Here is a 144179-nt window from a genome sequence, read left to right on the forward strand (position 1 = left end):
ACCCAAAGCAGTGATAGTGAAGGCAAAGATAAACAGCTGGGACTACATCAAATTAAAGAGCTTTTGCACAGCAAAAGAGACAATAACAAAAACAAAGAGAAAACCCACCAACTGGGAGAACATTTTTGCACCCAACACTAATGATAAAGGACTGATCACAAAAATCTGCAAAGAGCTGATGAGTCTCAACAACATCAAAGAAAATAATCCAGTCAAAAAATGGGCAGAAGAGCTTAAAAGAAACTTCTCTGAAGAGGAAATGCAAATGGCCAACAGGCATATGAAAAAATGTTCAACATCACTTGTCATCAGGGAAATGCAAATCAAAACTACCATGAGATACCATCTTACACCAGTGAGAATGGCACATATTAAAATAACTAGCAACAACAAATGTTGGCGAGGGTGTGGAGAAAAAGGAACTCTTCTGCACTGTTGGTGGGAGTGCAAACTGGTCCAACCACTGTGGAAAGCTGTGTGGAGATTTCTGGACCTACTAAACATAGAGCTTCCATATGATCCAGCAATTCCACTCCTAGGTATTTACCCAAAGGACACAGAAACATCAATTCCAAAGAACACCTGCACCCCTATGTTTATAGCAGCACTGTTTACAATAGCTAAGCTTTGGAAACAACCCAAATGCCCAAAAATAGATGACTGGATCAAGAAGATGTGGTACATATACACCATGGAATATTACTCAGCATTCAAAAAAGATAAACACATGCAATTTGCAGCAACATGGATGGCGCTGGAAGGGATCATGCTCAGCGAAATAAGCCAAAAAGAAAAAGAAAAATACCGGATGGTCTCACTCATAGCAGGAATCTAGAAAACTTAAATAAGGGACCAGGAAAATGAATAACTATAAGAAAGTGAAAATCAAAATCAACAAAAAACTATGAACCAGAGACACTTTTAGGGGGGCGGGGGCGGGAGGGGAGGGATTGGGGTCAGAATCGGGGGCTGCAATTGTATGGGGAATATAACAATAAAATTTATAAAAAAAAAAAAAAAAAAAAAAAAGCACTGGGTACAGTCAGAAGTGCGGGAGGGTGAGAGAATTCACCAGAGCCAGAGCGGGAAGCAAAGCAGGCAGAAGGACCTAAGTACACTGCGGCAGGAGAGGTCTGTGTGGGACCCTCCTCCAGTGGCCAGGGAGCAGCTGGGGATCGCACCGGTGCTGCAGAGGCTGCAGGCAGCTTCGCAACCCAGTGCTCAACAGCTGCACCACCAGGGAGGCCCTAAAAAACAATTTTTTCACAATATTACTGCAATTGAAAATGTGGGTATGCTCAAATTATCCAAATATCTGAGTGTACATTATTCATAAAAAATCTCAAGGTAAAATTTGTCTTTTTCATGTTAGTTAAAACACTGACATTGCAGAGTGAGCATTATGATTCCTTTTCAATTACTCATTATGTAATAATCACTTAGATTTTTCTATCAAAAATCTTAATATCAATACATATAATAGTTTACAATGAATCTTTTAAAGAAAAATATTTAAAATAATGGGATGACACTTAAACTTCATGCATAGGTTTTTGCAAATATTAACTATAAAATAAATACATTTGCTACTTTTAGAAGGGATATATACGCATTAACAAAATGTTCATGAACTTTCTGTAATGTTTCTTTTGAGACTGCTTGACAATCTTCAATGAAGCTAGTTCTAACTTTCCTTTAAAGGCATTTAAAAAGTAATAATAACAATAATATCCAAAATTTCCTTTTAAATACTATCCAAATTTAATGTCAGATTTCAGGACACTTTTTATTGAATACTTGATTATTATTCCCAGGCTTCCCCTCATGATAAAGAAGTAATTAATGATTGTTCATATGTTGATATTCAGATCAATATGCTACATGTATTGACATTATAGAGAACCGGAATTAGGGAAAGGTGGAAACAAATGACATAGTGTGAAGTAAGCTGCCAGTTAAAAAGCAATCACTTAACAATGTAAATTCCTCCAATCCATTTCTTCTGTCTTTGTTTCAATAGTAAATGGGATATTTTTTTCCTGTACTGTTCTATGTATAGGCCTCAATGAGTAAAGAAACTGGAAAGAAATGTGTGCCTATAAACTTAATTGATTAGGGAAATTATGACAAAAGCACAAAACTATGTCCATCCAGGGAAATTACTGTTAAAAAGGTAGGATTTCAGGATCCAGAAAGAAAGCAATAGGCATGTGTGCTATATGAAGGGGATTGGATAAGAGGAGATCATTTATACAAGAATAGGAGAGGTATGTAGGAAGGTATTAGGCTGCAGGAAGAGTCAGCTTTTCCTACATACAGAGATTATATAAATACAAGTAAAGAGAGAGCACTCTGGGGAGCTAGAAAGATGACACTTAGTATACTAGTACATAGTCACTGCCACCTCACCCACTTAAATGAACTATTTAGTCCCTATATAGGATACTCTCCCTTAAGGGCCTACAAAAGTTTGTACTTTATTGGTAAGCTTAATTTAAATCTAATAAGGACATTATATTAATATAAGTGGTCCCTTTGTCTTGAGGTATTTCTTTCATCAACTTGAAACCTATAAAACTAAACAAATAGAAATAAAGATGAAGAAAATGAAATCTCTGCATATTAGAAATGCTAAATATTACCTATTTTACAACCATAATTTTATTTAAATAGCAGTATTTATTTTTTTAAAGATTTATTTATTTATGCATATAAGAACTGGGGTACAGGCCAGAGGTGTAGGCAGGGGGTGGGGGTGAGAGGATTCACCAGAGACAGAACTGGCAGATTGACTGAAATACACTGCTGAGGGAACCAGTGGGCAAGTCAGGATAGGTTTGCTGTGCCATGTGGGTAGCTCCCTGGCCGGAGATTGAACTCATGCTGCAGTGGCTGCGGATTGCTTCATAGGTTGCTTCTTAACCCCTTGCACCACCAAGGAGGCCCTAAATACCAGTCTTGTGAAGAAATTATAATCTGAGTAATTACAATCTGAGTCTTGTGAAGAAATTATAATAATATTTAAATAGCATTTAAAAGCACCAAAAGTATTACTCTACATAAAATGGGTTGAATTATTATTTAATAATGTTACATGATAGAGAAACCATACTTATTTAGATATACAAATATTCCCACCCATTGTAGAAACTTATGAGACATATGCATTCAGTTTAGATTGTATCAGATTAAAGACAGAAAATAGACACAAATATCATTGCATTATTTATATTGTCCCAATCACTAATTGGTTAATTGAATGTGTTTTCTTTTTTAAAAGACCATGAGTGAGTTTACATCTTATTTTCCGAGATAGATGAAATAATTGGATGCTCTTGTCTACTCATCTCTTTTAATAAAATGGGAAGTTGTCGTATTTAAATAACAATGGATCAATGCATCCTGTGTTTTAGCTAAGATAGCTAAAAAAAAAATTGGTTTCAAAATTGCTATTGTATCTAATGCTTAAAAAAATAAGAGATCACTATGTTAAAAGTATACAGCCTTGTCCATATTAGGCTTTCCCACAAGCTGTGAATATAGATCTGTCACTCTCTTTGACATAGCACTGACAACAGGCCTATACCATAGAATGATGAAAACCTAATGCAGTCAGAATTCTAATCTTCCAGCAATCATATATTCTTTCCTTGAAGCTCAGCCAGGAAGTGTTTCCTCTGAGAACAATGCACAAACTTTTCATTACAGAACTCAAAATCACTTAAACTCATAACATTTTAGATACTCACACTTGCACTAAACTTGAAAGATTAGAGTTGAAGTCATGTGGGAAATCTGAGTCTCGTGAAGAAATTATAAACCTTTTTTTTGAAAATTAAATATTCCATGGATGGAGATCATTGGTTTTGTATCAGGTCTGATTTAGTGTTCTCATTTCTTTTAGCATGCTATGTTTTTGTGGAATGTCATGAATAGCTAAGTTAAAAGCAAAAATACAGGATTCACTTGTTTAGAGGTTATTGTTGAGAGGGGAACAATATATGTGAATGTGTCTGTACGTGCAAGCATAAGTGTATGAGTGCCTATGTGTGTCGGCATGAGTGTGTGTGTACAGATGTACCTGTCTTTATAATTTCATTTTACAGAAATTATTTATTTACTAGACATTCGATGAAGATACTTGATATTTGTTGTCTTCTTCAATATCACTTGAGTGCAGTCAGGGACAGAGTTAAACTAGACTTAAAACTCTGCTAAAACAAATTTCTGCCTTCCCTGAAAATCCTAACTGTGACTTTTTGGAAAGTATCTAAAAGTTTTCTTTTTAATAACTATTCAACATTGCAAATGAAAAACTAAAAAAAAAAAAAAATCTCGGTTTCTTCAAAGAATCAGGATTTTGTCTTAGGTTTCAGAGCAAGATTTTAAAGCAAAGGTCATCATATTTTTTTCTATAAAAGACCAGCTAAGGGCCTCCCTGGGTGGCGCAGCAGTTGAGCGCTGGGTTGCGAAGCTGCCCGCAGCCTCTGCAGCGCCAGTTCAATCCCCAGCTGCTGGGCGAGGGTCCCACATGGTGCGACAGACCTCTCCTGCCATGCCTGCTCCCCTCAGCAGTGTATTTCGTCAGTCTGCCTATTCTGTTCCCTGTTCTGTCTCTGGTGAATTCTCTCACCCTCCTGAGCTTCCGACTGAACCCAGTGCTTGCATAAATAAATAAATAAATCTTAAAAAAAAAAAAAAAGCCAACTAGGAAATACTTTTTAGGCTTTGTGGCTCTGTACTCAACTTTGTCATTGGGACCCAAAAGCAAAATGTACTCAACTTTGTCATTGGGACCCAAAAGCAAAATGGTTGTTGCCCAATATTATCTACAAAAGAAGAGATGAGATAGATTTGGCCTATTGACCTGTCTTAATGTATGAGCAAATTATAGTGTTTATTAAAGTATCAATCTAAATGTTGTCTATTAATAGACTCAAGCATTTACAATATATTTACTCTTAATAATTGTGTGTATATTCATTGAAGCTTATTAATATGAAAATTACTCAGTTATGAAACATCAATAATTTTTATTTTTCTTATAAATCGCTATATGAATATTTCTATTTCTTTTATTAGAAAAGAAAAAAGGACAGAAGAATTTGTGAGGTTGGTATAAAGGCAAATTTTAGTTCTTACTCTTCTAAAATTTGGTGGATTTTCTATTTAAATCTTACAAATATGCCCCAAGTACTAAAATAAAATTCTTCAGCGAGCTATATATATATATATATATATATATATATATATATATATAAAGAGAGAGAGAGAGAGAAATATATATATAAAGAAAATATCTAATATATATATACATATAAAATATCTAATACAAACACACACACACAAATAGGAGACCTAACCCAATACAATAAAAACTGACCTCACAATACACCTTTTAAAAATTGGCTGTTTCTTTTTTTTTTAAAGGTGAGAAATTCAACAATATAAGAGGACACCGATACAAATACACAAAGTTGCTCTCTTCAATTTGCAATAGTATATTCTTCACAATAAGGTAAATTTCCAGGTTCCTTGCCCCCCTGAAGTAGCCAGGGGAAGCTGAAAAGGACTTGGAACAGGGGATCGAAGGAGGCGCATATACCGAGGAAATGGAAAGTAGTTTAATTCGTCAATAAACTGAGAAGGAAAGCAGACTCATGTCTGAAAGACCACTGTCCTGCTCTTTGGCAGATTGCAGGGGTATTTATACAAGGAGTAAAAAAGCTGGGGGTGGGGAATAGGAAAGGATCTGCAAAGGGGAGATAGGGTGGGTCAGCAGGTCCTTTTGAGGCAGGCATATGGAGATTTTGGGTGGGTGCCAGCTTGCTTTGTTACCACCCTGTTTAACTCCCTTGTTATCTTCTTAGGAAATGACCTTTCTTTTCCTTAGACTGCAAGAAGATAAATTTGTTAAACAAATAAACTTGTTAAGGATGCTTATCTGGTGCAGCAAGAAGAGAGACCTGTCACTGCATCAATCCCCACTAAAGAAGTATCACTTGCTTCTTGGCTTTGGACTTTCATCAGGGACTAGGGAGACATGGTGAGGTGGAGTCAAGACGTGTAGAGACATTTGGAAGGGATGTGGGTGAGAGACCCATGGGGAAGCTGACAATGGCTGCTATTACCTTGATTTGCACTCTTGATGTCCTTGGTCATGTTAATCCCCTCTACCCCACCTCCTTGTGTGAGTCAGATTTTAGTCTTGTGATGCCTCCTTTAGGTTTTCTATTCTCTCCTCCATCACTCTGATGTTGCTCTTTTCCTCCCAGACTTGCTTGGGCCCTTTTGCTACTTTTCCTATAGTTCCCTGACAGAAGTTACCTTAGACTTGTGACAAACTTTTGAGCCTCAGTGGCCCCACTTTGGAACAACTCTGTTTGGCTGGGAATTTACCCATGAGGGTATGGGTAACTTTGGATATTTCGCTGGGGAACAATTACTCTTTCTTCTCTTCTCTCTATTACACACTAATCACATTAAAGTTCTTTTCTATTGAAGTTCTTACACATAAGAGCATGCTTTGTCTTTATGTAGCAGATGGCAGAACCCACGTAGAGTGTGGAAGTTCAGGGGTCCCAGGTACCCCTCAATTTGTGCTCTAACATATTGACCCTCTTTATTGAGAGACTTTCAGAACTTTCAGCAATTTTATAAACACCTAATCTTTAAGTCATTTCTTGCCATTAATATCAAAAGTGTTTTCTGTCTTTAGCAACTGAACCCTCCCCTTTGCTGACCTCTGATATGTCATCATAACACATTTTCAGAACTACAAACTGATAAATTAAAAGCATATTCCACGTTCTCAGGCACTGTAGCTATGGTAAAACTAGTTGGGAAGTGTGAAAAATGATTGGTTTGGATGTTGAATACAGGTTTTAGCAAAGCCCTACAAGGAAAGATAAAAGGTAGAACAATTTCAAGTGATTCTGAAGAACAGCTTTTGTAGGAGATAAGACCTCAAGCCTTTCTCAAACATCTTCTATTAAGATCTTTTGGCCAGACAAAGCAGGGAAGATCAGATTTAAACTGTTTCTATTGTATCCAGGCTTATTGTACTGGAAGGCTTAAAGGCAGCTACAATTAAAAGGCAGGGGAGGAGGAAAAGATAGGGTGAGGTGCTAAATTTGGGATTAGTAAATAAATCACACATTTTTTTCTCCTGTTTAAGAACTCCAACAGGTGCCTTAGCTTGTGTTTACTTTCAAGTGAAAATAATTTAATGCTAACAGATCAAAAAAAGACACAATATTTCCAAAGGAATTTGAATCAACAGTTATTTATAATGCCTGTGATTTTAATCCTCAAAAAAAAAAAAACAAGGAGTCCAAGACTCTAGCAAAAGCAATATATTTCAAACCAGTGGAGGAAATGCTCTTAAAAGTACACCTATGATACCGGAATTGTCAGGTCTAGTCTCCCAGCCAGGAACAGATCTCAGGCTGCAGGGCAGCGCTGAGTCCCAGCCACTAGACCCCCCAGGGTTGGTGTCTCACCAAGCCACAGCAGGAACTTCGCAGACGCTCAGGCAAGCAAGCGAGAAGAGGCAATGTTCGTTTATAGAAAGAAAAAGTTTATTGAGGAGAAAAAGAGCAGAAATAAAGTGGGACTCCCAGGCCAGGGAACCAGGCCTGGGAGGGGCAAGGAAGCCAAAGTGGAGTCGTGTCTCAGGGAATATATACCTTTTTTCCCTCATTATTCTAAAGCTTCACCAGTCTCTCTGTGATTGGTTAGTTCTCGGCTGTCTCACTTAATTTGCTACTGAGTGGGGATCTTCACATTTCTTATCTAACAGCTTTCTCTTTCCCCATTTGTTGCATCTTTAAATTTATGGCCCAGTCTTCTGGATGGGCATCCCTGCATTGAAGTTAAACAGCTGCCCTTCTAATGTGTCCATAAATTAAACCACTCTCCATTTCGCCAATCTCCGCCTCCCTTTACCACCAGGACTAGCATTAACAATGTTGTCCTTGGTTCTGGGATATTTGTTTTTCCTAGTGGAATGGGTTACTTTCCTTTGGTTGTCCTTATCTCTGAAGCCTCCCTAAATTCTTCAGAGGTCCCCTCCTGCACTGTCCCTAAAACTGCCTAATTTCTAGCTTGCCCTGTGTCTCACCTAGAAACATTTTTTTTCTGATTATTTTGGAGAAAAAAATCTTATTGCTACTAACAGATTAGGAAAAAAATTAACAAACACTAAATACTGACTTTACATTAAACATTGTTAGATACTAAGGTATATTAAGCTCTGTGTATGTGTGTGTGTGTTTTCCCTAAAACCTATAAATCAATATACAAAGAAATGAAATATTCTGAACCCTTCTCTCACTAAAAGAAAAAAAAAAAGTCCATGCACAGTCTGACATATATTTATGTCAGAATCTTGGAGAATTAAAACTTTTTAAAGACTTTATCTTCTGAACCCTCATATTTGCTGATTTTATTTCATTCTGCACTTCTTTATCTGCATAATTAAAGCTATCTCTGCACTGATCATAATATTTCAGTCTTCTAATATGTATTAAAGCTTTTTTTTAAATTTGAATTATAATCTTAATACCAAAAGTTGAGTTACAATCTTTATACCAAAAATGTGCCCAAGTGAAAATCTGATGTTTATATTAAGGAATGAGAATATGAATAACACAGGACTAATTAAAGATACTTTTTAAAGATCAGATGACAAGCTCTTATTATTTACAAAACTTTTGAAGAGGAACCCAAAAAATTGCAAGTTGACACATTATAGAAATAACATTGAGAGCTCATAAGAGTGTTTTTCTCACCACAAATAAAATAACTTACATATGCAACAAATATCATTCCTTTACAAAGTTAAGATCACAAGAAGAAATTTGTACTGAAATTTGAAATAAAGACATACCCTTTTAATGACAGATGCAATGCGAGCACTTATTCATTATTGGCATAGAGAAAACAGGTAGAATTAAGGCAGTTAATGTTAACAAATTGCTAAAGGCTAAATGCAGACTAGGATAGGAGGAAGAAACCCTGAAGGTCAGAAGACAAAGGGAAATTCACAAACACTCACAGGCTCCTCATAAACTCTATCACTTGCAAAAAAGAAATCCACTCTTGGTTGCATATCCAACACCCAACAGAGGAGAGAATTAGGCACTAAAAGGAAAAGAACAAACTCTACCCCTTATCTTTTATTCCATTTGTGAAATGGGGGCAATGTGAAATGTAGCAGACCACACAAGGCCTAAGCTTGAGCCATCTCAGGAGGACAGTTTAGGACTGTGGGAAAATTCCAGTTCAAAACAATAGAGGCCGGGTTCCCATCAGAAAAATAAGATGTATGTACCCTTTGTATCAGGAACCCAGGATATGGTGAAATGCTTCACTGTTTGTAACAGCCTGTTTTTTGCTTCTGTATTCCTGCTTTCTCTGGCACCTGCAAACTCCTGGGCAGCTTTAAAAACCCTTATCACCCCCTCTCTGGGCTGCTCCCTATGAGAGAGGGACAGTCGCCAGCCGGCTTGTAAAGGCTTTTTCTAAATCTGATTCAGACTCTGGTCTGTGTCTAGGGCGAGTCTCTACAACACATTCTCCTACACAGAAATCTTAATCTCCTACACAGAAATCTTAAAACAGGATGGGTTATACTCATTCTGACTGAGAGAAAGGGGACTAAAACAAACACATCTACTACTTGAGAGGTGCAAGAAACCCACTTTAGACCTGATAATTGGATCAAGTTATTATGCAGATGCAGGATAGATTACAAATCCCTATTGTCAAGAATCCCAGACAGAGAATCTGAATACAATCAATTTTGGAGGAAGAAAACACTGCTTTCCCCCTCCCTATCCCAAATGACTCTACAGCACCAGGAAACTGACAACAGCAGTCTACCACTCCTGGCAACACAAGAAAATAAAGAAATGTCTCCAAAGAGTGGGCTAAAATAGGGAAAGCCTAAAGCAAAAAGAAAAATGAGGACATTAAATAAAATTCTCAAGCAACCAGCCCCAACCAAAGCACAAGTTAAAAACCACAGGATTTGAAGGTGGTGGTATACTGAGAATAATCAAGGAACCAATCAAATCCACACATATTCAGAGTTCTCCTCTTGTATTTTCCATCTAAAAGTTTACTCAATGGTTGAATTTAGATACCCAGAAAACCAAATTATCCATTACAAGAAACTGGAAAATAGAAAAGTTGCCTGTCTCTGAAAGAAAACGTATAAATTCCAACAGTCAGCTTGCCTTAGTACATAGTGAGGAGTAATAATGTTAGTGTGTAGACTGTGGGGGTACCCTGAAACCCCAAAACTAGTACATTCTAGAAGGGTTCTGCCATCTGTCACATAAAGACAAAGCATGTTCTTAGTGTGGAAGATCTTTAATAGAACTATAATGTGTGATATCCATAGAAAGAGGAGGTTGCAGGTGCAACTGGGCAGCAAGGAGAAGACAGAAAATGACTGGAGGAACGAAAAGGAGGAGGAAGGCAAAAGACCTGGAGGAAGCACATCATGTGAAGAAGCAGTGCTTGCTTCTTGGCCTTGGATTTGCAGAAGGGATTTGGGGGATATAGTTGGAGACACTTGAAAGAGATGGAGACACAGGTGAGAAACCTGAGGGGAAGCTGACAGTGGCAGCCTTTATCTTGACTTGTATTTTGGTTTTTTGTTTTTTTGTTTTTAAGATTTATTTATTTATGCATACAAGAGCTGGGCACAGGCCAGAGATGCCAGGGGTGAGAGTGAGATAGGGCAAGCTAGAGCTATTAGGCAGTTTTAGGGATAGTGCAGGAGGGGACCTCTGAAGAAATCAGGAAGGCTTCAGAGATAAGGATAACCAAGGAAATACAACCAATTCCACTGGGAAAAACAAACACCATTGTTAAACACTAGGGGAAAACAAACATCCTAGCACCACAGGTAATCTTGTTAAGGATGGTCCTGGTTTTCTCCTAGTGTTTAACAATGATTTCTACCCAGACTATTTGAGAAAAGGGGAGACCATGTCAAATACCTATGTGTCCCCCAGTTCTCTAGGTATACAAACCTCATTCAAAAAAGCATGGCCAGAAGGACCCACTACTGCTGTCTCATTAGAAAACACAGGATATTTCTTCCTCTGTGGAAACCACCTTTATATTTTCCTCCCTCAATACTGGACAGGTCGCTGCACCATTGTAGCTGCTGTACCTGATGTAACTTTTTTTAACTCCTCCCAAATGTCCTCTTCGGGAAAAATCTACAACCTAGGCTCCTTCCTTGAACAAGCCTTGTTTTCCCGCTCCAAGAGGGATATTAATATGCCCTCCTTTGGAGACCTTTCTAATTATGATTGGGGAGGACACGGGCATAATAATCCTATTTTAGAATATCCTGGCGTTGGTTATGCCCTTGGCCGTGGTTTCTTTTGGTTTGCAGGAATCCCACTCTTGGAAAAGTCGGTGCTAAATCTGACCATTATGGTACAACAAGGGTGGACGGCTACTGTACATGCCATAGAAGCTCAAGAACGCTCTCTGAACTCTCTAGCTACAGTAGTTCTACAAAATCGTAGAGCCTTAGACCTGCTTACAGCTGAAATAGGGGGAGTTTGTGCCCTCTTAAATGAAACATGTTGCTTTTGGATAAATACTTCTCATGAGGTAGAAGAAAATTTAGAAATACTGAAGAAAAATATATGAATTGTGGATGATCTCAAGAGACAGGCAGGGCAAGGGCTTAGCTGGACACAGACAATCTTTGATTCTTTAAAAGGACAACTTCTGTCTTGGCTACTCCCTTTTCTAGTTCCATTATTAATTCTCTTTATTATTCTTTTGTTTGGGCCCTGCATCCTTAACGCTCTCGTCAGAATCATCTCTGCTCGCCTGGAGGCCATCAAGCTCCAAATGGTCATTCAAATGGAACCCAAAATGATGCCTCCACAGTCCATCTTCCGGGGTCCCCTAGATCGTCACCCTGCGATGGAGCCCTAACTGCTTCCCCTCTTCACCCACTTTCAGCAGGAAGTACTTACTGATCAGAATGTCGTCCCTTTTCCCTAACTGCAGTTAGGGGGCTCCATTCGTAAAAGGGGGGAATGAGACAGGGCAAGCTAGGGTTATTAGGCAGTTTTAGGGATAGTGCAGGAGGGGACCTCTGAAGAAATCAGGAAGGCTTCAGAGATAAGGATAACCAAGGAAATACAACCAATTCCACTGGGAAAAAAAACCACCATTGTTAAACACTAGGGGAAAACAAACATCCTAGCACCACAGGTAATCTTGTTAAGGATGGTCCTGGTTTTCTTCAGATGATAAGATGAAGTTCACCGGGAGGGCTAGACCATAAAGGTAAAGTGATAAGCATAACAGATGGGGAAAGGAAATACTGTTAAGGAATGTGAAATTCCTTGCTTAGTACCCTCTGGGAGTTAACCAATCAGGGAGAGAAAGAGTAAAATTTAATGAGGGAGAGAAAGTATATATTGCCAACATAATATCCCATACCGGCTCATCTTGGCCCCTCCCAGGTACTTTATACCTGGGAGTCTTTCTTCTTTGTCTCTTTTCTTCCTAAATAAACTTTTCTTTCAAAGACAAGATTTGTCTCTCTCTGCTTACTTACTCCAAAAGTCTGTGAATTCCTTTCTACGGTTTCGCGAGACAAGAACTCGTGGTAAAGCGGCAGCAGTTGTTACACACGCCGGCATCAAGAGGATTCACCAGAGACAGATTGGGGAGCAGAACAGGCACACGGACCGAAATACACTAATGAGGGGAGCAGCGGGCGAGACAGGAGAGATCTGCTGCACCATGTGGGTTTCTCTCTGGTCAGCCGGGGATCGTCTCCTGTTGCAGAAGCTGCGGATTGCTTCATAGTGTGGTGCTTAACCCCTTGTATCACCAGTGAGGCCTACTGACTTGTATTTTGGCTTTGCTCTTTTCCTTCCAAACCTGCCTGGCCCCTTTTCTTTGGGTCCCCAACAGACTTGAGGCAAGCATTCAGGCCTCTGTAGCCCCACTTCAGTTCAACCCTGTTTGGCTGGGCATTTACCCACAAGAAATGGGTAACCTGGTTGCTTAATTGGAATAATTTTAATTATATTCTTTCTCTTCTCTCTATTGCACTCTAAAGAATTGTATCGAATTCTTTTCCATTGAATGTTCTACATACTAAAAGTATGCTTTGTCTTTATGCAGCGTTGGCAGAACCCATTTAAGAGCAGGCAGGTTTGTGGGTCCTGGGGTGCCCTTCATTCTGCTCACTAACAGATTTGGCACCCAACTTGAAAGGTACTTAAACCATCCATGGTTGGTCAGCCCTGCGGGGAAAGTTGGTTTCCCCATAGCACTGGTGACCATAAGTGCAAATGTGGTTTTGTTTCTCTAGGGTGTTTATGTGTCATACATGTGTAGATTTGCTTCTGACCCTTAGAAAAACTAGCTTTGACATTGTGGAAACTGTGTTTATTTGTGCAACTTGTTTTTACTCATGAGTTCAGAGGTTTAATTTTGTGGGAATTGGTCTGTATGGTAGCAAACAGCTTCACTCAGAGATGCCTAGTGTTGAATCTGATGTCAGTTTGGAGGAGTGTTGTTTCAGAGAGCATGGTCCTTGGGTTACTTCTGGGGAAAATTTTATCAGATCTCCCCTTTCAGCAGCATGTGGTGAGTTTCTCCAGCAGCATGCGGTTAGTTTCTCCATAAACATATAATGTTCAGTTATATGCAAAAGGACAGGTTTTATTATAAAAAGGAAAAGAAGAATAAAGGATGCTTTCACAGAAAAAGCAGGCAGAAAGAACTGACTCCGAAAGGAAAAGGTTTGTTAAAACAGACGTTTGCACAGAGTCACCGGTTTGCAGTCTTGGGAGGAGAGCTGCCTCTGCACCTTTGCAAGAGGAGGAAGTTGGTAAAAAAACAAACAAACAAACAAACAAAAAAACACCTGCACAGTCAGGGACAGGCAGGAGAGCTGCATCTTTCTAGTGCAGAAATTGCACAGATAAAGTCTAATCTGAGAGGGATTCATTCCTTTGTGGGATTGTTAACTGCTGTTAAATAATTTCTAGGTGGCACAGCGGTTGAGCACTGGGCTGCGAGGCTACCCACAGCCTCTGCACTGCCAGTTCTATCCCCAGCCGCCGGTGAGGATTCCACATGGTGCGCAGACCTCTCCTGCCGCACCTACTGCTCCCCTTAGCAGTGTATTTCATCAGTCTGCCTGTTCTGTTCCCTGCTCTGGCTCTGGTGAACTGTCTCACCAGAGAATTCTGACTGTACCTGTTAGGGGGAAAGGATGTCCTAAGCTTATCCCAAACAGGCTTTGTGGACTCCACCCCCACTCTAGACTAAAGCCATCAGGACATTGGAAAAGACAAATCCTGTCACCACCAAAGGGAAGGTGGCAGGGACCTGAGGGTGGAGTTAAGCAGCCAGGGTTGGTATAAAAAACCAAACACATGGGCCTTGGGGTCACTCGCTGTTTCTCGCCTCCTGACTTCACGGCTCCTGGCTCGCGGCCAGCTCTCAGAGTGCCATTTGGGATTCCAGATCAGCAAATCAGGTAGGACACATTTAAAACTTTGTCTCCCATTTTTCTCCCGGAGCTGTACATTTCCTCATTTGCACTTCCTTGTAAATAAACCTTTTATTAACCTTTCGCGTGTGCCTACAGTAGAGTATTGATAAGTCCTTTTAAGCACGCGGGTGAGGACCCACAGTCAGGCACCCTGTTTTGTATCGGGGCTGCCCTATAACATACCCAGTGCTTCTGACTGTACCCAGTGCTTGTATAAATAAATAAATAAATCATAAAAATAAATAAATAAATAAACAAACAAATAAATAAATAAATAAATTCTAGGGTTGTTGCCTAAGGATTTTTTCTATATTTGGTTTGACTAGGTTGATTTGAAAGGACCATAGTGATTTTTTTTACAATGGTCCTCAATCTCCACATCTCCACCTCCATTCTGGGACTCAGTATAAGACTCTGGACACTTTACTTTTCTATATAGTTTGTTTAATGACTGTTTTAATCATTTCTGCACCCACCTCCAGTTTCTGATCTGGTGGCACCAATTTCAGGTCTTGTGATGCCTCCTTCACAAACTTTCTACTCATCTTAGCATCCATCAAAACCACATGGCTGGGTCAAAATGGAACCTGCTCCAAAATGGATTTTTTTTAATTTTTTTTTAAGATGTATTTATTTATTTATACAAGCACTGGGTACAGTCAGAAGCGCGGGAGGGTGAGCGAATTCACCAGAGCCAGAGCGGGGAGCAGAGCAGGCAGAAGGACCGAAGTACACTGCTGAGGGGAGCAGCGGGCGGCAGGAGAGGTCTGCGCGCCATGTGGGACCCTCCTCCGGTGGCCGGGGAGCAGCCGGGGATGGAACCGGTGTTGCAGAGGCTGCGGGCAGCTTCACAACCCAGTGCTCAACCGCTGCGCCACCGGGGAGGCCCCAAAATGGATTTTGAGGCATCATGGCGGGCTTCTCTGGAACTCAGTAAGTAGTTCTTCTCAAAAGATGGTAAAAAGTTGAAACCACTTGGCCTGACTGAGTATGGTACCTGCTCCTTCTGTTGTAGAGCAACCCCGATACAAAACGGGGTGCGGTGCCTGACTGTGGGTCCTCACCCGCGCGCTTAAAAGGACTTATCAATGCTCTACTGCAGGCACACGTGAAAGGTTAATAAAAGGTTTATTTACAAGGGAAGGGGAAATGAGGAAATGTACAGCTCTGGGAGAAAAGCGGGAGACAAAGTTTTAAATGAGTCCTACCCGATCCGCCGATCAGGAATCCCAAAATGGCGCTCTCAGAGTTGGCCGCCAGCCAGGAGTGGTGAAGCCGGGAGGCGAGCGATCGCGAGCCAGAGAGCGCAAGGCCCACGTGTTTGGTTTTTTATATCCAACCTGGCTGCCCAACTCCACCCTCAGGTCCCAGCCACCCTCCCTTGGTGGTGATGGGATTTGTCTTTCCCAGAGTCTTGATGGCTTTAGTCTAGAGTGGGGGTGGAGTCCACAAAGCCTGTATGGGATTAACTCAGGACATCACTTCCCCCTAACACTTCTTTTATGGCCTATGTTTCCAAGATGGCATTTCAGTGGCCTGGTCTGAAACTCAGAAGTTTGTTTGTTGTTTTGATGATTTTTCCCCTTTAGTTTTGGTCTCTTGCTAATATTGTGCTTTTCTGTTTGTGCCACTCTTCGTTACCAAATGTTCAGTTCTGTGACTATAAGCTTTTGTTTGATGTCTTCTGGCTTATAGTTCCAACTAGCAATCCTAAAGGTATTGATAGGTCTGTGAAATTGAGTCATAGGGCAAGTTAGGATAATCAGGGAGCTTTAGGGACAGTGTAGATGGGGAGATAAGGGCGATGAGAGGAATAAGGGAAGATCCAGAGATAAAGGAAACAAATTCCAATGGGAGATAGTCAAACACCCCAGGCTTAAAGGCAAAAAGGGCAACAGGACATTCTGGATCAAAGAGGATAAAAGATAAGGGATGAGTATAGGAAGATCCCAAGTACAGTAGCAGATTGATACCACTGAAAACTAAGGAATCACAGACTAATGGAACTTTAGAATAATGAGAGAAAGAATATATTCCCGAAGCAAGACTCCGTAACGCCTTCCTTTGCCCCTCCCAGGTACTTTATACCTGGGAATCTTTGCTGTTTGTCCATTTCTTTTCCTAAATAAATCTTTCTTTATTCTCTAAGACAAGTTTGCTTCTCTCTGCTTACTTATCTGAGAAGTCTGTGAATACCTTTTTACGGCTTCAGGAGACAAGGGCTTCAGGAGAAAAGAACTCGTGGTGATTACCAGGTTGAAAAGCAGGAGCAGCAGCAGCTGTGATCACCATAACCAGTAACCTGTGATCAAGGTAACTGTGCACACCAGCATCAAAATGACTTTGGTCTTTTGATTGCCATTACTCCCTGATCTCTGCCCCAGGGTATTTTGCAAGTCAACAAAGGAGCTGTGGTAGTTTGAATTGGCAAATTCACTCCTGGGTGCTAAAGTGGAAGCCTTGAACAATAACTGATAGTTGCTGGTAACCTTAATGGATTCTTGGAGATGCTTGCAAGGACTGGATCAGAAAAATTAAAGCACTTTTATTTGAACTTCTTGTATAGACAGTCATTGGAATCTCACCTGACAGATGATTACTGATCATGCTGATTACCTAAACCAGCAAACAGGGGCTGTAAATCCCAAGGAAGGGGAGATAAATGGGAAATGAACAACATAAAAGTTGTCCTTTATGGGCCTCCCCGGTGGCGCAGCGGTTGAGCGCTGGGTTGCGAAGCTGCCCGCGGCCTCTGCGGCGCCGGTTCGATCCCCGGCTGCTCCCAGGCCACTGGAGGAGGGTCCCACATGGCGCGCAGACCTCTCCTGCCGCCCGCTGCTCCCCTCAGCAGTGTACTTCGGTCCTTCTGTCTGCTCTGCTCCCCGCTCTGGCTCTGGTGAATTCTCTCACCCTCCCGCGCTTCTGACTGTACCCAGTGCATGTATAAACAAAACAAAAACAAACAAACCAGCAAACAAATAAAGCATGCCTCTATAAAAAAAAAAAAAAAAAAAAGTTGTCCTTTACATAATATATATTTTGATTTCCTGGAAAACCAGACTGCTGTGTTTTCAAGGACTCTGGGAACTGCAAAACAACTTTTGTATTTCACAAAAACAAGAAGACACTGATGAGTGAAATAAAGAGAATAAAATAATATGTACATATTCCATGCTCATGAATTAGAAGCCTCTATATAGTGTGAAAATGTCAATATCTTTAATCCACATTATGGATATTTTGCAACTCCTATGAAAATCAGGCTGGATTTCTTTTTATGGAAATCAAAACACCTTCAAAAGAAACCGGAATAGCTGAAATACATTGAAAAAGAAGAAAGTTGTAGGTTTTAAACCATATGATTTCAAGATACAAACTATTGCAATAGTAGATAATACAGTTTGCATTGGCAAAAGAGTAGAAACATAAATCAAAAGAACAGAAAAGTCTAGAAAGAAATCCAATTGATTTTCAACAGTTTTGCTAAATTCTGGGAAAGCATGGGTAGCAACTGAAACTGATACAATGCAGGTAATAATGCCAAATAATGTAGCCACTGCGGGGGGAAGGAGGGAGAAATTGAATGTTAATTATAAAGTTAAACACCTATCTAATATATTATTGTAGGGTAAAGAAAATGTCAGGCTTTTCTGCCCTTCCGCCATCAGGATAGATGATGGATCCTTGTCCTGAATGCATGCCTGATGGCGGGCACCTGGAATAGGGTGCGGGTATAGGTAGATGGGATTCAGCTGAGCTAAGACTGTGCTTTTAAGGGCGGCGTCACGGGGACGCCAGCAGCAGAAGCCGAAGCCGAAGCCGAAAGAGAAGCCGAGAAGCAGCAGAACGAACGCCAGAGAGCCCAGATAGAGTGAAGACTTGCTGGGGGCTGGGAGGCCTGCCAGCCTCCCACCCCCCAGCCAGCACCCCTGCCTGCCATATGCCTGGTGAACCTAAAAAATCTGCAAAACTACTGAGGACTCTGACTCCTCCTTTACCCGGTCTGCCTGGGATCAGAAAACCTGCACTGTGTCCTGTTCCTGACCTTACAATTGGTGTAAGTCGGCAAGATGATCCATGCAGATAGGTATGGAGCCCTCCGAAGACCTGGAGGGAATAGGGAGTAACAGACTTTGCCTGTGACAACGCTGGAGGCATCGTGGCGGCACAGAAGATGGATACGGTCTGGGAGCTGCAGGACGAGACCTCAGCTGGAGTAGGAGATGCCCAAGAGGACCAGCCAACGACTCCTGAGAGGACCAGCCAATGACCCCTGAGGCAGCAAGAATCGTCTAGAAGAGAGGACCAAGATTTGGAGCCCGCCGGTGCTGATGCAGGGAGAGGCCTAATGGACTTGAACTGATGGACTGATGAACTGATGAACTTGGACTGACAATCTCGCCAGAAGGCGGAGGACCTTGGCAGGTTATGGGTTTTTTTTTTTGAGAATCTGGGGGTGGCCAGTGGACCAAAAGCAGCCTGTGCATGCCCAGCAGCCAGGTGGAGGAGAAAAGCCAACTAAGAAGGCAAAAGCTGGTACTGATGCTAAGTTGAAAAGCCCTAAGCCGCTGTTAAGCAGCCTGGGTATGCTAAAGCCCTGTGAGTCTCGTAAAATCACCTGTGGGTGATGCCCTGCTCATTCTTGAGTGAGGGTGAGGAGCTGAGGAACCCGTCCTTGGGGGACGGCTGGGGAACGTGGCTTGGGGTGGAGCCCAAGCTGAATGCGGAGTTTGGATCCCCGACCCATGTGCTTGTGCCGTGGGTTGGCTTGAGTGCAGGGGTCTGCGAGTCGCATTGGTGGCTATGAAGGCCGAGTGTTGGAGCCACTGCAGACAGAAACCCTGAGGGTTGGCGATTACCCCCAACAGAATAGAATCGCCAATCCCAGAGCTAGTGCATCCTGGGGGTGGATGCTGTGTGTGGCTTGTAGCCGAGACTACAGCCAGAGAAGACCAGGAAGCCTGATGGCTCCTGGTGTGTTACAGTAGATGCTGTGAGTGATTCCCCTCTCTTGTATGAGCAGTGCCTTTGGCAGCAGATTTGGTGGCTCATCTGCTGGTACCAATAATTGTCTTTTGCACTAGGTTGGTGCCCTGCCTGGACTTATTTGTGTTCTGTTGTATTTTGTTATATTGTATTTTGTTATATTTGATGTATTTGCTTTTGTGGGCCATGGCTGCATTGTTTGTTTGCTTAGAAAATTGTATATATATGTATAGACTGTATGGCAGAAAACCCTGAGGGGGTGGACTGTAGGGTAAAGAAAATGTCAGGCTTTTCTGCCCTTCCGCCATCAGGATAGATGATGGATCCTTGTCCTGAATGCATGCCTGATGGCAGGCACCTGGAATAGGGTGTGGGCATAGGTAGATGGGATTCAGCTGAGCTAAGATTGTGCTTTCAAGGGAGGCGTCACGGGGACGCCAGTAGCAGCAGCAGAAGCCGAAGCCGAAAGAGAAGCCGAGAAGCAGCAGAACGAACGCCAGAGAGCCCAGATAGAGTGAAGACTTGGTGGGGGCTGGGAAGCTGGCAGGCCTGCTAGCCTCCCAGCCCCCCAGCCAGCACCCCTGCCTGCCATATGCCTGGTGAACCCCAATAAAATATCTACAAAACTACTGAGGACTCTGACTCCTCCTTTACCGGGTCTGCATAGGATCAGAAAACCTGCACTGTGTCCTGTCCTGCCTTTACAATTATCCAACAATTTCTCTTTTAAATATTAAGCAAGGGGGCCTCCCTGGTGGCGTAAGGGGTTAAGACACAACCTATGAAGCTATCAGCAGCCACTGCAGCACCAGTTCGATCCCCAGTTGGCCAGGGAGCAACCCACATGGTGCAGCAAAACTGCTGACTCACCCACTGCTCCCCTCAGCAGTACATTTCAGTCTATCTGCCTGTTCTGTTCCCCACTCTGTCTTTGGTGAATCCTCTCACCCCCCACACCTCTGGCCTGTACCCCAGTTCTTGTATGCATAAATAAATCTTTAAAAAAATAAATATAAGCAAGGAAATGAAATGTAATGATCACAAAAAAAATAAACAGTATGAGACTACATATAGGTCAAATTTATAATTTCAAAAATTGAAAACACCCAATACCCTTCAATTGGTTAATTAATACACTAGATTAATATTTAAAGTAAACTGCAGTTACAAAAGAAAAAAGTGAAACTACTGATATATATAGCATAATTGAATCTCAGATATATCATGCAGAATGGTAATTCCTCAGAAAAATCTGGGGAGAAATTCAAAGAATTGTGTGACATTATTATATTGAAATCCTTTCATTTCCATCTACTTATTTTTTTGAACATTTGCTAGAGCTTATAAAAATGAAATACAGCAATAGAATTTTACAAACTATCTCATCCTGTGTCATAGGGCAAGGGGAGAGCTCTTAGGGTCTGAACAGACTAGGAAAAGCCTCAGAGGAATAAGGAAGGCTCCAGAGATAAGGGTAACAAAATTCACAGGGGACTAATCAAACACTCCAGGTCTGGGAAGCAGGACATTCTGGAACAAGGACAACAAAGAAAAAGTGTAAAAGGCTAGGACACAGAGACTTAATTCTGGCTAAAGAGACATCAAGGCAGTGTGAGATGACTGAAAACTAACCAATCACAAAGAGACTGATGGGGTTTTAGAGTAATTAGGGAAAGAAGATATACATTCCCTGAGGCAAGACTCTCCTTAGGCTTCCTTGCCCCACCCTAGCCTGGTTTCACTGCCTTTAAGTCCCACTTTATTTCTGCTCCTTTTCTACTTAATAAGCTTTCTCTAAACAAATCTGCCTCTCTTCACTTGCTTGCCTGAGAGTCAGCAAAGTTCCTGCTGAGGCTTCATGAGACACCATCCCATGGTGTTCTATTGGCAGGGACTCAGTGCTGCCACTGCAGCCTAGGACCCATTCCTGGCTGGGAGACTAGCCCTAAAAACCTGAAATTATAGTATCAATCCCAGCATTAAGTGATAATTAATCATGGATGCATGAATTATGAAATAACATTTTACTTAATCCATTTAATGAATGTGTTTAAAAAGAAAGTATACATGTGTAATGTTTCTCTCTCATAAAAGTAATACATTAACATTTTGTGAATTCATATATTACAAGTCCTGGAGAAGATAACTGAATGTTCACTGTTTGACCCAAGAGGTGGACCTGGGCATTCAAAGGCTTCTCCTTTCCCTTACCTGAGGCATGTTCCCCAAAGATGCTCCAAGGTTATGGCCTTGAGAAATGTGTAATGTGTTGCTGAGTCTATCTGGAGAAAATACAGTTATAGTCTATATAAAACTTGTGAAATATTGCAGTTCTGGTATGAAAAACTCTCTCATCTTGCAGTTGCCCCAAGGGAAGGCTCAGCAAATTCCCTTGTTCTCAGTCTACTGATGGAGGACAAGAATAGGAAAAAAAAAAAAAAAAACAACTGAAAAGGAGGTGTGCACCACAAGACCAGAAACCTGGCTCACACAAGGAGGTGGGGGTAGAAGAGATTAGCATAGCCACTGACACAGTTATGGAAACTAAGATCCTTAGGAGCACATGACACAGTTGCAGAAACTAGTATCCTTAGGTGCAGACTAGTATCTTTAGGCATAGATGAAAAAGCATAAAATCCAAGCAGGTATCAGACTGCTGTCTAGAGCACAGGCCCAAGGGTAAAGATACGGAGATTGAGCCCAACAGACCCCAAAGGTAAATATATGGAGATTGAGACCACTGTGGAATCTCTGGTCCCTTTCAAATTCTACATAGTTATCCAAAATTAGCAACCAACTGAGAACTCACAAGGAGTGACCCCTCCCAAACAGAAGTCTCTGCACAGGCTCGGGCAGCAATCCCACTGCCCACCTCTGACTATCCAGGTGCCTCTTTTTACCAACTCTCTCCTCTGCAGGGCAGCAGCCTCCTGCCTGCATATGACCTGTCAAGGCTGCCCGCCTGCTACCATGCAGGCCTGTCTTAGCAAACCAGTCCCTTCTGGGGCAGCTCTTCCTGCCCTGCCCACCTGTGTCTATGCAAGTGTCTTTAACTGTTTTATCCCATCCCTAATAAACCTGCCCTTTAAATATAACTCACGTCTCTGTCTCATGGAGAAACTCACCTGGGAAACTTGCCAGGTGTTGCTGAAATAGGAGCTCTGGTGAAACCTATCCCAGAGTGAACCCAAGGAACCCATACTCCAAACCCACAGACTCCAAAAACCACATCATCTACCTATCTGGAGTGGTCTCTCTTCCTTCAGTCTTGTCTTTTCCTGTGTATATGGGAGTCAGTTTCAAATCATACCTGCGAGACTCCCAGGTTACACCCAACAAACATCATGATACAAAAGAAATTATTTTGTATTAGAGGTTAAACTAAAAATAGGCTAATATATAAATCGGATTAGTTAATATATGATTAATATGAATAACATATGCAATATTTTGTGATAATATGTGAACAGACAATACATATATAATAAAGATATATATGTTGATCATATTATTTATCACCATAGCATACACTTTTCAGATTTAATGGTACAGTAGTATAAAATGTATAATTGTATAAATGTTAATATTATTTGTCACTGTATCATTGAAAAGGTATGCTATTATGATAAATATAAATATTAATCATCAGGTGACATTAGTACAAAATTTTACTGAAAGTAAACTGAAGGAACAACTGCGATTTTCAGTATTTGTAGTTAAAGCAAAAGAAATCAAAAATAGGATTAGAGAATTAATTAACTTGATAATTGCCAATTAATTGGAAGTGGGCAATGGCAAGACTAATCTGGATCTATGTAACACTAGCACACATGTTTACATGTTCTTTTTTTTTTAAAGATTTATTTATTTTTATACAAGAACTGGGGTACAGTCAGAAGCGCGGGAGAGTGAGAGGATTCACCACAGACAGAGTGGGGAACAGAACAGGCAGACTGATGAAATACACTGCTGAGGGGAGCAGCGGGTGAGACAGGAGAGGTCTGCTTCACCATGTGGGAGTCTCACTCACTGGCTGGGATCGAACATGCACTGCAGAGGCTGCGGACAGCTTCACAGCGCTGCGTTCAACTGCCTGCGCTACCAGGGAGGCCCCAGTTTACATGTTCTTTAAAGAAGTGTCAGAGTTTTCACAAAGAACCTATAAAGGTAACAGGCATAAAAGGAGGGGCTTGGAGTTTTGTCACTAAAAATTTGTCTTGACATTAACTTTCAATGTATCTTTTATAGATTTCTCCATTACGAATTCTTTTCAGAGTTGGCTTGCATCAAAATAAATTGCCTCTCTTAATATGTTCATCCTATTTGGTTTCCTATTGCTTTTTAGGATATAATTGAAGTTATAAAACCTTTCATTTTTATTTTTGCCTATAATAGTATGAGAATCCAAATAACATGTAGTTGCAAAAGACTACTTCAACTTAAGTTAGAGTGTTTCTTCACTGTATCAATTACTAATAATTTTATGTGTCCTTGTGATTGAAATATACGTAATGCCATATTTATATTTCTTACTTAATGGATCTTAATCATTTCTCACAGTTATCCTAGAGAGGTATTATTTTATATTTCAAACATTGTAAATCTCAAGCCTATTTTTTAAACTTTTTTTTTTAAATGACCTTATTATTTATATATACTAGGTCAAATTTATGACTATATACCAACTGTATACCAACTCAAATTACTTGAGGATTATGTGGAATACAACAAGGGATCTTTCAATCAAAATGTATTTGAAATTTGAAAGAGTGGAAGTTTGTAGAAGGAAAGGAAATACTTAATTTTCCTACTTTTTTTTTGATTTGCTGCAAATGCAATGTACAGATTAGAATATTCCGTTATAAAAGGCTGAAATAAAATCTGTTTGTTTATGCCAAATTTGAATTTCGGAAACAGATTACTTGCTGAATGCTGGAAGCTGATATGAAACAAATGTAAAGGTCTCTCTAAATGTCACACAAAATCTTTTCAAACTAAAATTAGATTAATTTAGCTCAGTAATAAATACATGATATTTTGCATAGCTACAGTTTGTATAGGATCCAGAGAGTTTCCAGTGTGCAAGAAGTAGAAACAAAATGTCCACTCTTTTATAAGTGAGTTATTAGCATTATATATTATTTGCTTCTTAAATGCTGACTTGAATAATAAAAGTCCCCAAAAGGTCATAAATTGATTTCTTTAGATTTACATATCCTTAGACTTAAACTATGACAGAAAATGAGTATTAGAAATGCAAAGTTGATTTTAGGGAAATTTTACATTCTTCTTTTGGTTCCATTTTTAGAGAAATTCTAATGGTAGGACAAGTATTTTCAATTTTTAGGAAGAAACAATTGTTATGTCTCGATTGGTCAATCTAAGACCTTATTTTTTTCTGAAACAGATGATATTTCTAAACAAAGATTTTATAGAATATAGTCAATTTCTAGGGTAAAATAATGCCAGTAGAATATGAGGTCAAGAGAGTGACTTAAAGTTCATCAAGAACATCTCAAAGTAGTTAATAACTTTACAGTCTTTCCCCTCCAAGTGAAATCAGTCTCTAGTTGATACACACATCCATGTGCAGTTGATAGAATCCCATGTCTATTTTATAATCATCCCATGTCTATTTTGCTTTCCTCATTCTAAACATCTATATAAATCAACCATATGTTTTAGATCATAATTTTCAATACAGTTTACGTTCTTATGTTCACATTAATTGTTACATTCTATGATTTGAATTTTCTTGTTTTTATTTCCAGCAGAATTGTTTAATTTCATTTTGTTTTATTTTTCTGTGTCCTATATTCAACCTGAATACCTACCAAATGTCACCTCCACTTAATATATCCATAAAGGGATGAAGTCCCAAAAGGCACCATCTACTAAACAGATATTTTCCAAAATTCTGTCCTCCCCTTCAAGAAGTCATAGGTGCTTCTTCTGTTTATTATGGCATAGACAAAGGGACTAAATGTATATCAGGCTCAATGTCACTACTTACACAAGAGCCTCCTAATGTTGGAGAAGAAAATAATTAGAGCAGCCTATACCTCCTTTAGCAATTGCATTTCTTTCTTCCATGAGCACATAAATTTATCCAGCTATTCAGACTTCACAACATTAATTAATAGTATGTGTAAAATGTGAGATGCCAAGGAGTAAAAGATGAGGTGTCTAGTTCACCTACATAAAGAAGGTAAATACCCTCCAAGTGTAAAAGCCTTAAAAATTGCTTTATCAGATCACTCTGTGGAGTCTAACTTCATACTCTGGCCCTAAAGTCTGCAACTATCAGCAGAATCACTTTTTTCTTTAACTTCAGTGTAACTTTCAATACACTTAAGGGTTCATCTTAATTTTGAATGAGTTACCTATAAATATAGAGTAATTATTCCTTAAAAAAAAAACAAAAACAAAAACAAAACAAAACTTCCAGAGAAAATATAGTCCAGGTCTTTGGAATAAAAATTATTTGGAGAAGGCAAAATTAAGGTAACTTTGGCATTATATGTTTTGCAGAAAAGTTTCAACCTGGGCCTGTGGTCCAGAGTGGGCATAGATAAGGGAAATTGCAAGACTTAACTTCTGGGCTTTTTCCAGTAGGTTGACTTATTTATTTATTCTTTGCTTTTTCAGCAAGGTAACTTCATATCCATAGACACATATACACACAAACATACCTGTATAGATAGATACTCATGGATACTTCAGAAATATAACAGTCTAAGTCATACTGAAGATAATATATGCTATTATTAACAGATTTTAATTATTACAGTGGGGTTACTATAGCACTGTGTTATGTAAAAACAATTCAATTTTTATGAAGTAGTTTTGCAAGTCTTCCACAATTAGCTTTAAGTTCATTATTTTCTTCTGTCCTTTCAAGTCTTGTTTCATAAAATATAGTAATTATTAAAAACATAGATCCTTGTTTAATGTTAAGATTGTATATTGATGTTTTAAATGCCTCTTTCTACTAGGAATACTGATTTATAATAGTAAAAAAGTAAAGTATAAAGCCTTTCTTAATTGTTTGGTATATGGTTACATAATTTACCAAGAGAACACTGGTTGATTCCAGTGCAATAGTTAAGGATATAAGCCTGGACATGAGATAGCACAGATTTGAATCTTTTTTCTCTGACTCACCATTCCTGTTCAGATCTTCCATGACACAGTGGATTGAAGGGTAGGGGAAGGCTCATAATTCCTCCAGAAATGCACAGATGACTCGATAACCTCTTATTTAAGATTTACAATTGTCATTGAGAATTTGATCACAGAAATAGAACCCTGAGAAAGGACATAAAATAAAAAGTTCACAGTGGATATTTGACTTTAAGAAACTGAGGTACTTGATTGCACAAATTAAATATAGTTATTGCTTTATCATCACATGCTGGGCCTGAGGTCTTGCAGAAAATAGCTATGAAGAAAAAATAATGTAGATTGGAGGAGAGCAAGAAAAAAGGGAACATGCAAAAAGGGATCTGGAACCTATATTAGATTCTCATATATCCAAGTCTCAATTCTCATCTTGCAGATGACCTGCAAGAGAAGCTTCCCTCATGGAAATAAGCACCTGAACCAGGATCCATAGAAAATGAAGAAGTGATCTCAAGATATGGAGAAGCAGAGAGCATGCCTACTGCTGCCTCAGAGTTGCATGCCTTCATCCAGAATGTGGAAAAGCTAATGAAACAAGTCCAGTTGGAACAGGAAATGCTCAAAGATGAGGCACAGCATGATGCCTCACATTAACCATGCAAGCCAGCAGACCAGTGACTATGTGTCTGAACTATAACTGCACATAGAAACCTAACCAACCTTCTGAGCTGAAAAATAATATGGTGGTCCTTTAGTCTAATCATCACAAAACTGCAGACAAATCTCAAAGGAGAAATTCCACAAAATAATTGATATTTACCCTTCATGAATATTTGATAATATTTACCCTTCATGAAATAGGAATTCTGAGAAACTGTCATAGACCTGTGTTGGAAACTAGAAAGGGAATTAAAAAAAAAAAAAGATGGAATCCAAAGAATATTTGAATTAAGTTAATGGCAATGTACCAATATTGGTTTGTTAATTTTATTAATTATGACAACTCTTCCATAGTAATATAGCATGATAGCATGAACCAAATGTTATGTGAACTGAAAATGAAATCACAAGAGGGTATACAGGAACATTGTATTCTCCCTGTAACATTTTTGCAAATAGAAATGTTCCAAATGGGCCTCCCCAGTGGCGCAGTGGTTGAACACTGGGCTGTGAAGCTGCCTGCAGCCTCTGAAGTGCCGGTTCAATCCCCGGCTGGCCGGCGAGGGTCCCACATGGCGCACAGACCTCGCCTGCCATGCCCGCTGCTCCCCTCAGCAGTGTACTTCGTCAGTCTCCCTGTTCTGCTCCCCACTCTGGCTCTGGTGAATTCTCTCACCCTTCCCCGCTTCTGACTGTACCCGGTGCTTGAATAAATAAATAAATAAATCTTAAAAAAGAAAAGAAATGTTCCAAATAAAAAGCTTTTTTTAAAAATGTAATCATTCCAGAAGTTATTAGAGAACATGGTTAGTAAGACTAGTGAAACATAAACAGGAATCCGTTGACACCATTGGTTGCTATAAAATGAGTTCTGCAGTTAGAAACAGTACAATGTGAAGTACCATAAGTACCATTAATGTAAGATGTTCTAGAGACCCACAGAAACCACACCTTTATCACATAAGGGTTTATTCAATGAGGATGGATGCATCTCTATATAATTACCTTTAGATAGCACCAGAATAGTGTCATATTGTAAAGTCATTGTTGGTATCTGCTTTAGATGCACTGGACAGTCAGCAATGACTCTAATCAGAAACTGACTGTTTGGAAGTGCATGTTGTTGAATTCATGTGCATACTCTATTCCTGTTGCCATGATAAGTTTATCAATAAACTTATTGAGCATAGCTATGGTTAGCTGGGTTGTGGGAAAATGTACCGATAGTTACAGGATGGATTATCTGATACACTTGATTATTAAATTTATTAGCTATTGAGATTTGTCTTTTATGAACAAACATGTCAGATTCAAATGTCTGCATACTCTGTATCCAATTAGAAAGTTCTGCACACGTGCCTCCAATTTTCAAATTATGATCCTTCCACATACATGACCATTCAGACAAACCATTAGCCACTATACATGATTTAGCATAAATCTGGACATTTACTATCACTATCTTTCCTGCGAAATAAACAACTTGTATGTTTGATTTTCTTCCCAGTAGGCAGATTTTGTTTCATCAGGACTACTTCAATGTGGTTTGTAGTACTTTAGCTGTCCATTTTCATATATTAATAATAAGTAATACAAACTATTACTCCTGAAACAATAGAACATTTGAGAGGAAATAGACAATGTAGCAGATACATGAGTGTGAACTTCTGGCAAAATGCTTAGGTATCTTATGTCTTCGACTCTCATTTGAACTCAGACTCATATATACAATATCCACTTCATGATGTAGTGCTATTGGTATACTCTTTACTATGGATTGACAAAATACAGTTTTATGGGGATCCCAGATTTCATGTTAATGTGGGGCTCCATTATCAAGTGTTCACTATGACAGTCAAGATACAGAACAGTTAAATCACCACAAGGATTCCTCAGTGCTAACTGAGCATATTTTTTTTTTAAATAAAATTACTTCCTTCCAAAATAAAGGATATATAAAGGATATTGTGCTGAATATGGAATGTATTTTATGGAAAACAACAGTTTGTTGACCTGAAACAAGGAAAAAATACCTTAAATGTGGAAGTAAAGAATTGCAATCTTAAAGATGACAATTATGGGGCCTCCCTGGTGGTGCAAGGGGTCAAGACACAACCTATGAAGCTGTCAGCAGTCTCTGCAGCACAAGTTCCATCCCTGCCCGGCCAGGGAGCAAGCCTTATGGCGCAGCAGACTTCTGTCTCGCCCACTGCTCCCCTCAGCAGTATACTTCTGTCAATCTGCCTGTTCTGTTCCCCACTCTGTCTCTGGTGAATCCTCTCACTCCCCGCCCCCACAACTCTGGCCTGTATCCCAGCTCTTGTATGCATGAATAAATAAATCTTTTTTTAAAAAAGATGACAATTATGGGGCCTCCCTGGGGGTACAGGGGGTAAAGCACTGTGAATCTTTCCACAGCCTCTGCAGCAAGAGTTCAATCCCCTGGCTGGCCAGGGAGCTATCCACATGGTGCAGCAGACCTCTCCTGTCTCACCCACTGCCCCCCTCAGCAGTGTGTTTCACTCAGTCTGCCTGTTCTGCTCCCCATTCTGTCTCTGGTGAATCCTCTCACCCCCTACACATCTGGCCTATACCCTGGTTCTTGTATGCATAAATAAATAAATCTTTTTAAAAAAAGATGACAATTATGTCACATCAATCTAAAAATTCAGTGCAAATTCAGCATGTAGTCCAACAGAGTTGTTTATTTTGTATGCAGATTGTGGCAAAAGTGATTCTGTAATTTATATGGGAAAATAGAAAACCAAGAAGCAATAATATAATTTTGAAGAAACAAAACAAGTTTGCAGACTTGCAACTACAAAATATCAAGATTAATGTAAACCTATAGTAATTAAAGTAATAAGAAATTGTGAAAGTCTGTAAAGATCAACAGAACTGAGGTAAGATTCCAGGGCATATTTAATTCAATGATGTACGTGATGTCCTTGCAAGTGTAGATGGTTCTGCATGAATTGATAATTTGGATATGAAAAATTGATTAATTTGAATCCTGCACTAAAATCATTACCAAATATATTAAAAACTAAATATGAAAAAAAACTGTAAAATATTTAATAGAAAACATTGTATAACTGTGAAGGAATGCATTTTAAATAATGTAAAATCATAAATGCTCAAGGAAAAGATTAATAGATACAATTTCATGAAGTTAAAACATCTGATTTTGAAGATACTGAAGTGAAACAAAGACATTGGAGGAGAGAATAAATTAGTCATGCATAAATCCCAATTTATGATACATAATATTTGAACTAGTGTTATTTATTGAATTGAGTACTGATTTCATAGATGTTCATTACATTATATTTGAACATTTGTGTATCACAAATATTTCAGAAATATATTTAATATATTAAGGCATTATACTGACTCATAGTTTATCATAGTGTTTTCAATCAAATTTTTCCAAATGTTTTATCATAAACAGTAATAGATATATCAAGATCATTTTTGGCATCCATTAAAGTTATCATATTTCTTATTGACTTAAGGATGTAAAATATGATTCAATATATTTCTTAATTTTGTATTATATTATTGTCATCTTTATAATCACAATTTTATATCTGCTCTAAATTCCTGAAATATTATTTATATTGGAGAATTATTCTTTTAACACAATTTTTAAGTTTAGCTAAAATTTTTATGTAATAAGCAGTACTGAATTAAATATTTTCTATTTGATGTTTTCTAGCATCAAAGAAATGCTACATTTATAAAATATAATCAGCAAATTTCCTATTTGCAAAATAATACAGCATGCAATATTTATGAACCGTGAAATCTCAAATACTACACTACTTTTCTTTCATTTTTCTTTTCTCTTTCTAAAATTCAACGTAGAAATGAAATTCCATTTCATTCTCTACAACTTAGAATTGGTATGTATGACCAACTTTGCAAACTTTTTCTGAGGCTAGAGTAGTATGTATTTTTATTTTTGCATTAATTCAAATGCAAATAACTACAAATTTAATTATACAATAAAACTCAAGATTTTTCTATACAAAGGAATATCCTCTCTTTTACCCTTCAAAGGCAATGACATTTTAAAATTTCCAGCACTCTTTATTTAGTTTCAAAATTTCTGGTACTCTGTCTTTAGTTTGGTTTCAATTTTATATTTTACTATGATAGAGGGTGCCTAAAGAAAATAAATAATGTTTATGTAATTGACCTTTTTCTCAAAATTTAATGATTATTGCCATGTATCTAGTGTCACTGTAAACATTACTTCTTTACGTTAGGGCACTTATGTGATAAATCTTTGTCCATATTATTATATATTATTATTATTATATATTATTATATTTGACCTTTATTTTTATTGATGTTTTCTTGTAAAATACACATTGATGATTTTTTTAGCTCTAGCTGACAGTCATTGATTTAATAAGGTTATTAATTCCAGTAATTATTTATATACACTTGTCTTATATGTTTGATATTCTACCATAGTAGTACATGCATTTTATTTTGTTTGAAATGACTAACAGGAATTATTTTGCCATGTATACTGTGATGATTTCATGAAATAATTTGTGATTTCAGTGGGACGGTTCTGATAACTCACCAAAGATGACAAACATGATAAAGAAATCAACTTGTTTTCTTTGCGACTTAGACAAACTTAGTAATATACACCTTCTATTTGTTATCCCTCCTAGCTTATCATATTTCTTTTTCAGTCACTCTTCAATGGATTGTAGTCAATAAAAATAATGCACATAGATTTACCTCAAACCTGTTCTTAGAGAACTTACGGGAAGAGGTCAATTTTCATTGTCTTATATATTATAAGAAGAAGCATATATTTGAATATCAAGTCTGAGACATTGTATAACTTTTATAACAGTGGTGAGAAAACTGCCATGCTACTTCTGATTCTTCATTTTCTAGTTTTTGCCTCATTTGTACTATTTTTTTATCCAGTAGCACTAATTCTTATTATTTTTATAATAGTACTGCAATCTTTGAAAAATTATTATGTACAATATGAATCATTTTATAATCAAGATATGTATTTCCTATACTTGGTATTTTCATGGAGTGATAGATTGTTTTATATAAAATTTTTAACAGAATATGAAACAAATATATTTCAATGACATATTTTTATTTTACAACATAAATTATGTAAAATATTTTCAGTAGATGTAAGCATTTTATCTAAGTTCTAAATTTGTTACCATGAATTTGCTTATTTTCTCAACTATCATTTTAATGTCTGTAGGATTTTTGCTGACATTCCTTTTATTTTATTGCTGATTTACATTCTCTGCTTTTCATAGGGTGGAAGATAGAGAAGGTCAATTTTGTTGATTTTTTTTTTTAAGAATCAGGTTTGGCTTTGAGAATTTTCTCCAGTCTTAATTGTTTACCCATTTCATTGGTTACTATTCTTAACTTCATTAGTTATTCCTTCTACTTGTTTTCTCTTATTTCTTTAAGTGGAAATTTAGGCCACTGATTTTGGAACATTCTTATCTTTAATATAAATAATTATAACTATAATTTTTCCTCTAATCCCTGATTTAGCCACACCCTAACACATTTTTAGATGTTAAAATTCTCTACGAGCTCCTTCTTTTGTGGATTACAATGAAATTATTTAGATATGGCTTTGCAAATTATGAAATCTGTCACTTTTGCTCCCCTTGCTGTCTTATATAGGAAACTTAACTTACTTTCGCCTTATCTGATTAATTTGTATTTTTTCAAGTGTATCTCATTTATTTTTTAATTGTGATAACATTGTTTATATAACACCTTATATGATTTAAGGGAATAGGCTCACATCTCTCAAATGCATGTCACCACAACATATGCACCACCAAAGCACTGCTAATTCTGTACCACAGACCATTTAATATAATCCCTATTGTCTAGCTTTGACTTTGCAGAGTATTGAGTTTTGTTAGGTTTCGGTGTTTATAGGGTTCAGATAGCTTCAACACTGTAAGTGCTGCGATATTTGTGAAATCAATCTTGAATAACTCTTTCCTAGTTTCCATTGCACTTTGTGATTGGTCCAACGTATTTTCCAGTAACTATGAGATGTCAGATATCTACTGTGAGTTTTGTTTTGTAGAGATAGTTTGACAGATTTTGTGAGAATTGTGTAAGTAAACCATAGCATTGATTTGGTAACAAATACACAGCACAGAATAATTTCTGAAACTAATAACTACTTATTCCAACTCAGCAGAAAATCAGTTTGGTCAGTGATGATGCAAAATAAATATACTGTGAAACCAAAATGCTTTCCCTATTTTGGGTCTTAACTGCCTTTAGGGTTTTACGTGTTTTGCTAAATTGAAATTTCATACACTAAGAATAACTCTGATAACTTCCTAATCTCATGCTCCCTGATAACGTCCTTTCTAGAATAGAAAAAAAATGAGAAGTTAATTGCCTAAACTCTCAAAAATACTTTTCTTTGAACTCAATGAAGCACAAAGATAAATAGTGTATTACTAAAGGGAATTTAGCTCTATTTACGATTGCTTGTAGTGTGAAATTGGTTGTTTGTGATCTTTAAAGACTTGCTTTCTTTTGAAACACTGTATGCTAGCTCTGACTACAGAGAAAGATGGGAATGTAAAAAAACTGAGTAAGGGACACTCTACAGTTAAATAATTTTAAAAGGTTCTATTTCATTTTTTCAATATTGTGTATGTTATGAAAGCCTAAACTGATGGCCACTCAAATGATGATGTACTATAGCATATTTACACATCTTTTTTAAAAAAAGATTTATTTTATTTATTTATGCATACAAGAACTGGGGTGTAGGCCAGAGGTGCTGGGGGTGAGAGGATTCACCAGAGACAGAGTGGAGAACAGAACAAGTGGGTCTACTAAAATACACTGCTGAGGGGAGCAGCAGGCAGACAAGAGAGATCTGTTGCACCATGTGGGTTAGCATCCTGGCTGGAGATCAAACTCATGCTGCAGTGGCGTGATAGCTTGATAGTGCTAAGACTTCATCTCCTGTGCCACTGGGAAGGCCCTCTCTCTCTTTTTTTTTTTAATAAATAGTATGAACCATTTGAAAATTAGTTTCAGGGCCTCCCTGGTGGCACAGTGGGTTGAGCACAGTGATGTGCAGCTGTCCACAGCCTCTGCAGTGCAGGTTCGATTCCTACCTGGCCAGGGAGCAACCCACATGGTGCGACAGAACCCTCCTGTCTCACCTCAGCAGTGCCTTCAGTCCTTCTGCCTGTTCCGCTTCCCACTCTGTCTCTGGTGAATCCTCTTACTCTCCTGCACTTCTGGCCTGTATCCCAGTTCTTCTATAAAATAAATGAATCTTTAAAAAAAACTAGTTTCATATATATATATATATATAAGATATATATGACATTTATATAAGAAAGATATATATATGATATATATAAGATATATATAAGAAAGATATATGATATATATATATATGTATATATATCAGACCTTCTATCAAATTATCTCCTTACAGCCATTAGGTAACGTTTTAACCACCTTGGAGGCCTTTCCCAAACTGTGAACCAACTGGTAATACTGCTTTCTGCAGCAATTTGTGGTTGTATGGATTTGAGGTATGGGAAATGAGGTGGGATGTATTTTCAAAAATCTTCCAGCCAAACTGGGCAGGCAGGTAGGGGGTTAGACATCTGCAGCTCCTACTTCTATTTTCTTCTAAAGTACAATCTCACCTTGGTCTTGTTGCTAAGTAGGTTAACTACCCCTCTTAGATAAATTCTAGGGTGGTAGCTGGTGATCTAAAACAGTAAACAGTTTTGAGTGGTGTCCACTTCAGCAGAGCAGTGAATCTGAGCTCAGTGGAGATTCTGGTGTTTATTTGATGATTAGTATTAACTTTCTTAACTAAAGCTGAGCCCTTTTTTTTATGATGCACATATCAGATTTGGTTAACCCAGAATTTTCTTTGTTCTCAGATTCTAATATCTTTCTGATCTTCAGAAGGTTAATGGGTACTGCCCATTCCACACCGGCCTTACAGAGTGAAGGTCCAACATTTCTTTATTTCTTTCAATTTCATTGATTTGTCAATAATTTAAGCAACCCTATATTTTTTGAGTTGCAACCAAGCAGCTTCCTATATGCACATTTATCACTCACCCGCCACCAAACCTCCAGTGACAATGCACCATCATATTCCCTCCTATATTAAATTCTCCCCCTCTCTTCTATCCTCTCTAGTAACCACTATATTTTCTGCAGAGTTTAAGAATTATTTTCGTTGTTGTTCAGTTTACTTTCCTTGGTTGTTTGTATTCTGCATATGAATTAAATCATACAGTAACTGTGTTTCAATTTGACATTTCATTTAATAGTTACTTCAAGATCCATCCATATTGTCCTAAAGGCAGTATTTCATCTTTTTAATAATTGAGTAGTATTCCATTTAGTATATATTCCACAATTTCTTTATTCAGTTGTCTGATAATGGGCCTTTAGGTTGGTTACATGATTTGGCTATTATGGATAATGGTCTTACAACCATAGGAGTACATAAATATTTGTGTATTTGTGTTTTCATATTCTTTGAGAAATACCTAGCAGTGGTCTTGCTGAATCATATATTTCCTCTTTTTATTTTTTTGAAGTATTTCCATATCATTTTCCACTGAAGCTACATAAAATATTATTCCCCAAAAGGGTGGATGACTATTTTCTTTTCTCCACACACATACTTACCAACATTTGTTGTTTCTGGTCTTTTGGAGAGGATCCATTCTCATAAGGGTGGAGTGATTATTTCATTATGGTTTAAATTTGAATTTCCCTTATAATAGGAAATGTTGAGTATTTTCATATGCCTGTAGGCCATCTGAATGTTGTCCATAGAGAACTGTCTATTTAGGTATTTTGCCTTTTTTTTTAGGTATGATCTTCTTTGAACCTCTTTAAACTGCTTTTATCTGGACAGAACTGGTTTTATCTGACTAGAACTGATTTGAACAGCTTTCAACTGATTAGAACCAATCTGAAGAGGTTTTAACTGTTCAGCACCTTTTTAAACAGGTTTTTCTCTCCAAAAACAGAAGCAGTTTGAACAGGTCTATGCAAATTTCATCCAGTCAAAATGTGCTTCAATCAGATTTAAGAGGTTCTGTCTGTTAGGAATGGTTTAAACTAGCTTGAATTGGTTTGAAGTTTAACTGGTCAGAAATAGCCAGAAAACTTTTTAACCACTTTTAGCCAGTCAGAACTGGATTGAACCAGCTTTAACCAGCCAACATCGGCCAGACATTGATTTAACCTATCAGAACTGGCTGGTCCTAATTTGAAATGATTTAATTGGTCAGAAACAGTTTTTACGTGAGAACTGGCTTGAACCACTTTGAACTGGGTTTATCTGGTAGAACCTGTCTGCACTGGTCTGAACCCATCAGAACTGGTATGAACTGCTTTATCCTGTCAGAATCAGGTTGAACCAGTTTTAACTGATCAAAACCTCCAAGAATTGTATTGAACCAGTTTGATCAGTCAGAAATGTGTAAAACCGGTTTACTATTTTTAACTGATCAGAACTGGTTTGAACTAATCAGAACCAGCCAGAAAACCTTTTAGCCACTTAACTCATCAGACCCAGACTGAGTATGTTTGAACCTGTTAAAAACAGCCAGAACTAGTTTTATCCAGCCAGAAACAGAACTGCACAGAACAATCCAAAAACTATTTTATCCACTTTTATCTAGTCAAAACCAGTTTTAGCCAGCCAGTACCGGTTTGAACAGGTCAGAACCAGTGGTAACTGGTTTGAACCTGTTTTATCTGATCAGAACAAGTTTGAACTGGTCAGAATTGGTTTGAAATGGTTAGAACTTTCCCAAACTGACCACAACCAGTCTGAACCTGTCTGACCCCACCACAATTGGTTTGTGCCAGTCAGAAGCTTTGAAAGCTCCTTGTTTCAAATAAGGAGATGTGGTGGCAAGTTTCATTTCCTTGGATTATACAAAGCATCAATTTAAGAAAATATTTGGGATGAGTCTATTCAGTTCTATTTTCTTCTACCAAAATAGAACATAAAAATTTTAGCAACCACACATTCCAACACGTGACAATTTTAATAGTATGCCACTAGTCATCAGATAACTAGCCTCCACTAATTCAATAGTTAATTATGCACGGATTCAACACATATCTATCAAAATGGAAAGAAGAAATCCTTTCAGCTGCACTATTTTTGAAAAATGAAAAATTACTCAAAGGCCAGCTTTAAGAGCCAGAGCATATCATTCCCAGACTTTGCGTCTTAATCAAGGAACTGGCATTTTCAAAATGCTGCATTTGAAAAACTGCTTTATATTATCCTTGTCATTGTTGCAGCATACCTAAAATGAACTGTACTGTCCCACTTAAGAAACCTGAGTTTATCATATTTTATAACACATGGTTTTCTGATGATACCAAGAAGAAAATGCCACTTGTATTATTTTCAGTTTTATTCATGGAGTATGTCTAGGAGGAGTTGGAGCAATAAAAGTGTTGTTGGAATGATATAGGATTCATGAGATTTCATTGCATATCAAATTTCAAGAAATTCTATATTATTTGCTTTAAGATACAGCATTTTTTACATTTATATCATGCTTATATTATTTGCATTATAGGTAAATGCCACGAATTAGAATGAATATAATGAATTTCAGCTTACCAAAGCAGGATTTTAAAGGTAGTGGTAGAATTTATATGAAAATGAATTTCTATTGTCTGCACATTGTGTAAATGTCTATAAAATATGCTAATTAAGAAGCTTTTCAAAACAACACATTATGAATACTATTTTCCTATCTTTTTGGAACTCAATTATGTCACATAAAACATGAACAATAAGTAGAATTTTCTGCTGTAGTTACTACAAAAATTAAGGAAAACAATGCTGATAATCTATTGTCCAAAGCAGAATTTTAAGGAAAGGTAAAATCAGTTAGTTGGGTCCGCAGAGGTCTTTTGTCCATAAGAAAATATTTCATTTCAAAATTTTGCCCTCAATCTTTTAAACACAGACTTTATTTACAAACTGAGAATATTTTTGATGAGGAATGGACTCATTTTATAAAAAAATGAGTCATGTGCTAATAAATTAACAATAATCAAGAGCAGCAAAGTTATAACTTCAAGGGAAATATGAATACCAGTTTTCCAACTAGGAAATTTTTTCTTTGTAGGTATATTAAACTGGCAGCCATTTAGGAATAAAAATTTTTGCAGGGTGAATGGAATCTAAGCAAATTGAGATAGTGAAATAATCTGAATTTGTAATATCATCAGGTTAACAAAACCTGAAGCATTTATCTGGAAAATATGGATGGATTTGTTGCAGCAACAAAAAGGTCAGGTTCTTGGTCCAGTATACAATCTCAGTGACACATATTTTGTTGACAAATTTGGTCTTTCCTCTGTGATTAGAGAGGAAATGTGGAATCACCATAATTGAGTGACAAATGACTAAACTAAATGTTTTAAAATCCCTAAATATTGATCAGCATCTTCCTTACAGTCTATCAGAGATGAGGTCCTAATGTAATCTATCTTATTTTGTTTTCAAATGGTAACTTTTGCATGGATGTGTGTTGTTTATTTTCCCCTGTCATCATAATTCAGAATTTAATGCATGCTTCTCTTTTCACTAATTTTATCTAAATTTAGAAAGTCTGCATTACTGTCCTTATATTTACTGTTCTACGGGAATTTTTCAAAATGTCCTGAGAATCACTGTTAAAATTTCCCCACATGGTTCTTTCCGGTCTCCTAAATGATTTTATAATAGTTTGCTATACATTTTCAGTTACTTTTAGTTCCTTCACTTTCATGTTAGTGCTTGTAACTTAAAAGGGTGTTGTGAATCCTTCCTTTGTCTGTTATCCTTCCAGATATTGCCACGTGAACTTGCACTTTCATTTCATAGAGGTGATATTTCTGGTATCTTTTAAAAAAACGTGAATCTAATTTCTCTAAATATTTTTCCTTTACTTGATTAGCCTTAATCTTCTGTACAAGTGTGCGATAAAATATTTTCCTTTAATGTTTCAGAATATATTCTACATTTTTGATTTTTAATAATTTTTCAGTTGCTTATATATGATAAAATGTATATCCAGACACAATACTTACCAAGGAAGAAAATATGGGACTATCCCTTTGCTATTTCCACTATTCATCTCTCTTTTTAGCATTCTGCTCTACAATCTACAGCCTGAGATGGATGAACACATCTCTTAACATAAAGCCTGACATATTTAGTATCTTTACACATTGCAACTCTCCTAGACTTGGGTCTATTGCTTTACAATGAATTGACTCTTAGGTATTTTAATTTAAAATATATTGCCCCCCGACTCCATCTGATTTTTCTTCTACCTACAAATCTTAAGTGGTAAAACTACAATTCCCAGATGAAAACTACAGCAAAAGGACTATGCAACACTCTGACAGATAGGATGTGTGAGAAAAATCTCAGGAAATTTTTGAAAAGGTATAAACTAATAAGGATGAAAAGTATTTAATTTTATTTCTAGTAGCCCAGGTTGGTAAAATAAAGCATCCCTAAACCTTCAAACAATCATTTACTGGGAACTCTTGTGACTTCTTAGCTATTACCAAGCAAATCATGCTTGCCTGAAAAACATAATATAACCAGCTACCTTTCTTTACATGACTATGATTGTTTTTACCTAACAAAAAATAAATCTTTATTTATATAAATACGATTGCCAAAAGTAGTTTTCAATGATTTAGTTTTGTGATTTTTTTCAGTTGAGCTCATTTTCCCTGCCATTGAGAGAAATGCCATAAGAATACTTTGCAATGTACTGATTAAACATCATTTTCTGAAAATTCCAATAGTCTAGATTCTTGAAGGTATATGATCAAATCATTGTCTTTCATATTTGGTAAAATACTTTCATTGATATTAGTATTTTTGTATTAAAACAAAGGTAGTGCCATAATATATATTGATCATTTTATGTTTTTGAAAATTAATTCAGGTGAAATTGAAATTTGCAGGCTCTATTTAGATAAAATTTATACCATAGATAGATATTCATCTAGAAAAAATGTCTCAGCAGTAAGACAACTACTAAGTTTCTTTTAAAAGTAATACTTCAAATTGAAGTGGCCATGGAAATGATTTTATTGGTAATAATACCTATAATATTCTATTACAGTCCTGATCCATTTCTATTTATGTTTTAATATTTTTAAATTAATGAATGAATATTCATGCACTTTAAAAGACAATGAACTTGACATATTGCTTTGCTCATGATATAGTCCCACAAACTAGAAATGTGTTCAATAAATATTTGGTGATTCTACAGACTATATGGGTTACATGTCTAAATCATTCTCGCTAGGTCATTGGTACACTAAGTGCAGTTTTCTGCCTGCTAGATGACTCTGAGATTCTTTGAGCAGACCCAGTGTGCAAACTATTTTGAAATAACATTAAGGCATTTTTTTACCTTTTTTCATTAGACTAGCATTTGCAAAGATGATCCAAATTCAATGATGGTTAAAAGTACAGGCAGTAGCAATAAACTCTATTCATAGTCATTGTATTTTTAAAGTCATATTCTCAAAGGAAAACAAAATGCTATTTAGTTTCACCTTTAAATGTTTTTCTTGAAAAAATTTAAGTTTATTAGATTTAATAAATTAATTTTACTCAATTTAGACATTAAAATTTACATTTTTAAAAATTCTAAGTTAAAATGAGAAGAAAACATAAAAATACATGAGCTCTTTTCTTATTTTTTGAAAGACTGGCAGACAAATTATTCAAGTTTGGGTATTTTGGGAAATGATACATTAAAATATGACAATAATATCAAAACGTGACAAAAATAAAAGAAAATCTAGGAAATTATCCAAGTACAAAAAATAACATGATGCATACTAAAGATAAAAATTTCATGTAAATCATTTTCACTATCTGCTTAACCATATGTAAGAAAACAATTTGAAATTATTTTGTAGTAGCATAAATTTGAAAACAATTTAAGATCCACCATAGTGTCAGCTTATCAAAATGTGGGGATATTAACATATATGCAGCACTATAAAATAAAAATATAGTTATATGCTTCTGGATAGAGAAAGAGTTACAGTGAATATTTGGTAACAATGCAGATTATTGAACAGCGTGTACTGTGATCCCTCAGTTTATCAACATAAAATCATGGGGGAAATCTGGCAGTTTGCCAAATGATAAGGATGCTTAAATTTGCAAGTTTTCATTATGGTTGATATTTCTTTCTTTTGTTTTCTTATTTGTATTTCATGGTTTGGTTTTTGAGTCAACGAATGTCTGTGTCTTGTATGGAAGATGAAAAAAATAATACTCAAATGTTTCGGTGTCTTGTCTCTCGGTCCTGTGAATCCTACTGTTAAAGAAAGGATGTGGTAGCAAAAATTATGGTTTTTTTTTTTTTTTTTTGGTAGATCTTCATATTCTCACTGAAAACCTTAATTGGATTCTGCATTTGGGGCTTCATTTTAATCATATGATTGGCTAAGGCCCTAATTGACAAAAACAATTTTTCTTCTTTTCCTAGCAGATTAGTCATCAAATACAATATGGATGAAAAATCATACTCACAAAGACAGATTAGCTAATCAACCAGTAAGAGTTTTCTGAGCCTTTATTGGGTGTTCATTATAGTGCATGAAAGCACTGTTTTTCAGAATCCAAGAGGGCAGGTGCCCCAGCAGTGTTGTTTAGTTTTTGGCAGAATGCTGTATGAAAAGATGTCAAAGTACTTTTCCCTGATAACCATTCTGTGTTGAAGGTAATGTGACTTGCAATGATTATTTTCCCCAAGTTGCATTTTGGTGTATATTAAACATAATTTCTCCTATTGGTTAAACTTATCTCTGTGACTTTTGGTGCTGCTCAGGAAAATACATTATTTTACAGTAGAATCATGTTGTTTAAGGGACCTTTATTTAACTGCCTTGTTTCCTTCTTTTAGATGGGTATAGCTATGCTCTGAAAAGAGAGATAAAATATCCATATATGAGTAGTAATAAAGAAAAATAACAAGCATTTGCAAAATTAGATTATTAACTATTTAAATGCAATTTGCTTTTTCAGTGCCTTTACCCACATTAAGATAACATATACTTTGTAAGCATGGACCTGAAAATTCAGTTGATCTACTTCTAGCATGATCTTGCATAGTCTAACAAAGAATGGATAGCATATTGCTGCTGAGAGATACCATACCTAAAGTGATCACACTTTTCATGAGATCATAGAGAAAATAAAACTCTTTACATCATTGGTAAGAAAGTAGACTCACACAACCCCTATGGAAAACAGTTTCTCAAGATATTAAAAATAGATCTATCACATGATCCAGCAATCACACTGCTGAGTATTTATCTGAAGAATGTAAGAACATTAATTTGAAAGGATAGATGCACTCCTATGCACTAGTTACAAAACCAAGTTATGGACACATCCTATTTGTCAATGACACTGAAATGGACTAAGAAAATATGGCATCATTACAAAGGACCACTATTCAGGAATAAAAAGAGAAACATATCTTCCCAACGGACTATGGTGGAAGACTATGGATGCCTTGATGATGGGTGGGGTAAGGTAACATATATATCAAGAGGTGTAAACCTAGATTTCTGAATCTAATGTTACCTCAAAAAATACATATATATATATATATATATAAACTTACATATATGTTAAAGATGAAATCTTGACATTTAAAACAACATGGATGGAATTGGAAGGTATTATGCTGTGTGAAATAAATGCAAACAAGAACCACAGGATGACTTCACTCATGGAAAACATAGAGGAAAAAAAAACCACCAAGGACAGACAAGACTAAAGCAAAACAAACTAGTTATATGATGCAAATCTGAGGCTACCAGAGGGGGAAAGTGGGGATTAAGGAGTAATGGGGGGAGAGGGCTGAATGTACTGTGGTGCTTTGGTAGTGAGTGTAGTATGGTAACATGCATCAGAAGAGTTGTGAACCTATACCTCTAGATCATATATATTGTTTTAAACCAACATAAATAGAACATAATACAATATTTCAAAATGCAAGTAGAAGAGGGAAATCTCCCAAACTTCTCTTTTGCTCTTTATTTCTTAAAAAATATAGTATGTTATGATTGAAATTACAGTATTTGTTTTTGCAATTAACACAGAAACCATGTACTTGTGCTTGTGATCTAGTTTGGTACATGATGAGCTAGCTTGGGCTAGACAACAAGTAAATTTATTTTTAGCAGTACTTTCCTAGTAAGAGGCAAGAGAAGACTGAATGGCAAATAAAATGTTCAGTGATTTTGTGAACTATAACCTTCATAGTCAGAACTATGATGACAAGCTCTCATTTACCCAGGACTTGTGTTATTCAAAAGTACCGAACAAACAGATCAAAATTAGAGTACAGTTAATTAGATTACAATATTTTGACTAATTAGGGAGCATACCTAAAAGGCAGTGGATATAGAAATGGGAATAGAGTAAAAGTAAGTTTTCATATTTAAAGGTAAACATATCATTTGAGAAAAACATATTCTGAAGAAAACAGTATAAAAATTACAGGTAGATACAAGACCAATATTTAGGAAATTACTCTTTTTAAGTAATGATGATGACTATTAAAATATCTCTACTTAGAAATATGTGGTACTACAAATAGATCGTATATAGATCGAGAGGACTTTTAAAAATCATTTGCTAATATGATGAAGTCCGGACAGGCAACATAATTTAGTGGAAAGTGCAAAATCTGAAAGTCAAGAAACCAGTATGCCATTTTTCTAGGCTGTGCTTCTAACTCATTCTGGAAATTTAGCCCAGAATTTCATGTTCTTGAGACTCAAATTTCTCCTTTACTATATAAGATGATGAGGGTAAATAACTCCATGATCTCTGAAATTATTTCCTTTATGGGTATTTTTGTAGCTAAAATAAGAATTTTTTTTCTGATTAAGTTAGCATTAAGCTCACTTTTGAACTCTCTAGATAAAACTGCTTTCAAATTTGAGTAATTTTAAGATATAGCTTGACATTTATTGTAATATTATCTTTAAGGTATGTAGCCCAGAATTATAGTAGGAAGAGGTAATTTAGAATCCAGACAGGCTAAAAACAAACAAATTTTGCACACGATTACTGTAATGTCTACTTAAACTTCCAAATTTAGTTTAGATCTTTTCTCATTCAAGCAATTTTGTGTTTAAACTTTCAATAATCTTAAAAATTGAAAAGTATGTCTAAAATATAGGTCATTATATATACTTGATATATCACATCTCTATATAACATATTAAAAACAGTTGAAAACTTGTATTAGGAGATAAAAAATTAGCAATTAATTTCTTCTGAATTTCATAGTTTGTGGAAAACCTTTGAAAAAGATTGAGAGGAAAGTACCAAATTGTCAAGTTATTAAAAGTATCTAATATTTAATTGTTGACAGCATACCTGGAAATATTTTCTAATCAAAACTTACATGCTTTTTACTAAAATTAAGTGTAAAGATTATTACAAATTCCAACTAATGAAATTTTACTATATATTTAAAGCTAAAGTTATTAATTCACATAGAATTTTCTTATAAATATTTCCATTGTTATAACAAGAGTCTTAGTTTCTACACATCAGATTAAAAATTAACAGAGAGAAGATAATTCATCACACTTGACAGATGTGTTAATGTAACACATGAAGCTGTCTTGCATCATTATTAACAGTTCAGTCTCTGGAGTCAGGTTGTTGGGTGAAACATTAGCTCTACTATTTATTACTCAGCTCTTAAATTAAATAAATAACCTCTGGCTTAATTTCCTCAAGAGGATAGAAATATCAAATAACTCTTTGTGAGCTACTGAGCAAAGTACCATGAAGTGTGTGTGACTTAGAACAAAAGAAACTTTCTGTATCCCAGTTATGGAGGCCTTAAGGTAGGGGGTTGGCCATATTCTTGAAGGCAGGAGGGAAGAATCAGGTCCAAGTCTATCTGGTAACTTCTTGTGGCCACTTCTCTAGCTTGTATCAGCATTAACTCTACTCTTCAAACACCATTCTCCCTGGATGTATGTCTGTAGAGACATACATTTATTTTTATTCTTTTATTTATTTTTTAAAGATTTATTTATTTATGTATACAAGAATAGGGGTACAGGCCAGAGGTGTGGGAGGGTGAGAGGATTCACCAGAGACAGAATGGGGAACAGAACACACTGATTAACTGAAATACACTGCTGAGGGGAGCAGCGGGCGAGTCAGGAGATGTCTGCTACAACATGTGGGTAGCTCCCTGGCCGGCCAGGGATCAAACTCATGCTGCAGAGGCTGTGGATAGCTTCATAGGTTGTGTCTTAACCTCCTGCGCCAACAGGGAGGCCCCATACAATTTTTTTTTTAAGGACACTAGTGATATTGGTTTAGAGGCCCATCCTACTCCAGTAGGATCCTTCTTGACTTGATTAATTGCATCTTCAGCAAGCTATTTCCAAACAAGGTCAATTCTGAAGATTAGAACTTTAGTCTATAAACTTGGTGGGGAAGGGCAATATCAACCTGTAACAAACTCAGAGGAATGTTGTAATGTAATGTGGGAATATAAACAAATTTGTTAATATGGGAGAATATTGGCAGGTAGAAAACACCTAGTCATGGAAATATGAATTGACCTATGTTTTTTATTGGGAATCATAAACTGAATTTTATGGAATCCACATAATTTAACATCTGAGAGAAACATCTGTTTCTTTTGACTGTATGAAAATCATCCTAATCTGCTTCACCTTTATTTTTTACTACACTACACCTCTTTTGTCTCCCGGTATTTATTTTTATATAGTTTCCAATGAAAAAATAATGTATAATACTTTTTAATACATAATCCAAATCATGACAATTTCACTGCTTATACAAAAACAATGGTTTTCTACCACACTAAGGAAATTATCAGATGTTCTATCATGTTCCACAGGCCCTTCTGAGTGATTCCTAGAGTGTATCTCCAACTTTATCTCAGATTTTTACTAAACATATAATCATTTCATCTCTGTGCATCAAAAGTACTCTTAATAACTCAAGAACTGCTTAGTTCCAATTTTGCTGGATTAATTTTATTCCATTCTCTGCATGGTTGACTTTTCAATTCTCAGATTTTAGCTCAAATGTTCAATCTAATAAGCACTGTCTTAGAATCACAGTATTAGTAACAGTTAGCATTTATTGACTGCTTAACATTACTCTAGTTGCTCCACATGTTTTTTTTAAATTAAATCTTAGTACAACATGACAGGTTAATCTAATATTGTCACCATTTTCCTGGTGATGAATTAGGTTCTAGTAATTTCTTAACTAAACTAAGTTCCATGGTATAGCTGCACACAAACCTAGATTTGTATGAAATAAAATTTGTATTGTATCAATAGATGCTGGATAATAACTCTGTTATAATAAAGTTAATTTGGCATTCTTTCATTGAAGAAGATTACATAAATTCCAAATACTGACAGAGAATCTGCAAAATCATAGACCCTGGGTCTTTAAATGTAACAGCAGATAATTTCATATATATCAATAATTTTAAAGGTACTTGATTTTAGGATGAGGCGAGGAGACCTCGAGAAGGAGACTGTGGAAAGGATACTGTGTAGAGACTTTGAGAGAGGATACTGAGAAATGTACTGAGAGAGGAGCATAGAGAAGGCCAGGGAAGGTAGTAGGACAGGGAAAGGAAAAAACATGTAAAAGTAGGAAAAGGAAAAAGGAAAAATAAAGAAGCAAACGCTAAAAAAAAAAAAAAAAAGAATATCATAGCATTCAATATTATAATCCTTGAATGTCAAGAAAAAATTCACATTGGGAAATTGCTTCCATGAAGGCATAAAATCAATGCAATTAGTTTTAGGGGGTAAAAAGTGCCTATATAATAAATGCTAAGTTGGTGGCTTAAAGGCAAATGCTTCCATACTTGGTGGTTACTTCATTTCCTGTTTTGAAAAAGGAGTAAGTACAATGTATGCCAATTCACCATCTCAGTAACGTCTTTAAAGACTCATCCCCCAAGCAAAGAAAGTGAAGGAAAAGATAAACAGCTGGGATTACATCGAACTAAAACGCTTCTGTACAGCCAAAGAGACATTAACCAAAACAGAGAGATAACCTGCTGATTGGGGGAAAAAAAATTTGCACACCATACAACCAATAAGGGACTGATCACAAAGATATACAAAGAACTCACAGTAAACAAAGTAAACAATCCAGTCAAGAAATGGGCAGAAGAACTTAAAAGACACTTCTCCAAAGAGGAAATGCAAATGGCCAAAAGGCATATGAAAAAATGTTCCCTCATAATCAGGGAAATGCAAGTCAAGACCACCATGAGATACCACCTTACACCAGTACGAATGGCACATATAAAAAAGTTAGCAACAACAATGTTGGCGAGGATGTGGTGAAAAAGGAACTCTCCTACATTGCTGGTGGGAGTGCATACTGGTTAACCACTATGGAAAGCTGTGTGGAGGTTCCTCAGACAACTAAAAGTGGAGCTACCATATGACCCAGCAATTCCACTCCTAGGGATCTACCCAAAAGACAAAAAAACATTGCTTCAAAAGAATACCTGTGCCCCTATATTTATTCCAGCACTATTTATAATAGGTAAAAACTGGAAACAACCCAAAATAGATGACTGTATCAAGAAGATGGGGTATATATACACAATAGAACACTATTCAGTAACCAAAAATGATAAACTAATGCTATTTGCAGCAACATGGATGGACCTAGAAAGAATTATGCTCAGTGAAATAAGTCAGAAGGAAAAATAAAAATATTGGATGGTTTCACTTATAGCAGGAATATAGGGGAACCAAATAAGGCATCAGATAAAAAAATAACAATAAAAACAAAACAAAACAAAACAAAAATAAACAGACAACTATAAACTAGTGACCTTCTGATAGGGAGGCAAGAGGGATCAGAAGGAGGGAGAGAAGAATAAAGGGCACTGTAGTGATGGTACATGGGTAAATTGGTGGTAGAAATTCTATGGGACTACACCTGAGAAAAGAAAGCAAACATTGTGTAAAAATGAACACTGATGTAAAATATATATAAATAAAAAAATGTAGAGCAATGTCAAATATAGGTATTGCTAAGCAACATAGTCACTAGAAGGGATGTTTGATCCTATTGCAAATTTCCTGATAACATTCCTACTAGACATAATCATAGATTTGTTTTTCCAGAAATATGTAGTATTATATTATTGTTCTAGCTGTTTTGGCAGTTATTGGAAACACTGCAAAACTATGTCTTGCAAAATAGGTGCCAAAAATGTATAGCTATAAGTAAGTCAGTTCAGGTCTCTATTGTTATTGGCACAGCTCTAATAAGTAATATCCCGGGTTTTCAGTTGAAAGAATGAGTTTTATTGGTAAGTTTATGACCGAAAGTTCTCTGCCAATTTTGTTTTCTCTTGGTTATTTTCAGCTTTCTTATAATAGCATAGCAGTGAACTTTGTGTAGATTAAAGTTGTCAAGGAGTTGAAGCTTGTGACAATTTTACAATCTTTTAAATGGAAACCTTCCTTTTTATTGAAAAAGCTCAAAGGGAAATCATGGAAAACAATGCAATTTTAAAAACTATTTCATTGATGGATTTTTTGTTTGATTGTTTTTTAAAGATTTTATTTATTTATTTATTTTTACAAGCACTGGGTACAGTCAGAAGCACTGGAGGGTGAGAGAATTCACTAGATCCAGAGCGCGGAGAACAGCCAGTGAGTCGGAGGACACTGCTGAGGAGAGCAGTGGGCGCGGCAGGAGAGGTCTGCACACCATGTGGGACCCTCGCAGAAGCCGGGATTTGAACGGGCGCTGCAAAGGCAGCTTCACAGCCCAGCGCTCAACTGCTGTGCCACTGGGGAAGCCCTCATTGATGGATTTTTAATGACAGTGTTAGATGTACATTTGAAAGGAGTTAATCAGCATATCTACTCAGTTTGTGAAAGTCAGAGGGTAAGAGCTGCACAAGAGAAACCCTTGTAGAAGGTACTTCCAGTATAGAGAAGTTCATATGGGGCTAAAAAGAATAAGATTATGGAGGACCTCTCCAGTGGCACAGTGGGTTGAGCACAGCGCTGTGAAGTGGTCTGCAACCTCTGCAGCCGGTTTGATTCCCGGCCGGCCAGGGAGATACCCACATGGTGCGGCAGACCTCTCCTGTCTCACCCACTGCTGCTTCCCTCAGCAGTGTTTTTGGTCCGTCTACCTGTTCTGCTCCCCACTCTCTCTGGTGAGTCCTCTCACCCTCCCATTCCTTTGGTCTGTACCCCAACTCTTGTATAAGTATATTAAATCTTAAAAAAAAAAAAGGAATGAGATTGTAGAAATGGCAATGTCAAAATGGGAAATAAAATGTCTTTTCCTTAACGGCATACAATACCATGTTTACTGATCTAAGTAGGCCAGAGATGGGCTGTGAACTAAATTCTGAGATGGCCTAGTTTTCTTTAATTTCTTCATCAGTGCTAGAATCCTTGTAAGAATTGATACAGAAGAAGTTAGTGGACAGAATTACCTACATTTTACAAAATAAAATGTATCCATAACTGTGTTCCTTACTTGGTGGAGACTATGGAAGCATAATTGAATAAAACTAACACATAACATGGAAGTTTTTATAGATACGTGGCATAAGGAGTACTTTTTGACTCCTATTCCTGTAAGCGGCCTTAGTGATCTCTGAAAATGGTTCACTACTCACTTGGTGCAGAAAACCCTACAAAGTCATGCAAACCAACAGGTTCAAATCTCCGTGTTCATTTTAAGAACACTCGTGAAACTGCCCAGGCCATCAAAGGGTATGCATATCTGAAAAGCCACCAAGTATCTGAAGGATGCCACTCTACAGAAGCAGTGTGTGCCATTCCGTTGTTACAATGGTGGTGTTGGTAGGTGTGCCCAGGCTAAACAGTGGGGTTGGACGCAGGGTCGGTGGCCCAAAAAAGAGTGCTGAATTTTTACTGCACATGCTTAAAAATGCAGAGAGTAATGCCGAACTTAAGGGTTTAGATGTAGATTCTCTGGTCATTGAGCACATCCAGGTGAACAAAGCCCCTAAGATGCGTTGCAGAACTTACAGAGCTCATGGTCGTATTAACCCTTACATGAGCTCCCCCTGCCACACTGTGATGATCCTTACTGAAAAAGAGAAGATCGTTCCTAAACCAGAAGAGGAGGTGACACAGAAGAAAAAGATGTCCCAGAAGAAACTGAAGAAACAAAAACTTATGGTGAGGGAATAAGCTCAACTTAAAATAAAAGGAAACAAAAGTAAAAGCAAAAAAAAAAAAAAAAGAGTACTTTTTGAATTGGATGCTGCCAGTTGGGAAAAAAAAGAAATATTCAATAACTGTAGAACTGTCTAAATGGAAACTTTGACATGAAATAAACATGGATTAATCATATGTAAGCACCTCAGATAGGCAGCAGAATAATATTCCTTCTCTGAAATTTCAAAGGACACTATTAAATCATAACCCCCTATCTAGAACTTGACTGAAACTTCCTTGAAGATTCATCTTATGCTTGGGAAACTAAGGACGGAAATTTCAGTTTCATCATTATATTTAGTACATTCTGTATTAAAATTAATCAGTTTCTCTTCTAAATAGCAAAATGAGTTCAATTAGAATATAGGTGGTCAGAGAGTAATTTATTATAGATAAGTTATAATATGAATATTATAATGATAGATAAAATTCTATTAAACACTGTTGTGAGATGTTTGCTACCTTTAGCCAACATATCAACTTTAGTTAGGAAAAATCAGTCATAGTTTTCTGTCCTTGTGATCAATGTCTAATTTAGAAAAAAAAAAAAAAAAGCTTGTAACTTGTTCAAGAAGCTGCTTTATTTTCTGCCTAAACACTTAACATTTTTAAACTCAAGTATCCTTATTTATAAAATTCAGTGGTTGTCTAGCTGATCTCTACTGCTGTGCCAGTTACAAAGGCCTCAGAGATAAATAAGATTTTCCTTTGTGTTGGCCACAGACTGAGGACTGTCTTAAATGAAAATTAATAATTTCAGTCCAGTTGGTTTCTAAATCAAAAATTATAAGTAAAGAGCTATGAAAGCAAAGAGAAAGAGGATTTTTTTAAAGATTTATTTTTATTCATTTATTCATATAAGAACTAGACTGTAGGACACAGGTGCAAAGGGTAAGAGGATTCACCAGAAACAAGAGTGGGGAGCAGAACTGGCAGATCTACTGAAATACACTACTGAGGGGAGCAGCTGTGAGACAGGATAGGTCTGCTGTGCCATGTGAGTCAGCTCCTTGGCGAAGGATCATATACTCCTGCCACTGTGGCTCCTGATGTCTTGATAGTGCTGAGCCTGTAACCCTGCACCAACAGGGAGGCCCAAGGAAGAGGATTTCTAAGAATGACAGTGTGTGTAATAATGTATAGCCTGACACCTAAGGACTCCCAAACTACAAAAAGGAATGGTGATTTTTTTTTTACCTTTAATGGCAAATTTGATCAGAATTTGGCTACACATTTCAAAACCCATGCAGTGAAAATCTGTTAATATTTCTTTTCAGCAATGATCATTTCAAATAAAGAGCCTCATAATTTATATAATGACTTGTGTTTTATCTGCACATAAACAGCATATGTAATAATACTCTCTGATGAAGACTTTTTAGTCCTGTCTTTGGGGATGTTTAATGATTACCTTCAGTGGAGTTAAACAATTATATGACCAGTTCATTATAGTGACTTCATTATGTAATAAAGTATCAGGAATTTGGGTTTTGTAATATATTTCCAATTTTGAAAATTAAAAAAAAATTGTCAACACTTACAATTGAAATACTGTCCAAAAAATGACAGTAACTCAGTTCTTACAGGGTGGGGAGGATTTGGACTTACAGAAGGAAATAAAATGTGACCCAAAAGGGAATTGTGAGGTAGACCTGGCAACAGTGCGGATGAATCTATGAAACATAAACATGATGCCCCCACAGAAATAACTTAATAAATTGTAACTGAATCATAGTATATATTGTTGTAATTTAAACTTATACCCCAAGTCACAAACACTCATATGTCAAATACTGTATTTTAAGGCTTCATTGACTTAGTAGCTTTTAATTTTGTATACTAGTTTTTCGCAAAAAAAAAAAAAAAGTAATTTCTCCCAGCATCACCAGTTCCAAAACCATATTTAATGTTAAAAGGAATTAACAATGTGGTAGACTTTGGTTTGCTGTAGTGAAAGTGGCAGACCATATAAGCTTTGGATGTTAATGTTAGCAGTACTGAGTTAAAAATAACCAGTTTTTATCTCTATCGAGTTGTGCTAGACCATCATACCAACTACCATATGGATAATGTGATGTGTTTTTTTCTCTATGGAGAAATGTAAATTGAACCTAAAAAATAAGGGTCCTTATCAGAATTACCTTCTACAGACAGAGAACACAAGCATTTTGGGTCCAATGTATTGCTTTATCTCTTCATCCTATTTACTGCCCTTCACATCTTATACTTTGAAATAATCTTTCATGAAAGCATGAAAATATTTTAATGAAGAAAATCCTTGAAAGATTCAGTTTTGTGGAATATGAGTATCTTTTGCCTATTCAAATTGAGCAAGACTTCTATGTGCATCAAGGCATGGGATGAAAGGAAAAACTCCACATGAGGCCCTAAGAATCTAATATCAGGCACAAAACAGGAAGCTTTTTGCTCTTGGTAGAAAAAGGTAAAACACCAGAAAAGGAGACTGTTTTAGGAAATAGTTTCCAAAAAAGGGAACCCTGGTACTCTGTTGGTGGGAATGTAGACTGGTCCCGCCCCATGGAAAGCAGTATGGAGGTTCCTCAAAATATTAGAAACAGATATGTCATATGACCTACCAATTCCTGGGTGTCTACACAAAGAATGCAAAAGTACTAATTCAAAGGGATATATGTACTCCTGTTTCCAGTGTATCACTATTTATAATGTCCAAGAGGGGTGGATGAAGAAGGTGTGGTATATGTACACAATGGAACACTACTCAACTCTTTAAAAAAATGAACTCTTGTCATTTATGACAATATAGTTAGAACTTCAGGGCATTAGGCTAAGAGAATAAGTCACAAGGAGAAAGACAAATACCAGATGATTTCACTTGTATGTGGAATATAAACAGAACAATGGAACTGCAAAACTAAACCAAAGCAAACCCTAGAAACAGGACTACCAAATTGAGGCTACTAGAGGGGAAGAAGGGTGGGGGTATTAACAAAGTGGGGGACAATGATCTATGGTAAAGGACTAGGGGGGCTTTGAAAGATAAACTTTGAAAAAAATTTCTTTTATAATTCAATTAATGTAGCCTTTGGGGATCTACTCTTAGGAAGAGGGACATTTAATATCGTACTATGTCAATTTAAGGCATAAGAAATCAAGTTGAATTTATTCTGAAAGCGAACAGAAACTGATAAAACTATAATGTAGCTATGTGACAAATATTATATGTTTATGTATGTATCTACATTCTGTCTACATTGTATTTATGTGCTCTCATAGATTGCATTCCAAATGTAAGGGTATTCTGGAGGGAAAAAAAAGGAAATAATCCCCAAAGCAGGAGTTAAACCTGTATATGATAACCTCCTTGCCTTAGAGGCTATAAAAATTGAGAAAGCACTCTCCAATGCCAACCAAGGCAAGAGAAACTGCCAACTGCAGAATGTTATAATTGACAAGAGTAATGCCCTGCACAGATTTTTTTTCAGCAGAAAAGTGAATATTTGAAACCTAGAAATGATGCCCCCCATGGATATAATATTTGTTATCATCATATAGCTATTAGTTGTTTTATAGTAATCGATTTGAATTTATGTTCTCACTTCATTCCGTAATGAGTTTTTATTAAGAAGACCTGAAAGCATCAGAAAAATGGGACTCATTGCTTAATGGTAATTTCAGCCCCTTTGTAATTGTTTTAACATAGTGAATTCAAATCTTCCTTTTAACTAGGTAATGCATTCCTCTTTAAGTTAAACATATTACAAGGTAAATTATTTTGATGCAAGGGGCATAGTTTTATCATACTGCCAGGAAATTAATTCACCACACAAATGCCATGATTTGTCTCTGATAGTAACAAGCAAATGGATACTGAATAAATGCCATGGGAGCACCCCCATGCCATTCTAAGTAGTATTTTTATTAATAATATGAGCGATCAGAAAAGGCAATTGCATTAATTTGAGGATAGGGGACAATGTCATTCTACCTTTAAAATTGTGTCAGTCTTTTGAGCTGAAAAACTGCCTTTGATTAAGATTGCATATTTCTCTCCCATAGCATCTGATTTTGCTCTAATCAAACTGATGCCAATCTTTTTATTTTTAATTCAAGACTAGGTATTTCTCTACTTACTGTCAAGAGATTTAGATGAAGTATCTGTTCCTTTTGACAGAACAAACCTGTAAGAGTACATTCCTTAGTTTGTCGTGCAGTATTTAATAATGCTCTCCTTGAATTCAGAGTTTCTTGAAATGGGCTGAAATCTAAAAATATTTCTGGCAGAAGCAGTTATACCAGACATCTTAATTATTATGTTTCCAAGGAAATGACAGGCTGTGTAAAGGAAGCTGACATGTCTCCCTGCAGCTATGTGCTTTTTATATTGGAACTTTAGGCTATTATAAATTACCTAGGCCTGAGACTGGCATGAGCACAAAGCTTCGGATATAAACCAGCTGCCACATAATGAAGCAGGTGTTAACCCCTACAGATTTCCCTTTGCCTTGTGATACACTGCCCAAATATAACACTCCTAAGAGTGTACAGATTTCTCCATGGACAATAAAAATATCTGACTGTCTCATTCTCTTTATTTTCTTGAGCCCTTGCTGTTTATTCGCCACTGTGGGAATCATTCCTAAAGATCAAATTGAACAGGAAGATGGAGTGAGCTAGAGGTGAAGAGGTTGGCATCTGAGGAGTGCAGGAGGTTGGCAGCTCTTCTGCAGGGCTGATGCTCTCGACAACTATTGTTTGATTTGAGTCCCTGCCTACTCTGCTGAATGCCATGTTTCCACCTTGGGAAAGGAACTTGATCTTTGCACCTGCTGCCTCCTCGTTAGAAGGGAGGGGAGAAGCATTTGGGCGATCTTTGAGTTAAGCAGTTGACATAACAGCACTGCGCAGTAAATTGAACAGAGTAAATGTGTTAAACTGTTTCCTATTGGGAAGGTATTTTGAATTGTACTACCACACTCTTTTAGCTTGCTTCCTGAATTTGGGGCACTTTACTGAATGTTCTTCCAATGCTAACCTCCCCAACCAACTCTAAGTCCCACTGCTAACAACTGAAGAGGCAGCAATTAGTATAATTGTCTTTCTCCATATACAGGGAAGCATCAAATGGGGCCTACTTATCTTTGTGTTATTAAACCTCTAGGTTATGTGACTGATATATTTCATTCATAAGTGAAAATAAGGCTATGTGCTTTTTACAAATCACATTTATAAAATGGTTTGTTATCTGTTGAGAGAAAGCAGTATTACATTATAAATGCTAAAAAGCTTTGAAGATATACGAAAATAAGCGAGTGTCTAGTTTGGGAGCTAACAGTTCCTTTCTATATTACCTTGGATATGTTTGACTGTCTGTTTTTTCATCACTAACAATAAAACAAACAAACCAAAAAACCCGACATAGTATCTCCTGCCAACTTCATAGTGTAGTTGCAAAAATCAAATGAAAGAAAAAATATGACAGTGGTTGAAAGACTGTAACATGCTGTAAAAAATGTACATTTTTTTTATAACCATTTTATAGGCTTTCTCTTATTGTTAGAAATTCCTCATCCTCACTGTAGGAATAAAATGATGAGTGGTATGATTTGGGTGATGAGTGCCTATTTGATAAATCTAGTGGAGAAGGAAAGACCTTCATTCATGGTAGAGCATCTTGTCACTCACCTCATTACAAATAAAATCCAGTGAAATACATCAGGATACTGACAGAAGCTGTTAGTAAGAACTCCTGTCTATAGACAGCTAAGTCTGATTGATGAGTTTATAAAGGCCCAGGCTCTCCACTGTTTCTTTATTAATTATTCCAGAAGACTTTCCAAAGAACTTTTATTTAACCTCACTTGTATGTGTTTTATAGATGGTTTATCTAAGGCATAAAGGAATATCATTTTCAAATAAGATCATTAGCAAAAAAACTGAATGATTAATGTTTTTTAAAATTCAGTTATAATAGCATCATTATACTGAAGTACAAAATACTAGTAAGGGAAATTAAATTATACAAATATATAGCATTATGATCAAGAATATTCTTTCCTTTGTATACACATTAATATTTTTTCATTATGTAGAGTATTTGGTTTTGTAACCAAGATAGATGATTTCAAGTATTGATATTATCAATGGTTTAGCCATTTACTAGATTAACTAAATTTTATATTATAACTAATTACAAGTAATAAATAACCTTTCATCATTAAAAATATTATTATGTGATACCAATTTAAACTATCTTTATTTCACTAATAGCTTTTTATATGAAAGATAATAAAACTTTTAGTATAAATATTTTTAATACTTTTTGATAAAATGTAAGTTACCAGGTTGGCTGCAAGTTATGGGGATTATATGTCATTTTCAAAACTTGTTTATTTTTGCAGTAAATCACTTGTAGCAAAGTTACCAGTCCCATCCCTGAGACAGTACACACAATAACTGATTACTCCATTTTGTGTATATACAAATGTGTATGTATTTATTGCAGCTGAAATATTTTATTTTTACTAGTTAAAGAATTACTTCTCAAAACTCTAGCTTAGTGACACTGTATTTTAATCCATCCCCTCGATGTTTAGAAACCTTTATATATAGGCAACTGAGGCAGTTAACTGTCTGTTCTACTCAATGAATAGGCTGTGGATTTAAAGACTTAGAAAAGATGTAAAAGTAAATGTAAAATCTACAGGCAATATTTCTTTATTTACAATTGTTCATGTTTCTGGTCCAATTCTTTTTTTATAAATGCTCCCCACTGTTGAGTTTTTCATTGGAAAAAAGACTTATGTTTTACTTCTAGCATGTAAATTACCTAGAGTATACCAGTGATCCAGTAAACACAACTTTTATTTACATATGCAAAATAAGTAAAGAAAAGTTGTTTAAGGAGTTTTAAGATGAACATCCCCTCCTGATTTTTACAGTATTGTTAAATCTTTTGGGTCACAACATTATATTACAGTCATTCTTTTTTCACTATGGCTTTACACTTTATCAATAAATTCCTGAATATAGTTAACTCAAAATGATACTGAATTCTAATACTTTGATTTACAAAATCAGTACAAGAAATAGTAGGAGAAAATTTTTAAGTAATGTTTTGTATAGAAATATAACATAAAAATACACCAATACCAAGTGTATAAATATATTTGTATTATTACATACAAATATTATTATACAATTACATATAAAACTAATATGCCCAGTAAACCCAAATATGATAGGAAATAGACCATCATTTCTATTTCACAAAACTTTCATCTACCTGTTCCATCTACCTTCCTCTTCAAAGTTGAATCATATTGTGATTTCAAACATGATAAATTTGTTTTATCTGTTATTGAATTTTATACAAATAAAATTATACAGTAATAATGCTTCTGTGTCTGGGTAGTTGCACACAACAATTTTCTTAGGAGGTTTTTCCATGTTTTTATATGAGGATGTTTATTCATTTTTTTAAAAGATTTTATTTATTTATTTATACAAGCAATGGGCACAGTCAGAAGCACAGGAGGGTGAGAGAATTCACCAGAGCCAGAGTGGGGAGCAGAACAGGCAGACAATGAAATACACTGCTAAGGGGAGCAGCGGGCGTGGCAGGAGAGGTCTGTTGTACCATGTGGGACCCACGCTGGCGACCAGGGATCGAACCGGTGCTGCAGAGGCTGCTGGCAGCTTCGCAGCCCAGCGCTCAACCGCTGCACCACCAGGGGAGGCCCTGTTTATTCATATTTATTGCTTTGATTGTATCGCAATGTGATTTTCTATTCTTTGGTAGGTGAACATTTGGAGAGCTTCATTTTTGATTGTTAAAAGGTGAATATATTGTATACATGATAGTAGAGCACATTTATATTCATTACTCTCCTATGTATACATAGGAATACTGAAAGAATTTAGAAAAAATACAGTATATAAAGTTAAAATATATAAATCTAACACATTTCTCTGTAATAGCAACAAAAACCTGAACAATTAATGTTTTTAAAAATTCAGTTATAATAGCATCATTATACTGAAGTACAAAATACTACTAAGGTAAATTAAAGAATACTTAAAAATAGAGAAATTTACATGTTCATAAATTCAAAAATTTAATATTGTCCAGCTGCCAATTCTCTGTAAATGTATTTATATACTAAAAGAAATCATAATTATAAACCCAGCAGGACTTACTGCTTCCTAGAAATTTTAATCTAATATAAATATTGTATCAATGAAATTAGAATGTATATAGCACTTTTGAAAAAGAACAGATTTGGAGGCCTTATATTACCTTAACTGAAGACAAAATACCATATAATAATTGAAGACAAAAGCCATATAATCAAGACAGAGTGTTATGAGAAAAGGATAAATAAAGAAGCAAGAATTGGGCTCAGATTTACAAAACTGTATAATTATACATATTTTTGATAAAGAGAAAATTTTCCACAGGGAAGGGAAAGTTGATTTTTTTTTTCCAAAAAGGTGCCAGAGTAACTGAATATTCATTTGGAAAAAAATTAACTTTAATATTTTCCTCACACCCTATGTCAGATTTAATTTGACATGGACCATAAATTTTCATAAAAGCTAAGAAATGAACTTATAAAATAAAAAAATGGGAGCATATATTTGACTTCAGAGTAATGAAATTTGCATGTTACAAAGAGAAATTTACCTGATTCTAAATTGAAAGTGTATTGGATCATATATATGTACAGTTGTTGATTTTTTGGAGTTTGCCATTTGCTTGTATTACTGTCTTTCAACTTTTGATTCTAAGTCTATGCTTATTTTTGTTGCTAAGGTGAGTTCCTTGTAAACAGCAGAAGGTAGGGGCTTTGTTTGAAAATCCATTGAGCCACTCTGCATTTTTTGACTGGTGAGTAATCAGTCACTACTGAATGACTACTGAGTTAATGAAGAAATCAAAGGAGATAACAATAACTGGAAACAAATGAAAATGAGCAAACAAGTTACCAGAACCTATCAACACAGACAAATCAGTATAAGAGAAGGAAATGAATAGCAATACAGGCCTGTGTGAAGAAACAAGAAAGATCTCAAATAATTAATATTATCTTCAAACTTAAAGCAATAGAAAAACAAGAACAAACAAAATCAAAAAGAAATAAAAGGAAAAGATAATTACTAGAAAGGAAATAAATGAAATGGAAATAAAAATTACAATACAAAATATCAATGAAACAAAAAGCCAATTCTTTGAAAAATTAAAGTAGACAAACCTGTAGCTAGACTCACTAAAACAAAAGGGAGAAGACTGTAATAAATAGGATCAGATACAATAGAGGACAAGTTACAGCAGAAATGTCAGAAATACAGAGGACCATAAGAGTGTTGTTATGCCAATAAATCAACTAACCTAAAACAAATGGACAAATTCTTGGAAACATACACCTTCCAAGATTGAATCAGGAAGAAACAGAAAACCCAAATGGATCAATTATAAATTGGGAAATGGAAACATTTATTAAAATTTTCCAAAAAACAAAAGCCCAGGACCAGGTTGGTTCAATCATGAGTTCTATTAAAAGTGAACAATAATGTAATATATATATATATATAATATATATATATAAAATTAAAAAAAATAAATATTTCTGAAAACAAAACAAAACAAAATCTTAAAAAAAAAAATGAACTCATGCCTACCCTCCTCAAACTCTTCCCAAAAATTGAGGGAAAGGGAATGAATGGCTCATTGTATGAGGTCAACATTAATTGATACCAAAAGCAGACAAGGACATCACAAAAGAAGAAAACTACAGACAAATATCCCTAAGGGACTAAGATGCAAAAATGCTCAATAAAGCCTTAACAAATCAAATTCAATACTGCATTAAAAACACCACACATTCTGATCAAGTGAGACTTATTCCATGGATGCAAGGATAGGTCAACATCTGCAAATCAATCAAAATAACTCACCACACCAACAAAAGGAGATATAAAAATCATATGACCTATCAATAGATGCAGATAAAGCATGGTTTGACAAGGAACCAATATCCAAAATCTACATAGAACTCACACGATTCAACAATAACCCAATCAAAAATGGGCAGCCTCCATATGGAAAACCATACTGAGATTTCACAAGATATTAAAAATAGATCTGCCTGGGCCTCCCTGGTGGGACAGCGGGTTGAGCACAGCATTGTGAACCTGTCCTCAGCCTCTGCAGCACAGGTTCGATTCCTGGCTGGCCAGGGAGATACCCATATGATGCAGCAGATCTCTCTTGTCGCTCCCACTGGTCCCCTCAAGCAGTGCTATCAGTCCATCTGCCTGTTCTGTGCCCTGCTCTGTCTCTGGTGAATCCTCTTACCCCCCACATGCCTCTGGCCTGTACCCCAGCTCTTGTTTAAATAAATAAATCTTTAAAAACAAAGATCTGCCTGATTATGCAATAATACAACTACTCCTAAGTACCTAACTGAAGAATGCAAAAACACAAACTCAAAAGGATATGTATACTCCTATGTTTATTGCAGCACAATTTACAACCACCAGATTAAAAATACAAGTACCCAACGGCAAATGAGTTAATTGAAAAGATGTGGTATATACACACAATTGAAAACGAATTAAACATAAAAAAAAATGTAAAATCTTGCCATTAGCAACAATATGGATGGAAAAAGAAAGGATTAGGCTTAGCCAAATAAGTCAGGAGATAGACTAGTGGTGGATAATTTCATTCATATGTAGAACATAAAGAAAAAAAAAAAGGCACAAATAAAACTAAACCAAACAAACCCTAGAAATCTGACTGTAGAATTAGGTTACTTGAGATGAAGAATGGGATGGAAGCAATAGAGGATGGGAACCCAGTTGAATATGCTGGAGGATTGTGGGAATGTTGGTGGTGAGTGTGGTGTAACATATCTGAAGAGGGATGAAACTGTGCCTGTGAATCATATACAGTGTTCTAACATTACCTCAATAAAAAATAATGCCATTAAAAATTTTCCAATAAAAGAGCAATGGGAGAAATGGTTGAATTGTGTGCAGACAAAAGAGGAAGAAAATTCAACATGTTGCTCAGCTGGAAAGGTCTCAGTAGCTAAATTCAGGAAGACAATAGCTTTGATGTAAGAAACCCCATGGTGAAAAACAAAGGAAAAATTTGAAAAAAACACAGTTGGAGTCCACGTCTGTCATGTTTGTGTGCTGTTAGAAGGATCATGACTTCAACCTCAGGTTTATTCAGGTAACTTTTAGGATAAGAAATTCAAATAACCTTTGGTCTTTACATTTTCCCCTGGATGAATAGCTCCAACTGAGTTGATTTTATACAATTAAGGGATCACTTTGATGTTATAAATAACACTTCTTTTATCCTTAAATAAGAATATTAGAAAACAACTGCTTTTAGTCAACTTTTCAGTCGACTGAACTTTTCATGATAAAAATTAAATAGAAGTCTTATTTTCTAAAGAGCAATAATATAGTCTTTCTGTGCATACACTTTACTTATATACATTGAAACTATACCTGTGAATACAGGTCAGTCACTCAGAGAAATCTGCTGACTATTCAGCAGATGTGACTTTCAAGTAGACTCCTCATTTTAGCTATAAATAATCTCTTTAGTAACATTCTCTTTTAAAATCTGAATTTACTTCACAGTGGTATTTATTTCAGTCAACAAGGGTAAAATGAACCAAGTAAATAAAAGGCTCAAGATTATTTAAATGGAAGACTGAAGAAACTCAATTTTTTTAATTTAATTTTTGAATGAAGCACTGTTTTCTTACATTGTTGTCAATTTTTGGACACCGTATCATTGCTCCTCTCAGGTGAGGTCACCATAGTCCATGGTCCATGACCGTACTCTCCTGTGTTCTTCCCCTGCCCACAGTTTTCACCTCTGCCCCATGCCTCACATCTGTGGTCAGCTTTCAAGTCTTGTTTTGTCTGACCCGTTGTTTCACTTCTTCATATTCCACATATAAGTGAAACAATCCAATATTAATCTTTTTCCTTCTGACTTATTTCACTGAGCATAATCCCTTCCAGCTACATCCATGTCACTGCAAATGGCACACATTTATCTTTCCTTATTGCTGATGAGTATTCCGTGTATATATACCATATCTTCTTGATCCACTCATCTGTTCTGTGGTGCTAGGTTGTTTCCATATCCTGGCTATTGAAAATAGTGCTATAATAAACATAGGAGTGCAGGTTTTCTGTCAAATTAGTGTTTTTATGTTCATTAAGTAGATTGCCAGGAGTGGAATAGCTGGGTCATATGATCCATTATCAGTGTTTTAAGGAACATCCACACAGCTTTCCGTAGTGGCTAGACCAGTTTAGCAGTGTAAGAGGGCTCCCTTCTCTCCACATCCTCTCTAGCAGTTGTTAAGAAACTCAATTTACAGGCTAGGAAAAATAAATTGCAAGTTGGTAGGATGAGTTGCCCCAAGTCTTGTTCAAATAGGTAGACTGAATCATGGATTGGTAAGCCCTGTCCAAACAGTTTGGCCCATCACACTGATCATGAAGCACCCTATGAGACATAAAGCATTAGATCCTGACTAATTATTATCTCACATTTTTCTGGAGGGAAAAGTATGAAATCCCATATGCATAGATTGAGTGTAACCCATTTGCATATGCCTGGGTTATAGCCCAACCCAGAATAAGCTATGATATTTCTGTCATTAGCTTCAGCTGGTGGAACTGCCCTTAAATATCTCCTCCTAACCCCCTATGGAGAGCCAGGCTGCTTCTCCTTTTCAGCACTGGTTCCTTCATGCATGAGTCTCTAATAAAGCCTTGCCTGGTTCAACTACAAAAAAAAAAAAAAAAAAGAAACTCAATTTAAAATAATGATTTGCAAATTTAAGACCTGGAGACAAATTAGAGTGTGGATGTGTGAAGAATTCCACTATATTTGGATGACCTGTTTTTAGCAAAATCAAGGAAAAAATATTTAGTTGGTTTGATTCAGGTATTTAAAGACAAGAAATTAACAGATCTTTTAATGAGGACTTCACATGCTATGTAATTAACACATAATTAATTGTGAGAACCAAAAATCACTTAGTTATTTTGAGAATTTAAAGGATATATTTAGCTGTCAGTGCTATTATAATAGAAATAAATGACTATGTCATCAAAATAGTTTAGGTTAGGATAGATTTGAGAGGGAAAATAGTTTTATAAAAGTAGGGGTCACCATCATCTTCTTTCTGCTTTGTTTTTACAAATATTAAAATCTAATACTTCATTTGTTTTTATTCCTTGGAGTTCAATAGATTTAGAGATGTTCCCCTAATTTCTCTGGAATTATAGTTTATATATTTTGGGGGTATTCTATTAATAATGCTGACTGATATGATGTAAATTCAATATTCCATAATTTATGCCTCTCATTTGTAGGAAACAAAAATACAAAAAGGAAAGCAAGACTCACATTACAGTATTTAAAGGGTGGTTGCTATTTTCTTAAACAGGACTACATTTCTTTTGCTAGGAAACATAGTCCAATCTATCTTTGACTAAAAGTTTAAATATCAAAGATATGAAAAATCATAGGTAAATTTTAGGAGAAAGTAGTAAATTAGAGATTAGAAAGTCTAATATTAAATGGTTAGTTTAGGGCCTCCCTGTTGGTGCAGCGGTTGAGCGCTGGGTTGCGAAGCTGCCCGCAGCCTCTGCAGCGCCGGTTCGATCCCCGGCTGCTCCCTGGCCACCTGAAGAGGGTCCCACATGGTGCGCAGACCTCTCCTGCCGCCCGCTGCTCCCCTCAGCAGTGTACTTTGGTCCTTCTGCCTGCTTTGCTCCCCGCTCTGGCTCTGGTGAATTCTCTCACCCTCCTGCGCTTCTGACTGTACCCAGTGTTTGTATAAATAAATAAATAAATAAAAATAAATCTTTAAAAAAAAAATGGTTAGTTTAACTCCAGAAAGATTTATGGAGTTAAATATATTTTAAGTAAAATTAGTAGATGGTCTTAAGAGTAGGTTACATATTACAGACTAAAGATCAATAACCTGGATACAAAGCATTGGAAGAACAATGAGAAAAAAGATTGATAAAAAAATAAACAGCCTCAGTGACCTGTGAGTTCATTATCAAGTCACCTAACCTACATAATATTGGAGTAACAAAAGATAGAACAGAGTTTTTTAGTTCTCAAGAATTTTCTGTGTATGAAGAAAATGTTAAATGTATGCATACAAGAAAATTTTTTAAAAAGGGCAGGAAGTGGGGGGACCTTCCCAGTAGCCTAGGGGTGAAGTCTCAGCACTATCACCACTATGGCCTGAGTTCGATCCCCAGCCACGGAGGTAAACCACACATGGCGCATCAGACCTGGCCTGTCACACCTGCTGCTCACCTCAGCAGTGCATTTCAGTAGATCCACCTGTTCTTCTCCCCACAGTATCTCTGGTGAATCCTCTCACCTCCAGCACCTCTGGCCTATACCTCAGTTCTTCTACACACTCAAAAATTAATTAATTAAAAAATAAAATAATTTATTTTTAAAAAGCAGGACAAACAAAAAGAATATCAGGCTAGAGCCCCATTCCTGAGCACTGGTGGTTAAAAAAAAAAAATTCTAAAGAGCTGTCACAGTAAAGTGATGTATAAGACACAGAGAACAAAATAGTTCAAAAACCCTCCAGAATCTTCATAATAAATCAGAGTCCTAAAGATGGAACAATAGCATTAAAGTGCCAAAGGACAAATATTAAGGTGAAAATAAAATACTATATCCAGCAAAAAGAACTTTCAAAATTGAAAGGGATATAAAGAAGATTTTAGTAATGCAATGCTTAGAGAATCCAGCAAAAGTAACTGGTGGACTGTAAGAATTTTAAGGAGGTTTTCCATACAGGAAATGATAGGATTTTGGTTTCACCATTGACAAGTAAATAGGATATTGGTTTTTCCTTTTGGAATTCCTACCTAAATTTCCTTTTTTTTTTTGAGGTAACATTGAGTTCACATTATTGTTGGTATTTTGGAAATGTAGGATCCCCCTCAGGTATGGCCACCAAAGTGCACCTTCCACCCACTCATGTTAACAACACCCATCTTTACCATAAAGGACAAACTGAAAATCAACATTACTTAGACTCATTAATAAACTGGGCTTCCAGGAGCAAATCACCTCTGAAATATGAACAGACAGGCAAATACAGATCACAACTAAGAGTAGTTTACTGGAAGCAGATGTTTCTAGGACCATAAAGTGAAAAAAACAAAACAGTTAAATGATAATTTTGATGAACTGCTAAAAACTAAGTGTGGACTAGCATGAAAGTGAAAAAACCCTGAGGTATTGTGGTTTTAAGGAATTTCTCAACTTTAATGGGTTTTAGCCACAAGTTTCCCACCAGACTCATTAGATCTGGGAAAGAACTCACTCCAGTGCTGGGGAAGATGAATACTGATCAATGAAAAGGAAAACAACTTCCAGGGCCTCCCGGGTGGCACAGCCATTGAGCGCTGGGTTGCAAAGCTGCCTGTAGCCTCTGCAGCGCCGGTTCGAATCCCAGCTGCCGGGCGAGGGTCCCACATGGTGTGCAGACCTCTCCTGCTGCTCCCGCTGCTCCCTTCAGCAGTGTACTTTGTCAGTCTGCCTGCTCTGCTCCCTTCAGCAGTGGACTTTGTCAGTTTGCCTGCTATGCTCCCAGCTCTGGCTCTGGTGAATTCTCTCACCCTCCTGAGCTTCTAACTGTACCCAGTGCTTGTATAAATTAAAACAACAACAACAACAACTTCCAAAGAATGCATCATAACAAAAATCTAATGGGAATAAATTTTAATGGAGTCTTCCCTATATGAGAGAGGAAAACACTATAACCCCTAATCTTTCTAACCTTATTGTCAGTCTTAAAGGAGAAAAGCAAAAATAGCTGTAGCTCTGGAGAATCTCCTGTGAAAATCACAACTTAGTAACAAAGGCCCATCAAAAACTGAGATAACAATCATAATTCTATAGAATATTTCTCATCCCTCACATTTTACCACCACACTAACAGGGCATCAGTTAAAAATAGTAAATTAATGGGCCTCCCTGGTGGTGCAGCAGTGGAGTGCTGGGCTGCGAAGCTGCCCACAGCCTCTTCAGCGCTGGTTCGATCTCCAGCCGCCAGGTGAGGGTCCCACATGGCACGACAGACCTCCCCTCCTGCTTCCGCTGCTCCCCTCAGCAGTGTATTTCATCAGTCTGCCTTTCTCTTCCCTGCTCTGGCTCTGGTAAATTCTCTCACCCTTCTGTACTTCTGACTGCACCCAGTGCTTGTATAAATAAATAAATAAATCTTAAAAATAAAAAAAAAATAGTAAATTAAAACTGAAGCATGTGTTTTATATGATCCCAAAGTGGGATTTATCTGTTATTCTAATGATTGAAAGGGGTTATGTGTTTATGTGCTTTTAGAAAGAGGACCTCAGAAATAAAGTGCTCATTGTATCATATCTGAGGTATCAACATGATTTAACACTGTTGAAGTAACCTTGATCACCTGACTGGGTTATGTGTGTGACGTGTCTCCAATGTAAAGCTACTCTTTTATGCTTCAGTCCATACTGGACTATTTGGGAGAAGTTGGACTGGACTTAAGACATAGTAAATTATGTTTCTCCTCCTTGAGGGCAGAATACTATATAAATTATATGGTTTTCTTCCACATTAAATAATTCTCCCCCTTTCTCCATAAATTTATTTATTCAAATATTCATGTATACTTGTATACAATATGGATATTAATTTTGTAATTTGGGTTATAATCCAATATCATGTTATTTATTTTGCTTTCCAAATTATTTCAGCTTTACCCACTGGGTTTGTGTGAAATTCTGACATATACCCACTATTGAATTGTATGAGATGAAGTCATTTCTATAAGGCTCCTCAGCTCCTCTCATTGGAAAACAGTATGTGCCAGGTGTGCCCACTCCTACTGGGATGTCATTATTATGAGGTCTGTCAGTTAAAACAAGGAAATATAGGTGGGTGTATTAAATTGTTAATATACATATCTATAAATCATATGTATGTAACCATTCATATCTATAATTAAGTTCCACATCACTTCATGCTGAGGTCTCCATGTATAATAATCTATTACTGAATTAACTTGTCAGTTATGTACTACTAATGTCATGCCATGTGAAATGAAGAATCCAAGGACTCTGTATTCTACAACTGAAGGAGCTTATGTGGTGTTATAAATTGTGTTTCTACAAAGCTTGCCTCCAAATGCAAAACCAAGATTAAGCCAGAGATCAACATCTAGATACTAAAGTAAAAATATGCATGCATATAAATTATATAACATGACTATATGTGTTATATGTTATGTAAACTATATATTATATTACATTATGTTATATATATTATAAATTATTTTACCATATAATGAATTAAAACAAATTAATACATTATAACCACAAGGAATAATTAGTGCTCTCAGAGAATTATTTCCATATATTTATTAATGTTCAAAAGAATCTTAAAACTTCATTTACAATTATATAGAGGTTACAAATTTTGCATTTACTATACTCAGAGGTAGAAATTTTTCATAATGTGAGACACGTGGTTTGGAAATATAGATAAATGTCTGTCAATAAGAACTGTGGTAAAGGGCCGCCCTGGTGGCGCAGCCGTTGAGCGCTGGGCTGTGAAGCTGCCCACAGCCTCTGCAGTGCCGGTTTGATCCCCGGCCACCGGAGGGTCCCACATGGCCCGCAGACCTCTCCTGCCGCTCCCACTGCTCCCTTCAGCAGTGTACTTCGGTCCTTCTGCCTGCTCTGCTCCCCGCTCTGGCTCTGGTGAATTCTCTCACCCTCCCGCGCTTCTGACTGTACCCAGTGCTTGTATAAATAAATAAATAAATAAATCTTTAAAAAAAAGAGAAAGAACTGTGGTAAATATTATAGATTTTTTAATACATAATGTTGTTTTACATTATGTAAAAATATTTGTAATGGAAAACTACCAATTCATTCTTAAAATATTTTTGTTTTCTATATGCCACATTTTGATCCAGTCATCTGTTTTGGGGCATTTAAGTTGTATATACACAATGGAATACTACTTAGTGATCAGAAAAGATACATGCCATTTGCAACAACATGGAAGGAGCTGGAATAGGATTATGCTAAGCAAAACAAGTCAGAAGTAGGGAGATAACTATGAGATGGTTTCACTTATATGTGGAATAAAGAGAAACCAAACAAAGTTTTAGGAAAAAGACAAAACTTGCAAGCTGACCATAGATCTGAGGCATACAGGAGGAGAGAGGGAGGGGGGAGGTTCAAAACAGGGGCGAGAAGAGCACAAGGGAATATAATGATGGATCATGGGTGCTGTGGTGGTGGGAGAACTATTTGAGGACAACACCTGAGGGGAGAAATCAAATACTGCCGAAAAAATTAATGATGTAAGAAAATAATAGTAATTACAAACAAAATAACATGATGAAATGACCTTGAATAAAAAAAAAATTGTTTTAGTTTCACTGTTTTTGGGGGAAAATATATAACATGTAGATATTTCCCCAAAAATATTAGGGTTAAAATTCTTTAAAATATAAGCATCATGATATTTTGTGCTATTATAGGTATATTTACCTGTACTTGGGTTATACTTTTAGGGAGGACGGTTGTTTTGCTTATGAATTTCCTTCCATATTTGAAGGTTCTGCAATAAACCAATTTTATCTTACCTATCCAATCACATTTCCTAATTATACAACAGAAACTATGAGTCAAGTAAATCTCCATATATATAGCCACAATTATCAAGGTCATTTCAGTTACATCCATGCACTTTTTTGCATCTAAATCTCCTCATTTATTTTCTGCAAATTAAAATATATCACTTCTTAAAGATTCATTCAAAACCCAGTTCCTAAATTTAGCACTTTTCCATCTGCAGGCAAACTAATTTTCTTTCTTTAGATTCCTAGGGAGTCTACACTTTACAACTTTGGAAGTTGCATGGGCATACCTTTTAATTTTTCTTAGATAATTCCTTTATGGAAGCTTATTTGTGAAATAGATCAATTTCTCCCCTAGGATTTCCAAATGTTTTTTGCATATCTCACAGAAAACAGAGCTGATAATGAGGACATAAAAAGGGAGAAAACAATGTTTATGAAAACATGTTTGCGAAGCTCTGAACAGTATGTTGTATTTTCATCTTCAATTATTCACGCTTCTTTCTCTACAGACAGATTATACAATGCTGCCTCCATTTATTCCCTCAGCTTTTGTACTATTATCTTGCTTTAGCCAATGGAAGGTTAGTAAATGGGATGTACACCACATCCAAACAGAAATTTCAGAGGCATTATAGGTGCCCACCTGCTCCTTTGCTCTTGTGCCCTGTGCTATGAGAAGAACTTGTCCCAGAAAACTCCACTTGGGGTAGCAAAATGTGAACACAATGTGCAGACCTGAACCTGGAGTACATCTCAAAACTAACTCATAGCACACAAAGGTAGCAGAGAAAATAACTATTTGATATTGTAAGTCACTAAGAATGTAAGGTTTTTTATTTTGTAGCATGACTTGGCAATATCTAATATACCACACTCTAGCATTTAGTGTGGGAAAGACCTTAATGAAAATATATAGCTATTATTTTTTTTATTAAAGTAGCATTAGTTTACAACACTGTATATGATTCACAAATAGAGGATTCCATATAACTTTTAAACCACATTTTCTTAATCTATATGTGGAATAAACAATCTCCATCTTAACAGACATGAAAGTTTCTTTTAAAAAGCATTAAATGAGGGCCTCCCTGGTGGTGCAGCAGTTGAGTGCTGGGTTGCAAAGCTGCCCGCAGCCTCTGCAGCGCCCGCTCAATCCCCGACTGCCCGGTGAGGGTCCCACATGGCTGGCGCGCAGACCTCTCCTGCGGCCAGCTGCTCCCCTCAGCAGTGCAGTTCCGTCCTTCTGCCTGTTCTGCTCCCTGCTCTGGCTCTGGTGAATTCTCTCACTCTCCCGCACTTCTGACTGTATCCAGTGCTTGTATAAACAAACAAACAAACAAACAAACAAACAAATCTTTAAAAAATACAAATGCAAATACAAATAAAAAGCATTAAATGAGATCTTTTTAAAGTCCAATGAAACTTTTGGTTGTTTTTCAAATAATGGCTTAATTTTTGAATATAATTTTTAAACATGATAAATTTTATAATATATGCAATAGAGGAAATATTTAACATATTTAAAAACTATAAGTCACAAATTACAGATGAATTTACAACTCCTATTATTTAGATGGTATTGAGAACCCAATACTACATTAATTCGACTGAAATTTCTGTTTGAGAATTCAAGGAAAATTAGGGTGATGAATATAAACTCAACTTTCAGTTATATACCTCATTCATTTGTTTCATTGACCCACTTTCTTTTATAGAAAAATTTTAAAATAATCACATTAAGTGATTAATAAGAGGCAATCTTGGCCATTATTAATGACATTTTTGTGATCACCTTTCACCCTCATAGTTTGCTTGTAGTTTCTATTGAGGAATGACTCAAATTATATAAATAAATTAAAATTAGAAATTTAAACATGTTTTTCAGTTACATAGATTTTTCATATATGTTATCAGGTCTTGGTTAATAAAACACCATGGCAAATAAAAGTGTAAGATTTGCTAAATTATGACCCCTGTAAAAAGTAATATAATAAAAATTAAGAACTTTATGAAGTTGAGATCAAACTCTTTTTGTAATGGCAGACATTTTTAAAGGTATAGTGCTGAGTACACTAATATATAATTTATTATTAATTTCATTAGGAGCTTCTGCCAAAATTAAGATTTTTTTAAAATTACATATTAAATATGATTTTCAGTTTGTTATCTGAGATTTCACAACTTCTTTGGTGCTATTTATAGAGCTGACCTATTACACATTTTTGCTCTTTGTAAATAAGCAATTGACCCCTATGATTTTTTTTATCTTAAGCAGCTTACAACTCTAATACCAAGACAGAATTATTAAAATAATTTCACCTAGCATAAAAGGGCATCTAATTCCTTTCAAAAACAGGGACTGTGCTTCAATTTTAACCATGATGTAAGAGTCTAACAACTTGTAAACAGTATAATTAAATCAATTTACAAATTTATGTGACATCTTAAAATTCTGTGTAAAGTGATTATATCTAACCTTATGCATTATTGTATCCCACTGAGTATACATTAAGTGGTGATGCTGCACTACATTGTAGAGGGGAAGAAAATTATCCCATCTTTCACTGAAGATACAATTTAATTGCCCCCCATAAATGAACTCTTATTCTTAATTTCTTAAAATTCCTTAAGTTTTAGTAATTATTGTACATTTTTAAATGGACAGATTTATTAGGAAAAGGAGGAAGGAAAAGAGACACCTGCATAGTCACAGGTGGTCAGGGTGGAAAGCTGCAAGTTTAGCAATCTTTTTTTTTTTGTAAAGATTTATTCATTTATACAAGAACCAGGGTACAGGCCAGATGCACGGGAGCATAAGAGGATTCACCAGAGACAGAGCGGGGAACAGAACAGACAGACTGACGAAATACACTGCTGAGGGGAGCAGCGGGCGAGACAGGAGAGGTCTGCTTCGCCATGTGGGATTTTCACCAGCCGGCCGGGATCAAACCTGCGCTGCAGAGGCTGTGGACAGCTTCACAGTGCGGTGCTCAACAGCCTGCTCCACCAGGGAGGCCCAGTTTTAGCAATCTTAATCATTCAATAAAACTGACATATCATCTTTTGGTCACTTTACTGACTCATTTAGCTGACTCTATAGGAAAACCAGATGAAACAAAATTTAAGATTCCATATATTTCATATGCATATATGAAGTAAGGCATTGATTCTTTTCTTAACCAAACTTTGGTCCTGCACAGCCTAAGGCCCACCAGGGAACTTTCTTGTAAAATCTAGTTTTAGCAAGAACCCTGTTAGACAAGTTTAACCAGCAACTCATCAACAACATCCTGTCATCCTACATCTAATCAGCTCCACCATGAAACTGGCCTGTCTTAAACAAGAATTCTGTTAGGTCAGTTTAATAAGAAAATCATCACCCTTCCCCCTTGTTTTCGCTAAGTAATTTTTTATCTACTGACACCCACACTTCTCCTGGGCTATAAGTTCCAATTTACCAATGTTATACTTAGAATTAGGTCTATTCTCACCTCCCCACTGAAAGACCGCCTTACATTGTTTCCTATACCTGTTGTGATGGTTCCCATTGAACGAGCATTTTTACTATGCTTTAACAAGTATCATTGAAGATTTTTTTTTCTTTAACAAGTATGTGGTATATATATCTTTCACATAACTCTTGTGATATTTATCATATTTCATATATATATAGTTGGATACCATCTATCACAAAATTATTTCATATTAAGAATTAAAAATATTATCTTTGCATTTGAAATAAAATAGACCTATGTGATTGATCAATTCAATAATTCAATGAAAATTATCCATAAAGAACTTTCTAGAGAATGGAATCTATAGATTAATCAAACCAATAAAAAAATTTTGTGAAGCAATGTCCATAGAGTATAAATATTTTACAATTCATAATTCTTCATAAAAATGTAAATTAAAGTCACATATTACAATTATTAATAGTGTTTGCATTTTGGTTTTAGAATCCCAAAAGTCCAGGTGATTCAAAGGTGCATTAAAGGTTCATAAATACTATGGTAATTTTGAAAATTCATAGGTGCCAATTCAGAAAACTGAAGCAGCTAGATATCTACATCTCTAGCAGGACCTGGTGATTCTATCACAGGTAATCAATAGAAAATGCTTTGGGCATGAGGCTAATTAGCACAACAAAACTTCCTGTAAACATTGGGAAGTATTTGCTATCTTCCTAATTTCTGTTTTCCCATTGTCTTTGTTCTTGCTCTTGTCATATCTTAGTAAGGTTACAGAATTCCAAAAATTTGGAATTGCAACTTGATAAAATTTTTGAGTTAGTCTTATTTTTTCAACAGAAAGATGGAAGTAATGTGAAATTATTCTAACCTAAAATTTTGGCAATTCTTCTATTTAGCTAGATGGCTGAGAGACAGAAACATTGCCCCCTTTTCAGTACATTCTTGCTTATGGACTAGGACTTAGAAGTTCATCATGAAAATCAATATCTATGGTGAATCTACTGTCATAAAATTGCCATCGGGTATTAAAGATGATGTTCATTCTATTTCAACCTCTTTATTTGAAAGATGAAAAAAATTAGAAGTAGAGATTTATAATTATTCAAGGGGTACAGACTAAATCTTACAAAATAAACATAACCTGAGGTCTACTCAGAAAAGTATTTTCAATTTGGAAATAATTTTGACTTCCAAAATTCAATTAGATTTTCTTCACTTTCCTTTATCATATGTTTTAAATACTTTTATAGGAAGTATTATAATAATTCTGTCAGTTAGCTATAGTATCACAATAAACTACTTAAAGTTAGTGGTTTTGAACTTCAAAGGTTTATTTATTAGCTAATCATTCTTTGGGTTAGCAAATTGATTGGGGCTCAGTATGCCATTAAACTCTGGGTCAACTGAGCTCATTCTAGTTAGTTAGCAGTTTAGTGAAGGGCTGATGATTACCCTTTAAGGGCAAATCTAATCTTATGGGGCCATTGTCTTCTGGCTCCCTAGCCCAAGCTTGCTCATTCACAGGTGTTCAGAGTTCCCAAGAAGAAAGAAAACCTCAGCACAGATTTTCAAGGCTCTGTTCATATTGTTTGCTAATGTCCCATTGCCTGAAATGTGTCTCAAGGACAAATTCAAGGTGCAGGAAAATAGTCTCAATTCTTAATGAGAGAAAATGCAATTATCAGCTTTACCAACTTGACAATGCAGAGTAGAGAGATTTTGTGTCCACTTTTTTTAAAGCTAACACAACTAGATTAACTCAATTATTTACATTGCTGTTTACTTGTTCAAGCATTTAATTGAAACTCCTTCCAGCAACTTGAATTTGGTAAAGTGGATAGTTTATAGTTGTAGGGTAAATGAATTAATCAGGCTTTTTACTTCACTAACCTCTGTGTCTATTGTTTTGATTGTGTTAATGCAGAAGGCACTTGGGAGCGTGGGCATGGGTCATGTGTGCCTGACTCTGGACACTTGGAGTATGGATGTGCATGCATGTGTTAAGAGTGCACACCTGAGTCCAGAGGACAGGGATATAAGGACGGTGTCATTCAGAGATGGATGACAGCTACGAAGAGGATGTGCAGGGTGACTACAGAAGAGGTGAGACCATGAGATGACATGAGAGAGAATGCCAGAGAGACCCCTGAGAGAGTGTAGAGGCTCCTGGGGGGTGGGGGTTGGAAGGCTCAGTTGGCTGCCTGACTCCCTGCACCCCCTGCCTGGCCCATGCATGCCTCCCTGCCTGGTGTTTCCTAAAAAAGCATTAAAGCCTGAAAAATCCACTGAGGGTTCCGGGACTCTCTTTGTCCCAGGCTAGAAAAATCTTAGCAGATAGATCACTAGTTTGAAACAAGCAAGATGAAGATGGTCATTTTGAAAGCAGCAAGAGGAAGACGGTCATTTTTAGAAAGTTATTTCATCTAATCTATGAGAAAGGAATGTTTCCATTTCTTTGTCTTCTATTTCTTTTAACAATGTCTTTTAATTTTTATTATGTAAGTCCTTCATCTCCTTTGTTATGTTTACTCATAGGTATTTCATTTTGTATGATGCATTCTTAAATGGGATTGTTTTCTTGATTTCTTCCACTAATAATACATTGTTCACATGTGGGAGCAAAACTTATTTGATTTGTAACCTGCCATTTTGCTGAACAGATTTATTATTTACATTTTTTTGTGGAATCTGTAGGGTTTTCTGTGTCTATTACCTTGCCATCTGCAAATAATTTTAGTTTTATTTCATTCCCAATTAACATATTTTTTTTATATTCTTCTCTTACCTAATTGCTCCAGTAATTACCTCCCAAACTATGTTGAATATTAGTGGTGAAGAGTGTACTACCAGATTGTTGTGAAAAAGATGTAAGTTTTTCACCATTGACAATGGTATTAGCTGAGGTTTTGTATATATAGCCTTTATTATGTTGAGTTATGTCCCATCTATCACCATTTTTTAAGTTGGAATCTTATCAAATGCTGTCTCAGCATCTGTCGATGTAATCATGTGGCCTTTATCTTTTCTTTTGGTAATATGGTGAATTATACGGATTTTCCTGGTGTCACTGAAATAAGTCACAAGATCATTTGTATGATCCTTTTAATATATTGTTGAATTTGGATTGTTAGGATTTTGTTGAGGATTTTGCCTCTATATTCAACAGGGAACTTAGTCTATAGTTTACTCTATTTGTGGCATCTTTGTCTGGTTTTGGTATCAGATTAATGTTGGCCTCATAAAATGTGTTTGGAAGTTACCTGCAGTTTCTGCGTCAGGAGGTAGGGAAGGGTGTTGGAAGGATTCAGTCACCGGTGATAGTGCTCAGCTTTGTGCTACTATGGATAGCCCTCCATTCTTGGTTTCCAGACCTGTCTCTTTACAGTCTGCAGGCTGGTTACTCAGTGCGAATTCCAGGATCAGCTGAAGTCCTACAGTGTGTGAGGGAAGAAAACACCTTTTTCTTCATTGGGTACCCTGCCTGCCAAGCTCACCACAGCAACTCTGCACATATTCACTGTAATCATGAATACAACTCAGCTCTCTCCTCCTGATGGCCACCAGTTAAACACAGGAATATAAGCTTGTACTGCCAGTCCCTGACCTGGCTTCAGTCTTCAGTTGCTTTCCTCCCTCTACCTTTATTGTATAGAGTTGCACTTACTCAGTGTCCCTTCTGTGGTGGTAGCACTGACTCTGAAGTGCAGGCGGTACTCCAGTTTTTCCCCAAGTCACAGGGTCCTCCTAGTCTATTGCCACTCTAGGCCACTTGAGATTATCCACCCAGGAGAGGAGTAAGGAGCCTCCTCTGACACCAACTTTCCCTCTCTTTTGGAGTACAGTTTTTGCATAATATATCAAGTCTCCCACTCTTGGGGAACAATGACTTAACTCCTCATTTATCATTCGGTGCCTTAGCAGAAAACATGGTTTTGAATTTTGAAAATATTATAATGAAAGAATTTATTTTACTGTATACTAGTTTAAGAACCAAAAAGGCAATGGAGTACATGTAAAATGACAACAGAGGAAATGGAGTTCATGGAAACTAGATTCTGAATAGTTTCTCTCTGACAGTCAGCCTTAGTAGGATATAATTACTGCCTTCGCAATCTTTATCCTCTAGACTTCAGATTTTTTGCCAGTATCTGCCATTAGCCCATGCTAACATGAGAGCAAAAATCAAAAATAACCATTCAATGTAAAATCCCCTGAGATAAAGAACAGGCCGTCCCTGGTTGCCACAGACAGGCACTTTCACCCATGCTCAATCTTCTTGTAATTAAAGAAATTGTCACAATCTAATTTATAAAATCATTAGTCACTACCATACCTCTCCCTATGAATAAGTCAAAGCAAAGAAAGAAAGCTGAGCAAATTTAAATCAAGCTATTTACAAGTCATAAATAACTGACAATAAGGATTCTATTTACACTTTAGAGGGTAGGTGAGAACTAAGTGGAAAAAAAAATGCAAGCAAATCATATAGTACAATGCCTGGTACATGAGCTGTACTCAATAAATATTAATTTTAACTTTCTTGGAATGATGCATTGCTCCAGGAAAGAATTTTCACTCATTTGCTTTGTGCTAAGATGGTCCCCTGACCACATTTATTTTAGAAACTCTAAAAATGACATAAAGCAATAAATATTCTTGGGAATTAATTCAGGCAAATCTGTTTAATAACTTTTAATACATTTTGGTTATTAAGATGGCCTTAAATGAAGTCGAATCATTGTGATTATCCAGCACAAATAATAACCTGTAGATAAGAATATGCCCATTACAAATGTTATGATGTATATATAAATAAACATGTATAATATTAACTTTCTCATGTTCTTGCTTATGGCTTTGGTCTACTAAAAAAAAAAACCCTGCTTCATGCATATTATTATGACAATGTTCTTCTTGCTCTTCATGCATATTATTATGACAATGTTCTTCTTGCTTCTTCTTAAGCTAAGATTTCCCTTCACCACTGTCAGGTTGTATAATGATTGAACTTTTGACAGTTATTTAAGTTGTGCTTTCAATAATAAGGCTAGATATAAAATATAATGTGTATAAAGACTTACAAGGTACAAAACATATATGCCATTCAGGTGTTATAATAACCTCTCCTGAGATAAGGAAGTTTAGAAAAATTTTAGTATTCACTTTTTTGTCTTAAAGATAAAATTTTATTTCAACGTGTGTAAACAGTTGTTATTCTTTCCACTTTATTATAGTACATATAACAAAGTATATGGGACCCAAGATCTGGTTGATGTATACACTTGAGTTAATTATTTTATGGTAGAGTATTCAAAATACTTCCATATTTCAATTTTTTTCTTGCAAATTAAATGTCTCATTTGAAATTGCTTCACCCATTTCATATTATAAACTCCTATTGACAATTACCAACTTGTGTACTATATGAACATAAAAAGTTGACTTGTAAAATAAATAACAATTCATGCATGAATATTGTTTCATTTATTAGAAAGTAATTCAATATTCTTCAGTTGTCTATGTAATAGATTCAGAATGCAGAACTGAAAAGCTATGAACAATATTTTGGTTAGTATCAACTATTTCAAAGATCTTTCATTTATTTCCTAAGTTAATATTTAGAAGCTCTAGTAAACCATATTGCTATCCATTTTGAATGAATGAAATTAAAACACCGAGAAACAAGTAGTTATCTAAGGCGCACAGCTAACAAGAGACAGAACATGTATTTGAATACCGTTCTCTGATTTTTAAGTGAAATTTCTTGAGACACCACTTCTACCTCACTAATTTACTAATCAAAATGGAATTAGCATGCCATTCACAACATACTAAAGATGAAATTCAAGATTTTGAAATTCAATCATGAATTGGGCTCAGTTACATTTTATGAAAGTCCACTTGTGTGCATTTTGTATATACAAAGAATCATTTCTTTGTAAAATATGCCCTTTTCAATATTGAATTGCCATTTTAAAGATGTGGTATTGTTTCTGTCCACATAAAATCAAAATACATAGGTTAATTTGGGGAATCTCAAGTGATTTCAGGAAAAGGATTCCAAAGATATTGAGTTAATTAGCATTAATTCCATTCAGTGACACTGACAGGCACAATCTATCGGCTGCAAAAAGGGAGAAGCAGATGGTAAGGGAAGATTCATTATCATAACCTACTAGTCTTAATACCAATAGTTTGTAATAGCACAACTTCTTAAAGATGGATTTATAAAATATTTATAATAATATAATAGCATTGATATGTCTAAATTGATACGTCTAAGAGTGCTGGGGCCTATTTGTTTTAGCTTTGCTTTTGTTTATATATTTTAAATTTTAAACATTCTTGTTTACTTTTTTCACAATATTGGATTTCTCCCTTCAGGTGCAGTCACTAGAGTTTTCCCACCACCAAAGTGCCCCCAATCCTCCAACACACTTCACTCTGTGTCCTCTTCCCTTCTGTTCTCTACCTTGCTTTTATTTAAACTCAACTCCATAACCAAACCTAAATCTATGCTTTACATAACTTAAATTCTTATTCTGTCCTTGAATCAAACCTCATTTTTCATCCATCTTTTAGCTTCCACATATATGCCAAACTAGGGTAGAATGTGACCAGATTTAATGAGGAGTTAAGAGATAGTTAAATGTAGGATGTACCTTGAGGAAATAATGGAACAGGATCAGATGGCAAGCAAGTTTTAGAAGAGGATTATGATAAAGATTAGGGAAGAGATGTGGTAATACTAATCATTTCACAAGAATCAAAGATTAAATAAAGATGTTGCTGAGTGATATTCATATAAATAAAGAACATTTCTTTTTAAGGAGTCAAATATCCTAGTGCTTATGTTAAAGCAAGCATATCAAGAACAATTCAAACATCCTAATTTATAAGACAGTAATAATTTTCTTCATGTTTAGCTAATGGCTTCAGGCTCGGTTACTGAGTGACTTACTGAGTTTCCTAATAAATAACAGGCACTTAGTCAGTTAGTATAATAATCCCACTTTGGGCTTCCTTACCCCTCCCTGGCCTGCTTCCATCAGCCTGCGAGTCCCGCTTTATTTCTGTTCCTTTTCTCCTCAAAAAACTTTTTCTTTCTCTAAACAAAAAAACAAACAAAACAATCTCACTTTTCAAATGAGGAGGTACCATCATTTGCTTAAAGCTAAAAGGAATGGATTTTTATTTTATGAAAATAAGCTGATTGAGTTACATTAAAAGTCTAATTATAAATAAATATTTTTCTTATAATTCATAATACTATACATGAAAGATATATTACCCAATGCTGATGTGCCATATTAGGAAAGGTCATGTATTTTTTTTAATTCCTGTTTTTTTTTAAAAGATTTATTTATGCATATAAGAACTGGGGTGTAGGCCAGAGGTGCAGGGGGTAAGAGAATTCACCAGAGACAGAATAAGGAGCAGAACAGGTGAATCTACTGAAATACACTGCAGAGAGGAGTAGTGGGCAAGCTTGAACTCATGCAGCAGTAGCTGGCAATAGTTTGATAGCACTGAGGCTTTAACCCCCCTGACCCCAGTGAGGCCCAAGCTCATGCATTTTTTTAAGATACATGACTGTCTGAAGATTAAGGCAGAAGGCTGTGTTCATTTCAAGAAGATTTAGAATCATGGTTGAACAATGGCTTAACCTCTGCTGTTCACAGAAACCTACAAAGTTGTATTTGCCACTTATCTACCAGAAGTGGCACAGAACATAGAGAGCTGGGATTAGTCTTTTAGAAGTCAAGCTCTCTAGCATGGTTAATAGATTGTTACTTTTTTAAATTGCCTCACCTTACAGTGGAATAAAAAAGATATCCTTCAAAGAGAAAAACTACAATGCTCCTTTGTCAAGGAGGTCATGGCAAGGATTTTTGTTTTAGAATACATAACCACTAACACCGTTTGCTGCCCTAAATTTCTATGAATGAATGTTATTTTAGCTCTAGTCCATAACTCATGTCTTCACATGCTTTATTTTCAATTTACCTCCAGGTTTACTACAGAACTTGCTCTAGGTTACCATTGATAAAAGAAAGGTCAGTGGATAAATAATGACATTGACATTATGATGAGATTTTTAACACCGAACACTGAGCCCACAAAGAGAAGATATTTACTGAAGCTAATCAGAAATATAAACTTGTAATAGAAAATATGCAAAATGGGTAATCCACAGCTGGGTGATAAAAGTCTTACTAAGTTTAATACTGGAATTTGAGTACAAAGGTAAGAGAATTTAGTTTGTGAGGAAGTTTTATGTGATTGTATGATCTGTCACAGCATCATAAATGTAACCCACTGGAAAACTGATGTTCTCAGGGAGATCCTGCTGGTAAGACAGAGTAAAAGAACTGCAGAAATCATCTGGATTCTTTTTGATCTGTCAAATCCAAATTTCCATCAAAATTAACAAGTTGTATTTCAATCACCCGCAGCTTGATAAGGTGATTTTTTTTTTTCTGAGATAGGCAGAGCTCCCTCACATTGGTTCAAATTTAACCTCTCAGGAAACAATATATGTTTTATATAGAGCGAGGACTGAATACTGACTTGAAAGATTATATTTTCAGGTAAAAATGTTATAAAATTCACATATAAAATAATACTATTTTTAATTTTTTTTAATTTAAAAAAGAAATACTGTATCTCCACACATAGACATATTTAGTAGACACTTTAAGGACATTCATTAGCAGTGTCTACAGAGGTCGTTGTGTCCTGGAGAAGCTGACAGATAAAGTTTCATATATGTACATGTGTCACCCTTAAAGAATGCTCAGAAATACTGGCAGTAAATTTGTAAGGAGCTATACCGTTAAGGTCTTAAAGTAACAGATGGGAACTAGGCCAAGAGAAATATGAGTTCCTTATGCTATAATAACCCAGTTTTTACTAATGTCTGTGTGGCCTGTATTACTACAAACATTTCAAAGAGCAATAGCCCTTCTAACTTTTTCTTCCCAAAAGACAGATATTTTCTTCAGAGAATTTCTTTTTTTTTTTGTTTTCAGTTAGTAAAATTATGACTCACATAAAATGCTTTGAATTTGTCTTGTACACAGACTTAATAAACATCAGCTATTAATATAGAATTTGAGGTGATTGAATGTTATTTTTAGAGCTTTTCTCAGTAGAATCATGATGTGTTGAACTTCTAGAAAGATCAGCATCACTGCAATGAGGAAGTTGAATACGGGGGAAACAAGATAAATGATAGAAGTCAGTTAGGAAAGTATTCTAGGATGCAGAATAAAAAAAAAAACAGGAAATTGTATCCAGTTCTGGCAAGAAATTTGTAGGCAAATTCAAGAAAAATTGGGAATTGAATCAAAAAGACTTTGTTGACAGTTATCACACTGTCAACATGTGCCAGGCACTGTCATACATTGATTTTCTCTCAAAATTACTCAGTCTGCTTGAAACCAGCAGAAGGCTCCTGAGGAGTCAGAGGTGAGCTGGGAAGTTTGCCAAAGCCAGGCCCCTTCTGACCAGCAGTCAGAGTCCAGAGAGGGAGTGGGCACCCACGGCAGGGGCAGATCCAGAGTGTGGGAAAGTGTTCCTGTCTCTGAATTGCCATTTTAGAACAGGGAACTTTCATCAGTAAAGACTGCTTGAAACTGGCAGAAGGCTCCCAGAGGAGCCAGAGGTGAGCTGGGAAGTTCGCCCACTCCAGGCCCCTTCAGCCAGCTGTCCAAACCCAGAGGGGGAGCGGGCAGAAGGCTCCCCGTGGAACCAGAGGGAGAAGGTTCCCTGCGCAGTCAGAGGTGAACTAAAGGCCCCCAGAAGCCCAGTCCCACCTGGCAGTAAGTCAGAGCCCAGAGGAGGATCCAGAGATTTGGAACCCAGAGTGCAATCCAGCTGCTCCACCTCCAGGGAAGTCTGTGGGACTTCAAGATGCACCTTTGTAACTAAACACATAAGGAGGAGAGATTCTGTGACAGTGACCATTAACATACTCAAAGTACCATGCCTCAATAGACTTCTGGCATAACCATTTTTGACTCATTTGGATTGCCAGTTTCTGAAACTCCCGAAAGAACAAACCAAAAAGATGCAGCGAGTACCAACGGCACAGTGTCCCAATGAATAAGGCAAATTAGAGGACAGGCAGCAGGGAAAAGAAAAACTACAAGCAAAGTAGCAACACCTCAGAAAAAAGACACACCACAAAAAAAAAAACCAAAAAAAAAAAAAACAAAAAAAACCCCACCAGCTTGCAACTACCGTGACTTGGAAGAACTTCTGAGCCTTCCAGAAAAATAATTTAAAATTGCCATGATGAAAAAACTGATAGTCCCTAAAGAGGGAAATGAAGGAAATGCAGGAAATCAAAGGATTAACAGAAGAGCTAAAGAATGCTGGGAAAAGCAGAGATAACAGAATAGAGGAAATGGAAGAATGAATAAGCACTCTCGAAGACAGAGAAATGAGAAGAACCAAAACAGAAAATGAAAGAGAAGTATGAATGAAAAAGACTGAAGAAAGACTTCAGGAACTATCTGACTCCATGAGGAAAGGAAATATAAGAGTTATAGGAATCCCAGAAGGAGAGGAGAGAGACCTAGGAACAGAGAAAATATGCAAGGAAATAATTGAAGAGAACTTTCCAAACATGAAGAAGGAGATAAAAATTAATATACAAGAAGCAAGAAGAACACTAAACTTCCATGATGAAAGGAAAAATATAGCAAGACACATAATAGTAAAGTTCCCAAGAATCCAACACAAGGAAAAAATAATGAAGCTGACAAGAGAGAAGAAACAGATAACATACAAAGGAAAACCAAACAGACTGACATCAGACTTCTCCAAAGAAACACTACAGGCAAGGAGGAGTGGAGGGGCATAGTCAACAGACTTCAAGACAACAGATGCCAACCAAGAATACTCTATCCTGCAAATCTTTCCTTCCTCTATGAAGAAAGAAGAAGGACCTTCCCAGACAAACAGAAATTCTGGAATTTCATTAAGATTAAACCCCCACTCCAAAAAATACTACAAGGAGTCCTAAAGCCAGAACCTCAGAGGGATGAATAACAATGAAAGAAGGCCAAAAAAAAGTTATTAAAAGAATAAATAAATAAAATCAAAGGAAAGACAAACACAATGGCAAATACAGATGCTAACATATCAATACTAACTCTAAATGTAAATGGACAAATTCTTCAATAAAAAGACACAGAGTCGCAGGCTGGATTAAGAAACAAAACCCAACCTTTTGCTGTCTCCAGGAAACATATTTAGCTACAAAAGATAAAAATTGACTCAAAGTTAAAGGATGGAAAACAATCCTACAAGCAAATGGACCAAAAAAGAAAGCAGGAACAGCTATACTTATATCAGATAAAACAGATTTCAAACTCAAAAAGGTAAAAGAGACCACAACGGTCAGTATATTATGGTCAAAGGGACAATACTTCCAGAAGAACTAACACTCATTAACATATACTCACCAAATGAAGGAGCACCAAAATATATCAGACAACTATTGTCATCTTTGAAAACAGACATCAGAGAAAACACATACATAGTGGGAGACTTCAACACATCACTATCAACAATGGATAGATCAACGAGACAAAAACTAAGTAAAGACACTAAAGCTCTAAATAAGGATCTAGAGCACTTGGGCTTAACAGACATCTATAGAACACTAAACCCAAAAAAATCTGAGTACACATTTTTCTCAAGCGCACACGGATCATTCTCCAGGATTGATGACATACTGGGACACAAGACAAACATCAACAGATACACCAAGATTGAAATCATACCAACCATCTTTTCTGACCATGAAGGCATCAAACTAGAAATAAACGATAAAAAGAAGGCAAGGTACTCTCCTACCTCATGGAGATTGAAACCCACACTACTGGAAGACCACTGGACTAATGAGGAGATCAAAGAAGAAATTAGAAAATTTTTTGAATTGAATTACAAGGAAGACAACAATTTCCTAAATATATGGGATGCAGCAAAAGCAGTAATAAGAGGAAAATATATAGCAATAGAGGCTCACATCAAGAAACAAGAAAGAACTCAAAGAAACAACCTAATCTCAAAGCTAAAAGATCTAGAAAAAGAACAAAAAAAAAAAACCCTAAAACCAGTAGAAGAAAAGAAATAATAAAAACCAAAGCAGAAATAAATGAAATTGAAACTAAAAAAAAAAATCCAAAAGATCAATGAAAGTAAGATCTGGTTCTTTGAAAAAATAACTAAAATAGACAAACCCCTAGCCAGGCTCACAAAGGAAAAAAGGGAGAAAGCAAAAAATAAACAGGATCATAAATGAAAGAGGAGAAATCACAACGGACACAGCAGAAATCAAAAGAATAATCAGAAACTACTATGAACAGTTATATGGAAACAAGTTCAACAATCTAGAGGAGATGGACAAATTCCTACAACTCTACAATCACCCAAAGCTAGATAAAGAAGAAATAGAACACCTAAACAGACCAATTACAAGCAGCAAAATTGAAATGGTAATCAAAAACCTCCCCAAAACCAAAGCCCAGGACCTAGTGGATTTACAAATGAATTCTATCAAATGTTCAGAAACGAAATAGTGCCTATCCTTTACAAACTCTTCAAAAAAATTGAGAAGGAAGGGATAATACCAAACACGTTCTATGAAGCCAACATTACACTAATACCAAAACTGAAAAAGGACAACACAATAAAAGAAAACTACAGGCCAATCTCCCTAATGAACACTGATGCAAAAATCCTCAATAAAATTTTAGCTATCAGAATGCAACAATGTATCCATAAGATAATTCACCATGACCAAGTAGGATTCATTCAAGGGACACAAGATTGGTTCAACAACTGAAAACCAATCAACGTTATCCAACACATCAACAAAAAGAAATATAAAAACCATATGATAACATCAGTAGATGCCGAGAAAGTTTTTGACAAAGTGCAATACCCATTCATGATAAAAGCCCTTGAAATTCTCGGGATACAAGAAACATACCTCAACATCATAAAGGCCATATATGACAAGCCAACAGCCAGTATCATTCTCAATGGTAAAAAGCTGAAAGCATTTCCATTAAGATCTGGAACAAGACAAGGATGTCCACTCTCACCACTGCTTTTCAATATAATACTGGAAGTCCTAGCCAGAGCAATAAGGCAAGAGAAAGACATACAAGGAATCCAAATAAGAAAAGAAGAAGTCAAACTATCACTATTTGCAGATGATATGATAATATACATAGAGAACCCCCAAAACTCCACAGAAAAACTAATTAAACACATCAATCAGTTCAGTAAAGTGGCAGGATACAAAATCAACAAGCAAAAGTCAGTAGCCTTCCTATACACAAACAATAAATCTGAAGAAGAAGAAATAAAAAAAATACCATTTATTATTGAAACAAAACAAATCAAATACTTGGGAATAAATCTAACAAAAGAGGTAAGGACCTATACAAAGAAAACTATAAAACACTGTTAAAAGAAATAGAAGAAGACACAAAAAAATGGAGAGACATCCCCTGCTCATGGATTGGAAGAATAAACATTATTAAAATGGCCATCCTACCAAAAGCAATATACAGATTCAATGCTAGTCCAATAAAAATTTCAATGTCATTCTTCAAAGAAATAGAACAATTATTGATGAAATTCATATGGAGCCACCAAAAACCCCGAATAGCCAAATTCTCCTGAAAAAAAAAGAAGGGAATGGAGGCATCACACTCCCAGACTTCAAACTATACCACAAAGCCATAATCATCAAAACTGCATGGTATTGGAACAAGAACAGACACACAGACCAATGGAATCGAATAGAAAATCCAGAAATATAACCACAGATTTATGGTCAACTAATCTTTGACAAAGGATCAAAGAATATGCATTGGAGCAAAGAAAGTTTGCTCAATAAATGGTGCTGGGAAAACTGGGTTGCTACATGCAAAAGAATAAAGCTTGACTACTACCTAACACCATGCACAAAAACCAAGTCAAAATGGATTAAAGAACTAGACATAAGACCTGAAACCATAAAACACATAGAAGGAAATATAGGCGAAACACTACATGATATGCACATCAAAGACATCTTTACAGACACATCACCCAAAGCACTGATAGTGAAGGCAAACAAACAGCTGGGACTATTTCAAATTAAAGAGCTTCTGCACAGCAAAAGAGACAGTAACAAAAACAAAGAGAAACCCCACCAACTGGGAGAACATTTTTGCACACAACACTAATGATAAAGGATTGATCACAAAAATCTACAAAGAGCTGATGAGACTCAACCAAACCAAGAAAATAATCCAGTCAAAAAATGGGCAGAAGAGCTAAAAAGAAACTTCTCTGAAGAGGAAATGCAAATGGCCAACAGGCATATGAAAAAATATTCTACATCACTTGTAATCAGGGAAATGCAAATCAAAACTACAATGAGACACCATCTTACACTAGTGAGAATGGCGCATATCAAAAAAACTAGCAACAACAAATGTTGTGGAGGTTTTGGAGAAAAAGGAACTTTCCTGCATTGCTGGTGGGAGTGCAAACTGGTCCAACCACTATGGAGAGCTTTGTGGAGATTTCTTGACCTACTAAACATAGAGCTTCCATAGGATCCAGCAATTCCACTCCTAGGTATTTACCCAAAGTATACAGAAACATCAATTCCAAAGAGCACTTGCACCCCTATGTTTATAGCAGCACTATTTACAATAGCTAAGCTTTGGAAGCAACCCAAATGCCCAAAAAATAGATGACTGGATCAAGAAGATGTGGTACATATATACCATGGAATATTACTCAGCATTCAAAAAAAGATAAACACATGCAATTTGCAGTAACATGGATGGAGCTGGAAGGGATCATGCTCAGCAAAATAAGCCAGAAAGAAAAAAGAAAAATACCAGATGGTCTCCCTCATAGCAGGAATCTAGAAAACTTAAATAAGGGACCAGGAAAAAGAATAACTATAAGAAAGAAAATATCAAAATCAACAAACAACTATGAACCAAATATACTCTATGGGGTGTGGGGGTGGGGAAAGGAGGGATTGGGGTCAAAATAAGGAGGTTGTAATTGTATGGGGAATATAAAAATAAAATTTAAATTAAAAAAAGAATGTAGCAATATGAATAAAGCCGAGAGAGATTAAAAAAAAATTCTCAGTCTGTCATGGGAAATATAAACACAGATATTTATAAATATGCACATTATGAAGAGAAGCTTTGAGACAACATAGCAGACACTATTTGTGCTATTGATTATATTGCTCACTCAACCTGAATTTACCAGAAATTTTGGTCCTAGGTCTCCAACATGCTGGTAGCTTCACGTGAAAGCCTTTCCTGAAGAATTTTCAGTACTGAAGACTTACTCTACAATCAGGAAATTCACACACATATGTGCCAGGAAAAGCCCTTAAACAATAGGGCTGATATTTGTAGTTTTCTACCTGAGACAATGTTATCTGTTTGAGACAATCTGATGTGTATTTCAGACAGGTTCTTGAAAAGTGTCTCCATTATGATTGTGTTCTTGTTTCCCATAGTGGCAAATTGTTTATGGAACACCCTTTTCCTTACTTCATTGTCCCACTTTCCCCACTTATTCATTTGTGCTTCATAGGGTTACTTTACATTTTATCAAGCTGCATATAATCTTTGTTTTGTTATTTTCCCTCTACCTGAAGGTTGGTGGGTGAACAGATTATAAATTAAAGAAGATGGAACCAGTAGTGATGTTATAAGACAATCTGCAAAGTGAGCTTTAAGAATTGTGTCAGTCCTTGATCAGATGTCAACAAGGATCACACTGTTGGTGGTAAATGCAATGGAGGCAACCCCTAATCTGGTACTAACCTCTGTCATGGTGTACCTTCCTAATCTCCTTTACAGATTGGGTGAAGTGCAGGTAGAAGTGTACTGGATTATACAAATTTTTAAGAATTTGAAAGAAATTAGACAAAAAAAAAAAGATGGTGGAGATGAGTGGTATATGACAAGATTAATAGGCTGAGTTATAACAATAACCAGCATCCTATTGGGGATGAACATCACTGATGATTTCTTGAAAGAGATGAATGTGAATTATGATGTTAAATGAAACTGGCAAAAAAACATTACAATTAGTAAAAGTGAGAAGCTCTTCTATGTGTGTAGAGATCTATAAGCAACTCTTCTTAGGTGATAGTCAGGGCCAGCTAACACATCTGTACAAGTTGTCTAAGATCAGGTCAGTGAGGTTTTTGTATGTAATTTTAAGAAATTTGAACTTCACCCAATAGATATATGGAGGCTTTCTAAAGTGTACTAAACACAGATAATGATTTGTCTTTTTTTCTCAATTTTTTCAAGGATAGTGTATGTATGTACCATTTTAGATGCTGAAGTATATCAAAACAAGATACCAAATAAAAGAGAAAGGAATGTGATCAAAATACTTAAAAGCAAAAACTGACAATCAAGAATACTCTTTCCTGCAAGGGTCTCTTTCACACTGGAGGGAGTAAAAAGGCCTTCTCAGAAAAACAGAAGCTCCCCTTATATTTTTTTTATGTGCCTAAGTTCTGACAAATGAAAGCTGTTATGTGTCTATTTCTGGATATCTGCTGGTAAGTACCTTTTTATTTCTTCTTCCTCATCCATTTCTCCCAAGCCAATCACACCAACCATCAAACTAGAAAAATCTCCAAAAAATAATGTGTACATTTTGATCTAAAATATAATAAAATTACTTGAGATCTTATGGTTTTTTTCCTACTAAATATAGTTAGCTGTTAAGCAACAAAAAAATTCTGCAAGACATATCTAAATAAGGAAAATATCAGTATTAAATCAGTTTATTCTAGCTATTTTGGTGATTCTACTGAGTAAACTGAATTTAGATATTTGTTAAATCCGTATTCAACACAACAGAAGTTTTTGTAACCTTTAAGGGTTATCTCAGGTCATATTTAAATGTTGATATGTTTTTAAATAGTCTTGGAAAGTAGCATTATATCATTTCCTTTCAGAATTCTCATAGACTAAGGAATGCAAATACTAAAGAAAATGATACCAAAATGCATATCGATTGTATATGCTCATAATAAAAATTAGCAAAATGTATTCATATATTCTTTGCAACTGCATGAGAAATTTATATATTAAATATTCAACAAATCTTTAACTTCTTAATTTTGTTTTTCCATACTCAACCTTCACATTTTGAGAGGATTGAAAGATGATTAATGGGCTACTTTAACTTTTATTTAGATTCTATTAAGTGATATAACAGAGTAAACTCAAGTTTCAACCTTGTTTATCCAACAATATATGAACTACTTTGCCTCAAAATTTTGATTTTGTTGAGAATAAAAGTAAGCCTGAACCTTGTGATATTCTGAACTTCCCTTTTAGAATAAAGAGGAAAAAAAATAAAGGAAAGGGGATTACATTCACTGTTTCTGTGAAAATGCACTCAAAATAGCAGTGTGAAAAAAATAAGATATTATAAAATAAAGATTGAAAGGACAATATAAAAGTAAGAACAATCTTTCAAATCAGACAATGTGAAAGTCATGACTAAGTATTTTTAATTTCATGGATATAATTAAATTAACAATTCAAAGATTATTTTAAAACTGAATTATTTCAAGACATTAAATAAAGGGAAAGTGGGAAAAGGTCTATCTTACTGCATCTGATTCTATGTATACATCTGTTATCTCTTTTATTCTTTTACAGAAGTTTTACATATCAGACCAGGATAAACAGCTTGCCAAGAGGATAGGTAAGACCTATCTAACTCAAAAGCCAGGAATCAAAACCAGGAATCAAAGACAATTCTACGCTGTCTTAATCATACTGATGCATTTGTTTAATGCTTAGCACAGTTTCATTGTGTGAAGAATAAACTTCTAATCTAGAAATGGAACATTGTTATTATGAACAATTTTAAAAGATGAAACAACCCAGAGGCACTACGTGATTTAAATTTTTTGTCATTAAAACCATCCTGTTTTTCCTCTTCTATGAGATTTCTCTTGTTGATCAATAAATTAAATTGGAAGCAAACAAAAGTATTTATTTACATACTTTATTTTAATATGATCAAATAAAAGGGGTGTTAAATATGTCTTTGGTAGAAAGCATTATCTTTTATCAGCCCTCACTGTTAAAATATCTTGCATATATATAACATTATTATTAATAAATGAAATCATAAATAATATTCAAATGTTGCTTCATATAGTCCTTTGTTTATTGCATTCTAAAAATAATAATATACTTCATTTCTTAGATATATTATTATAAATATCGTAGAACAATACAAGCCACTGGTTATACAGGAAAATGTGTACTACTTTCCAATAAAAATTTAAAAGCTGAATTCAGAGCACAAATCCTTCAGAGTAGTTCTTAATTCTTATCCACATCTATTTGAACTTTTTAATGTCAACTTTCTCTGTTTATTTTACTTTATATGTTGTCTTCTATAGACTCTCAATGTGTGATGAGAACTTCATTCTTTGTTTAAACAGCAAAGAAAATATTTTCCTATGTAATAAAGGAGATCCACTTCTAATCTCTGTTTGCTATGACCAGGACTATGGACATGACTTACCAGCTGATTGATTACCTAGTTTTACTGATATATCATAGCTAACTATCAGGACATAACAGAAAGAAAAAAATTATAAAAATAGCCTATTTTCTTATATAAAGCTAATATTAATATATTTTAGCTTTGTTTCTTAAAAAATTATTCTCCTTTAATTTATATCATGCAATTTAAAAGTTAATCTTTAACACTAGAAGCAGCTTACACTAGTAACAATATTTTTTTTAAACTTTTTCTTTTTAATAGGGGCATGTTTTTTATTTATTTATTTGTTTGTTTGTTTATACATGCACTGGGTACAGTCAGAAGCGCGGGATGGTGAGAGAATTCATCAGAGCCAGAGCAGGGAGCAGAGCAGGCAGAAGGACCGAAGTACACTGCTGAGGGGAGCAGCGGGGGGCAGGAGAGGTCTACGCGCCATGTGGGACCCTCAGCTAGGGATCGAACCGGCGCCACAGAGGCTGCGGGCAGCTTCACAACCCAGTGCTCAACAACTGCGCCACAGGGGAGGCCCACTAGTAACAATATTAAATAAACCCTCTAATTCTGCTTTTTCTGAGGGCTCATTTTTTGGGTGTTTTCCTTATTTCTATTTCATGGATCATCTTTTTGAATAACTGTAAGCAACTGTCACAGTCAAACCTCAGTTCCCCAGAGGTTATATTTATCTATTACATTTTATTTTTCACTCAATAGCTTAATATTTTCAAATTTTCTATATGTTAACTGTTGATATTAGAAGAGCTCACCTATACAAAAAGTTAAAGAATGAAAGCATGTTCTGTGAAACTGCAATACTAAGATATTCACAATTAACATTTGGGTTAACATTTCATATATCTTTTATTTATCTGTATAAATGTGTTTAAATATTTAAATTTGAATTTACTTACAATCTTATAGCAACATGTGTTGATATATCTGCTTATATTTTTGTCACTTTATACTTTACAATGCTAGGATCATTTTTGTATTTTGATATTATGCACTCATGAGTATTTGCATGATAATTCACCAAGTGGAAAAACCAAATGCATAAACCAATTTATACATGAATCTGTCAATGAATGAATATTATGTTTCCATTTCTAAAATAAAGGCTTAGGTTAAAGGATCACTAAGGACTCTTCCACCTCCCATTTTAGAAGGATTTTTGTGTTTCAATTAAAGCTTTGAATACCTAAAGTATGAATATATGGGAAAAATAATTTTACTCACATATATAGGTATAAAAAGTAATTGATTAGTAATACAGTTATATACATAGTTATATATAGCAATATGTGTTTATATTTAGTAACATATATGCTTAGTTACATGTTGCTATATATTTCCTGAAAAGATAAGGTAGTATTTCCTAAATATTACAAGAAAGTATTAATTGGCAAAACTCTATGCATTTTTATGTCAGTTCCATGAGTTAATAGCTGTGTTTTCCATCAATTTCTTTAATTTCTTGTGCCTCTATGCCTCTATTTTCTTTATCTATAAAATAGGAATATTAATACTATTTACATAATGGGAACATTAAAAGTATAAAGAAGTTGTTACATATAAGACACAACACATGGCAAATGATCATTGGTGTTTTGGTGGTGAGCATTTCGAAGTAACATATATATGTAGAGATGTGAACTTATACCCATAAGTCAAATACAGGGTTATACACCATGCTACCTCAACAAAAAGTGATACAATTAAAAAAAAAATGTAACCTGGAATACAATAAATGACTTGAAAGTCTAAGCTAACATACTTTCATTATGCTTAAGTAAATTTGATCAACTACCAATGTTCACCCTGTTCGAATAAAGGCTACAACAGATGAATGCAACAACTTTTCTAGTCTTCTTGACTGAAACAAAACTTATCAAGAGGGATAGTTCCCTACACTAACTTCTCACAGTCTAAATCTACCCTACAACTTCAAGGGCTCAAAGAAAGTTCCCTGTGTTTTAAATAAGACTATCCTTTTCCACGGAAAGATCAAGACTGAGTACCACATATTCAAATGAGACCTTGCCCAAATATCCTATATTTATTTGTAAGGAGTCTAGTCAAATTCCTTATTCTTTCACTAATTTGATCTTAATTGTCTTGCCATTAGTGATATTAATACACATAAAAACACCCAGTTTCAAATGTATATAATTTACATATTTGTGCAATAAATAATTTTTTTACCATATACTAAAAAAAATATTTTTTAAGATAATGACTTTCTCCTCCATATTGAAAGTACTTTTTTAAATTCTGTGCCACTTCTAAATCTTTAAACATGAAAAATAACAATGTTCAAGTTATTTATTGGATGAATCAATAATCTTTGCTATTTATTAATGACACAGCCATTGTAAATGTTTTAATATGAGGGAAGATGAAAATGTATTTCATCATATTACCTTGAAAACATCTAGCTCAAGAAATATAATGTAGACTAAAATACTGCTATGTAATAAATGTATCTTCAGAACATCTAGTAAATAACTATCTCACTGATAAAATCTCTCATAAGATGCCTAAACTATTATTAGAGCCCTGATCACAAATTACATTTCTGTAGCTTAGATGTGTATTTATCTTAAGGCCAGCCTTTCTCAATTTGTGTTTAAGAAAGAAAGTCAGATTTTTCCTAGATAACTATTAACATTCAAAAAAGACATATTTTCCAGTCCTTTTAGGTTATCTTAACAACTATAACAATGACTGTTCATACATAAGTCAGAATTTTCCCCTAAAAATGATTTAACATGTTTTTACATGGTATTTGCAAATTGAAACTAGAAGATTCTTAATGTATATTAAAGACCTTTCTAACAGAGTACCCATTTTTTAACTTTATTTCGAACTATTTGTATAAAGTAATACAGAGTTTTTCTGTGTATTACACTCTCAGAATCTCAAAATGGAACACATTTCTATCCCTTAGAAAATGCTGTTATGAGGGCCTCCCTGGTGGCACAAGGGGTTAAGCACCGCACGATGATGTAATCTACAGACTCTGCAGCATGAGTTTGATCCCCGGCCAGGCAGGGAGCAACCCACATGGTACAGCAGACCTCTCCTGACTCACCCGCTGCTCCCTCTCTGCAGTGTACTTTGGTCAATCTGTCTGTTCTGCTCCCCACTCTGTCTCTGGTGAATCCTCTCAACCCCCACATCTCTGGCCTGTGGCCCAGCTCTTGTATGCATAAATAAATAAATCTAAAGAAGGAAGGAAGGAAGGAAGGGAGGAAGGGAGGAAGGGAGGAAGGGAGGAAGGGAGGAAGGGAGGAAGGGAGAAAGGGAGAAAGGGAGAAAGGGAGAAAGGGAGAAAGGGAGAGAGAGAGAGAGAGAGAGAGAGAGAGAGAGAGAGAGAGAGAAAGAGAGAGAGAGAGAAAGAGAGAAAGAGAGAAAGAGAGGAAAGAAAGAAAAAAGAAAGAAAGAAAGAAAGAAAGAAAGAAAGAAAGAAAGAAAGAAAGAAAGAAAGAAAGAAAGAAAGAAAGAAAGAAAGAAAGAAAGAAAGAAAGAAAGAAAGAAAGAAAGAAAGAAAGAAAGAAAGGAAAGAAAGAAAGAAAGAAAGAAAGAAAGAAAGAAAGAAAGAAAGAAAGAAAGAGAGAGAGAGAGAGAGAGAGAGAGAGAGAGAGAGAGAGAGAGAGAGAGAGAGAGAGAAAGAAAGAAAGAAAGAAAGAAAGAAAGAAAGAAAGAAAGAAAGAAAGAAAGAAAGAAAGAAAGAAAGAAAGAAAGAAAGAAAGAAAGAAAGAAAGAAAGAAAGAAAGAAAGAAAGAAAAGAAAATGCTATTATGAGTTGACTTAGTTGTATTTCGGAGGTTTTTTTCTCTCCTGTCCAACATTGAGTTTGGTTAGCATATTCATGGTGGAAATAATATCTAGCCATAACATAGTGTGGAAAATTCTCAAAGTGCATTGGAAAAGAATATTGATTTTGTTGCCTCTAAACCTAATTTGAAGTCTTGGGTGAGCCTCTGACTGAGTAACCTTGAATAAATTTGTATAAAACCTGTAAGCTTCATTTGTTGACAATGTAAAAAAGAATAACATCATTTGGCTTATGTTTGGATGTAGTAATGGATATGATACCTTATAGTTTATTAATAAAATAAAGTACTCATCCATTTTTTCGCTCTTTGATGGCAGTAAGCATATGATGCTTATTTATATCTTAGCTGTTTGTATTTGGGGAGATAGTTTTATTCTACAGGTAGAAAAGCTGCCTCCTCTGTCCTATAGTCACAGACAGTTAACCAAAATTCTGCAAGATTAATTTTCATCTGGTATCCAGTCTCTGAACTCAAATAATTACAACATAATCAACAATTTTACATAAAATATTTAAGACACAGAAAAATATTGCATTTAACAGCTTGGACATACTCTCAGGTCTTCGATTCTTTGCTATAACTTTCCTAATTGTAGTTGCCTCAAAATACTCACCCAAAATGTTCAACTCATATCTTCTCGTCTAGTCCATGTAAAGAATCTAATCCATATTGCCCAAATCAGAAATACCCAGGGCAAGAGTTCTTTTGTGTGTGTGTTACAGAAGTATTTATTAGTGGAGATGAATTTTACGTGATGCATTAAGATAATGGATATTGAATTCAATTGGTTGGTAAAGTCGTATAGAGTCCAGGTGGTTCTTTTGGATACAGACTAAGTACAAGTGGATGGATTCACATTAGATATTGCACATCAGCTATCACCATACAATGGTTGCCCCTAAAAAAAAGAAACACTTGAGCTCTTATTTGTTGAGTTCAGTGTTACGTTTCTGCTCAGAGATTGCTGTAATTGTATTATTGATGGATGGTTACTGACATATATTGGAATTTGAGTTGGTAAAAGCTCTCAAGTTTTCTTTCCACTAGTCAAAGGAAACTCTCAAGCTGTGAATAAACAAACACCAGAGAAGCACAGTCTATCAGCATCATATACTCAATGCAACTAATCCATGCATTCTGTTCTACAATAGAGCAAAACAATTACAGTGTAGAGAAAATTCATCTCAGTGGAGAAACTGGGATTTAATCAGCAGTGAGTAAGTGACCTTTAGTTAAGAGAGGTCCGTATGTAGCAGTAGCTGTGGGCATAACAAGAAATACAGACTTTGAGATCAAGAAAAATGAAAAGTACAAAAGATAAGTCAGGTAACACAGTTTATACTTTTGTCACAAAAATACAGGCTTCTATAGGAACTGAAAAAACATGAAAAATGTATAATTAATTGTAAGGCACACAGGAGGTATATTAAGGCAAGCATATAGAAACAAAGAAAAAATGTCCAGAATAATTATATTCTGAATAATTATTAATTACCAGATCTGTATTATAATATCACTGATGGGATCACTGCACTGTAACCAATGTATAATAGGATATTTCCAAATACAATCACTGTCTGTCCTTTTCAAACTGACCTTTAACCACAAATCTTGTTTAGACATTATTTCCCTAGGTTACTTTTGTGTTAGGCTTGAATTTGATTATAAAAATATTTTGAAATGTTGAAGTCTTTAATGTTACTATCTTGTCATCATTTACATCTGCCAAACATCAGTGACATTTAATTTTTCTTCCGCACCTCTTTCTAGTACTCCATCTAAAGTATTAAACTTTTCTGAAAATTTAAGTTGTCTCATTTGAACAAATCATGTTTCTTTCTGATCTCTCATTTCAAAGACAGCAGAGTGAAATGGTGAGAGGATCACAGACATTAGAATAAAAGGGGGGAAAAAAAAGCTTTGAATCCTTTACTACTTACTGGTATTGTTTCTTATTCTTACATAAAGACCTCTTGATTTGGGTACAATAAAATCTAAATCTTGAATCACCTTGATGTAGTGATTCAAAAAGTATAATTAGACCCTTTTTGTACTCAACTTGCAGACAATTCAGACTCCTCTTTCTTTAAGATAGTCTCTCCTTACGTAGCAGACATCATTCGAGAGTTTTCTGCATGCACTATCTGTTCTGTTTCATGTTGAAAATTCTAGAGGATTTTTGGGCCTTCCCGGTGGCGCAGCGGTTGAGCGCTGGGTTGCGAAGCTGCCCGCGGCCTCTGCAGCGCCGTTTCGATACCCGGCTGCTCCCCGGCCACCGGAGGAGGGTCCCACATGGCGCGCAGACCTCTCCTGCTGCCCGCTGCTCCCCTCAGCAGTGTACTTCGGTCCTTCTGCCTGCTCTGTTCCCTGCTCTGGCTCTGGTGAATTCTCTCACCCTCCCGTGCTTCTGACTGTACTCAGTGCATGTATAAACAAACCATCAAATAAATAAGTAAATAAAACATGTCTCTATAAAAAAAATAAAAGAAAAAAATTTAAAAAAAAAGAAAATTGTAGAGGATTTTTGCTAAGATGGCAGGAAATTGTGACAGTTTAATATTAACAAACATTTTAGTGCATTTCTTGTATTTTAAGATAAATGGTCATGCTAAAATTACACCTGCATGTATCACTAAATTAGCCCTTCTAGGTAGACAGTGTTTGAAAGAGAGTCATAATATTCTGTGAAAGAGATATCCATTTTCAAATTAGGTCAGTTCAAAGATAACATATTGATTCTGAAAAATATTCAATACCATATATTATACTCTATACATATTTAAAAAATATATACATAATTAACTGCATATATTTTTATAGCTGTATCCATATATAAACATCATGATATAATCAGTTAAATGTACATTTAAATGTTCAACTTTGAGGTTCTCCAGCCCTGTAGAGAACACCAAAGTTATTTTTATTTTTGTTAGCTCTCTTTCCATTGTGTTTTATTCTTTTGTTTTACTAATAAACAAAACTTTATTTCTAGTTTCCATGTCAAAAGTTGAAGTTTCTAAATTTTGTTAAAATTCTAACAATCCTCTAATATGTCTCCTGTGAAACAAAGAATCTTATTTTCTACTTCCTTTTCAATTGTCTATAAGTCAGTGCCTTGCTGAAAAAGTACTAAGATTTTTTTGTTATTTTTGTCGCATTTAGCTATGAAATCAAAATAGAACTCTGTTTTGTCTGATATAATTCAATTTATGCCAGGTCTAACTCCTTTGAATAAAGGTCTGCAATGATAATTGCAGACCATAATTTTCAAAAGGTTATCAACTGAATAATATTCTGAATATGATAATGTGACTGGCATAAAGATCATTCAGGAGAAAATCCTGCCATTTTGTTGTAAAAATGTCTTAATATTTCATATAAATATTTGTTTACAGAATGACACAAAATAGAAAAAAAACTGAATAAAAATACTATACTAATTAGGAGCTCTCCAATATCCATCTGTCTATCCTATAGGATACATGGTTATATTTAAGGCCTATATACTAAAACTTCATGTGTTCCCAAACCAAGATCTCAGGAAAACAAGAACTGCTTTCCCAGGTGACTTCTATTTAGAACCACAATTTGGCTACCAGTGGACTGCTGACAGACTTGAGATTAGAAACAGTCTCAATTCATGCAAATCCAGTGGGTTCTTTCCCTGAAGTTTGTATGGACATTTTAATGTATTTTAATAGCAACCTTGGAGAAATATTACAGAAAAACACTAAAAAAAATACTGTTTTACTATAGCAGAACAGCTCAGAACATTATGAACATAAACTGAATTAAATTGACTCAATGGAAAAATAAAAATTTGGTTACCATTAACACAAAAATAATTATTTGAAAATATTTTAATGTTGAACTAACACTCATTTGCTGAAACATACTGACATTTTATTTTTATCATCTTACCATTTTATTTAAAATTATTGCAAAAATTTAAAATAAGACTCCTTTGTTTCTTATTTTTGTCATTGCGATCATCTATATGTATCTCTAGATTTATACCCCATCTATATCTATGTCATCTGTATCTATATGTAGAACCCTGAGATTTATAAAAAAAAAAATGATGTTGGGCCTCTCTGGTGGCACAAGGGGTTAAGACACAACCTATGAAGCTATCCACAGCCACTGCAGCACGAGTTCGATCCCGGCCAGGGAGCTGCCCACAAGGTGCAGCAGACCTCTCCTGACTCACCCACTGCTCCCCTCAGCAGTGTACTTTGGTTTATCTGCCTGTTCTGTTCCCTGGTTGGTTCTGTCTCTGGTGGGTCCTCTCGCCCTCTCGCATGTCTGACCTGTACCCCGGTTCTTGTATGCATGAATAAATAAATATTTAAAAAAATGATGTTACACTCCCAATAAGAAAATATATTACCAAAATAACTATTGGATAGTAAAATATGTCCTTTCTAAGATCCACACTTATTGTCAGTAGCAGCAACATAGAAAAACTTGTGCAAGTTAGTAAACAAGCTCAACAGATGTAGCTCTCAACAGATGTAGCTCCTTCTGACTTGTTATCCACATTGCGTGGCCTTTTTGCCCATCTAGTCCAAGAAAGGGTTTTCTAGTTCTTGCTAATATATATCAATATTCTAGAGAAAGAGGAAAAGAAATATACATGACAAGGGCACAGCCTGTCATTTTAAAGACACATTAGAGAATTGGCACACACACTTCTGTTCATATCTCACTGACTTGAACCGGGTCACAACTATGCATTAGGAAGCTAAATGCTGTAGTCTGTAGTCCAGGTGGCTAAATACCAAGATTAAAATTGAGAATTCTACTACTATTCTTTTCCAATTATTTCTTTTTTTTTTTTCAAAGATTTATTTATTTATTTATACAAGCACTGGGTACAGTCAGTAGCAGGAGAGGGTGAGAGAATTCACCAGAGCCAGAACGGGGAACAGAACAGGCAGACTGACGAATTACACTGCTGAGGGGAGCAGTGGGTGCAGCAGGAGAGGTCTGTCACTGGGGATCGAACTGGCACTGCAGAGGCTGCAGGCAGCTTCGAAGCCCAGTGCTCAACTGCTGTGCCACCAAGGGAGGCTCTCCAATTATTTCTTGATTGAATAAAGTTGATCTTCTCCAAGAGTCCTCTGAAAGGATTAGAGAGAACAGTAATTCTTGTGTTCTTGCTTGTAACAAAAAAGGCTGATCTTCTGGAGACTTGTTAAATGAGGATGTATTGAGTAGTTATCAAATTATTGGCTTATATTTTTATTTCCTTGAGTTTTCTTGTTCAGTCTTGTATTTTGCTGTAAAAATTCTGATGACATGCTGATTTTGTCTCCTTTGTAAATTAAGAAAACTTTTCACCTTGACACCTACAGGATTCAATCTTTATACCTTTGCTTCTACACAAGTTTTACTTAATATGAAATGAGGTAGAACATCTGAGTCAAAATTTTCCATGTACAAAGAGGGTCACTGAAAACTTCTATCTTCAAATTCTTCTGTTATTTAAAGAAATTTTCTTATACTTTACCTAAAAAATTATCTTTTCCCTGATTCTTTTGTTTTAATGTTTCATAGACTTCCAGCTACATGTACTGAATTTTTTTTTAATGTTATCGCTATATCTATAATTTTTACTCTGAGCCATTTTATCTCTCTAGTCTTCTTTTTTCTACTCTTTACAATAAATAGCCACTTTGTTACTTTATTTATTCATTTTCTCCATCATCCTACTTAGATTTTCAATGAAATCTATTTTCTTTGGGTGCACTGAAATTTAGTGTTCAATTAATTTTTTTTTTTTTGCTTTTTTAAAATCTCTTTCAGTTATATTCAATCAAGTGTCATTTCACATCTTGTTTTTTATCTGATTCTGGGATGATTTTTTCATTTGAGGTATTCTTTCCTTTAATGAGTGCAAATGCTTGTTTAAGAATATTTTGATTCAGGCTTCAAAATTGTGAGTCTGTTTTGGTAATAGGAACAGGTGTGACCCAGATACACACCTCCCTCAGACTCCCTGGCCCCCAGGAGCTGTCACCAGTATCCGCTCTTCCTAATTCACCAAGGTCAGGGCCAGTCCCAGTGCCTCACTCATATAACTGCATCTCACCTGCCTGACCAAGCCACAGTGCTGCAGCTCAAGGGGTAGGCATGTCACTGCACATACTGCACAGCCTGACTGGCCATCACGTAGCTGCCCCCTGCTCTACTGCGCTACCCGCACACTGAAGCCCTCGGTGTGGCCAGAAACCATGTCATCTATTATATTCCCACGATGAATTTGAATCAACCTTGGCCAGAAAAAGCAATAGTATCATATGAGTTGTTTTCTTTGAATTTTCCTATGCTTAAATGTTTTTATTCTATTTTTCTAAATTTGGGGCCAAAAGAGTTTTGGCCAGTGGAATGTGAGAGAAAATAATTAATACCACCTCCTTGCCTGTTTTTTAAAGTTCTTTTGTTTCCTTATTTTTTTCTCTGTTTATTCTCATTTATTGCCAGCCAGATTCGGATTCATTTGAGACTCTAAACCCTAGTGTTGCAGGGGCTGGGAAGGGGCAAGGTAGTAAAACATCCAGGTTTAAGGACTGGAGTCAACATTTGCAGTGTTTCCACCTGCTGCTTACCATTTGACAGTGATATAAATGCACAAAGAGTCGGCAATGTTTCTGTTTCTCTTTTCTCATTTTGTCTGACTTTTTTTTTTTTTGCAGTGTTTACTACATCCTATTAGCTTTTATTGAAAGCACAAAATATTAAATAATCCTAAAGTACATTTAGGTCAAGTATATATCACACAACTGAGAAGTGCTGAGATCAGTCAGAGTTCATCATATTGTTTTGTTGTTTTAATTTCATAGTTTATCACTTCTTCACTGGAATCTTTTCTTATGCTCTTCTTTGTCATTTATATTACTTCATTATATCGTCTACTAATACATCTGAGGTAGCAGGAATTTAATTTTATATTGTAAATATTCGACCAAAAATAGACTGTTTTAATATTAATTTGAAAATGTGAGATGCTTCATTCAATTTTAATAACTCATTTCCATCTTCATTCAAGTGTAAATTTACTAAGGTCTTCCATTTATCTATTTATTATTTAGTATAATTTCAGTGTGATGCATATTGTGTACTTGAACAATGAAGCAAACTAATAATTTTGATCTATATAAAGTAAAATTATAAGTCTACTTGGAAAATTATATACAAAAGAAGCACATAGGTGATAAATAATTTAAATAAGCTATAATGTGATAAAATATTATTTCTAAATATAAAATCTTTACCATCAGAGTTATTTTGAACTAAGGTAATGATATTTTGATTTTCGAGTAAATTTTAATATACTTTTATTAGACTTCATCTCATTTTGAAGACTTTATAAACAATTGGGGTTTTGTACAATTTTCATACTTTGTAGTCCACTGCATATTTACTTTGTTTAATAAATCTTCTTCAGTTGGGACCCTGAAAACTTTACCTCTCTTGCCATGCTCCCTGCTATGCTGTGTCTTCTTGCTGCTATGTGGATGCTTCTGTGCTTGCACTTTGTATATGAAAGGGCTTTTGTAATTCATATATTTTGTTGGTATAAAAATAAAAAAACATTTCATCTGAAAAAATCATTTCTTTATTAATCATTGATATAGGATTAATATAAATTTGAGTTCCTTAAAAATGAACAACTTTTTACATTAACTTTTAGTTTAGGTTTATTCCCTTTACATTGGAAATTAGGATTATAGTAGCCAAAGACCTACATGGGCATGTCAGGCTGGGCATGGGCATAAGAACTAGACTGATATGTGTAAAATTTATGTTGATCACCTTCTTTAGAATATAGCTAATTCACACATTTCTGAGATTTTTATAATTTCTATTACCTATTCAGTGGAATAGGTACATCTGTGGAAACATTTACTACTTTATTTTTTTTTATTTGTTTATTTATTTATTTTTATTTTTTTTACATTTTTTTGTTTTTTTTAATAATAAATTTTATTTTTATATTCCCCATACAATTGCAACCCCCCCCATTCTGACCCCAATCTCTCCCCTCCCGCCACCCACCCCCCAAAAAGTGTCTCTGGTTCATAGTTTTTTGTTGATTTTGATTTTCACTTTCTTATAGTTATTCATTTTCCTGGTCCCTTATTTAAGTTTTCTAGATTCCTGCTATGAGTGAGACCATCTGGTATTTTTCTTTTTCTTTCTGGCTTATTTCGCTGAGCATGATCCCTTCCAGCGCCATCCATGTTGCTGCAAATTGCATGTGTTTATCTATTTTGAATGCTGAGTAATATTCCATGGTGTATATGTACCACATCTTCTTGATCCATTCATCTATTTTTGGGCATTTGGGAACTCTTCTGCACTTTTGATGGGAGTGCAAACTGGTCCAACCACTATGGAGAGCTGTGTGGAGATTTCTGGACCTACTAAACATAGAGCTTCCATATGATCCAGCAATTCCACTCCTAGGTATTTACCCAATGGACACAGAAACATCAATTCCAAAGAACACCTGCACCCCTATGTTTATAGCAGCACTGTTTACAATAACATTTACTACTTTAAAAGGATACAATGGAAATAATTATCTTTACAAATTGAAAATTTATCAGAAATACTTGATTTCCAACCCTACCTCTACCATTACCAACATTTCATTCCTTTCATATTATGGCAACAGAGAGAAGGAAAATAAATATGAAATTATGGGAATCTATTTGCAGAAACATAAAAAATATCAAGAAAAACAAGAGTTCCACTATAATTCTAAATCTTTTTTTTTTTAATTTTAATTGAACTACTGTTATTTTACATCCTTGTTCACTTTATTTTTTCCACAATAAAGAATTTCCCCCCTTAGGTGTGGTCATCATAGTTCTCCCACCATCAAATAATCCAAAATCCTCCACCATAATACATGGTATTCACCCCCCCCATTTATTCACCGCCTCAATTTATTCTCCCCTCCCTCTCAGTGTCTCCCTCCCCTCCTGGATGCTTCAGATCTATGGTCAGCTTTCAAAGATTTTAAAGTTTGTATTTGTTCAATCCTTTGCTTCTTTTCTCTACATTCCATACACAAGTGAAACCATCCAGTATTTATATTTCTTCTGGATTGTCTCATTAAGATAATCCCTTTCAGATCTATATATATTTCTGCAAATAGCCTGAGTTTATCTTTTTGATCATAGAGGATTATTCCATTGTGTATGTATATCACATCTCCTTGATCTAGTCATGTATTCTGGGGCATTTTGGTTGTTTCCATATCTTATATTATAAATAGTACTCCTATAAACATGGGAGTGCATGTTTCCTTTTGAACTAGTATATGTGTTCTCTGGGTAGATACTTTGGAGTAGGATTGCTGTGTAGCCTTACATTGTCAAGCTTACAGAATTGGTATGATCTCAATTATAAACAACTTATATCCATTCCCACCAATGGTCATCTTTTCCAATGACAAAGTCAGCCAGTACCCATTCTTGTTTAATTTCTTTGAGTAATGAACAGTTTTGCTCAATGAATTGTTACTATGAGAAGGAAGCTAATGACAGTCTGCTTTAGTTACACAATCCACTCTGCTGTGCATATTGCAGTTATATTCTTATATTCTTATCCTTTCACCTATGAGCATCCAATGACATGAATACACTGCAGCTTCCCTTCCACTATCACATATTTTCATATGTCCTCTTACTTTATTTACAATATCAATAATATAAAAAAGCAAGAGGAAAATAAAATAGAAATACAAATAACTACATGGAAAGATAAAATAAAAGTCCACTGGGAGACATAGAAAAGACCAAAATAAGGATATAAAAATCATTCTGTAAGATGTTTCAAAGATGGGAACATAAATTTGTAGCAAAATAATTTGGAAATCCATTTTGATCCTTACAAAATACAGATTGCTTTAATTTCTTATATTGCTTAGTTTAACTTTTATTCTTTTTCTCTTTTTTTAAAGATTTATTTATTTATACATACAAGAACTGGGGTACAGACCAGAGGTGCGAGGGGTGAGAGGATTCACCAGAGACAGAGTGGGGAGCAGAACAGGCAGATCTACTGAAACACACTGCTGAGGGGAGCAGTAGGAGAGCCATGAAAGGTCTGCTGCACCATGTGGGTAGCTCCCTGGCTAGGAATCAAACTCGTGCTGCAGTGGCTGCAGATAGCTTCATAGGTTGTGTCTTAACCCCTTGCGCCACCAGGGAGGCCCTGTTCTTCTTTTTCTTGATCATGAAAACATAGTATGAATTTTATCATACTTATAAATAAATAGGAATTGTTTTATTAAATGCTTAAAGGAGTGATAATATATCATATATTAAAATATTCAAAATTGTGGTAATAAAATTAAGTGGTAATGGTTATTAGATTTAACTAAAATAATCAATAATTAATCTCCAGTACAAATGAACATGCATTATATACTAAATACCATACCAGTGGCTTCTTTTTCTGTTCCAAATGACTGATACAAAAATGACTCAAGCATAAGGTTAAAGATGATCTAAGGTAGGGTTTTCAGGGTGTTTAAATTACTTTTTTTTTTTTTTTGCTACCAGGAATAGATTTTCTATCTTTCTCATCTTCCATCTCCCAAAAGTCTCCATTTTCAATCAGTTTTTCACTCATGCTTTCAAGATAGATAAAGCATGATATCCTATATAATTTCTCATTTAAGTTCAGTTTGAGAATCATAGGATTTCTTCCCAGAATACTTAACAAATATCCTAGTTACATTTCTTTTAAACAAATGGCAATACTGAAGCCAATCAATGTACTAATTTACTGAAGCTTGGTTCATTAGCTCCTTGAACTTCACTCATAAGTCATACAAATTATTTACTTCCCATATGGCTGTTGCCTAACATAATTTATATCTGTATGAATAATACATCTTGTTTCAAATTAACACATTCTGATTTTCAAGTTTAGTTTTTATTATTATACAATAAATAATTTTTAAAAAGCAAATTTCTTTCACAGTTAGAATGCTGTAGATCTATACGATATAATATAAGAACAGTGTCCAAAATGAAGGTGGGTGTTTTGTTTTGACTAAAGGGAAGGGACATTTTTCTTTTGATAATAAATTAATGGGTAAATTTGGTAAAACCGGTGGTTGGGGGCAGAAAGAATATTTGTGTAATGAACCTAATTAGGAAGAAAGATTATATAATGAAAGTAAAGAAAAAAGGATGAAGTAAAAACCTTGAAGAATGAATCATAGGTACTGGGGATCTAGGGCACTAATGAATAGTCCTTGTGAAACTCAATAAATTTTAGTTGTATCTGGGCATACAGTTACATTATTTTATCCAAAAATTATTTAATGTTACTACCTTGGACACACAGTATATTTGGTTGATGAAGATTTGCAGAACTGGGCCTCCCTGATGGCACAGGGGTTAAGACACAACCTATGAAGCTGTCTGCAGCCTCTGTAGCCTCTGCAGCACAAGTTCGATTCCGCAGCCAACCAGGGAGTAACCCACAAGGTGCAGCAAAGCTATCCTGACTCACACACTGCTCCCCTCAGCAATGTATTTCAGTCCACCCCCTGTTCTGCTCCCTACTCTTACTCTTGTCTCTGGTGAATCCTCTCACCCCGCCCCCTACACCTCTGGCCTGTATCTCAGCTTTTGTATGCATAAATAAATAAATCTTAAAAAAAAATTGCAGAACTGCAACAAAAGAATAGAAAGAACAATATAATTGAGTTTAATGCTAAAAGTTAATTGTCATAAATGATAGGATGTGGGCTGGATAGTAAAAAAGTTTGAAGTGAAATAACAGATAGGAAAAGAATTAGAGAACTTGATAAAAGTGAAATGCTGGCTATTGATAATGAAACAGTGATAGAGCACAAAAACAGAACACTTAGTTTAAAGAAAGCAACATTGATTCCAGAGTTAAGGAGATTTCAGAAAATAAATTCTGGGTTGTGATCATAAGAATGAGGTTGCTAAAGTGACATATAAATAAACATCATTCAAATTTAACGGGAATTTGTGAAAGCTTTCGTGTCTTTTCTAGAGCAGTTCAAATTTAAACGATGGTGTTAGTGAAAAAAAGTATATATCTAGCCTTAGATAGACCTGCTCTTTTTTTTCAGTAATAGATTTATGTACACAGAAGTAACTGTTGATGGCCCAAGGCTGCTTAAACACTATTTAAAGTTTCATTCATATATGTGATAACTCAGTCACTCAATCTTTTAAAACGATGTATGGAGGACTTCTAATTGTCAGATATTTTTATATACATGAGCGACATAAAGAAAATATGACATTATCTCTGCTCAAAGAATAAAATGTATATTATGGGTTTTATTATGGAAGAAGACAAAAGACATCGTGATAGAAAGATGGAAGAGTAGATGCAAAGAAAAGAGGGAGGGGGGACTCGAGACTCTAAAGTGACTAGAGGGAAAGAGAGGAAAGAAAATAGATGTTTTACTCCAGAGAAATCTTTTAAGTATGGGTTTTAAAACTACCAATTAAGATTAAACCCATAATCCTCTGAATCAATGAGGACAGAAAATACTTTGACTCCTGAAAACTACCTCAATCAGGAAAATTACTAGAAATGCTCTGATTGGTATCATATCCAAATGATTATTAACAGGGAGCAACATGGTTCATTAACACAAAATTTTTAAATATTAAACTCAATGCATTCTCATATTCTCACAAATGCATAGAGAAAACCATAATATTTAAATCTGGAAACAAATATATCTCAATCCTAAATGCTAAATATACCATAAAAACCATAGTAAAATAATCCATATACTTTTATGACATACATGTCACTCTTCATTTGCAGAATTTTCCATCTGCAGTGTTATTCACAGAATGGAAAAATATTTTTCAAGTTACTCAAGCCAAAAAAACAGTGAATAACTTCACACATACTGAGAAGACCTTTAAAATCAAATTATGCAGCTAATTTAAACATTTTTAAAATAATTTTTATTGTACTATTGTTTTACTGCCTTGTTTGTCTTTTGACAGTATAGGATTTCCCCGTTCAGGTGTTTTCACTGTGGTCTTCCCACCACCAAAACACCCATAGTATTCCACCATTTCCATTAAACATTTCATTTATCAGTGTTCACACTGTAAATCAGCTTCTCTTTGTGACACTAGGATGATGTATTGTGCCCCAGCATTATTTGCTAAAGTGTAAGCATTTTTGGATATGTATGATTAATTTCAGGTAAGCTCTATTTATACAGATTTTTCTAGGATAGGAAGAGACAGGCATGACAAAATTAACTTATTATCAAACCTAAGTCTTCTAAGTTAGAGAAATTTCTTTTTTTTAAAATAAGTTTTTGTTTTTTTTAAGATTTATTTATTTATTTATACAAGAACCAGAGTACAGGCCAGATGAGTGGGAGGGTGGGAGAATTCACCAGAGACAGAGCAGGGAACAAAACAGGCAGACTGATGAAAGACACTGTTGAGGGGAGCAGTGGGCGAGACAGGAGAGGCTGCTGCACCATGTGGGACCCTCACTGGCCTGGGCAGGGATCAAACCAGTGCTGCAGAGGCTGCGGACAGCTTCATAGCGCAGTGCTCAAATGCCTGCGCCACCAGGGGAGGCCCTAAGTTAGAGAAATTTCATGTACAATACGAAATCTAACTTAAGATTTAATTCTTAATTGTTGGCTTAGCTCTCAATGGGCTAATCTTTCAGTCCTATGGCAATGAGGAAATAAGAATGAAAAACTGAAATAGATATTGTGCCCAACTCTTTAAAACCAGTGGGGTATACACAGAACTTTTTTGAGATCTTTCTAATAATATAACTGGAAAAAAATTCTTTGTAGTTTTTTTTTTTTTCCCCAAAATATGCTAGACTACACTATATAAGACGGGAAAGCAAGTGTTTGTAGCAGCCCAGGGTAAAAAAAGACAAAAACAAAATTTATTGAAAACCAGGCTCACATTACCCTGCAACTTTGATAGAAATTAGTGTCTACTTTCACCATCAGGTGTCCAGGGTGAACACTGCTTTCCAGAGAGAAGTCTGGATACTAAATCAGCAATACCTACTCTCTGGGAACTGTGGGAGACATAAGTACAAAGCTGAGCACCACTCAAGTAAATGAATGGCCCAGGAGTAGCCATATCTACAGGAGTAAGGGTCACTCTCAATCTAATAAAAGTAGCATGCACCACAGACACACACACACACACACACAAAATCTCTGATTCCTGAACTATTATCCATACTAACAAGCATAAGCAGACCAGTTAATGTAATATGCTAAGGCATGATAAAACTACTGTTGCACACACTTTTTTTCATGCTTTTACTTATTTCTACTCCTGTTCAATTTTTTTTTTTTTTTTTTTGGACTCTTGCCGGCGGCCAGGGAAGGAACCAGCGCCACAGAGGCTGTGGGCTGCCTGGCAGCCCAGCGCTCATCTGCTGTACCACGAGCGGAGGCTCTCCTGTTCAATTTTTTTAAGTGGTCCTTCTTTTAATTCTTAAGACTGGTGCAGTTAAAATAAAAATACCAAAATAAAAGCAATACCAATGTACCAAAGCCAAATACCAAATGAAAGCACCGGCATACTGAAATTTTTATTGATGAATTTAAGTTTAGTTGAAAGTAAGCAGTTTTTCTTTCAAGTCCCAGCTTGGAATGTTCTTGTTCTATTGTGTTCTATACGTATTTGCTGTTTATTTTCATGTGTATAGCATTACTAAAGACAGAGAAGGAAGAGAAAGTTGAGTAAATGTTTCCCTATTTCTTCCAGATAGATGGATGATAGATGAAAGAGAGAGTTTTTCTTTAAATTTTCAACCACAAAATTCTCAAATTTAAACATAAACTTTATAAGACTTAATCAGACAAAATCTGATCTTGGCTCAAATCCCAGATTAGAATTTCTAGCTTCCTGTTGACCACATCTAATCACTTTCTCCCTACTCCTGATGGCTACTTAAAGCACTGTTTTTACTGTCAAACTGGGTTAAAACTAATTTGTTATTGATAACTTTCCATTATGTACACTTTTTCTATATTGCATTAATGGAAATGCACTTTTCCTCTGTTAATGCTCTAATTTACCATAGCTGAGGATTATGTCCCTGCTATATCTTATAGTAGTATTGTTCTTTTTTTTTAAATTTTTTTTTCAATTAATAAATTTTATTTTTCTTTATGCTCTTTTGTTACTTTCTTAATGCCCTACTCTTGATGCATCGTACATAATAGCATTTAGCTACTAATTTGATCTTTTAAAGTCCTGTCCTAGTTCAAATACCACTCTGGGAAGCTATCCTAATCCTCTTAACTAAATGAAATGTTAAATTATTCAGAATCTATTTGATTTATAACTCTTTATTCTCTCTAATATGACACTGTTTTTCTTGATTGTTTTATTATTAGCCCCACCACATACTTATCTGCTTGAAGGCAGTAAGTTTTTTTCATAATACCTTGCATTTTTAAGGTATTTAACACACAGTCTGAGCTGAAATGAATTCTCTAAACTTCACCACTTAAAGTCAAAAGAGAGCTATAAAGTCAGCAGCAAGAGACATGGAAATACTTTTTAAATACTCTTTAAAATTCTACAGTACATAACTTAAATAATGATAGAGACTTGATTTTGTCAATGATATATCTATAATTTAAAAATATTTGTCATTGGTAATGCTTTGTAATAATTTGCTAGAAAACAATAGGCTGGGATTCCAGCAGGAAAACAATTTCTACTTGATATCACATAGTTTCTTCTGACCTCAACAAATATAGTTTTAGAAATATAAGAAGTGTTCTTATTTACCACTTTGTAACAAAGAAATGCTAAGGCATTATTAACCACAGGACAGCTTATCAAGTCCCACCAGACCTTGCAGGAAAAGGTCAAAATACGTTATTTTAAGCTCCAGTAATAGGTTAGGGGAAGCAACTATTTAAGAAAAAAAAAATAGGTCTTTTAAAGATCTTGTGTGGAAGTACTGCCAAGAAGAAAAAATGATGGGATCATAGAACTCTAGTAAAAATGTCAACTTAGCTGTTTCAGTGTTTTATACATTGTTTAGCAGTAGTGCCAGGATATCTTTTCACAATGGAAGGGAATAAATTATGCCATCATTATGTGAAATATATGGACCCCCACAGAGAATGCTTTCCTTTATAGATCCTGGTACCCTGTGGCCTCAATTCAACTCATAAAATGGACCTGTCAAAACATCTTATGATTAGTAGAGAAATATATTTTGAGTATTTCTGGGGGAGTACTCAGTTTATTATTCAGTGTACAGATTATTTCTCAAGGGAAAATGTCTATTACTAGAAGAAATAAAATTACAATTTGGCAGAAAGGAGGTTCATTCATTAAGGAAAGACACTACATTCTATTTAAATATATTTAACAATTTATGAGATTATCATGTAATATAAAACATTGAAGTTTAAAATCATCAAAGTTTTTAATTTATAAAAAATTCAATATGCAAAGAAATCCCTTCTTCTGGGACCATTATCATAACCACTTTAAGACACTGTAATTAACAATGTTATAACTGATAGTTCATATAGCTGTAAAACTCACTATTTAGTCACCCTTACATACCCATTATTGGTGAAATGTCAACTGAATGGGAATAACAAGTACCTATAGATTAAATGAGATTAGGAAGATAATTTTATCTTCTTTTGTATGAAAAATAAAAGGTATATAAAGTTAAAAGTCCACAATATGTAGGTGTCTACAAGGGACCCTATCAAAGCAAAAAGAAGGTTCCCAGAATGAAAAACTGACATCAAAGAGAGCTATTTGGGACCCATTGCTTCATTAACATACAAATATTTATTGAGTACTAATCAAGTACATTTCACTTCTCAAAGTACCAGGGAAAAACAATAAAATAAAAATGAATTTCTTGTGAAACTAATATGACACCGAAAACACAGTAAATAAACTCACAAGTATATAACCTAATATCCAGTAGTAAAAATACTATAACAAAATAAATCAAGTTGATTAAGGGAACATCTGACTTTTTGTTGTACTCTATGAATTAGTAATGCTGAAGTTGCTGAAAGACTAGAAGTTTTGGCTGTTTCCTTACTGTTCCTAATAGTGTCTGCATTGAACTATATATGTACTTTTAAAAAAAGGAATTTTTTTATTTATTTATACATAGAAGAGCCTGGATGTAGGCCAGAGGTGCGTGTGGGGGGTGAGAGGATTCACCAGAGACAGAGTGGGGAGCAGAACAGGCAGATCTATTGAAACACACTGCTGAGGGGTGCAATGGCAAGACAGGAGAGGTCTGCTGTGCTATGTGGGTTGGCTCCCTAACCCCTGCATCATCAGGGAGGCCCAAAATATGTATTTTTTTAATTTAAATATTTTATTTTATATAATTCTTACATCTTTTTTCATCTTTGCACAATGTATGCATTTTCATTTTGGTTATATTCCCCATACAATTGCACCCCTCCCCCTTTTATTTTGATCCTAACCCTTCCTCTCCACCCCCCCAATAGTGTGTCTCTGGTTTATAGTTGCTTATTGATTTTGATTTTTACTTTGTATTGATTAGTCTTTTTCCTGGTCTCTTATTTAGGTTTTCTAAATTCCTGCTATGAGTGAGACCATCCGGTATTTTTCTTTTTCTTTCTGATTCATTTCGCTGAGCATGATCCCTTCTAGCTCCATCCATGTTGCTGCAAACTGCATGTGTTTATCTTTTTTGATTGCTGAGTAATATTCCATTATGTATATATACCACATCTTCTCGATCCAGTCATCTATTTTTTGGGCATTTGGGTTGCTTCCATAGCTTAGCTATTGTAAATAGTGCTGCTAAAATATGTATTTTTTTTAATCCTGACAGCAGTTGATCTCAGTTTGTTGTCTTTCCAACAATCCCATAAATAATCTCTTTGGGTAACCTCAGAAAAGAGTATCAACAGCTAGCATCTTCTTCCCTTTCCCACATTACCCCTCCCCTAATTCCAGAAAACTAGCATTAAACAGTGTATTTTCTGTATAAGTCTGGGATCTAGCATCGTGGTGTACTCTCCCAAAAGTTTTAATTTTAGTAATCCCAAACTTTTTCTCTAACCTTAGGAAAAATAGCTGTTTTCTTCAGTTACTACCTCCTTTTTGTCCTTTTTCTCAGTTCTTTAATGCTTAAGAAACAATTTTTATTTTTATTAAAGATTTATTTTATTTATACAAGAACCGGGGTACAGGCCAAATGCGCGGGAGGGTAAGAGAATTCACCAGCAGAACAGGCAGACTGATGAAATACACTGCTGAGGGGAGCTGCGGGCAAGACAGGAGAGGTCCGCTCACCACGTGGGTTGCTCCAAGGCTGGTGGGGATTGAACAGGCACTGCAGAGGCTGCGGACAGTTTCACAGTGCTGTGCTCAACTGCCTGTGCCACCAGGGAGGCCCCGGAAGCAATTTTTAATATTATGCTCTCTGGGTAAAAATACTTGACATTATTTCTGTCTCCTGACTGAATCCTCATGATGCACTATTAAAATAGAAACATAAAACTCCTCTTCACAAGCATTTCATGTGAATCTGCGTGTGTGTACAAACATACATACCCAGACACAGACACATACACACACAAACAAAGCATTCACACAAAGTTACCTCTCCCAGTGCTCCATATCTCAATTCATATGACCATTCTATCTCCATATTTGTAATGCAGAAGTCAAGAAATTCTTAAGAAATTCTATTGCTGCATATGTTTTAGCATCAAATAATGTTGATCTCTTCAGTACCATTTCAATCCTTCTTCCTTTGTTTTGAATTAATTTCTTCTCATTAATTTATCATTTTTCTAGAAGTCTGACAGACAAATATTGTCTGCACTGGTTCAACCTCCATCACTAAAAAAAAAAAAAAACTCATGGATTTAATATACTTGTTCCATTAGTTAGAAGATTTTCTTGAATTCCAACTTCAATATTCTTATTTTTTACATATCAGCAATCATACTGTATTTGAAAAAAATTATTTCTTAATCTCAGAAAATTTCTTTTTATAATATCTTCAACTTTCCTGAGGATATCAGGAAATTTGAGAAATATCAGAAATTTGAGGTCAAAGATATATAGAATATATGATTATTCTATTTTCTATTTTTTTCCAGGTCAATTGTTTTTGGAGGTTTACTTTGGTTATTTACTCTATAAATCATTAGTGTTATCCTGCCCATATCCCTTGGAATCCAGGGTATTCTTGCTCTTCAATGACTTCATACTATAAGCACCTGGAAGTGTTTCGGTTATGAGCATTCCCTGGACTTATGTTCTTAGCTTATATGTGGGTTTAACTTAAAATTCCAGGGAATTAATGCATCAAAACACAGTTCCCAGACAATGAGAGATGGCAAATAAATAGCTGAGTTTTTTGTTTTTGTTTTCCTGTAGGAAAGACAACCTCCCAGAGATCCCCAGTAGGAATAAATCAAAATTATCCATAATCAGAAGCTGTTCATTAACCTAAATAAGAGAGTTTTCTTCCCTTCTTTTTCTTTTTCCCCATTTCTATATAGAATTCCATCTAGTGTATAAAATTGGTATTTCTTCCAAAATAAACTATTTGCATTCAAATCCTTTTTTAAAATTTGTTTCAGGGACAGCCCAAACTAACATATTCTCTATAGTGCATTCTTTGCCCAAATATTAGGTGGTGATTAATAGTCAATTCATACTAAATGTAATGACATTAAAATTATGGGAATATCTGTGTGTATGTAAAATTAAAGAATTTATGTTCAACTAGAGATGATCTTGCCTCCTAGGAGACATTTGGCAACTATGGCCATATTTTTCATTGTCATTACTAAGTGGAGAGCTACTGAGTGCAGATTAGAGATATTAATAAATAATCCTATACTGTGTAGATATGCCCTACACACACAGAGCAAAGAATTACTGTGTTCAAAATTTTAATAGTACTGCTGTTAAAATTACATGACTGGGAGTCAGTAACATTGCTGAGTTATTCCCAAAGCCACAGCAAATACACTCATAGGTATTTCCCCAAAGAATGTAAAAACACTAATTCGAGGGATATATGCATGCCTATGTTCACTACAGCACTATGTATTGAACAATAGGCAAGTTATAGAAACAACTTAAAGCCCATCAATAGCGTAATAAGATGTGGTTTATATACAAAATGGAATACTACTCAGTTATGAAGAAAGATGAACTCATAACAATATGACTGTAACTGGAGGGGATTATGCTAAGCAAAATAAGGTAGAAACAGAAAGACAAGTACCAGATGGTTTCATTAATATGTGGAATATAGAGAAACAAAACAAAGTTCAAACAAAACCAAATTAAATATATGATTTTGTGTTTTCTATTAACTAAAACTATGTTGTTCTGACACATAGGTAAATAAGCAGATCATTGGAATAAAATACAGGTCCAGAGAATAGATCCAACTACATACAGAAATCTATGATATAGTATATGATAAAAGTGGCATTTCAAATTAATAAGGCAAAGAAGGACATTTTAATAAATGATGCAGGGACAATTGGTTAGTCATTTGGAAAAAAGATAAAATGAGATCCATACTTCATCACCATGGATGGATCATTATTTAACTGTTAAACAAAAAAATGGAACCATACAAGTACTGAAAGAAAACATATAAATTCCTCTTTAATGTCAGTGTAAGGAAATATTTTCTCACTATAATTAAAAAAACAAGAGTCAATATACTACTATCAATAACTTCACTTACAAATAGCAGTATATTTTATTTTTTAATAAAAGGCTACCATAAAATCAAAAGAAAAATGGTAAACTTAACATAGTGGTAATATATATTACAGATGAAGGAGTAACATTCCTAATATGAATAGAACTCTTGAAACTCAAGGCTATAAATCAAAGTTCAACAGAAAATTTGGAAAAATAATTCACATTAAAAAATATTCACATTAAAGGTATAAAATGTAGACTTTAAATGTGTAAAAATGCTAATATTCACTTACAATTAGGAAAATATAAATTTAAACCTTATTAAAGTAGCATTTTTCAATTTTTTAAATTGGTAAAAATTAAAAGAATGAATCACTTTCTGTTAGCAATCTTAACCTGACATTCTCATACATTGCTGCTAGCAAGTCCAGTGCCAAGACTCCTCTGGTGAGAAATTTCTAATAAATTGACACAATTATATGTACACTTATGTTTTGGTCAGAATTCTCATTTCTAAGGATTTACTCTGATTGTATGACTATCAGTAGCCTTGACCACAAAATAAATGCATGAATTGTCCAAGTGAAATTAACTGGATCATTTTTTAAAATTCTAGTTATGTTGGCTAATTTCATTGAATTTAATTCAACTTAGTTAAAAATGTAGCAAATGAGACAATCACTAAGTAGTAAAGCTTGAATCAATTGTATTTAATACAAAGTTTTAAAAATAGCATAGGGTAAAGTAATAGCATAGGCTTAATAATGATAATTTCAAAGACGTTTTAAAGTTGATTTCCCTTTTGGTTAATTTTTTAACCATATTTTATTAGCAAAAGAAGATTCAAGACATAATTTGAATGCATATTTATTGCATAAATTTCTTCATTTTCAGGTCATAATGATAACTACTTGTGATAAAGTGAGAATACATCCACCCTAAGTAAATCACCTGACTGTACATGCATGCTTTAAGAACATGTACTTAAAATGCTTCCTTAAGTACTTCAACTTGGTTTTAAATCCACCACTCCTTTAGTAGGTAAGAAGTCACCAGACAAGTAAGATTATTTTTATGGACATTTCATTTTCAACAAAGCCTTAAACATCTGCTCGACTCACAAGATATAATTTCAAAATGATCATATTTCAGAGTTTGACCATAAAATAAGATTAAGTGATTTAAATGCATCAGTGTGATCTTTTTTCAATGCATCATATATTAATAAGGATTCCTCAGGTTTAAAATGCAAGTTATGATGTATATTCTCTTTATTTGTAAAAGGTTCTATGATTATTATATATTTATGATCATCCAGACATCAGTGAACTATAAAAATGCAGGAAAATGAATCATTCTTAATCTTTTTCTTATCTATATCATAAAAAAGCTAATTTACCTCACTATAGGGAAAAAATTGAGATGACAATAATACTTTAGCCAATAAGACTTCAGTCTTCAATGATACATAAATTGAATTGTACTAAAACTTATTTTATAATGTTTGCTGAGAAACAAGTACTTCATTTAAGTTGTGTTAACTGATTATAGAATTTGCCATTAACTAATTGAATAAATGTGTGATGCAAAGATTAGCATTTTTTAAATGTATCAAGCTGCTTGTACAAAATTCTAAAGGCATATATTTCTAAGTATTTTTCTGCTTCCAAAAAGAGGTTTATCAAAAATTATTTTAAAAAGCACTATAATAACATAGAAAATATTTTTGATTATTTAGTTTTCACCTGTAATAGTCATGTGCTCAATCAGAATTCCACTCTTATAACATATGCAATAGCTTTTTCCTCAAAAGCATAGTTAGCAACATGCCAAGTCATATTTTCAGTTAATAGAGTAAACCACGTAGCATATTAAAATCGCAGAAAATGTGTTTCATATATAAGAGTAATACATGATCAAGAGCTGAGCAACAGTTTAAGTGTTTAAGTATCAGGTACACTTACCTAAGTGTGTGTGTGTGTGTGTGTGTGTTGACTAGTTCCAAAGCATTTTGAAAACTGAAAACATGTGCATGATTTTATTCAAGGATGAACATTACAGACTTTTACCCTGGAATTTAGCTGATTTTTGTATGGAAAAACAGTCATCTTATGCAGGCATGAGCTTAAGAGTATAGGAATAAATGTATAAATACAATAATAATTTTGATGACATATAAGGACTCTTTGAAACTTCTAATAATTCACAATTCAAAATTTCAGTAAATTCTAGAATATCTCCAACAAGTGTTTAACAAATCTGTTTATGAAACTACATTGATAGGGAACATTATCTTTCCAACCAGTCAGAACATTATTGAATAAAATTGAAATTTTTAAAGCACTGATATAGAATTATAATTTGAAAATCTTAGTCATACAATATGTTTATGTATATTGAATTGAGTGGGCCTCTCTGGTAGTGCAAGGGTTAAAGTCTCAGTGCTATCAAGCTATTACCAGCCACTGAGGCATGAGTTTGATCCCTGGCTAGGAAACTAACCCAGATGGGACAGCAGACCTCTCCTGTCTCACCCACATCTCCCATCATCAGTGTATTTCAGTAGATCCTCCTGTTCTGCTCCCCACTCTATTGCTGGTGAATCCTCTCACACCCCCGCAACTTTGGCCTACACCCCAGTTCTTGTATGCATAAATAAATAAAAATAAATCTTTTAAAAAAGTGGTGAGGACCTTCCTGGTGGCATAGGTGGTTGAGCACAGGGCTGTGAAACTGTCCGCAGCCTCTGCAGTGTCAGTTCGATCCCCGCCAGCTGTGGAGCTACCCACATGGTGCATCAGACCTCTCCAGCCTCGCCCACTGCTCCCCTCAGCAGTATGTTTCAGTCAGTCTGGCTGTTCTGTTCCCCACTCTGTCTCTATTGAATCCTCTCACGCTCCCGCACATTTTGCCTGTACCCCAGTTTTTGTATAAATAATTTTTTTAGAAGTGGTGAGTATATCTAATATTAAAGTTATTTCAAAATACACAAAACAGGTAGATATATGTATATAGGAAAAAGGATACAAAAACTTATGGCTACAAAATATTGAGCCATTGATTCTATAATGAGTATTAAAGCTGTCATCTTGATTTTGCTCTGAGGTAGAAATTTTATTTACTTTTTTTTTAAATATTTATTTATTTGTACAAGAGCTGTAAATATTTGTACAAAGATTTATTTATTTGTACAAGGCCAGACATGTGGGAGGGTGACAGAATTCACCGGGGGGGAGGGCAGATCAGGCAGATGGACCAAAAACACTGCTGAGGGGAGCAGCGGGCAAGACAAGAGTGGTCTGCCGCACCATGTATGTATCTCCCTGGCCAGCTAGGAATCAAACCCACATAGCATAGGCTGCAGACAGCTTCACAGCACTGTGCTCAACCTGCTGCGCCAACAGGTAGAAATTTTATAGACTGAAATGTGTGTTTTCTTCAAAATGTTTATGTTGAAGTCCAAAGTCCAGGATCTCAGAATGGGACCATATTTGGACAGAGTGCTTTATTTATTTATTTTTAAAGATTTATTTATTTATTTATTTATTTATACAAGCACTGGTATAGTCAGAAGCATGGGAGGGTGAGAGAATTCACCAGAGCAGGGAGCAGAGCAGGCAGAAGGACCGAAGTACACTGCTGAGGGGAGCAGCGGGCGGCAGGAGAGGTCTGCGCGCCATGTGGGACCCTCGCCCAGTGGCCAGGGATCGAACCAGTGCTGCAGAGGCTGTGGGCAGCTTTGCAACACAGCGCTCAACTGCTGTGCCACTGGGGAGGCCCTTGACAGAGTGCTTTAAAAGTTGTGATGAAGTTAAAAAGGAGGCATATAGAGGGCCCTAATCCAATCCATCTGGTACCTTATAAAAATAGGATATTTGAACAGAGAGAAAGAGAAAGAGGGGTGAGGGAGGGGGTTATGCCAGGGATATCTACACGTGGACATGACCAAGGGAGAAGAAAGCCATCTATAAGTGAAGGAAGAGACCTCAAAAGAAACACAACTGCTGAAAACCTTAATCTTGACTTACAGCCTATAGAACTATGAGCAAATGATTTTCTGTTGTAAGTTACCTAGTCTGCCATATTTTATTATGGTAGACCAAGCTGACAAATACAGGAATAATAGATGATAAAGATAGGTAGGTAGGTAAATAGAGAGACAGAAAGATAGACAGATGATGTCAGTGATGCGACTCTTAGGGGAGCACCGAAGAATGAGGGCTGATTGCCAGGGGAAACAAGCCTGTGATTAGAGTGTTGGACCTTCCAATCCCATCAACCTGACTTCTAGGTAAGGGAAAGGTGCTGAAAGACGAGTTCAATTGCCAATAGCCAATAATCTGATCAGTCATGTCTATATAATGGAGTATTCATTAAAAAAACAAGAGGAAGGGCTTCAGAAAGCTTCTGGGATGGTGAATTTGTGGAGATTTAGGTAGAATAATACTCCTTAGAGGACATAAATGTCCTGCACATTTCCCCATACCTTGTTTTATGGTTCTCTTCATCTGTCTGTTAATTTGAATCCTTTAGTCTTTGCAATAAATTGGTGATACAGTGAGTAAACAGGTTTCCTGAGTTGTGTATGCCTTTCTAGAAAATTTACCAAACCTGAAGAAGGAGTCTTAGAAAATTTGGATCCATAGCCAGTGGATCAGAAACACAGACAATAATCTGGGCTTGCTATGGACACCTGAAGTCTGAGAAAGGTGACAAGAATCTCTAACCTATAGCCAAATGGTAAGAAAGCACTGACTTGGGAACTTCCTGGGTCTTATGAAGTAAAGGGCAATCTTTAAGACTTGGACCCTTAAACTGTGGAACCTCTTAATAATGATAAATAAATTTAATAGAGTGGGGGAAGTATCGAAATACTCACATTGGAATTGTTCCCAGGAACCCAATACAGTAATAAAACATACTTTAAATGTTTTCAAAATTTTCTGCAATGTTTGTCCATATGAAACACTCAATAGAACATAAAGACAGGATAATAAGATGAAAACTAAAAAATATAAAATCGTTATAAAAATCAATAGTATTTTTGCTTTGCAAAACTAATTTCAAGAAAATTTTTTAAATCAGTCACAGAAGCAGTGACCCATATGGTACACAGAAATACATCTAAATATAGTCAAGATCTTTATAAACAAAATTATTTTTAGAAAATGCTGATGAGCCTTTATAAAAGATCCAAGAAAATAAATAGAAAGAAAACCTATATTCATATTTAGAAAGATTTAATATCATAAAGACAGTAAGGTATCTTCAAGATGAACCTTCAACTTCTATTACTGCTAGTATCTTCACAGAATGTAAAATTTCTAATATAATATATATGTACATGTATACACACATATTCATATATACATATATATGAATACATATGAATACACACATTTATTTTGAATTCAAGTTACTTGGCTTTCACTCTTAACTGATGTGTGATAATAGGACATTTCTAAGGCTATTTAGCAAAATGCTTGATGGAGAATAAAACAGTATATATGCTAATAGTAAAATTACAATAGCAATATAACCCTATGTGTCCCCAAAAGGACCACTCCAAATCATGCATTATTCCAAGATCAGTAGTCAAAACTATCCATTTTTATCTGGAGAAGAATTCCAGAAGAGAAAAGAAATTAAATCGATTTTTTTATGACTTAAAAAAATGGTAACAATGATTTCATGCAGTAGAAAAGTAATCTGAAACTTCTAGTTGGACTTCAAAATGAGCATATGATTTCTTTCTAGTGTGTCAGGTATTTATATATTTACAAGTTAAATCTTAGTATTAAAATAACTTGTAAGGAGATTTTAAAATACAAAAGCATAAATAAGCACAAAATGGAAACATAAATGACACATAGTCTCCATGAGTCAGATATTTATTTATTGCTTTAATTATTTTTCTTTTTGAGAAAATGGCACAACCTTTTGAAATGTCTAGGTTAAGTTTCCTGTGACAAGAAATATGTATTTACATGTGGGGGATCGCTGGAATTACTAAAATTTTTAAAAGTATATCTGATAACTACTTAAATATAAATCTAGTTTTATTAAAATTAGACTTAGGCAAGGGTTTATTTATTCCAAAGCTAAATATTTACTTATAAAAATACAGTGAAAGCAGTAAAAAATGCAGGAAACTAATAAGCTGACACATCATCAGTTAGAAAAACCAATCAGGCCTCCCTGGTGATGCAGGGGTTTAAGACACAGCACTATCAAGCTATAGCCAGCCACTGCAGCACAATTTAAATCCATGGCCAGGGAGCAACCCACTTGGCACAGCAGACCTCTCCTGTCTTGCCCACTGCTCCCCTCAGCAACATATTTCAATAGATCTGCCATTCTACTCCTCACTCTGTCTCTGGTGAATTCTCTCACCCCAGGCACCTCTGGCCTACATCCCAGTTCTTATACACATACATTAATAAATCTTTAAAAAAAAAAAAAAAAGCAACCTGGGCCTCCCCTTGTGGCGCAGGCAGTTGAGCGCCATGCTGTGAAGCTTTCCGCAGCCTCTGCAATGCAGGTTCGATACTGGACGGCCAGCAAGGGTCTCACACATGGTGCAGCAGACCTCTCCTGTCTCGCATGTTGCTCCGCTCAGCAATGTATTTCGTTAGTCTGCCTCTTCTGTTCCCCGCTCTGTCTCTAGTGAATCCTCTCACCCTCCCGTGCATCTGGCCTGTACCCTGGTTCTTGTATAAATAAATAAATCTCAAAAAAAAAAAAAAGCAACCAATCATCAATAAAAAAACACTTTCTTGGGCCTCCCCGTGGCGCAATGGTTGAGCGCTGGGTTGTGAAGCTGCCCACAGCCTCTGCAGCGCCGGTTCCATCCCTGGCTGCTCCCTGGCCTCCGGAGGAGGGTCCCACATGGCGCGCAGACCTCTCCTGCCGCCCACTGCTCCCCTCAGCAGTGTGCTTCGGTCCTTCTGCCTGCTCTGCTCCCCGCTCTGGCTCTGGTGAATTCTCTCACCCTCCCGCGCTTCTGTCTGTACCCAGTGCTTGTATAAATAAATAAATAAATAAATAAATCTTTTTAAAAAAAAAGCTTTAAAAAAATAAACACTTTCTTTATCATGGCCTTTTAGTGTATCCAATGTAAATTATTTTTTGTATTTAATTTAATTATAAAGAAGTCTAGTTTGATTCTTAGGATTCTATAAAATTTTATAAAATTTCTGTATTAATGCCTTGTTAGTATTTAAATATTTTAAGTCTCTATTTTTCTTGCTATGAGCACTAATTAACAGTTGTAAGAGTAACTTATACTTCCTTCTTAGCATTTATATACAGATATAAGTCAGTATTTATATATACATGCAAATAAACATCTATCTATTACTTAGCAAATGCACTCGCTTGAAATTAGTGCTTCAAAGGGTTTTCTTTTGTCAATAACATTTCTAAATCATGTATACACTGTGACAGAAATTGTTTTTGTTTTTTTTTTAAATAGGGATTTTTTTAAAAGATTTATTTATTTTTATACGAGAACTGGGGTACAGGCCAGAGGTGCAAGAGGGTGAGAGGATTCACCAGAGACAGAGCAGGGAGCAGAACAGGAAGACAGACTGAAATACACTGCTGAGGGGAGCAGTAGGCATGACAGGAGAGGTCTGCCACACCATGTGGGTATCTCCCTAGCCGGCCAGGAATTGATCCTGCACTACAAAGGCTGTGGACAGCTTCACAGCACTGTGCCCAACCCGCTGCACCACCAGAGAGGCCCTGATTTTGTTTTTAAAAAGATTTATTTATTCATGCATACAAGAACCAGGGTACAGGTCAGATATGCGGGAGGTTGAAAGGATTCACCAGAGACAGAGTGGGGAACAGAACAGGCAGACTGACTGAAACACACTGCTGAGGGGAGCAGCAGGTGAGACAGGAGAGGTCTGCCGCGCCATGTGGTTATCTCCCAGGCCTGACTCCAGGATCAAACCTGTGCTGCAGAGGCTACGGATAGCTTCACAGTGCTGCACTCTACCGCCTGTGCCACCAGGGAGGCCCTGTGACAGATTGTTTAAAACATCATTTAACTTTACACCTTATCATGTGTACATACTTCACTCACCCTCCACCAAAGCTCCAGTGCCAACACACTGTTATATTCCTTCCCCTATCCTCTCTGCCATTCTGCTCATACTGGTGACTTAAAGTATCCAGATTTTAAAAGATATTTTTGTTGAACTGGCCCAGTTTACTTTCTTTAGTTATTTATACTGCATATGTGAGAGAAAAATCCGGTAATTGCCCTTCATGTTCTGATTTACTTCCTTTAGAATAATCACCTCAAGATCTATCAACTTTGTCCCAAAAGATACTATTTCATCTTTTTTAATAGCTGAGTAGTATGCCATTGGGTATACATTCCACAATTTATTTATTAATGGGCATTTAAATTGGTTCCATTACTTGGCAGTTATGGATAATGTTGCCATGAATATAGGGCTACGTAAGATTTTTGTATTAGAGTTGACATAGTCTTTGGATGAAAACCTGGAAGTGGTAATGCTGGTTCCTGTGATGTTTCCATTTTTTTTTTTCATTTTTTTTCAGGTATTTCAGGACTCTCCATAACATTTTCCATATAGGCTGTACCAATTTACATTACACAAAGCATAGATGAGGATATACTCTGTATATCCTCACCACATTTGCTGCTTAAATTCTTTTGAAATGGGCCATCCTCACATGGGTGAGGTGGTATCTCACTGTGCTTTTGATTTGCATTTCCCTTACAGTAAGTGATGTTGAACATTTTTCATGTAGTCACAGAGATTTTGAATTAAGTATGATTTATTAGTTCTTATGATTTTTGTTATTGTTTTTATTATTCTACTTTATAGCAATAAAGGTTTATTTTCCTTAAGTAACGTAAATAACTCATGGAAGTACATTTACCTTACTTCATTTTCTCTATAAAAAACAAATAGCCTAACATAGAAAATTCTATCACTTGCTTCTGAACTGGTGTGTAAAATGGATGACTAAAACTGTGAATAATTCTATATTCTACAGTGTTATATACCTAATTAATATAAAGTTGACAAGAACAAGTAATCAGGTAAGTATCAAATTGTGGTTTGAGTTATCAAGAGGAAAAAATAAAGATCAAAATTTATTAAAATATGTTGGAGGTCATTTAATATCTCCAGCTCTGAATAGGTATATCGTACAGTTTAAAAAGATTAAGATAAAATAAAATTATTGCTTGATGAAAAGAGTATAAAATATAAAGAAGGCTTTCTTGAAATGAGAGAGCCAAATGAATAATGGGGTAAGGAGAAGTACAAATTGAGAGACAAAACTCTTCTAAAATATATAATCCTGGAAGATATTCTAGAATAAACAGATACTACAATATTGAAATATCAGTATTAAAAATTAAAATTGCCTTATAACAGGTACACACACAATATTTACAAAAGCTGCTTTTTATCACAATACTAACTTAGAGTGATTTGTTAAAAAATTAACATTTCCCTAAATAGAACAAATTTTAGAAGAGTGATCATTCTTTTTATGTCCCTTCTAGTGCATACTTAAATTTTTAGTAGCCCATACTGGAAAACAGATAAAATGCAATGGTGCATTCTATCATTGTATCTACTTTGAGCAAAGGTTACTATTATAGTCAAACAAAAGTCAGGTCATTACTTCTTTTTCTATGGAATTTGAATGAATGGGCTCTGAAGAATAATTCCTGAGTAAACTTTATTGAAGATTAGTTTTCTAGTGATTTTTTTATTGCACAATCTCTCCAGTGTTTGCTCTTCTGACATCTTTTCCCTGCCTGAAATTTTGAAGAAAAATCTAATATATTCTCAGTTCAAAATATCATAACTTTCTAACCCTCTCCTGTGGTTAAAACACATTATTCACTTAAAGTCAGCATTATGAACATAATCGAAAATACGAGACCTGGGAACAATGACGTGAACCAACTATAAAAAATACATCAAAAGAAGAAAAGGCATATCCATCTACTAGGAATTCAACTTTTATTAAAGATTAGTATACTTCCCCTTCCTTTAAGAAATCAGGGTTTTTTTTTTTTGGTCAATATTTTACTATTTAGAACAAGCAAATGTTAGCTAGTTTTGCCTTGGAACAATTCTAATTTCAAAGAATCAATGTTTCAATTAAATGCATATTTATATTATAAAGGAATCATTCTTATTATAAAGTTATAATGATTCTCTTACAATTTCACATGTATTTGATAGTAAAGTGCAAGCAAAATTTAAATGCAATTTTGCTTGTTATTGATAACTTTTCAATAAGAATCCAACTGTGTAATTCTATCTAACTGCGTAATTATTAATCCAAAAAGGGTCAAAATTTATGTATTTCATACATTTTCCTCTAATTCAAATTATAGAATTCCAGAATGACAGAGGGAAAAATAAAGCTAATTCACGGTAATTATGCTTTCTTTATTAATTTGAATTGACATTTAGTGCAATAATCGTAAAAGAAAGTAAAACATGTCAATAATAGCAACATTAAAATTAAAAGAAATGAGAGATGCAAATTATTCCATTCAAAGATAAAAGTTGAATTTATTACACTTTTGGTACTGATCTTCCACCACCTATGATCCCAAAACAATATTATTCTCTAGTAAAGAAATTGACTCAAAATTGATCAAATTATATCTATCCCATAATTTCATAGATACAAACCTTCATCCCTCTAAATTAGGATTACTTAGAGGAAATTGGTAAAATTATCTCCAGGTTTTTAGGAATATTGATTGCTAAAGATAATGAAAACAGAAAACAAGCAGTATAAGTACTGCCAAATAAAGGGAAAAAGGCATAGAGGTAAAAGAGGATCTTAGAGAGGGGCATGACATTTTTTTTTTCATTACAGGATGAGAGGGGCCACATACCTTGTAATTAACAGAGAAAAAAATTCAATATTTTAACACTCTTTGTGGCTGAACAAGTGCATCCTACCCAAATGTGAGTCCTGTGTCTAACACAACCCTGCATTGGGCATGTATGTACTTCAAAGCCTGAGTCTACCAAATGTTTCCCTCATATAAGTCTGCCACAAATGTTAAAAGACCTGGGTGTGGTAATTAGAAACTTCAAAGTCATATATCTCAGCCTCATAGGTTCCTTTGATAAGCAAGGGCTTTTTGAAATTCTGTTTCAAAAACTCCTTTAGAATAATGATTTACGTTGTCTCAAATTGCTATAACTACCACATCATCTCAACCCCATAAATACCTGTGATGGCAGCAGTCTGAACCACAAATTCAGAACCTGATTTTTCATCTGGAGGTGTGCCTTCAAAAATGATCACCAATTGAGAAAAAAATAATCCCTGACTACCCAGGAGAACTTAATCCTTTCTACTTTGAAAATATAAATATCACTCCCCAAGTGGGAAAAGAGGACAGATTTCTCTTTTCTTTTGGCTGTCAATTATTTTGTTGCCCCCAAACATCTGGCTGAATAGTGCCCCTCTGCATCTATACAAATAGAGTTGAGGGAGGAATTTTATGTAACTGATCATATTTACTAACTGCTCCTTGGCATCGCCAACCCTAGAAATTAGACTGCAGTTCTTTTACTTCAACTTTCTCAACTGAAATAAGCAACATCCAGGAAATTTTGCTATGCTTTTTCATTTCTCTATCATTTTCATTTAACCCTTCTTTTCATTCTTACGAGTAGTTCCCCAATAGTTCACCTGAACAACCTCCTATATTTCATCCCTGGGACTTCTATGTCTAACTATGGTTCTAATGCCAAAGGATATCTTAGTGATTTAACACAATGGAAGTTTATTTTTCACTTGTAGTTTCCAGCCCAATCAGGAACGTAAGTAAAAGTGTTCCACATCAGGGATCTAATGAGGAAGGGTATTTAAGGAGCTATCACATTTCTGTCTATGCTTTGGGCCTGATGTCAAGGTCCATGGCCCAGAACTGGTTCGTGGGCCCTGCCTATTGCAGTGAATTAGGAAGTATATTTTTCTCTGAGCCAAGAAGATGAAAACTGGTTACAGGTAAGCAATCAAAATACAGTCCATAATTTTTATGACAACATACATATATATATATATATACACATATATTTTTAATCTTCAACAGAATATTTGGAGATAAAATCAAAAGTTGAGGCATTTTGTGAATATGTAGTTTAGTGAGATCACCACTGCCTCAAATTCAGGCCCTAGGAAATGGATACACAAATGAAAAATGGAAAACTAAAAGAGAAAAATCAACATGAAAACAAAGCTGTTATCAATAACAAATTTCATTAGGGACAAGATTAAAACATCAGAAATCTATTGAATATGAAAAATAGCTAAAAATTTCTATTTGAAAACCATTTTATAGTTATCATATCACATTAACTTTCTTATTTTATTTGGGACATTGGTTCAAATATCATCTCCTCGGTAGATAAACCTTCTATGTAAACTTTTTGGAAGTTACAATTTTATCTCATTTTTTTTCTTTCCCTCTTTTTATTACAAGAAAATTTTATGAAGCATGATTGCATTATATGTATTAATGGTACTTTTCTTGTTTTAAGATTTTTTTATTTATGCATACAAGAGCTGGGGTACAGGCCAGAGATTCAGGAGGTGAGAGGATTCACCAGAGACAGAGTGGGGAAAAGAACAAGCAGATCGACTAAAGTACACTGCTAATGGGAATAGCAAGCGAGTCAGGAGAGGTCTGCCATGCCATGTGGGTTGCTCCCTGGCCAACCAGGGATAGAACTTGTGCAGCAGAGGCTGCAAAATGCTTCATAGTGTGGTACTTAACCCCTTGCGCCACTAGGAGGCCCTAATGGCACTTTTTAAAGTGACAGTATATTATATATTTTTGCTATATTTGCTTGTCATTTGTCCTTCCAACTAGAATATAAGTTCACTGAAGGCAATTTCTTCTCCTTTATTCCAAAATAATTGCAACAATTTCCAATGAATAAAATTTCAATAGAATTAATTTATTATAGGATGGCTTTTATGCCTGCAATTTATTCCAAATGTGTTCTCAAAGATAAATAATAGTTTTCTTTATAATGAAATATAAAATCAGTCATCAAAGTAACAAGAAAAACTTCCTCAGTCTTCAACTTTCTTTATGTCTCCATAAAACCAACCATCTTATTCTTCTTTAAACATCTATTCAATGTTTTTATTCTTTTGGGGGAATTTTTAACATTTCTCTGATATCAAATTGCAAATGTTCTGTTAAACTCTCTTTCACTGATAGTCTTTTCAATGATTATGCCTCATTTATTTGATTTGATTATTATGGTCATTGCTGTAAGTACTCAGATTTAACTACACCTTTGAACTAATGACCATTACAAAGACTTACTACTCTTACCAATCTAAATGCCCTGCAGTTCAGGTCAAAATATCCAACTTAATATTCTTTGTATTCCCAGATAAAACAACAGTCAGAGCAAGCATGGGAAATAGTACCACACCACACATATGCATATGAAACCCACACACCATACACTAGATATACCATATCTCAACTATATAATCATATACATGAGTAGTTAAAAAATGGTTTTACCACAAAAGAAAAGGTAAAGGGTTGAGTAAATAAGGTAAAAAGGGTCAGTTGTATAGTGAAGAATGTAGCATAATGTAGTATATAACAATATTGATTTATATTATTGTACACTTGAAATTTATATAATGTTATAGACCAACGTTATTTTCACTTACAAAACAAAAAAATATTGAGTTGAATTTGGAAGCAAAATAAAGAAAATTTACCCATTTCAGGAATGGTTGGTGAAATTATTTGCTTTAGGTAATCAAACGTTTAATCTATACAACTCAAAGGTATGTAATATTGAGAAATATTCTTTAGAAACTAGAACCTTAACATAATATTTAGAGTAATGGAAACTTGACTCACCATTTTAAAACTAAGAGTATAGGTAATCCTATTACATCTCTGAGTTTCTCCATACATTAAACATGCATTTTAGTAACAAAGCAAGCCCTTGGGTTGTTGGATACAGGCCAAAGTACAAGTTCAGAAAACAGCCAACAGTAGGTTCACAGAAATCAAAGAGAGGATAGGATGTATAGAATAACTGAACAGTATTACAAAACTATATGTGTATATATATACAAAAAATAAAATGTATGGGTTACACACTAATAAAAATACCGATAGAAAGAGAATTGTAAAATAGGCATTAACCATGAAAAATTATATGAGTTATAAAGAGATAAAAATAGATTAAAAGAAATTATGGAAGAGAGATACATAACAAACTATTAGAATTTTCAGAGAATAAAAAGAAAATGAAAATGAAAGAAAATGAATATCTGAAGAAATGACAGAATTCTCCAGAACTGAATAATCTGTTTTTCAAACAAAAAGCACTGAAGTTAAAAATAAGATTTAAAAAAAAATCCCCTTTAACCTAAAATAAACAAAAACAAAAGCATGTTCAAATATAATTAGTGGGCAAATCATTCTTCATATGATTAAATACTGTATTAAAACAATAATTAGATTCAGTTGATCTTTCAGAGAAACTATTATATATATATGGTTAATCTCTTTACTTATATACACCATAGTAAGAATAAATTCACATCTCTCTTCCATCATTTATTAACTGGATATCCATGAAATATCAAGTAAGCTCCCATAGTTATAGTTGTACCAATTATAAATTGGGGTGTATTCACAGGATCTGCATAATAAAGCTATTGTATGGATAAAATTATATGCTACACATTCAAATTAAATGATATATTTGACATAGTATCCTCATCAAAAAAAGTCACAAGAAGTATTAACAACTATTTTAAAATAACAAGTTGAATTTCATCTATAAAAAAAGCATAACCTTCATTAATTCTTAGTAACTCAAGGACTATGCATGAAATATATGCTTTTAAATTTATATTTTTTATTAATAGGATAGCTATAAAATGTATGATCTGGTGATAAGCATACAATTTATCCAAACTGGAAATACTGAGAATAACATTGTGGGGGGTTTATTGATGATTATACCAGTACTGTCATGGTATAATTCTGCACTTTCCATAGTAAAGAAAGTTGTTTGATCACTCTATCCATACTAAAATTGGTTTTCAATTATGAATTTTGCACAGCTAAATTGAATCATGTAATCATAAAAACTGGTACCTTTGAAATAGATGAGCCTACCCCATTGGTGCCATATCTAAGTCTGCCACTAAATTGAATTCAATGAAAAGATAACAATTTATATTCATTTTGCATTCAAAACATATAATGCTATGTCTGCATGATTCCGACACTGCTAAAATTATACAATTCTTTAACTCAAGGAGAACACTTTACAAACATGCATATTGTATTCTTTATTCTTTAAGAACCATTCTATTATATCAGATTCATTCCTTGTTTAGTGCTAATTCGGAAGCAATCTCAAATGCAACAAAAGGTGAATTATTGAAATCTTGATAAAAAGTAAGTTATCCAGATGAATTGGGACCACTTACTTGAAATCTTTTTCAATAGAACAAAACATTGATAATGAGCTTTTTTATGTTTTTTAACTCTTCAAACTTGAAATACTAAATAAAAATAGCATTTTAAGATGGTAGATTTTAAAGGAATCTTAGACAGTAAATTAACTTTTGTATGTATCCAACTTCCTAAAATATAGGTACATAATTCATTTTTTAAAAATCTAAGTGATATAAAATTGAACGCCTTATATTGCTCCTTAAACAATGTAAATGAAGATTTGTAAATTATGGAAGGAACAAATTAATGAAGAAAATTTACTGAGACTGGTTATACTAAAAATCAGCTACGGTCCTAATGTTTTACTTTTACAATGATTAATTAGATTAAATATATATGTATATTTTTCCTTTATATTAGCAAAGCACAACCTCAGTGGGTGCATTTTTTAAAATTATACTAACATTCATCAGTTTTAAAATCATCCTGTAAAAAATGAACAGGAAGTTCATTCCACAAATATATTTTCACAGCCCCTAGACCTAAAAGGAACTACAATATGATGGATGCAGTTGCCCTACATTGAAGCAAGCAAAGGATTTACAGCAGATACATGAAAAATAGAATTACCTGTCCATAGAAGTGTGTTTCCGATTGAACTTATACAACAGTCGAACTTAAAAAATGACTGTATTGAAAAGACAATTGTGTTTCTCTGGCTATTAGAAAGCATTCATATAAAAATGTACTGATTGGATATTAATCTCTAAGCACCTCAACCTTACACATTTATATTTTTAAGATTTATTTATGCACACAACACCTGGGGTACAGGCCAAAGGTGCAGGGTGTGAGAGGATTCACCAGAGAGAGAGGAGAGAACAGAACAGGCAGAGTGACTGAAATACACTGCTGAAGGGAGCAGCAGGCGAGACATGAAAGGTCTGCTACACCATGTGGGTAGCTCCCTGGTTGGCCAGGGATTGAACTCGTGCTGCAGAGGCTTCAGGTAGCGTCACGGTCTGTGCTCTGCCCCTTGCACCACGAGGGAGGCTCAATCTTAAAAAGTTTATATGTGAATTGAGAATGAAGGGAGTAATAGAAGAAAAGTAGACAAAAGAAGCCTCTAGAGGAATGGTTATCAATCTGAAAGTATCTGGATTTGAGAATAAAATATCTTTGTGTTCATTTAGAGAATAGTAGGCCCAACTGAAGAGGGTAGAAGAGACTCTTGTGAATTCCTCAAACAATTTTGGACTATACACTATAATTTGAGATGAAAACTAACCTTGGTTATGCGAAACTCTTATTACTATCTGTGTGACAGTCAGTTATCACTCTTTGTAATGGAATATTACAGTCAGAGTAAAGAATTCCTCTAATTATCCATATAGGATCACATTTTAAATCCTTATACTTAATACAAGAATTCCAAACTTAAGGAGGTGAATTGGAACAAAAACCTCAGGAAAAAATTCTTGATATGACAGTGGCTGGGCACATGTTCATTAAATTTATTTTCTGTTCTTGCTGAACAGTGCTAAATTATATTTCCTATCTTATTTTCTTATTAGAAGTCTAAATTAGTCTAAAGACTAACTTCTAGTCTATAAATGTGAGTATAAATGGTGAATACTACTTTCAGGTAAGACGATTAAAACTTTTTTTTTATTATATACAATATCCCATCCTCTTTACATTTTTTTTTTAAGATTTATTTATTTATGCACATAAGAACTGGGGTACAAGCCAGAGGTATGGAGCAGGGGTGAGAGGATTCACCAGAGACAGAGTGGGGAACAGAACAGGCAGACTGACTGAAACACACTGCTGAGGGGAGCAGCGGGTGATTCAGGAGAGGTCTACTGCGCCCTGGCCGGGGATCGAATTCGTGCTGCAGTGGCTGCGGACAGCTTCATAGGTAGCGTCTTAACCCACTGCGCCACCAGGGAGGTCCCATTGTTTTTTTTTTGTTTGTTTGTTTGTTTTGTTTTTTTTTAAGATTTATTTCTCTTTACATTTCTAATGGTTTTATGAAGAAAAGCAGAATGGCATTAAGTTCATGAGGTAAGAATGACAGAACCATAAGATGAAAATGACTAAATTTCTGTGTCATTACTTGGAGGACAATCACACACCAAAGAAGAATTTAAGACTTTACAAGAATGACAAATTAACTTCTATGATGGTGAGACCATTCTGTTTGTTTAGGTTTGCTTACTATTGCAGCCATGGCTACCAGGTTAATACAAAAGATATTATTATAAGTAGAGTGTTTCATCTGACAGTACTTATTCTGTTCTTTGAAATAAGTTAATAAAGTTAACCATCAGGTAATCATATATGAACTGTAATAAAGCTGTTGTAGTAAATAAGGGAGGTTGAAGTAGGAAAAATTCTAAGAATTAAATATTGTCTTTGTTGCAGGAAGGTTTTTCCAAAAATTTCTAGTCTAGAAATATAACTAAGAATTTAGCCATACAGAAAGACAATAATAATGAAAGTATTTTATTTATCTTTTTTCTTAGGATGAGGATGGTTTAAAAACATTTATAGACTATGGGTATTGACAAATATAAGAGGGAAAAGGTAATGGTATATAATGAGTAGGAAGAATATAATTGATAAAGTGATGAGCTAGATAATACAAAATTGGTAGATTTAAAGTAATGGGCAGAAATAAGTGCTAAGTATGGAAAAGATAAAGAAGGAAGACAGGCAGAAATACATACAAATTATGTACATATATACAGACATACAGACACTGTAGGAAGTGAAGCTATGGCTGATTCTTGCAGATACATGTTTTGAGGATTAGACAATGAGAAGTATAAAAAGTATTCAACATCTTTGATGGGCTTAACAATATTGCAAAGTATAACTTTGCATTTTTGAGTAAAAATAAATGTATCTAATAAGCTACAATGATTTTGTTGTTAATAGTAATTTATGTTCTAACATGCATTATTATTAGACGTCTGCCAAATACCATATATATTGTATCATCAGAAATGGGAAGTATCAATCAAAATGGCAGGCTGCATGAATAAAGATTTTATATCAAATATATTTAATGGTATGCTAATTCTTTGAAAATCCAGAATATATGTATGGACTATACTATAACTCCCAGTTAACAGACTAATTCCAATTTATCATTCCATGAGAACAAGAGTTTACTATGTGTTAAAACACATAACTAATCTGATTCAATGCTCTATAAAAATGTCAATTATTTTCAGAACATGCTTGAGGAATTTAGAATTGCCTCAATGATTTTATAATTGTAGATAGAGCCTGGGAAATGTACTTGTAAATTCCTAGTTTAAAATTGTTCTTGGTTTTAAAAATCAGAACAATTCATTTGGAGAGTAAAAATGAGTGGATAGTTTTCTCAGAATTAGATCAGATAACTTAATGTTTGCAATATAAACCAAAGGCAAATATTTTCAATATAATGTTCAAGAACTCACAACATGACTTTTATTTTCTGGCTATCATTTCCTTTCCTATATTATTATTTTAAAAATAAAATTTAATTCAATTAATTTGTTGTGGTGCAAAATATGTACATGGAATAGAATATAAAATCTGTTAAATACATTACTTTTTTATCATATATATTCTAGAGCTAAGAAGTTGCAAATCTTTCCAGTGAATTTTGCCTAATTTCCAAGGAAATTGCAGATTTTCCCTTGGTTATCTCTGAGAAATAAAACCTGTTATTCTAAATAATCAAATTGTTAAGATAGTGAATTAAAATTCCAATTCTTTCAATGAGGTTAAGGTTTTTGGGTATTTGGATGGTTATTAGGCTATGGTTACATATTGGTACTATTTAAAATGGGAACACAATTTAGAGTGTATATGAATCTCAGCAGCAGTATCTCAAAAATGGAATGTATTTCTCTAGAGAAATATGTCAAGAACATGCTTCTTCCAAAGTTTTCTTTGATTATATGGGATAGAGTTTTCCTGATCAAAATATTGGGTTTTTTTTTTCCTATGTTAACAATCAGAATGGGCTGCTTTCCCTAAGAAATGAATGTCATAGATGCTTGAGAAGAGCACGTTATAGATTTGTATCCAAAAAAGGCCTCAGCAGTATCCTAAAAAACATTCCAGAAAAGTCCTATAGCATTCTATTAACTACAATAAAATAGCTGTCCTCTCTCTGTCTGAAACAACAAAGAGACTTTGGGGATAGAGTCTAAGCATTTGAGCAGAAACACCTGAGCTAATAGAGCAGAGGATAGAAAAATAGGTATTTTTAATGATATAAACAAGAGCTCTGTCTCAATACAGCTATATTATCAAGTTTAACATAGACAAGGCAGATGGGTATACTTTCTTACCAAATCTTACTTCACTGCATATTTTACAAAATATCCGTTTACAAATCATATAAATTTAACCTTAAAAACCTATGCATTATAAAATAAGCAAAACATCATAACATGAAGAGTTTTCAGGTTGTAGAAGCAGCACACAAATTACATTTCTGATCTTCAGTAATTATGTAACTTATTTTCAATTTCCTTATTAGTAATTTGTAATAGTCATATAAAATGAGATAAATGGACTGTTTAACTTGATACAATATGTCAGTTGCACATATTACAACAGGGTTTAGGTATGAGTTAGTTTATATATTCTAATTTCTTCATCTGACAAAAATTTAGGAAACATAACAATGTGCAAATGTCTTTATTTGAATGACCAAAACCTTTAAGAATGCAAGGGATGCCTCTTGTACTATATTTTTTTTTTCCAGAACAAAGGGCTGAATTTAATCCATTTAGCAGACCTGCCAGTTAGTATCAGTCATTTAAACTTCTTGTACTATAATTTAATTTGCCTTAAATATACTTTGGTCCCTTAAGTAAACTAATTGGATGGATAGAAAATATATGTCTGTGTATGTTAAAAAGTTGTCCTCTACTTATTTTTATTTAAGGATTTGCAAGCAGAATTTTTAAAATACATTATAAAACTTCCAACACATTTCATATGCATTTTCTGAAACATTAATGTTCGGTAGAGTCAGTAATTGAACTGGTTGTTCCTCCTCTCTATTTATTCAATTGAATAGCTAGTGTACTGAAATCAAGGTCTAATTCTAAAAGGAATGTAAAACATAAAGGCATTTAGCTGGATAATTTAGTAGCAGGAAAAATTGACTGCAATATCCAATTATGTGTGCTAACTTTTTTATATCATCTCTGTCATATCCAATCTTCTCAAAGTATCTATATATATCATACCCTGCTGGACAGCAATATCCACATCCTCTAAGCAGAATGCAAAAAGCAGTTGAAACACCAACCTTTCAGGTTATCGTAGAACTAAGAACCAATAAGGTTAACTTCGACTCTAGGGTTGCTGAGTGGCCATTGCCACTGACTTGACACAACCCTGTGGATATGGCTCCAGCCACATCCAATATTTGTATCATTCAGTTAGCTCTAGTCCCTGATTCAGTATCTTAGTTGTTATACTCCAAGCTCACTTTATCTCATCACTCATTTTTGTGAATTATAATTTTATCTCACTTTCCTATCCTGTTGAAAAGTTGGTTATTCTAACAGTTCACTCACTCTCCAGATACAGAATTAATGCATCCCAATTACTTTTCACCAGTCTTTCCCTTCAATGCATATGTTTTATCTCACTACCTCCACTGCTTTTGGATCTGTGTTTAATAAAATGATTAATCAGAAATCACTTTAGCTCCACATATTGCTTCCATCGATGATAAACTAGTTTGTCTCTGCTGTGTCCTGCCTTGTTCCTGGTTGTTCATCCTAACTCCAGGGATGCCTCTTTCTTCCCAATGCCTTAGACTGTCTGCTCTATATTGTATGCCTATTCTGCTGCTACTGCCTTTTTTCTCTATTATCTAATGCAGTGGCTGTCCCTTCATATTGTGCCACTTTCGTTTGCTTTGGTATAATGACACATTTTTGTTCACAATTTATGTATGTATTTATTTGGATTTTCACATAAATTGTAATTGAGTCTATAATTCAATATTTTAATTACATTAGAATAAGAACCCTAGTCCTAAAAATTTATGCAACACGGTCTTATACATCTATGTAAAAGGTAATACTACCTCTAATGGTGTTAGAGTAATGGATACGGAAGCTGAACAGTAGCACAGAGTCTCATGATAAGGAGTCCATGCTTGGTTTGATGGTTGCTGTCACCATCTTGAAATTTTTAATAATTTCATCTGCAAACTTGCATTCTGAATGAATTCCTATGGTAAACTGAAGCATACAGAAAAGTAGGGAAGCTACTTACAATATTGTTATCCACTATTCCCTGCCAGTCTGTTCACACATAGTATGCAAGGTCCCCATAACAAAATTCTGCTGTATCCACAATGCTTGGGAGTTGAGTGAGAATCAAAGTGAGTACAAGTTAAGCTTGCTTTGTCTGTAAGTCAGTAATGAGAAGCCCTGAAAACCCAGAGAGATTACATTTTCTATATTTGAATTTATTTCAAATATAGGAAAGGGATGGCATACTCAAAAACATGAATGACAAAGGAATCATTTCATATATTTTCTGCCTTATGTTATTTCCCTGTATTATCCAACCACTTATGCTGAAAATGCTTTTTTAACAAATAGCTCTAATTTCGTTTTGCATTGTCACTTGTTCTAATACTTAATAACATATCTGAACGTGCTACTTAGACTATAACTGATTAATCTGGCATTTTTAGTGGTCAAAATATATTGACCACCAGAGTAAGTTTATTTTGTTTCTTCTTTAGAAATAGCCATAGCTGACAGAAATATACTTTAGTCCTTTTTTTGTTTTTAACTCTCCTCCTACTGACCAGTGAAATACTATATAAAACTTAGCACTATTTCTTCTTGATCAATGAGGTGTCTTTCTTTTCCAACAGCACTTTCCAACAACAGACTCTGTCCCTGAAGGGCATAAACACATTGATGCTTCTTTTCTGCTATTTTTCTTCATTTAGCATCTCATCCTCAGAGAGCACAAGAGGATAAATAGATTTTTTATCCAGGTGTGGTGTCACTGTTGTTACACATGCTCGACATGCTGACTTTCTGTACCCTTCATAGAAAACTCAGTGGGATAAAGTAGAACATATCCTAATATATATTTTTCTGATTTTTCTCCTCAAATGTTGATTGTTGTCTATTTCTGTAACTATATAAAAAAGCTCACAGATACCTCTAGGTTTAGAGTAAATATTGCTTTCTAGAATGAATTTCTTATCCCATGGCCTCTCCCTTAGCTTTCTGATCCTGAGAAGCCCCATACAATATAAATCTTGTCATAAGAAAGCAACTTTCCTACAAGAGCAAAATAAAATTAACTTGTTCACTGCTCTCCATTTGAGTTTCAGCATTTGACATGACAATTACTAGATTTTCAGAACAATTTTAAAATACATTTTAAACATACATTTTTGAATTTATATAAGAAAGACATGAAATATTTCTTTAAAACTTAACATGGCATACCATATAAATACATAAAATTAAATAAGAAGATATCAAACTATATTTAGTGGAAAATAAAATGTTCCTAAAGCATTCTACAACATGGTTTTTCACTCAAATGATAAAGTTAGTATATTAAAATCATATATTTCTCAATTAGTTAAACTTAAAGAGTGACCTCTAGAGTATCCAATAAATATTACAGTGAGACAGTGAAATAAACTTCTGCAATGTTTTCAAATTCTAAAGGTAGAAAATTTATTGAGTAAGGCAAAATGGTATAACTGATGATTCCTTAGAATGCATAAAACTTTTGGCAATGGTTTAACATTCAGATTTTCTAGCACAATTTACAAGATGGCATAGTGTGGCAGGATGTAAGAGTAGACTCTAGACAGTCAGCCTGACTAGGTTGTAATCAAAGCGCCACCACTTTTAGTGCAGCATAAATTAAACAAAGTACTTAATTCTCTGTGCCTTAGCTTGCTCACCAGAAAATCAAGATACTGTTACTGATCCTATAAGTATGTTACAATAATTATGTAAGTTAATGTTTTTTAAGTGCTTAGAATAAATAAAGGCATATTATAAAGGTATGTTTTAGGTATGCAAAAATAATTCAATTTTTAGAATCAATACTATTTATTATGCATAAATATGCAATCAGATATTAGTTGGATAAGAGTAACTCCAAAAACTGACAGGCCTACAAGAAACTGGCTTTCAGAAGCTGTTTCTGATGAGTTCAAGATTTTACACTGGTAAACATATTGCACTGAAAAGAATTCTATAAAGATTCAAATCTTGCTGGGTTTCCCAGGGAAGTTCCACACCTTTGAGATGCTCCTGGCCACAAAACATAGTATCAGGGTTTGTGATTTCTTCTTTGAAGAGAACATGTTTCTCTTTCTCCTATGATCTTGGTGCTGCTTCTTGTTTCTGTTGTGGAAGCTCTATTTATCTAGTTTTCAAGTCTTCTTAAGAAATTATTCCAAATGTACCTGTAGATTAATTGTGTCCATGTCAGGAATTGAGTTCAGGTTCTTCTTACACTGTCATCTTGAACCAGAACTACAGTATATTTTCAAGCTAGTGTTTTCATATCTTTTGGCTAAGTACTCAGAAGAGGAATTGTTGAATAATCTCACAGGACATTTTTAATTTTTTGAAGAACATTTGTTTCTTAGAGTATTTGCTCTTAATGTAGCTTTAATTTTGTTAATTTCTTGGGAATCCAATGAGTTTATCACATTTTATTCTTTTAATCTCTTCAGCACTGCATTACATTAATAACACTTTTTTTTTTAAAGATTTATTCATTTATTCATATAAGAGCTGGGGTACAGGCCAGAGATGCGGGGGGTGAGAGGACTCACCAGAGACAGAGTGGGGAACCTAACAGGCAGACTCACTGAAATACACTGCTGAGGGGAGCAGCAGGCAGGCAGGAGAGGTCTGCCTCGCCATGTGGGTTTCTCCCTGGCAGGCCGGGGATTGAACTCATGCTACAGAGGCTGTGGACTGCTTCATAGTACGGTGCATAACCCCTTGCACCACCAGGGAGGCCTTAATAACACTTTCTAATGTTGATCATTCTTGTATTTCAAATTAATGTTTATTTACATTACATACAGTCTTTTATTTTTTTTTTATAGAGGCATGCTTTATTTATTTGTTTGTTTGTTTATACATGCACTGGGTACAGTCAGAAGCGTGGGAGGGTGAGAGAATTCACCAGAGCCAGAGCAGGGAGCAGAGCAGGCAGAAGGACCGAAGTACACTGCTGAGGGGAGCAGCGGGCGGCAGGAGAGGTCTGCGCGCCATGTGGGACCCTCCTCCAGTGGCTGGGGAGCAGCCGGGGGATCGAACTGGCACCGCAGAGGCTGCGGGCAGCTTCGCAACCCAGCGCTCAACCGTTGCGCCACCGGGGAGGCCCTACATACAGTCTTTTAAAACACTACTTATGGAAATTTGATTTTTTATAGCTGTTGAATCTACAGATACTAATTGGGCCTATATTTTAACTTTCCCTTGTTATCTTTGTAGAGTTTTGATTTCAGTGCTTAATAGCTAAAAAATCAATGTTTAAGTTTCCAGCAGTTCCACGCTTTGAGACAATGCTACAATTGAGAATTACCTTCTTAGGCAGAAAATTAGTCTTTCCAAGGTTTATAAGTACATCCTTGAAATCCTGAGACTGAGATTGTCTCCTAAGCATTCTTCATGTCTACATCAACTTGAATACTAATTCATTCTCACATTGTCATCAGAGTTACTTTCCTGAAACTTTGATCAAATCATTTGACTCTCAGGCTTCAAAATCACTCATAGTTCCCCACTATCTACAATATAATGTGCACATTGCTGTCACCATAGTAATGCATCTAGTTCTTGATGGTAAGCCTTTTGTGATCTTTCAGGTCCAACTCTAAGCAACTGCAAAGCCTTTACTGGAAGACTTTACAGGAGATAGTCACCCCAGCCCCCCACATACACAAACACACACATAAACATAGCCAAAACTTTATAGTCCTTAAAGTGAGTTTTACTCAAGGACTCAAGCTTTTCTGCCTGAGCTCTTTGCATATTTATATTCCTAGCCCTGATACCTTGATTCCTAGATATTTTTATATGAGACCTTGCACTTAAGACCTTTTCAGAAACCTATGCAGAGCCATTATTATAAGTAGATTAGAAGAAAAACCTGAAGACATTTATCTGATTTATCTGTACTCTGTCAAAACAGCTAGTACCCTCAGATTCAAGTCAGTCCCCTTTACCCTTCCCTGACATTGCCATACTTAATACTGCCAGTGTTTTGTTGAGTGTCCCTCAACAGAGAGGTAACCCCTACCCATGTCTATGTTTCTTGACTTGACCTGTGATCTGTGTGCCATTACACAGAACAGTCTATGCTTTCTCTGGTATTAGCTTCTTGATTATTCCATCACAGTAATTAAAATTTTTCACTGTTGGCTTGTAGCTTTAATCTTTAACCAGCTACTCAGATACCTGACAGTTTAGTTCCCTCACAGCTCATCTAAGATCCAGAAATACAGCACTTCAGGTCTCTCAAAGTTTGCTCCAGTGAATCCTCTGGATATCTTTCCTACTGTGACTTCCCCCATACTTTGATTTAGCTGCATTGCACTTGTACCAGTACCATATTTTTCCTTTCTTAGTCAAACATTTTATAACAATTTCTTTTTTGCTTAGAATCCTCCCTTTCATGAATAATAGGGAAAGAAATCTAGTATGACTAAAGATCAATGTTACATGACTTCTTCTCCAAAGCTTTTCCCATCAAACTCATATTATGACCCCTTGAACTTGTAAAAGCTTTACCACAGTTTCATATGTGCCAAGTTAAATAGTAATGTATATGTCCACATAGTTCATTCTTTAATAATTATAAAGTACTTGGAAGTCAAATGTTGAATTACTTTTTTGTTTACATCCCTAGATCCTAACCTAGAGAATAAGAAATAAAACATATTTTTTAAAAATGTAGATTCTTAATGAAGATTCTTAGATTTCATCATAAAAGTAAATTAAATGTTGTATTTGACAATGTGCTAAATAAAAAAGATGATAGGAAGAGGGTGAACAGTTCTGATTCCTTAACACATTTGTGTTATGCATTTCTGAACTTGAATTAATTTTTGTTCAAGATTGTTATATAAAATTATAATTTTGATATTCCTATAAATTGATATCATTGGAAAATGACACAAAGAAAAATTATCCCTCTATACTTTAAAGAATTTCTATAATGTATGTAATTCCTAAAGGGAAATAAGCTGAAGGTTGAGTTTCATATATTAATTCTATGAATATTTCCAAAATAAAGCATGATACTCCCAAAGTCTTTGTCTAAAAGATTAGTGGTTTTCTTTTTTGTGTATGGATAAAATAATTAAAATTGTACTTCTTATTCTCTAAAATATAAAGTAATTTAAAAGCACTTTTTGTTCTTTATGTAAAGCCAAGAATTATTTCTAAAAGAAAGAATCAACTCTACTATATATTTTGTTTTTATACGAAAGAAATTTGGACAGAGAATTTTTAAAAAATTATTTTATACTTTATTTATATCAAGCCCTATCCATTTGACTAGCTTTTGATTTCAAATCCAATAACTGTTTTCTTTTAAGATTTCCATATATTCTATTTCCTTTAACTTTTTCTATCCTCACTCCTCTATGTTGCTCTATTTACTCAACTTTTCTTTCCTGTTTTTTGTTTAATATACAGCAATAATCTCTTTTCAGATCATCACACATGCTTATCCAAATGATATTTTTATGTAAAAAAATACTATGACATTTTAAATAAATTTCTAATAATTAATAATAATAAATTTCTGATAATAAATTTCCCATAAAATATGAATTTAAGTACTATTATATAAGGAAATGTGTTTTCTTTCATATTTGCCATTTCAGGTTTTTGCATGTAATTCTAACATTTGTTCTTTCACTTAGCAAATATTTACTGATCACAAAATGTAAAGTCAGGAATGTTGTATTAAAGAAAAAAAAATACTGTTCTCAAAATTTCAAAGTTTAAAAGTGAAAGTTAATGTCTGCAATTATTTGTTTACAGTCATGAGGAGCATGATACCCAGGCCCACCCTAAAGGACACAGGAAGGTTGTTAATCACGAATTATTTACCCACTACATTCCAGACTCTGGACTAGGAGTAAGGATCCAGTGCTTAAAAAAAAAAAAAAAAAATTACAGCAAGGACTCTATAAGAGGGTAGTTTTATCAGGAGGAATGGGTGGCAAAAAAGGAATGAATTCAAGACTGAGGGAAAGATGTGTTCAGAACTTGTGAAGCTGGGAGAAAGTATGGTATATATGAAAAACAAAAAAATCTGGATTTTGTTTTAGGATTTTCTTTCTTTTGGGGGGCTATTGGAGGCCTAACTATGACAGAACACTAGATGTACATATAAGGAAGCAAAATTAGCCAAGCCTAGAATATGTCTCTTTGGCATAGGATTATTCCATAGGAGGGACTCTGATGACGTATCCTAAGTTTCCCTATTGTACAAGGCATTTACTTGTGTAAAGGAAGATCTCCCTTTTGTATCTCCCTGATTAAGAAGATCTTTAGGCACGCAGACCTCTCCT

The 144179-nt window shown here is 35.1% G+C and overlaps 1 pseudogene across 1 annotated transcript; it reads left to right on the top strand.

Moving 5' to 3' along the window:
* The first annotated feature begins 50126 nt into the window (after positions 1-50126).
* Positions 50127-50683, top strand: LOC311169447 (large ribosomal subunit protein uL22-like; annotated as a pseudogene). Its single transcript has one exon. The product of its transcript is annotated as a large ribosomal subunit protein uL22-like (transcript).
* Positions 50684-144179: the final 93496 nt, after the last annotated feature.

Source organism: Talpa europaea (assembly GCF_964194135.1).
Source record: "Talpa europaea genome assembly, chromosome: 4".
Lineage (NCBI taxonomy): Eukaryota > Metazoa > Chordata > Mammalia > Eulipotyphla > Talpidae > Talpa > Talpa europaea.